The sequence below is a fragment of the Haliotis rubra genome, unplaced genomic scaffold (genome assembly GCF_003918875.1).
Source record: "Haliotis rubra isolate DU_JTF1 unplaced genomic scaffold, ASM391887v1 Scf437, whole genome shotgun sequence".
In the NCBI taxonomy this organism is placed as follows: domain Eukaryota; kingdom Metazoa; phylum Mollusca; class Gastropoda; order Lepetellida; family Haliotidae; genus Haliotis; species Haliotis rubra.
In genome coordinates this window covers 521,537-665,715 of record NW_025767121.1, presented here as the reverse complement: position 1 = coordinate 665,715, position 144,179 = coordinate 521,537, and the positions used below count along the sequence as shown (strand labels likewise).

At 40.4% G+C, this 144,179-nt stretch overlaps 5 protein-coding genes across 5 annotated transcripts; 3 read left to right on the top strand and 2 right to left on the bottom strand.

Annotated features, from left to right (window-relative positions):
- The first annotated feature begins 32,222 nt into the window (after positions 1 to 32,222).
- LOC124289234 (transmembrane protein 45B-like) lies at positions 32,223 to 41,256 on the top strand. Its single transcript, XM_046725839.1, has 4 exons — positions 32,223 to 32,315; positions 37,292 to 37,397; positions 39,554 to 39,982; positions 40,994 to 41,256. Exons 1-4 carry the CDS (start codon positions 32,223 to 32,225, stop codon positions 41,254 to 41,256), a joined length of 891 nt encoding a protein of 296 aa, XP_046581795.1.
- A 5,102-nt stretch (positions 41,257 to 46,358) lies between these two features.
- On the top strand, positions 46,359 to 47,884 carry LOC124289250 (acetylcholine receptor subunit beta-like). Its single transcript, XM_046725857.1, has one exon. It carries the CDS (start codon positions 46,506 to 46,508, stop codon positions 47,616 to 47,618), a length of 1,113 nt encoding a protein of 370 aa, XP_046581813.1. The 5' UTR covers positions 46,359 to 46,505; the 3' UTR covers positions 47,619 to 47,884.
- A 9,233-nt stretch (positions 47,885 to 57,117) lies between these two features.
- LOC124289244 lies at positions 57,118 to 60,816 on the bottom strand. The gene is made up of 2 exons (XM_046725849.1): positions 60,210 to 60,816; positions 57,118 to 58,050 (listed from the first exon to the last, which is right to left on the bottom strand). The coding sequence occupies exons 1-2, from the start codon at positions 60,460 to 60,462 to the stop codon at positions 57,125 to 57,127; spliced, it is 1,179 nt and encodes a 392-aa protein (XP_046581805.1). The 5' UTR covers positions 60,463 to 60,816; the 3' UTR covers positions 57,118 to 57,124.
- A 1,070-nt stretch (positions 60,817 to 61,886) lies between these two features.
- LOC124289243 (spectrin alpha chain-like) lies at positions 61,887 to 134,208 on the top strand. The gene is given in 60 exon segments (XM_046725848.1): positions 61,887 to 62,132; positions 78,942 to 79,202; positions 80,471 to 80,596; positions 81,132 to 81,176; positions 81,179 to 81,274; positions 81,699 to 81,782; positions 81,988 to 82,092; positions 82,409 to 82,500; positions 83,258 to 83,402; positions 84,407 to 84,523; positions 85,019 to 85,210; positions 85,580 to 85,681; positions 86,223 to 86,360; positions 87,231 to 87,341; positions 87,758 to 87,852; positions 88,321 to 88,459; positions 88,601 to 88,805; positions 92,152 to 92,264; positions 92,962 to 92,976; positions 95,747 to 95,815; positions 96,526 to 96,627; positions 97,758 to 97,902; positions 99,036 to 99,226; positions 101,790 to 101,939; positions 102,285 to 102,377; positions 104,174 to 104,308; positions 104,490 to 104,635; positions 105,333 to 105,531; positions 106,047 to 106,154; positions 106,450 to 106,541; positions 107,187 to 107,331; positions 107,829 to 107,945; positions 108,071 to 108,135; positions 108,694 to 108,793; positions 109,365 to 109,436; positions 112,875 to 113,023; positions 113,614 to 113,803; positions 114,554 to 114,657; positions 115,059 to 115,221; positions 115,723 to 115,807; positions 116,396 to 116,580; positions 117,165 to 117,269; positions 121,234 to 121,343; positions 122,519 to 122,617; positions 123,025 to 123,338; positions 123,341 to 123,399; positions 123,772 to 123,870; positions 124,274 to 124,433; positions 124,883 to 125,096; positions 125,648 to 125,837; positions 126,482 to 126,661; positions 127,157 to 127,269; positions 127,751 to 127,768; positions 129,092 to 129,146; positions 129,317 to 129,411; positions 130,129 to 130,230; positions 130,828 to 130,881; positions 131,515 to 131,661; positions 132,411 to 132,558; positions 133,678 to 134,208. Coding segments are annotated over 59 exon segments (7,365 nt in total). The 5' UTR covers positions 61,887 to 62,132; positions 78,942 to 78,950; the 3' UTR covers positions 133,804 to 134,208.
- A 4,442-nt stretch (positions 134,209 to 138,650) lies between these two features.
- LOC124289251 (perlucin-like protein) lies at positions 138,651 to 142,260 on the bottom strand. The gene is made up of 5 exons (XM_046725858.1): positions 142,182 to 142,260; positions 140,962 to 141,053; positions 140,234 to 140,327; positions 139,421 to 139,649; positions 138,651 to 138,794 (listed from the first exon to the last, which is right to left on the bottom strand). The coding sequence occupies exons 1-5, from the start codon at positions 142,228 to 142,230 to the stop codon at positions 138,782 to 138,784; spliced, it is 477 nt and encodes a 158-aa protein (XP_046581814.1). The 5' UTR covers positions 142,231 to 142,260; the 3' UTR covers positions 138,651 to 138,781.
- Between the last annotated feature and the right edge of the window lie 1,919 nt (positions 142,261 to 144,179).

The window sequence follows — 144,179 nt, the reverse complement described above, 5'->3', positions numbered from 1 at the left end:
TCAGAAGGGGTCTGAATGTCTTACTGCATCAGAAGGGGGGGTCTGGATGTCTTACCATCCAGTGGACTCTCTCTTACTGCATCAGATGAATGTCCTCACTGCATGAATGGGACCAGCATCAGATGGGGGTCTGAATGTCTTACTGCATCAATGGGAGTTTGAATGTCTTACTGCATCTGTGGCGGAGGTCTGAATGTTTTACTGCAAATTATTTATGAAAACGGCCATGAGTGAAGCCAAAATCTTTCAAACCCAGATGGACAGGTGCATCTTTCATGTCACTGATACTGACTACTTGCGTTTCCAGTAACACGTTTCAAATAACATATCTAAATAATTTGTGTGTTAAACACAGCTGGTTTATGTATAACAGATGATGGTTGTAACGTTTCTGGAATGTTTAGGTCAAAGTAGCTACGATGACTATCAGAAACAATGGTCGGGTTGTCTGAAACACAAGCAATGTTATGACCTTACGGCAATTCTGAGAAGACAGATTTCAGTTTAATCTTTAATTTATCATTTGAAGGTATTCTGAAAACTTTACATGGAAATTCATTTGTTAATTTAGTTTCAACTGCTAGCCCGGGTTAAAATGTCTATGCGCTTGAACGGGCATGCTCTAAGCGCATAGACATTTTAACCCGGATAACCCCGGATAACCCAAGCTGCCTGTGAGGCGCTAGAAGGTTAACAGTCAAATTACTTATCCCACCGGGTACCCATTTTCTGCGGGGTGAACAGAGGCAATTTTGAACAAACGTATTTGTCTAAAGTGAAACCACGTGTGTCACAAGTGCTTGGTTGTGGGGCAGGACAAAGACCTGGAAACCTTCATGTGTCACGCACGCTGCCAAACACGGTCACCATCTAAAGACTCTTCGTGACCAACGTGCTTAACTTCAACTGATTTGTGACCAGGGCTATATGCACTCACTGCGATGTATGTTAAGCCTGATGATTGAGAGACATTCGTAGAATTCCTCAAATCGTTTGCTGAAACACGCGAATAGCAGCACAACTGCGGCATAAAACAACATTTACTCGCTCACTCCTGGAAACACTGGTTTCCAGTGGCGGTGGGGTAGCCTGGTGGTTAAAACGTCCGCTAGTCACGCCGAAGGTCCGGGTTCGATTCCCCACATGGGTACAATGTGCGAAGCCCATTTCTGGTGTCCCCCCGCCGTGATATTGCTGGAATATGGCTAAAAGTGGCGTAAAACTGAACACGATGCACTAATTACGAACTAGCCAGGGGGATACCATAGCGTTAAGACATCTGTCAATAGAATTCTTCGCAGGTGCGTCTGTTCTGGAAGCAACTTCGCCTGACAACAAGCCCTAATTGGGCAAGTAACCTTCATATTTTTCACAGCCAATAGCAATACTTAATTTCGATTAATGGAAACGGGATCTTGGGAGTTTTGCCAATAGACACCTATTTCCACTGCCGCTTAGGTTGGATAATGCTTTGGTGAAATGGCCTTTTGATGTGTGATGATGTTTAATGCCATATATAAAAATAAAATAGGAAACGGAAAAAACCCAAAGAGAAGCTTTGAGGCTATAATTTGATTTAATATCGCCAGAAACCACAGAGGCATGTAAATAACTATTCGTCCTTTCAAAGGAAGGCTGTTCGTTTTTATAGCAGGGATGTTGGACTTTTTAAAATTGGAAAATTATAATGTTTGAATGTCATCGTGTTTTTGCGCTTACCAAATGTCTAAACATTGCATTTGCAACTTGCACATCTGACAAAACGTTGTGATACGTCGTAAACGTTGCTACATAATAGTCGTAGAAAGGCGATACAATTTGGAGAGTCGCGTCTCTTGGAAACGCCAGAAATCTGAAATGGTGGGTTCGAATCCCGTTTCGTTGAGATTATGTTTTTAGGTTTGTTTGCACTAGGGGTAGCTATTGAGGAGGAAACAACTAGCGAGGATAGCGATAGAGGAGGAAACAACTATTGCGATAGCGATAGTCTAATGCGACCAACTATTGCGATAGTTGTTTTTTCCTTTAATTGTCTCATTTGACAAAAGGAATGTACTGTTTATATGGAAACAAAACAAGTTGAAGTAGTTTCAGTCTCTTTCAATAACTGACAAGAAACTTGAAACCCAGATCAAGTAAACAGTTAAACATAAACTCAGTGTGCACCCAAGCAATCCAAAAATACAAAACAAATAGTTTTAATAGTTAATAAATTTAGTTAATTTAGTTAATAAAAATTGCAGAAACAAACAACCATCAATTACTAAACTATCGATAGTCACACGTACTATCGATGCATCGATAGTCTTTCTTTACTACCATCGATTAATTGCTATCGGAGACTCAACAATTGCAATCGATCGATAGTTCGATGCATCGATTACAGCTCTAGTCAGCACCGTACCCGCGCTCATCGGTTTTACCAAAGTGGTAACTTTCATTACTTCGGGTTATCCTCCTGTTCAAAACGTGCGTCGTTCAACACATTTCACTTAGGGGGCGTTCAAAAAGTAGTCAGCCTAACTATATTCTCGATGTCCAGTGTTTGAAAAGCCTCCTTTTTATTTTAAAGGAATCATTAGCAAAGCCATATCCAAAAATTCACATATGTGGGTAATGTGGTTAACGAAATATTAGTCATCACAACACATTGGGGTATAATATTTCTTTAAAAAATTGCAGAAAATTGAAGAACGATCTTTCATTTGGTACCTCTTGGATAATGGTATACCCTCAGATAATATCATATACAATATGCTCAGTTCGCGTCATAATCAGCATTCAAAGATTTGGATTGCTTGATTATAATTTAGACGGGGGCTGTTTTTTAAGGACGCCTTATTTTTTATCTTTCAAGAACATTGTGTCCATATATTCAAGCTGGCGCTGTTTACAATATATTGCGAGCTGACACTTGCGTGACCAATCAATATTTAGTTTGAACCCTTGGCATCATGTATGCATAATGAAAACATTAGAATAAGTTATGTCCTTATGATCCCGTCATCTGAAAGGGGTAAGGTAGTCTCTCCAAAACAAGCTCTTTCAGTAAACATGAAGGGGGGAGTCACTTTAACAAACGATTGTAGTTTCAAATTGCTTTTTATGCACATAAAAATCTAAGTTTTATTCTAACGGACTTCTGCCTATCTCAAACACGCAAAATGTTGTTTCCTTAAGTTTGTGATGCATTTATTACAGATGTAGTGTTTTTTGGAGGTACCAAGATAAAAAGTCGAACAAAATGGGGATCGTGAGGCTGGTACATAGCAAAACCAATTCGCTTGAGGTTGACAGATAATATGTAGAAAATTAAACATAAAATCAGCTGCATTTGTGTCATGTTCTAGGTGAGGCTTACTGCTTTCTGAACGCACCTCGTAGATGTAGGTGATACAAAGTAATGGTTTGAAAACGAAGGAAACTGATAATAATATACTTAATTACAAAAAACTTTATAAAATTTCGAGCTCTTTCCATATATCATACCTTCGAAGGGTACCCGTAAAGTTCCGGGTTAGAATATTGATCTTCAGGAACCCATGCTTGTCGTAAGAGGTGACTAACGTGATCGGGTGGTCAGGCTCGCTGACTTGGTTGACACATGTCATCGGTTCCCAATTGCGCAGATCGATGCTCATGCTGTTGATCACTGGATTGTCTGGTCCAGACTAGATTATTTACAGACCGCCGCCTTATAGCTGGAATATTGTTGAGTGCGGCGTAAAACTAAACTCACCCACTCACCTTTGAAGGGAGGCAGAACTTCCTGGGTCCAGATGAAGGTGGACATGTTAATCAGTGCTATATTTACTGCGTTACAGCCCTGAGCATGTAATCAAAGACTGTCAGTTCAGAAGGCTAGATTCATTAGATACACACATATAAGAGCTTATTAAATCTGATATTGGTGAGTGAAGGCTAGATTAATTAGATACAGCCATATTAAGAGCTTATTAAATCTGATATTGATGAGTGAAGCGTCAGTTTGAACAGTATAACTGTATTAGTCTTACAAATGTTTGATTAGTAAGGGTAGGTTGGTGTTTGCGTGCGTGTGTGTACCTGCGTGCGTGTGTGTACCTGCGTGCGTGTGTGTGTGCGTGCGTGCGTGTGTTCTTTTTTTTTAGTAAACCAGGATGTAATGTCATTAATTTTCTAATACGAGTTACTGCTAATTACCCCTTGGTGTTGACAATTATGTGCCCACCTTAACCAGTCGGTGTCATTCGATGACGATGCGATGACACCGGAGTTCGTTCATTCATTCATTTATTCAATTATCCATTCATTCCAGTGATGCCATGACACCGGACGGGGAACATCACATCGAGTACTCCGAGCTCGGCAAGCCTCTCACCACAGCGATGGAGGTTCAGCCGGAACTGAGAAGTCTAGAGCCCCGGATGGACCCACGTGACAGGGCGGCCATGCTGTAAGTTGTCAAGCGTTGTCCCGTTAATCCGGGCAGTACTGTTCCCTTTAACTAATGCAGATTACCAAAAATCGGATGAGCTAAATATTTTAAAAAGTATAATCATAAACATGCAGACGTTACCAAAAATGGGTAAAATATTAGTGTTTCCGCATTGACGGACAAAAGAATCATGTTTGGACCGACTGTTTACTATGTTATCTTTTAGAAAGAACTTTTCGACGTTAATTGTATGTAAAGATTAATATTGTTTCTGTTTAATACGACGGAGTTTTAAAACAATCTTGGAGCTTTCTTTTCGTATTTTCTTATTTACCTGTCTGCTTGAGACTATGCCCGATCCTTGTTCCCCATTAAATTAGATTCAATCTAAAATTATTTATTCATTCTTAATGCATTCATAATTGTAGGCAATATGGCCACCTTGGACCGAGGAAGTTCCTTCAACTACCGCTGGATGCGCAACGCAGACTAATCACCGTACCGGAAGAGGATTCTGGGATGGAGGAACGTGACGTAGAGTCACCGGATGTTCTGATCGAACATATTCCACAGGCCGAGTTAGAGGCGGAGCTAGACTTTGACTTTGAAGGTCAGTACGAGGAATCTGCCGAGTCGGACACGGGCGCAACACAGCGAGAGTTGGCTGAAAATGACCTCTGTATCAATTAGGAGGCTCAGTAGCTCAGCACGCCTACCACCAATGAGAGAAGTGGATGCTGATATTGTTTAACGCAAGTCTTGCAAAAGCTGGATCACGATCACCACGCCCTGTTCGCGTTGGAACTTATGTCACCATTGGAACTGTCCTGAGAGAGTTATCGGACTTGTTTTTGACTGTATATGTCTTTGATAGACAAAACGGGGCGTGACATTTGCCCTGTTTGCGTGGAGGACTCTGCTGCTAGTTCACAATCGTTGACAGAGTTATCGGACTTGTTTTTGACTATTATATGTCGTTGATTGACAAAACGGGGCGTGACATTTGCCCTGTTTGCATGGAGGACTCTGCTGCCAGTTCACAATCGGTGACAGCGTTATCGGACTTGTTTTTGACTATATATGTCGTTGATTGACAAAACGGGGCGCGACATTTGCCCTGTTTGCGTGGAGAACTCTGCTGCCAGTTCACAAGCGTTGACAGAGTTATCGGACCTGATTTTGCCAGTACATGTCGTCCATTGACAAAACAAGGCGTGATACTTGCCCTGTTCCCGTGGGGGACTCACAAGTGACAGAGTTATCGGCCTTTTTAATGGAATTTTTTTTGTCATTGGTTCTCAAGCTAATACATATCCCTTGGACATATTCATATATTTTTCACAGCTGATCAAAGCTGGTTACGGAAGAGGTTAAATGTATCATATCAACAACTGCATTCCGACATTTTATACAGATCTTGATGTGTGATTTTACCGAAAAGATTTTTACCGTCAACTGATGTGGGGATTTGTACACTGTGGCCGTGATGCGCGTCAAGATGTGGAATAACAATCGGGGATCACAGACACATACGTCACAGTCCCCAAAGAACATTGATTGGAATGGTATGAAGCACCAATGAATCCGCCTTAACAACGGCAATGAAGCTGAAAGAGGTGATACCTGATCCTATTGCTTGAGATGGACTGAATGTCTACGTCGTTGCTAGGTAGTAGGACAGCAGCCAATGATCACCACGCTTACAATGACCAATGAAAGGCCTTTTATCAGTGACATCTTACCATGTTGAATTGTTGTTGTCTCCCTTAGATTTCTGAATTCTTGGATGTAGGCGACCAGTGCATTGCAGCAAGAATTACGGTTACAATACTGAGGTTGTTTTTTTAATTGCTTATTTGAATATATTTATACAAAATTTTAGAGTTCACAGACATGTTTTTTTCCTTCATGTTGTTATTTAACCTACATTGTTTACCTTTTTCGCACCAAAGTGTAATTGAAATACCATTTTGAAAATACCCACAGCCTTTTCAAACTTTCTAAATTTTTGGCACTTTATGTTAAAATTGGCATTTAATTTAGTTAAATTCCTTTTGTTTTCTTTTGTTGGTTTTGAGCACGTTAATATTTGTGTTGTAATCACAGTTCATTGAGGAACGACTGGACAGGAGCACTACTAGGTTGTGAACTGTTGTGATTGGTATGTTGTTTCGGAGAGGATACCAGTAGAGAAACTATGCTTCCGTTATTAGTTCCAAAAGAACAATAGAATAGGATTATTGGTGGGTAAGTGTTACAAATATCCTACATTTATAATGCTTAAGGTACAGTGAAATATGTCTTTGAAGTACACTACCAGTCAAAACGAAGTGTACACAATGTTTAATGGTGGTTAAAAGTGAAATATTGAAACGGTTTTATGTGTTTGATACGGGTACCACGGTTACGCTTTGGTCCTTAATTAGCAGTGATTTGTTGAAAGTATTCAGCCAAGTATGATTGTGATAAGGTTTTAATCATTTGGTCCAACTACATTTTCAAATGTATTCTTTCTTTTGCCAGGGAGTGCATATGACCTGATTGATACAGAACACATATAGAATATTCATATAAGCAATTTGTTCATACCTTATTTGACTGCACTGTTGATGGCCATGTAAATTGTTATTAGACTGACATATACTGATGGTATGAAGTAAAGCAACAGTCTGAATTTGATAGATTTCGAATGTACTCCGACCAGTCTCAGACATCGGGAATGTCGTCAATGTATGTAGACTTTCGTTTCAGTCCAAATATTGTTGACAAAATATTTGTTGACTAATATTATGGATGTAAAGTTGATTGTGTAGTGAACACTATTCCAGGAGGCTGATTTAAGTTTCGCATTTTGTCCGGAGGTATATGCTGCTTGTGTTTTTACTTTTCATATTTTATTGAATATGCTGTTGCTTGGACGCCAAAAGTTGAAATATTGGTTTGTGTTTGGAAAAAAAGGATTTGAATGATTTTCTTGATGTTATTTTAAAGTAAACACGTTAAGATTTAACAGAGTAAAAGCTCATAACTATAAATAATTATATTTCTGTTTATGAGCATCCTTAATGGTTATGAAAGGCATAAATGCATGTATTTTTATTTGAACAAAGAGGAGTATAGACAATGGGGGAGAAAACACTTAATAATGGTGGGGTGCGACCGTACCCCATTGTCTATACTACTCAAAATAACAGCCAATATAGGCATCATGCACTCATGTGTGTGTCTCTGTGTGTGTATGTGTGTGTGTGTGTGTGAGAGAGAGAGAGAACACATACATGCATACATACAACACACACACACACACACACACATACATACATACATACATACATACACACACACATGCATACATACATACATACATACATACATACATACATACATACATACATACATACATACATACATACATGCATACATACATACATACATGCATACATACATACATACAGCAAGGTAAATGCAATCCGACGTATTGTCTTTAACATTAGTACAACAGGTTCATAGTAAAGGCTCAAAATATATTCAGTTAACTCAGTTCAAATTATTACACAAAAGATCACATGAGATCACATTCGGTCGAAATCACGTTAAGCCAAACAGATTTTATAAAAGCAATTAAAATGACCTCACGATCTGATGCTCGTATCGCCGGTGTTGTGTTGAATCACTGCTGCTCTATTTTCATATCATATTCGTATTAAAAATACACATTATAACATGGGTTAATATTAGCCCGAACTTCGTGGTTACAGCTAAAATGTATGAGATGTCGCCTTTTAGTGGTTTCCTTTATTGTAAACCTGATAAATGTGAGCTATTCTTTGATGTTCTTTGTTTTGTGTTCACATGGTGCTATTAAAGGAAGCCAGTGAGCGATACTCAAAGGCGGGAGATCTGAGGTAACACGTGACTAAATGCGGAATGGAATTTCCTTTCTGTACACGACAGCAGTACTCTAACCACAAGCTGAGACTTGTATGTTACAAAAACACTGAGATTTAAAATACAAGGATATTATTTCAATTGAAGACGTTTTTTAAAATGAAAATGTGCTTAGAGTGAGCGTTTGATTGCTACTACAAAATGTTTCGGTCCCTAGGTACAGATGAAGTCAAGGGTGATCGTTCGTCTGAGTGAGTGAGTGAGTGAATTAGTTGGGGGTAATCAGATCTGAATAATGGCGGTGTCGTAATTCTTTCTTAAGGTATGAGAGGTTGGACTGTCGTAACAGTAAAATCGGTTTGTGAACTTTCCCCTGGTTGTGCTGTGATTGTTCTAGTGTTCCCAGGAGTACAGTATAATCCTTTCACGTCGGCTTTTGTGTGTGTGTGTGTGTGTGTGTGTGTGTGTGTGTGTGTGTGTGTGTGTGTGTGTGTGTGTAGTGTGTACACGTGTGTACACGTGTATAGTTTAGGTAGACGTGTGTAGACGCGATAATAGCGTATTGGTTTGTGTGTAGACGTGTGTTTAGGTTCGTGTGTACGTGTGTTTAGGTTCGTGTGTACACGTGTGTTTAGGTCTATTTGCAGGTTTGTGTGTACATGTGTGTTTAGGTTCGTGTGTACACGTGTGTTTAGGTCTGTGAGTAGACGTGTGTTTAGGTCGGTTTGCAGGTTTGTGTGTAGACGTGCATATAGGTTTGTGTGCACACGTGCATATAGGTTCGACGTGTGAGTAGGTTTGTGGGTCGGCTTGTGTGTAGACGTATGGGAAGGTTTATCTGTAGACTTGTGTGTAGACGTAGGTATATGTTTGTGTGTAGACTTGAGTGAATACGTGTGTGTAGGTTTGTGTGTAGACTTGAGTGAATACGTGTGTGTAGGTTTGTGTGTAGACTTGTGTGAATACGTGTGTGTAGGTTTTTATATCGACTTGTGTGTAGGCATATGTGGAGGTTTGTGTGCAGACCTGTGTGCAGAATTGTGTGTAGGCAAGTGTATGTTTCTGTGTAAGCTTATCGGTAGGTCTTGACATCTTTGTAAGTTAATGTGTAGACATGTGTCAGGTAATTTTGTGGAAAGGTTTGAGCGCAGGCATATATTTACACGTGTGCAGTTTGTGTGCTTGTGCATCCTAAAGAAAAAAAAGCTAACATATTATTCAAATGAAAAAATCACAGTTGAATTTATGTCGTGCGCTGGAAGGGAATTCCATTGTAAAGCATTCAGGCCGCTTGTTACATGTCTGCCAGCCTTTTATTAAGCCTCCATGACTACCTTTTAATTATATCTCTTCTGGGTGTATTACAGGTAATAGATTTTAAGAACGGCTTCAGAATGCTTGTACATACCGTCAAAAGTAGTATGTTATATTTTAATGCTGTATGTAGTCTTTATATTCAATTTATTTCAATATTTTTTAAAGAAGGCTGTGTTTTTATAATGGCAGATGATGTTGCAACATACATTAATCATATAAGTCATTATAAACTTCAACCGTCGAACCATAACCCCCTCTCACAAACGTTACCTGAACATTGCGTCGTAGAATCTGCTCATTAATAAAATACGTCAGAAAGTCAGACTGTGACAACTGGTAAAATAGGTCCAGACGTATCCTGTTTTCGCTCATCTGCAAATCAACAGTATCGTTTAAAAGATGTAAAAGCATGAATATAACTCTTTTGACGGTCGTCTTTAGCGGCAATCTGTTGATCTGTCCGCTAGAGTAATTTCCCTTATCCCATTGAAGACACTCTTCTATGAGAAGATACTTTTGTTGAGAGGTTGCCTTGTCATTGCACAGTCTGGTTCCCTGGGTCTGTTGCGCCTGCGCTAACGCTCCGACACTGAGCGTTAGCGCAGGCGCAACAGACCCAGGGAACCAAGCTGGCCATTGCGTTGTCGTCACAACGACAAAACGAAACCAACTACGCTTTCAGATATATGCAGAACTATTTACAAATTCGGTAAACATCTATTCGCAGAGGCCTACATGCACAGATATTGAAAGTTATTCCGTTCTCGCTAAATTTCTTCCTAATGTTCATCTCAAATGCGGCCATGCTCTCAAAAGAATCCAGACCTCGCCCTACGATTATATTTATGTGTCAATAAGCAGCGTAGGCATTTTGTGCCGAACGTCTAGAACGTGTGTCGTTTTGCGTACCGGTTTAAAATAACAGTCCACACTATTTCAAACTGACAAACGGAATACAATTTAAATACAGTATTGTTAATGGACCCGCATTCTATACTCGCCCAATCCAACATAACGAATGACCCAAAAGTTATCTGTAGCTCTGAAAAATTCTATGTAAAGAAGTAGATTTTCAAAATTGCAGGATTTCTGTGAATGTACTTTTCGACACAATATGATAATGTGCCACGCCAAGACCAGAAAACAACCAGTCTCGATTATCCGTCGAGAGGCTAGATAGCGATAGAAATAGCATAGAATGGTCACTGAAAATGGATCACTGAATCCATTCAACGACTAACCTATGATACATCAACAGAAAAAAATCTAATTTTTAATTGTGTTAATTAATACAGTTTATGTGTCCGTTGTATGGCATATTTATCAGCTATCAGTTTAATAGTATCTATGTATGTTGGCTATTTGGTTATACATTGTCGTTGTTTGTTACAATAAATGTTCACAAATACCCATGCGTTATATAACATGACGTTGTTCAGTCTTGTTGACTCCCACACATTTCGACATTAAACACTTATACAGTGTTATGTGTTGCTGTGATGTATATTTGGTGTTTAACGGGTACCCGGAGGGACATGGAGACAACTGTCTTTAACGTCATACTATTTCAGGTACACGTGACGGCGGCCTTTCCGCTGAGGGACATTGTGTCTGAAGAACACCCTGTCGGGAAACGGGGACACGCCATTAACCTGGGCCTAGATTTTCGAAGCTCTCTTAGCGCTAAGGTAGTCGTAAGTTAATGTTAATGTATGGCAGTTACGACTATCTTAGCGCTACGAGAGCTTCAAAAATCAAGGCCCTAGTCACCAAGACTCAAAATTAGATCCATTACGTCTGTTTGTTGTTTTAACGCCGCACTCAGCAATAATCTAGCTGTATGGCTTCGGCCTGTAAAAAATCGAGTCTGGACCAAATAATCCAGTGATCAACAACATGAGCATCGATCTAGGGTCAGGATACGATGACATGTGAAGTCAGCGGGCCTGACCACCTGCCAGTCGCCTCTTATGACAAGCATGGGTTGAAGACCAATTCTAACCCAGATCGTCGCTGGGGAGACAAGCATGGGTTGCAGAAGACCAGTTCTAACCCGCATCTTCACGGGTCAAGTGACAAGCATTGATCCATTAAGTCGTCACGTTTTCTGGGATTGCGGTGGCGTGTGGTTCTGTGCATAGAGCTCAGGTCACAAATCTGATGAAGTTAAGCAACGTTGGGCACGGAGAGTCCTTGGATGGATGACAGTGTTTGGCAGTTTGACATCTGAGAGCTTCGAGGACTTCAGTCTTGTCTCACAACGAAACAAATATGAAAGATATGGTCTTACCTTAGGCAAGTGAGTTTGTTCAAAACTGCCTCTGTTCACCCAACAGAAAATGGGTATCCGGTGGAATAAGTCATGTGACTATTACCTTCCAGCACCTCACTGGAAACTTTGGTTATCCGTGGTAATAATGATCTGTCTGCGTATGAGCATGCTGTCGATGTGGATTTAGCGCAATATAAATGGAATAATAATTATTATTACTTATTATTATTATTTTCTATCTTATTCTGAACCAGTATCTTCACAGGGTTCACTCAGGTCAGGAAGACATGCAATATCTCATGACGGAAACCAAAGCCTTGCGTTGTATTCCCAGGCACACTTAGTGAATAATTTCTTTCCTCCATTCTTTGATGGATTCGTAATACTATAACGGGCATTTGAACTCGGAAGCAAATTCCCTAATTGTGTTCTTCAGCATTGTTTCTATCAACTCTTGGAGACTTGTAATATCCCGTGTGCGTGCGTTGCTCTTTTGGACTGAAAGCAAGGATTACTCACAGGCCTTCTCCGGGGAGACAAAGACATGGGATCTATTTTCGGCGTAGTAATCTGTAGAGAACAAGGGGATAACTTATAAGATGATATAACAGCGGTATTAGTTCCCTCTCGTACCATCGACTTCACATGTCAGGGCTGCAAGTGGCACTAAGAGAGAGAGAGAGAGAGAGAGAGTCGGACAAAGTAAAACGTATGCTTACATTACAAGCGCAGTCGTTACTCCTGCCAGACAGCTGCATTTATGTACAGCACCACCGATGGCGTGAATTTATAGGGTTCAACAGTTTTTCCAGTTTTTACTTTTTCAGGTCGTGAACCCAATTTCGAATCATCTTTGCATCCACACCATTATATCACCCAAAACTGTGTTCCACAGTAGATACTGCTTGTAGGAGATATCGTTTTTTACAGTAGATTTTGAACAATGCCCTGACTTCATCAATTACATGACTCACAATGCTATGGCGTCAAAACTTGATGACGTAACAATGCTATAATTTGTAACTTTATCATCTCGCGGTGATATATTTGATATAAAAAAACACTCGGGTGAGATTCTCTATGTATAACTGCTGTAAACACGGCCAAGAGTATTCCAACATCCCGCGCTCTCTGAGATCTGCACACTGCAGCTGAGAACAGTGAGTGAGTTTAGTTTTACGCCGCACTCAGCAATATTCCAGCTATATGACGGCGGTCTGTAAATAATCGAGTAAGGACCAGACAATCCAGTGATCAACAACAGGAGCATCGATCTGCGCAATTGGGAACCGATGATATGTAACCAACTACGCTTTCAGATATATGCAGAACTATTTACAAATTCGGTAAACATCTATTCGCAGAGGCCTACATGCACAGATATTGAAAGTTATTCCGTTCTCGCTAAATTTCTTCCTAATGTTCATCTCAAATGCGGCCATGCCCTCGAATCCGACCTCGCCCCGATTATAGTGTCAATAAGCAGTAGGCATTTTGTGCCGAACGTCTAGAACGTGTGTCGTTTTTGGTTTTCAGTCCACACTAAACTGACAAACGGAATACAATTTAAATACAGTATTGTTAATACCCGCATTCTATACTCGCCCTCCAAAAACGAACAAAGAAAAATCTATGTAAAGAAGTAGATTTTCAAAATTGCAGGATTTCTGTGAATGTACTTTTCGACACAATATGATAATGTGCCACGCCAAGACCAGAAAACAACCAGTCTCGATTATCCGTCGAGAGGCTAGATAGCGATAGAAATAGCATAGAATGGTCACTGAAAATGGATCACTGAATCCATTCAACGACTAACCTATGATACATCAACAGAAAAAAATCTAATTTTTAATTGTGTTAATTAATACAGTTTATGTGTCCGTTGTATGGCATATTTATGAGTGAGTTTAGTTTTACGCTGAACTCAGCAAAATTCCAGCTATATGACGGCGGTCTGTAAATAATCGAGTAAGGACCAGACAATCCAGTGATCAACAACAGGAGCATCGATCTGCGCAATTGGGAACCGATGATATGTGTCAACCAAGTCAGCGAGCCTGACCACCCGATCCCGTTAGTCGCCTCTTACAACAAGCATGGGTTACTGAAGATCAATATTCTAACCCGGACCTTCACGGGTTGCAGCTGACAACATGTATGCCTCTTTAGCCGAGCTGTGCTTACTCATACACAACTGCACTTGTGGCACATCGAACTTCGTCCTGGGTGAAGACGGACACCCGTATATCTAAGGTAATTTATCATTTGTTCATTTATGGTTTGTTGTTGTGTCGAATTCAAAGCTGAAACAATACCTTTACCAAGAAACCTGTTAACCAAAACAATTCTAAGGAAAAAAAACGACCAAACAAAAGCAATGTCATACAATTAATAACTATATCACAACATTCACATTAACTGCCATATTTCTGAAAAGTAATTACAATGGATGAACAGTGAGTGAAATTAGGTTTACGCCGCTTTTAACAATATTCCAGCAACATCAAGGCGGGGGGAACACCAGAAATGGGCTTCACATTGTTCCCATATGGGGAATCGAACCCGGGTCTTCGGCTTGACGAGAAAACGCTTTAACTACTAGGCTACCCCACCGCTCCTGGATGTACCTAGAGGAGTGATCACATGACAGTGTAGATTTTATGTCTGTATATTCACAATGACAGTAAAATAAAATACAGGGGCGGTACTGACAGATTAGTGATAATAATATTCAACCAGCAGCAGCAGAGGTCAAGCTGCCATTATAGACCAAGCCTGGATATCCTGGGCAAGAGTATGATTTCACATAACCGTTGGTGTTGATAGAGGCATACGCATGCCCCGTACATAGCCTTAAAAGGTTTCCAGAAAGTCATTTCCATACTAAGCTGGATTAATCGCTGCTGTTCTTGACGATTCAAGACCACCCTATAAATGTTATTTGCCAAATGACCAGTTAAACGTTTCTCTAAATGAAGTAGTGATCCTTCTGCTGTTGTCGACAGCATGTGGAGTACGCCAAGGAAGTATGTTGAGTCCTGTATTATACATATGATTTTAATAAATTATCAAGTAGACGAGATGAAGAAATGTGGACTGTCCGAGATGAACTAAACGATATCATGTATCTATCGGAGCTCATACCTCGTACAAGCCATCGCTTATCACTTTATGAAATGAGAAACTCTGACAATATAAAATGGTCACAAATTTTATAGATTTATCGTCGATTCGCGATGTTCCTGTGGTCATGCGTATAAGGATGCACATCACTACCAATTTATACACACACACACACACACACATTTGTATAGTGCCGATATCCAGCTCAGCTCCTCAAAGGCCCTTTGTTTTTCCCTCGTTCACTGGATGTCAATCTCAACGGCACATCGTATTGCCAATCTCAACTCCCTGGGGACCATACAACTCTTGCAGCCACTAAGCGCACCGAGTTATTGTGGCATTCCCATCCTTACGAGGTACCCATTCACAGCTTGGGGGATTGGGACACATAGTCACAGTACTTTGTCCAAGTTTACTGCACGTTGCTGTACCCGCAACTGGGTGTTTGCACGTAATCATGTGACCACCATCTGGTCATATACCAACGGATTCGTGGGTTCTTTTAAGTGCACAGGCTTGTGTTTAGACAACACTGAAAGAGTCTGCACACAAAGTTGACTCCAAGGTTTTTACACCCGGTCACAGGTGGGCTCGATCCTGTCACCTCAAGCTCGCTGGATGACTAGCCTGGCGCTTTAGCCAGTTCGCCCACCGCGCCCCCATTTATCTGCCCAAATTATACAGATATTCGTCATGTAAGCTACTTTCATGTCAGTGGTCACAACTTGAACACTGTATTATTTGGCAATAAGAACCTATCAAATGATGTCAATACAAAAATAGTCCAATCTGTTCATAAGTTTATATCATTAAGCAAACGTTTTACCTGAAAATATCAGTATGTCACTGTTTTCTCTACATGAATTGGTCTAGTATAAGAATTTATGATGTAAATATCCTGTTGTAACATGTGTTCGTTTGGGGAGAGACATTGATATAGGGGCAACCCTGTTTGTCAATCCCATTGTACATGAATTAAGTACAAGAATAAATATTGTTTAAACCATATCATGTATCTTTTATTTGCAAATGATGTATGAAATAAGGACCGTCCGACCGCCCGAGACGGGCTAGTTTTCTGCCGGACGGTCTAATTTTACAGCTAGCCAGCCCGATGGAAGGGTGACAAAAATGTTCAGATAACGTGTCCACTGGCACTGGCTATTTAGTATTTAAGAGGGACTGGTTAAATCTCTTCTGGGCTGGTAAGTTTTTGAAGTTACCAACCCAGATGTCTGGCTGGGTTTTTGGCTTATTTCATACACTGGAAACACCGTTTGATAACACTCTCATATGCCGACAGAGAAATCCTAACACTACAATGCAACTGTTATACAGTGAAACCTGCCAACACCGGCACTTATCTAATCCGGCACAGTTTCAAAACCGGCATAAACTTTTGATCCTGCCATTTTACAACGACATTATGATCATTAAAACATTGTCTAATCCGGCACCAGTAGTGATTGCGCGGTGAATCAAACGCTCTAAGCCGGCATGGGTATGTGCAGTCCAATGAAGGCCCCTTAATCCAATACACTATAGAGATAAAGAGATTAAAAAGTGTAAATGGCAGGCATGTTGGAAAATGATCGTCACTGTCTAATCCGGCACCCTGTCTCAACCGGCATTTTATCTCGGTCCCATGGGGTGCCGGTTTTGACAGGTTTCACTATAATTAGAAATTAAAAAAGAAACGTCCTGTATTGTTTCTTTAAGAAATGGTTGATACCTGCCAACCACAGACAAATGGACTTATGATGACAAACAGATACAAGTAGTATCCAACTATATACGTTGTGGTTTTCTTCATATCTAGTATAATTTAGTTCAAAGGCGGTGACATAATAGCACTGCAAGCTGCTTAGTGAAGAGGGGCGTTGGGGGTAGCCTAGTGGTTACAGCGTTGACTCGTCACGCCGAAGACCAGGGTTCGAATCCCCACATGGGTACAATGGGTGAAGCCCATTTATGGTGTTCCCCCGCCGTGATGTTGCTGGAATATTGCTAAAAGCGGCGTAAAACCAAACTCAGTCAGTCAGTCAGTCTTAGTGAAGGAGTTTCCAAATAATTCTCAAATGGATCGGAAATACAGGAGTAAACTAGTGCAAATATTGAAGACCTTGTTTCTTCAAATGATGTTCATGCGTACATATGAAAAGGTATCAATGCCGTACTTGGTGACGTGGATAGAACCTACTGTTGTGTAATTGTTTTAGTCGTTGTATAAAGTATTGTAGCAGAATGTTGTCTATGGATAGATTTCGAAACCAAATCATGTTATGATGCGGTGAAATCAAAAGAGGAGCAGGGCGGCCACAACTGGGTAACACATGTACGTGAACTGTCTTTAGGAACTGGATAACACATGTTCGGAGCGCACAAGAATGCTGCAGAATATGATATTTTTTTACAGTATTTTAAGTAAAGATATGTACAGACATACAGATTCAGAATTAAATAAGCTAAAAATATTTCTTCCACTTCCCTATGGTTGTTTCATTTTCACTGGCAGCGTTTAAAATTCCCGCCTGCCCGGCGTCCGGAACGGTCTATTTTCAAAAGTAGCCTGTCCGGTGGTCTGGTAGACATTTCTCTGAACTTGATTGTGAGGCAGACAATGCAACAGATTTCAAGTCTGTAAACCAGGCCATGTACCTTAGCCTTAACGTTACAATACATGCAGTAAAGTATTCAGAAACTTGATTTTATTTGGGTTTTTTATTGTTGAAAACCGGACAGGCAAGTTTGTATCCGGACTGGTAATATTTTAAAGTTACCAGTCCGGCTGTCTGGCTTGCAACTTTGGGAGTTTTAAACACTGCTTTCAGATAAGGTTGTGTTTGTTTAGATTGGTGAGTTATGTGTGACTATAAACGTCCTAGAAGGCCTGTTTTGAGTAGACAAATACCTAACACTTTGAAGGTTTGGGTGTTGCTTAGTGGAAGTAGATACTGGCTGATAACCCTTCACATTCCAGCCTGAAAACGCTGAGAAACTCAGCTGCCGAAGACATATTGTAAATTGTCAATTGTATCTGTTTTCGTTTTTCTAATTTCAACTTACAGCAAGGAAATTATATGGCAGTAAAGCAAAGAGTACGAGTTCAAATTCAACGGCAGTACAATTACATTGGCTTATAAATTATACACATATTATTACATGTAATGATATTCACCTCGCAGCCTAAGCTGCCACTCTTCCCGAAACAGGTCCAGGTTAGGTATTCGGAGTAAATAGCAATCTTCATGGAGTGCTGGTCTTGACGTTACACCAGAGAGGAAGGCACTTGCCCACTTCATATATACTGAGGGAAACAAATAAGTGAACACACAATCTATTGAAAGTTAGCAGAAATATTCAATAACTGCTACAACACCGTGTTACATTCAATACCACTGCCATACCCTGCCATACGGTTGATATGCATAATATCAGTATTAATCTACCGTCCAAAAGAAAGTATTCCACTAGTTTCGAAATGCAATGAAAAAACAACAAAAACGATTTAAATAAAATATATCTTAAATTTCATTAGAGTATTCATTTCTGCATTATTTGAACTTTAACACAAGTCAGAAATAACAATGATAAAGAAATGAAAAGGAAACAAACACATGGGGGTGTCTAAAAATGGATCATAACGATAACACTGAACAAACAGAATGTTTGTCAAAATGCCAGGTAATACACAATTTAGGTACACCTCAATTTAGAGCCATGTACAAGCAACAATACGCCTCAGTAGCGAGTATGTCCTCCTTGAGCATTGACACAAGCAACAATACGTCCGCGCATGGATGACGTCAAACGTCTTATGACGTTGTGTGGAATCTGTTGCCAGGTGTCATTCAGGCACTGTCCCAGCTGTCGCACGTTGACTGGGGTTAGGAGCTAAACGTTCTCTAATACGTCTGTAGACACGTTGACTGGGGTGAGGAGCTAAACGTTCTCTAATACGTCTGTAGACACGTTGACTGGGGTGAGGAGCTAAACGTTCTCTAATACGTCTGTACACACGTTGACTGGGGTTAGGAGCTGCATCAGCTGCTTTTATAAACGTTCTCTAGTTTTCATGCACGTGAGGAGCATTTTATGGAGCACGTGCATGTTACTTTTTTAGAAAATGAGCGTTTGAGCGAGACAGTTCGCGAGACGAGAAATTTGTCATTACAAATAATTTGCCATTACCTTGTCACATATTTCTGTAAATGTTTCTGGATCTACGTTCAAAATTAAGATTTTAAACGGCAAACATATTTGGTATACTTTCTTTTGGACGGAAGTATATATTACAGTGAAGTGACGCATGTTTTGAAGGACTGAGTATTTCTATCATGCGTTACACATGTGATGACGTCATAAACTAAACGTCAGATGACCAAGTTAACGGTTGAGAAGAATGAAACTCGGTGCATTGCCTGTTAGTGCTATGTAGTTCATTGCGATGCCTATAAACAGTAACCTGACTAACCTGGTTTTGTTTGTCTTTTATTGTTGAAAACCGGACAGGCAAGTTTGTATCCGGACTGGTAATATTTTAATGTTACCAGTCCGGCTGTCTAGCTTGGAATTTTGGGAGTTTTAAACACTGTGTTCAGGCCTTAGCTGTACACACGTATTTCAGTCTGGTTTGAAAGAACTTGAAACATCAAATTATACATCCAACATATTGATATACCAATGCTAAGCCAAGAACTGATCTAAATGATCATTTACATTAATGGCCCAGATTATCCCAGACCACTTTCTGTCGAGAACTTGAAATGTATTATAAGAAGAGAAAATATAAGCAGATGACGGACAATAATCTATCATGCTTCTGCCATTTTACCATGCTTGCACACATTGTATTTCCTGGACCGAGTCCATTTAAATACATACACATAAGTAAGTCCTGATGAGCTGTCTTGTATACAAGGTCCAGCTGGTAGGGGCCCGTGAGGTGGTTTCTGTATGAGTACATCTTATAATGATGGCTACGATAGGATCTCTGTGGGAGAGACGCGTGTAATTGTTTGGTCTGTGGTATCTGGCTGTTTCATTCACTTCAGGTTAACTGGCAGCTTGTTCACGAGCATCCTCGATAATCTCCAGGGTATACGTTACGATCACTCTCCAACATACCTGGATGCATCCACGGCTTGGCCCAATAATTATGTTACCTCCCTTTGCTGGCTCCGCTTCCTCACAGTAGCCAATCAGCTAAGCCGCCGTTACATCCGAGCTTGCCAGTGTCAACAAAGATAGCGGTCGCAGTTGCGAAGGTTTGTTTGCAGTGCGACTCAGATTTGGGGGGAAATCATAAAAATTGACAGATCTAAAACTTAAAAACAAATATATGAAAGAACTCCTTCTACCTCTTTCAGAGTACCTCTGCATCAACTGTGTTGCTAAGTTTAAACGGTTAGATAATTTAAGAAGCGAAAGTGAGGTTTTGATTGGTTCGCTCAACTTCCCAGCGTAGACACCTGATTGGATCAAAAGCCAGCCAAGGGAGGAAATAAAATCATGGGGCCAAGCCGTGGATGCATCCAGGGTATAGTGGAGAGTGATCGTAACGTATACCCTTGAGATTATCGAGGATGGTTCACGAGGTGGTTGTTGTATGATTATCCATTCAAGATGACGGCGTTGAAGATCCATGTTGATCAAAAGACGCTTGCAATCAGTTTGGGTAGAGGTAGAAGTCGGGGATTCATCTACGATAAAATAATGTTGATGTAGGAAAACTGAGAAGTTTCAGGATTGGGAGTAAGCTAAAATGTTACTCCAGCCAGATTTTAACTCAAGTTGTCAACGCGTAAATATGTGGAGAGGGTAACTAGCTCAGAATTATATGTTGATTCAGCAAAAACTTTAGTTGGCTATACAATACAGGATATATAAGCAAATACACAAGTTGTCAATGGGCATGCCGGCTCACACATGATAAATATATATATTGATACGGTTAATAATTTGCCGTGACAAAAGGTTTAAGAGTCCCCTTTGAACCAACAATATAGAACACAGACAAGTCTAAAATATTCAATAATATATTGAACAAACAATGTGCAAGCTACAAAGAATTTCTAGTACAATGCAATTTGGTCACAAATCTAAAATATTGGGTCACAAATATAAGATACTAACTTACCATAGTCTTGACATCCACAGTGAGAATAAATATACTGATTGAAGGTTGTTTACAATTACAACAGTTGAATAGGCAGGCACGGTCAGTCTTGAAATGGAAGACAGATGTGTATAACTCCAGTGATGTGATGAGTCCATCGCACCATTCAACAACCACCCTTTATATAGCTCTTACACAGTTCTTGAGCATTCTAGCAAAGCTAGAAGAGAGAGAGAGAGAGAGAGAGAGAGAGAGAGAGAGAGAGAGAGAGAGAGAGAGAGAGAGAGAGAGAGAGAGAGAGAGAGAGAGAGAGAGAGAGAGAGAGAGAGAGAGAGAGAGAGAGAGAGAGAGAGAGCAGCATTGTGTGCCATCATCATACCCTGCCCTAGGCCTATTTTGGATTACTGTTGCTGGAAACTGAGTACAACGATCATTGTCTTTATTGCTGAAGTCAATGCTTCAGTATTGCATCACCTTTGAGTTTGTACTGTCATTCTATTATGTACTATCATTGTGATACCTTTTTAGCGATTTGTTAACTTCCAAAATTCCAAGCCAGACAGCTGGACTTTAAAAAATTACCAGTCCGGAAACAAACTTCCCTGTCCGGTTTTCAACAATAAAAACTGTAAATGTCATTTCCCACTTGCGCAAGCTCCATTCACTGTTTGCAGGCATCGCAATGAACCACACAGGACTAACAGGCAATGCACCGAGTTTAGGTAAACTGAAAGTACATGTGTTATGATTGGTTATGTAACATGAACTGTACAATACCGTAAACACCTCAAACTGAGACACGAGAACCTGTCTGATATTATGAAACATTTACTCTTAAACATATTTTAAAATATCTACCAGACCACCGGACAGGCTACTTTTGAAATTTGACCATCCGAGATGAAAATAAACCGTTCCGGGCGGTCGGGCAGGCGGGAATTTTAGAAAATGATTGTTAATTATATGTACATCATATTTCTTTGATGTTCGTTGGTTTCACATCTTTTATGAACGGACTCCTGGTAAACTTTTAGTTCCAGTTTCAGTTTCAATTCAATTTGAAATCATACACATGGTAAAATCAACTTAGACGCAAGGCTTCTTTTGCACCTTAATGTTATTGCTCTGAGAATCTTGTATTTAGGATGGTAAATTTTAAGAATGTCAAGAATTGAGAAATTTTATGTGCGCTTCATTAGTGCAATCTCAAAGAAAAGATTGTTTTGGTTTGTTGTTTAACGTCACACTCAGCAATATTCCAGCTATATGGCGGCAGTCTGTAAATAACCGGGACTGGACCAGACAATCCAGTGATAAACATCAGGATCATCGATCTATGCAACTGGGATAAGATGACATGTGTCAACCAAGTCAGCGAGCATGACCACCCGATCCCATTAGTTACGACAAGGGTTGCTGAAGACCAATTCTAACACGGATCTTCACGGGTACGAAAAAGAGGATAAAAATGCACTTCCAAGAAACTTAACGCAAGGAAAAGATTAATCAGAGAGCACGTCTGAAACAACCGATATAACGTGAACACGTGGGCACAGGGTGGAAGCGCTGTCCACGAGAAATGTGGAGTTGCCCCAAAGCGCAAGAGTAATGGTAAGTTTTTCCTCGCATTTTCATTATTTTGCAAGTATATCAGGTTTTGCCACTTTGGTTTTACTTGTCCTCTATATGTAAATGTCAGACAAAAATATACTGAACATCATTGAAAACGCACCACTTATAAAAGTTCAGATTATTAAAAGCACGTGTAAGGAATTGATATTTTTTTGAGTGGATAATAACAGATGGACGACTGACAAAAACAACAACACAGAAAAGACGCTCATTCGTTGAAATGTTCCACAGTCAGAAAGGATCAAACACACGTGGGGTCAAATCGAAAAGTCAATATCGCGTGTGACCGCCATTTGCATTGACACATGCAGTTCAACGTCTCCTCATTGAGTCAATAAGCGTCCGAATAGAGTTCTTGAGGATGGCATTCCACTTCTGTAGTAGTGCAGCCTCAAATTCCCGGATGTTTCGCGTCTGTTGTCGCCGTGAAGACTTTGACCAATTTCGTCCCACGATTGCTCAATGGGGGATACATCTGGCGACTGTGCTGGCCAATGAATAACCTGGATGTGTTGCTGGGCCAGATACTGCTTGGAAAGTCTTGTTGTGTGTGCCCGTGCGTTGTCCTGTTGAAAAGTATGGACATCTTGGTGGTGATTGAAGACAGATACGACGTGATCATGAAGAATCTGGTCACGGTAATAAAGGGCATTAACTCTCCCTTGACAGACATGAAGGCAGTCCAGTGATTGTAATTTACTCCACCCCAGACCATGACACTCTCACCACCCAAAGGTCTGTCTGAACCACACACTCATCAGCATAACGTTCACCACGTCCACGCCAAACACGTAATCGGCGTAATCCTTTCTGACTGCGGAACAATTAAATGAATGAGCGTCTTTTCTGTGTTGTTGTTTTTGTCAGTCGTCCATCTGTTATTATCCACTCAAAAAATATCAATTCCTTACACGTGCTTTTAGTCATCTGAACTTTTGTAAGTGGTGCGTTTTCAATGATGTTCAGTATATAAGCATATTTTCCACCAAATTTGTCAGTCCCGTCCACCTGTATCAATTTATGCTTTATATAACCACTGATAAGTTGTAAAACTTAAGGAAATAAAGAATTGAATTGAATTGATAGACTACAGAGGGGAAAAGACCATCTTCAAGCAGGAAGGAAGACCATGATAGAGTATGGAGATGCTGTTTCTCATCTTGTTGGACTGTAAAGTCAATTGTGTTTGAACCATCATTGTGGACATTGATGATGTATGAATGTGAATAGTGCTTTATCAATTTATTATATTTACGCAGTTACTTAAAGAGTGGGGTATTCATGCTTCACTGCGGCATGGTATCTCAGTGGGCTAGCACTATAAAACCAGCTTTAGTCTGGGCTAGTACAAGTAGCTGCACATACAAACGTATGCACGTCGTCATATGAGCGAAAAAATCTTAAGTGCGACGTTAAACCCTACTTCACCTCACCTCACCTCACATCTCATGTCGTGGGACCCGTGAAGATCCGGGGTAGAATAGGTCTTCAGCAACCCATGCTTGCCACAAAAGGCGACTTTGCTTGTCGTAAGAGGCGACTAACGGGATCGGGTGGTCAGGCTCGCTGACTTTGTTGACACATGTCCTCGTCAGCATTACGTAGATGAAGACGTGACTCGTCAGTGACTACCACACCATGCCACTGTTGTAACCTTTACTGAAAAAGCCTGCTAGCCCATTGTATACGCTCATTACAGTGTCTGTCAGTCAGAATTGGTCCAACGTAAGGACGTCGAGCATGGAGCCCTGTAGCGTGTAGACGGCGTCGCATGGTGTCAGCGCTGATGACCCCACGTCAACCTTGAACTAGTGCAGCAGTCCTGGCTGTCGGCAGTGTTCAATCACGGATATCGACAAAGTCAATGTGGCGATCGTGATGGAGCGTCGTAACACGTTGTTGCCATGGTCATTGAAGGTCACGGGTGCTGCCTGTCTACTGATGTCGTCTATGAAGCCTAACGATGGTGGAGTGGCCAAGTCCAAGTTGTCGAGCAATATCCCTGCTGCTGGTGCCAACCTGAATCATGCCTAGTGCACGTTCTCTTTCGTGCGGTGTTAACCTCGGCATCTCTGTCCTCGTTTCACAATCGTTAGTGAAGCAATGAGAATCGGTTCTCATACACCTGCTTTTAATGTCATAGTCAGTATGATTTCAGAATGAAATTCTCCATTTTTCTTATGGCGTGGCTGCATGTTGATGCATTTTTAAATTAAGAGTCATACTGTGGACAGGAATTTGTTTCTAAAGCATTTTTTCAACTGGGCATGCCCTTCGACTTCATGTTAGTTATATTCATTGATCATTGCCATGCTGAAATCCATCTTGATGAAAATATGGACAATTTTAGAATGGTGCGTTTTCAATGATGTTCAGGGAGAGCAAGGGAGAGTTAATGCCCTTTATTACCGTGACCAGATTCTTCAGAAGCACGTTGTATCATTCTTCAATCACCACCAAGATGTCCATACTTTTTAACAGGACAACGCACGGGCACACACAACAAGACTTCCCATGCAGTATCTGGCCCAGCAACACATCCAGGTTATTCATTGGCCAGCACAGTCGCCAGATGTATCCCCCATTGAGCAATCGTGGGACGAAATTGGTCAAAGTCTTTCGTGGCGACAACAGACGCGAAACATCCGGGAACTTGAGGCTGCACTACTGCAGAAGTGGAATGCCATACTCAAGAACTCTATTCGGACGCTTATTGACTCAATGAGCAGACGTTGCACTTCATGTGTCAATTAAAATGGCGGTCACACGCGATATTGACTTTTCGATTTGACCCCACGTGTGTTTGATCCTTTCTGACTGCGGAACAATTAAATGAATGAGCGTCTTTTCTGTGTTGTTGTTTTTGTCAGCCGTCCATCTGTTATTATCCACTCAAAAAATATCAATTCCTTACACGTGCTTTTAATCATCTGAACTTTTGATAAGTGGTGCGTTTTCAATGATGTTCAGTATATAAGCATATTTTCCACCAAATTTGTCAGTCCCGTCCACCTGTATCAATTTATGCTTTATATAACCACTGATAAGTTGTAAAACTTAAGGAAATAAAGAATTGAATTGAATTGATAGACTACAGAGGGGAAAAGACCATCTTCAAGCAGGAAGGAAGACCATGATAGAGTATGGAGATGCTGTTTCTCATCTTGTTGGACTTTAAAGTCAATTGTGTTTGAACCATCATTGTGGACATTGATGATGTATGAATGTGAATAGTGCTTTATCAATTTATTATATTTACGCAGTTACTTAAAGAGTGGGGTATACATGCTTCACTGCGGCATGGTATCTCAGTGGGCTAGCACTATAAAACCAGCTTAAGTCTGGGCTTAGTACAAGCAGCCACACATACACACGTATGCACGTCGTCATATGAGCGAAAACATCTTAAGTGCGACGTTAAACCCTACTTCACCTCACCTCACCTCACCTCACCTCACATGTCGTGGGACCCGTGAAGATCCGGGATAGAATAGGTCTTCAGCAACCCATGCTTGCCACAAAAGGCGACTTTGCTTGTCGTAAGAGGCGACTAACGGGATCGGGTGGTCAGGCTCGCTGACTTTGTTGACACTTGTCCTCGGTTCCCAATTGCTCAGATCGATGCTCATGCTGTTGATCACTGGATTGTCTGGTCCAGACTCGATTATTTACAGACCGCCGCCATATAGCTGGAATATTGCTGAGTGTGGCGCAAAACTAAACTCACTCACTCACATGTCGTGGATGCAAGACGGAAGTGACCTTGGTCCAGACCGCTGTCGCATAGCTGGAATATACTGCTGACTACAACGATAAACTTCAAACAGGCTGCCTTCATATAGCTGGAATATTGCTATTGCATATTGAGTGCATCATTAAACATCAAACAGGCAGTCATTATAAAGCTGGAATCAAAGAAAATGTTCCAGGACATAACAAGGGAAAAGATACACTGTCCATGCAGCAGCGCGAACGTTAGGCTGTACTGGTTAACCGTCTCTTAGTGTAATAGTAACAGTACAGCTCGCATCGCGCATTGGACATGCGCTGTCAGGTTGGACCCATTCGTAACTACTCGTGTCATTCCGGCAAGAAGTCTTCATTCGTGACCAACTCGTGTTATTCCGGGACAAGCCGAATAGCTTGCAGGTTACGGAAAGGGGCGAGTGGTGACGAATGAACAAGCATCGAGAGGGGGACGAGTCTTCTTGCAGGTTACGGAAAGGGGCGAGTGGTGACGAATGAGAAGTCTTGGGAAGAGGCGAGTAGTTACGAATGCGTCCGGATCAGCGCGCCTAGTGGATTATGGAAGGGGAGATAATTTGAAAACGATCGCTCATATTATTGAGTTAAATGTTCATCTGCAACATGAAGGCCAGAAGAGTTGTGTATGTCATTAAATTCTCAATGCCATTTAGAAAGTGGTCAAATGTTAAATTTGACATATTTTGGATTCATAAGTATTCAGGTGCGTATCGATCCAAGCCTTAAGGTTCCTTTTAGATATGCATGGGACCGCCTCCGTGGTGTAGTGGTTAGAGCGTCCGCCTGGAGAGCGGAAGGTCGCGGGTTCGATCCCCGGCTGCGTCATAGCAAAAGACGTTAAAATATGGTACTTGTTGGTCCCTGTCTGGCGCTCGGCATTAATGGGTACAACAAGGACTGGTTGGCTTGGAGTCATTATACTGTGTCTGAGTGGGGTATTCATGCTTCACTGCGGCATGGTATCTCAGTGGGCTAGCACTATAAAACCAGCTTCAGTCTTGGCTAGTACAAGCAGCCGCACATACACATACACACGCATGCACGTTGTCATATGAGCGAAATATTCTCCAGCACGACGTTAAACCCAATTTCACCTCACCTAGATATGCATGGGTTGATGAAGATCAATTCTAACGTGGACCTTTGCAACTGCATGGCCGCGTTTTAACGTTTTAAATCACATCGATCCGAACATACACGACTGACCTTTTTAACAAAAGTTTTTTTCCGCCCAAGTATATATTATTTATGGATTATTATTATTTCTCCATGACGATCTCAACACTGACCCTGTCAACGACAAACAACGATCCTGTCAACGATAACGACTCGATTATCTCTTCATGTACAACTTTCCTTCCACAAACCACACAAGACGGCTGCATACCAAGTTTTACTACTACTATTACGCGAACGACACATTTAGGTAAGCTTATTATTTGAGTTCTCTAATATCAAAGTTGCACAGTGCGAAAGTTTCATTCACGTACTGAATTAATGGGTTGTTAAACTTTATGTTCATAGAAGCGTGGAACTTTCGGTTGGCCGGCCCGGCCAGCAGAGGAGGCCGGTTAAAGCGTGTGTTAAATTACAGGGCGAATGAAGGCATAGACCCATGTAAATTAATCACAATAATAATAACAAACCTAATCTTGTCCTCTTTGATAAAGCCAATGAATTTATTTACATCATTGAATTTTCTGTCCCTTTGGACAGCAACGTGATTGGCAAGATTCAGGAAAAGCAACGTCTTACAAAAATCCCAGGATTCTCAAAATATTTATTAAAATAATTAAAATTCTTAAAATATTGTCATCGGCGAGTATGAACTCCGAATCCCGTTGAATACTTCATACAAACATGGAGTTCTAGAGATCGACCCTAACCCGGGTTATACTTGCTTAGAATAATAATAAATATTCTCGATGCTTAAAATGGCATTCACCCTGGTTCTTATACATTTTGTTGTACATGGGGGAGGTGGGGTAGCCTAGTGGTTAAAGCGTTCGCTCGTCACGCCGAAGACACGGTTTCGATTCCCCACATGGGCACAATGTTTGAAGCCCATTTCTGGTGTCCTCCGCTGTGATGTTGCTGGAATATTGCTAAAAGCTGCGTAAAACGTAATTCACTCACTCACTCTAATATATGTTTGTTACTAAATAATCATGCCAATTCATAAGGTCATTCATTGCCAGTATATCCGTTCTCAACTCGAAGGTGGTGTGCTGGGATTAGGTATGCCAACAAGGAGTGAGTGAGTTTAGTTTTATGCCGCTTTCAGCAATATTCCAGCAATATTTAAACAAAAGGAAGGGGTAGTGTTGGGGCTAGATGTACCAACAAGGAGTTAGTGAGGAAGGGAGGGAGTTTAGTTTTACCCCGTTTCCAGCAAACTCGGGGCGGGGGGTAGTCTAATGGTTGAGACCCGGGTTCGATTGTCCACATGGGTACAATATGTGAAGCCCATTTCTGGTGTCCTCCGTAGTGATATTGCTGGAATATTGCTAAAAGCGGGGTAAAATCATACCCCCTCACTCCAGCAAACTGACGGCGGAGGCAGCAGAAAGGTTTTTCACACACACTGTACCCATGTGGAGAATCGAACCCAGGCCTTCGGATTTACGAGCAAACTCTTTAACCACTAGGCTACCCCACCACCCCATAACAAGGAACTAACTTTGGTAATAAAGGCAATAAAGCAATCAATATCTCCTTAAAAGATGGAGCGGTGGGGTAGCCTAGTGTCAAAGCGTTCGCTCGTCACGCCGAAGACCTGGGTTCGATTCCCCACATGGGTACAATGTGTGAAGCCCATTTCTGGTGTCCCCCGCCGTGATGTTGCTGGAATTTTGCTAAAAGCGGCGTAAAACCCAACTCACTCACTCACTCACTCCTTAAAAGATGAACCTCGTTTCAAAGAATAAGAGAAGTTAATATCTACAAAGGCTAATTATGCTACTCTTGTAGCATGAAATATGTTTTCAGCGAAATTTCTCTTTGCTTCGGTTATTTTGTCGGTACTGGGAATAGTTTCTCGTTATTACAATTATTTTCTTATTCTTACGAATAATTTCTCGTTGCTTCAAATTTCTGTATAAAAACTTAAACTTTAAAGTATTTTCTCGTTACTTCAAGTTTCCTATTAAATGTTCCCTCACACCGACAACATAATCGAAGCAACGAGAAATTTCACAGAAAAAAACTTTATGCTGCAAAACTGTCAGCATTAGACTGTCGTAGTTATTCATAACAGTGTGCCCTGCCAATAATTATCATGCTTTTCACACTGCGAAAACAGGTGTAGGAAACCTGAACCAAACCTGTCTGTCGACTGGACAAACGTCAAAACAACATCACAAATTATGATATATAAATAAATCTATTTGCATGGAGAGCATAAAGTTCATGCTATATATAATGTGTTTAATGTCCCATGACATGTGTATATCGTGATCCTTTTACTAACACGAACGGTCACGTCCTCATGTTTGATATCCGCCTCCCTGTTAGATTCAGCAGGAGATCATAGGTATCACAGCTGCTTTAAGTTGAAATTTCCTGCATCTCTGCACATAATCCTCTTACTCTGCGTGGCGAGCGGTAAGTTATTCAGTCTGAAACAAATTAACCTGTTTACAGCAGATTGTCATTTAAATGTCTACTTTAATAGTTGGGGAATATAGATATCAGAACTGCAGTTTACTCGAAAGTAATTATTTAATGCTTCATAAATCTCATAATTTCATGTTGCGTAAAATTCTGTCGAGTATTAGTTTCATGAACAAGGACGAATCTCAGCTTTGTTTAGAACTCGACAGTTAAGTAAACTCTTTTTGGTGATAATGATAAAATGTTTGTATGTAAATATTGTGATTCTATTTTAAGTCTTTTTTGTAATAGATTGTTAAATATTCTATGATTATCGTTTTTCACAACTTTTGCTTTTAAGATTTTTTGTAAAATCATCCGAAATTGATGAGTTTAGAGGAGAGCAAATCGTGTCATTTCTACCACTTGAAATATCATCAAAGTCAAAATGCATGTTTCTGATGCAAGCTATAGTATGCAAATGAGATGTAATCTCCATAGGTTCGCATACATAATATATTTTATGAAAAACGTCATATACCATTCATCCTTTATTTCTTTTATCCTAGTTGATATACAAAATAATTGATTTAGGGATTTTGTTCTAATTGATATACAAAATAATTGATTTATGGATTTTCTCATTACATTTTTTATGCCTGTACTCTTGTTGAAAGTTACTATTTATTCGTGTTCATTCATAGTTTTGTTAGTCAACTCCACAATCGCTATGGCAACGCGCGTGCAAATGCATCTACCCGTCTAAACAATGCTGCGGGTAGCAGTTACCAACCATTGTTGACTGTGATGTAGGTTATAGCATGTTTCTAAATTCGTTGATAATATACAAATTCGTGTTATTTTTACCTGTAAGATAGTATTTTGGATGATGATTAGAGGACCGAATTAAAAGGCCTAGATGGGGAAAAACATAGTTATTTAAATATTTGTTAAAACTACCTATTTTATTGAAGTAATAAAGACATAAACGCCCCAAACCATTTTATTTCTATTTCTGTGAGTACTCGTCAGATTTGTAAATCAAGCAACTACAATTTACTGTTAAATGTTGCCAAATTCCTAACGGTTGTTTTTCGGAATGAACCAAATTGGTAAATATGCAACATAAAGTTTAATTATCATTTGTGTTGTGACTTTTTCTACAAATAAACGTCTTGTAACTTGTAATAGTTGATTGCTAGGTATGTTTACTTGTCAACTCTGTGTGAATTATTAGCTGCGATATTGTTGAGTGCGGCGTAAAACTAAATTCACTCACTCACTACTTCTAAGACCCATTCAACCAAAAATATTAGTTCTACGATTGTTGTAGGGTCGCTTTGAGAAAAAAGGACGTTCATCCAGATTGTATCTAAATATGTCTTCACTGTTTGACGCTCTCCATTGAGTAGATGTTGTGCGTGCAGTCTCTCCGGGTACAAATGCTCAACACATGTAGGGGTAAATTTTACCGTTAAATCAAATTAGATTTTACTTGACTATCATCAACACACTTTGTTGGGTATTGTAAAAAGTAAGAAAAACAAAACAAACCCAGTTTGGTTCCTTTGACTGCAGAAGTGTGGAGTAAACTATGAAATCTGAGATGACCCATGTTCAGTAATGTCACGGCGGGGTACACTGTAAACACACATATTGTACCCATGTGAGGAATCGAACCCAGGTCTTCGGCGTGACGTGCGAACGCTTTGACCACCAGGCTATCCCCACCTCTGACAACCTGTCAACTTGGTGTAGGGGAAAGACGTTTATCACTTTGTTGATACTAACGAGCCGAGATAACAAAAGCGACGGGCGGTTCGAACCAACAGTCAACGATTCCTGGAACAAGAAAGGGAGGCAACTCCACACATCCTATTGCAGTGCCTTCGACGACTGGATCAGGTGGAAAATGTGGATCAGGTGGTTACAATGCGTGATTGTGTGTAATCATACCCCGATCTGGCGACTTGCTCCTGGTCATGTAAACGACAGGTTTGCCTTACCCTGACTCAGTTCGGTAGTTTTCATTTAGCTTGAATCCTGCTGCGGCGTAAACCACCATTCACTCATCCTCTATTTCTGATTCCAGGATCATGGGGTCGTTTGCAGGCCACATCGACGAGGGTATATTCTTCATCATCTTAGCTACATGGTGGATGTTCAACGTCTACGTTGACTTTATATTCGTAAGTAACATAGAATTGCCTCGTTGTTTAGCCATTTATTTACTTTTTCATTTGTAACGAAAAATACTATCTATCTATTTTTTAAGATCCTATCTTGTCATCAAGCTTTTAAATGTAATACATTCCCGCCTCTCTGAGATCGAGTGCTGTTTTTAGAAATAGTCAATTAAGAAATAGAAATTCAAACTAGGCACCCGCATGTTCGTCGAGACGTTATCTCTCTCAGTATATAGAAATGAGTGTGTGAGTGAGTATGCCTTTACGTCTCTTTAAGCAATATCGCCGGGGGACACCAGAAATCTGCTTCACACATTGTACCAATGTGGGGAATCGAACCCGGGTCTTGGGCGACACGAGCGAACGCTTTGACCACGAGGCTACCCCACCAGCAAACACGGCGTCTTCCGCCTGTAAAAATATGACTATTCACCGCCTGTTTCCACACACTTGTGCATGCTCAAAGCGCTAACGCATTATTACCGTGGATAACCCAAGCTGCCCGTGTGGCACTATTTATTTGGGTAACAGTCATAAGACTTATCCCACCGGGTACCCATTTACTGCTATAGAAAAGAAAAGAAAAGTGGTTTTCACAGATGTATACTTATGCACGTGTAAAAAAATAACAGATTATAATAGATTGCTCATAAATAAATTTCACACAAACCATTGGCGCTGACCGATGCTGCGCACGTGTGAAACAATCAAATGTCAAGGTGAAGGTCATCTGTTCTTAATATTTTGTATAACCCACACGAGAATCCAGAACAGCCTCGCATCGTCGCCTCTTGGAACAAATCAGATTACCAGTTGTGGCGTGGCGAATGTTCACCCACTCTTGTTGTAAAGCCAGTGTCAACTGCTGGAGGATCTTTTGCTGTTGCCGACGTGATCGCGGTCGTTGGAGACCATGAGAACGGTGTTCATCCATACCACCTAATGTTTATCTATTACGTAGGGGTCGGCCAGTAGGTGGTATGGGTTTGTCATGGTTGGTTAATTAATGAAACATAGGTGGTATGGGTATGGATGAGTTCAAGTTATCACTAGTGGTGGTCCGATTAATTGAAATAATCGAAGATTGGTCGTAGTGACTAAACGACCAAGCAATCGATCATAATTTCTCATAATCGAACACAAACAATTCTGGAACACTTGTTTTCATTAACAATATTTTTCACATGGTTAGTTTTGTCTGTTTCATTTCGTAAGCACTACAAGCTCGTTTCAAGTCATGATTTAATTTATCTTCAAGATTCCAAGAAATTTATGTTCCTAACATACTAGTCATCCATTAAAGATGTGAAATTTTGCCAAAAAACCCCATAAGAACTACATCTTTTCCCCTTATTTTAATGTGCTTTAACAAATTTCATAAATGACGCTAACCAATTATTTTCGATGATTGATCGGTAGTAATGAACCAATCCTCAATTATGGGATTTTAACCGATTCCCAACACTAGTTATCACACAGTAAAAATGTACAATAATAACACAAGTCATGCTTATTGTCGTAATATTGTAACATTTATTATAGCAATAGTAATAAGGACTTTTCTTTACAAATATTTTACAACACGTCAAGTTGTACAACACTTAAAGATATCTGCAAATCACCCAAAAGGTGAGCCACCCTATCTACAAAGTCCATCACACAGATCTCGCTCCTGATCAAATTGTCCTTCGCCCGTCGCAACGTACTGTCTACAGAGACGTACTTCCTCTTCCTTCTGGATTCACGCTGATGTCCTTCTTGCTGTGCTAGTCAAACTCCAGTCTTGGACTGTTCACGCTTGATCACGCCGACAAAGTCAAAGATGTTGGAATTGCAAGATGAAAGATGAAAGATGAAAGTTCATCTTGAAGTGCCATCCTTCGAGGTGGTTATTGGGCAGTATGAGTTTTTATTACTATGGGGGTATAGGTTTAGTCCATAAGAACTATGGCTGTACTTGGATGTTCTCCATCAAACCCGTCCACTTCCTGTATGCAGCTTCAAGCTTAACGTTCCAGCAAACACGACGTCTTCCGCCTGTTAAAATATGACTATTCACCGCCTGTTTCCACACACTTGTGCATGCTCAAAGCGCTAACGCATTATTACCGTGGATAACCCAAGCTGCCTGTGTGGCACTATTTATTTGGGTAACAGTCATAAGACTTATCCCACCGGGTACCCATTTACTACTGGGCGAACAGAGGCAATTCATGAACAAACTCACTTGGCTTAGGTGAGAATACATGTGTCATGTGTGCTTCGTTGTGTGGCAGGATTGAGGTCTTAGGCACTCACAGGAGTCAAACTGCCAATCACGATCACCCATCCAAGGACTCTCCGCGACCAACGTTGCTTAACTTCAACTGATTTGTAAACCTGGGCTCTATGCACACCACGGTTAAGCCAAAACTGTCACTCGTCACTAAACCAAACACGTCTCCATTGTATTGGAAATCTTTGATGTTTGGCGGCCATCTTGGACGCCATGTTGGATGTTTCGGAAAATGGGCCCCCAAAATCGGGCACACCCCAAAAATATGTTTTATCGTGATAATCCTCGGCACTTTGGAAAGTTTCATGCTTTATTCAGTCGTGTAACGATCAACTCCAAAATCGGGCCTAATTTCGCTGCACTATCCATCGCTGTTTCACTCCCGATGCATGCCTACATGAGAAATTAATATTTGGTGTTCATTTTGTATTAATATCAGTCTAATCCAGAGTTTTACACAGACTTTGAAAATGGGAGTCACAATATCTATTTTGGGGAGTCATTTTCAATATTTGGGAGTCATGAAAATTGAATATTTCTTTGTGTTTATAAATCCAAAAGCAAGAGTTTGGCAAATATTTTATTGTTTTATGTTATATTGTCATTCATATAACTAGTTAGTAATATAAGTTGTATGCTTCTCTCGAGGGTAGTACGGTATTTTTGTAGCAGTGTCACCCGAGCCAGTAGCAAGGATTACTGTCTCCTCTGAGTTCTCTGGAACAATCTGACAGCTCTGTCAAAGTCAAACTATCATCGAAAACTATCATTGTTTGCTTATCAAACTGATGTTATTAAACTGAATTGTGAGGGATACCCATAAAACTTGCGTCAAGCTTAACTCGTATGATCATATTTTGAGAGTCTTTTGCAAAATTGTTGAGTCAAATACGCAAGGATCATGGGTCATGTAAAACCCTGGTCTAATCCCGTCAGATATTTCCATTTTTTCTCTCTTTATATAGAGTATGTGATATTCACGTTTTAGCTCAACCATCACGAACATACAACGAATGAGATATTGTAGAAGCGGCGTCAAACATACAGGTATCACGTAGAACATACAGGTATCACGTAGAACATACAGGTATCACGTAGAACATACAAAACAGAGATTAGAACGTGCTGGGGCTCTAATGCTGAACGTGACGATGCTGCGGGCCACCTTGACCCATATGCAGAAGGACTAGCAGCGTTTCCCGCCAGCCATTAATTCCATGTAAATACACCGCCTCCGTGGTGTAGTGGTTAGAGCGTCCGCCCGGAGAGCGGAAGGTCGCGGGCTCGATCCCCGGCGGCGTCATACCAAAAGACGTTTAAATATGGTACTTGTTGGGCCCTGCCTGACGCTCAGCATTAATGGATACAACAAGGACTGGTCGGCTTGGAGTCAGTATAATGTGTCTGAGTGGGGTATTCATGCTTCACTGCGGCATGGTATCTCAGTGGGCTAGTACTAAAAAACCAGCTTAGGTCTGGGCTAGTACAAGCAGCCACCCATACACATACATGGACGCCGTCATATGAGCGAAATATTCTTAAGTGCGACGTTAAACCCCATTACACCTCACCTCACCAACTCTTGTAAATACATATACTTTAGTGAAATAATAAATATGATGTTGCACCGCCCAGCAATCAACCTACAGGACATAGTAAACAGGAAATTGGTTTCAACTTTGGTACGCATGTTGGGATTAGAACTCAGAATTTCGACGTGGCGAGCGAACGCTTCACCCTCTGGTCTACCCCACCACCTCCTTCAACTTGAATAGTTAAAGGCACAATGTCACGCCACACTTCTCTTAAAATAAATAATGCATTTCTCTCAATAATACTAACTATCAGCCCTCAGGGAAGCTACCATATAGTTTATTCGAAAGCAAATTACGTATTTAGATTGCAATATTAAATCAAAAGTTCTAATTAATTGATTAATGCAACGTTGCATTAAATCGACTCTCGCGCCCTCTACCAGCCGAAAATCATTTTAAGCGAACCCCACAGAGTTATGTCCCTTGGAGCGCTCTGGATGAATATCCTACGCACGACTTGTGATTGAAACCAGTTCGGCAAACACCGATAACACCGCGTACGACAGTTTTCGATGTTTACATTCCATATATGGCAAGTGTTCTCGGTTTGGAAGCTGGCAAGTCGTAAGGGATCATACTAGGTCTTTTATTGCAATAATAGGAAGCAAAAGTGAGTGCATATGCCCCGATGAATAATAATATAGGCCAAAATATTGTCGAAAATATGTGACATTGTGCCTTTAAGTATTCATGTGGGATGTATTTTTTTCATTTTTAAAAAATATTGTTTACTGCCATTCGTTGACAGCTTTATTATCTCACTCAGAGAAAGTTGGAACCCTTTAGCTTCATAATTAGGACACCCTTGTTTATTATTTCCTTATATCAGTTAAGAATATACATATGGGAAATCATTTAATTTGCATGACGTCATGTAATAAGAATTGTACATGGACGCAAAAAAAATAAATTAAAAAAACAAACAAAAACCCAAATATTATATACCTATAATTTCTGCTAGGCGTAGTCAGTACGATATCACCACCCCACTCCCCACCCCCACTCCCTGGGCTTAAAGTACAAACAAGCAAAACATATCTATAGGAACTCCTTAACAACATATTCTTGTATGTTTTTTGCGTTATTTTCACACCTATTTCCTTTTGCAGCGGCAAGACAAAGGAAAAGAATTCATTCCGCGATTCAGTTATCAGTTACCAGGGAAACGGCGAGTTCCGGTAGAAATATGTTTCAAGATAGCGTTTCCTGTTGTAGGTATGTATCTATAGGATCAGTGAGTGAATATTGATTTACGCCGCATTCGCAACAATTTGGATATCTTTTGACTGCTTGCCATGCATGCTTCCTATATACGGAGCCGGAGGTCACAGAAAGAGGCGAATGTTCTTGGAGGTTACGGAAAGGGGCGAGTAGTGACGAATGGATATACCGTATTTCCTCTGTTTGATACCACCTGTCGAAAAAATAGAAGCCAGGGCCGACTTGCACAAAGCGATCACAGCGCTACAACTCTCGTAAGTCCAAATTAGAGTGTGGCAGTTCCGATAATCATAGCGCTAAGATGACTTTGTGCATGTGGGCCCGGATCGGGTCTTCAAAAGAGGCGAGATCCACCATGTAAGGAAACAGAAGGTCAATATCACATTAACTTCTGACATGCGCAGGTTTGTCCCTTCACTTAATAATGGCCGTTTCCTGCAAATGTATCCTCTTGTAACACTGTACAGTTTGGGAGTCGATAAGGTGGCGAGTTGCCACCGTGTCACCAAAAGGATCAATAATCCCTGGGTCCCAAATAGTCCAGGTTATAAATTAATTATAGAGTGCATGAGTGAATTTAGTTTTACGCCGCTTTTAGCAATATTCCAGCAATATCACGGCGGGGACACCAGAAATGGGCTTCGCACATTGTACCCATGTGGGGAATCAAACCCGGGTCTTCGGCGTGACGAGCGAACGCTTTAACCACTAGGCTACCCCGCCACCCCAATTAATTCTAGAGGAAATACGGTAAGCCTTTTTGTCTTAAACGAGTGGGTGCACAAAAAAATGTATTTGAAATTGGATTAATTTATTTTCAAGTTACCGATCTTAAGGTTGAGGCAACAGCTCATTAAACCATTTATGAATAAATTGGCCTCAGAATGAATGTGATTCTATTCCACACTCACTCACTCACTCACTCTTGTCGTAACAGGCAACTAACGGGATCGAGTGGTTAGGCTCGCTTGGCTGACATATGTCATCGTATCCCAATTGCAAAGATAGATGCTCATGATGTTGATCACTGGATCCCAATCATTCAGTCACCAACAACCAATCGTTTATTCTCAAATAATCACGGTTGGTGGTACAAGAGCCCTTATTCATTCACTCACTCACTCATTTCACCCATCCATCTACCCACTCATTCGTCCATCCAACTCAGTCTTTCACTCACCTGCCCATCTACTCTCTCTCTCTCTCTCTCTCACTCACTCATCCTTGAAGATCTTCATAAGTTTGACTGACTGACTGAGTTTGGTTTTACGCCGCTTTTAGCAATATTCCAGCAACATCACGGCGGGGGACACCAGAAATGGGCTTCACACATTGTACCCATGTGGGGATTCGAACCCGGGTCTTCGGCGTGACGAGCGAACGCTTTAACCACTAGGCTACCCCACCGCCCCCTCATAAGTTTGAAGATCTTCATAAGTATAATAAACTAATTTTGTACCGCTCTATAAAACATGAGGCAAACTTTGAAGTTTACCTGTCGTGTATACCTGTGAAGGTGTACCGTATTGCCCTTTCATCTCGCCGCTGCTCCAGTCATAAATTATTAATCGAAGAATGTAGGAAAATAGGTTTAGCTAGGGAAGACAGGTTATGCCCTTTGTACGTAGTTAGAAACACTGAATCAGAGTATCACTTTTGTTTAGTATGCCCATTTTATGATGGACTTAGACGCGCTATTATTCCCGCTTATTATTATACATTTCCCTCAGAAAACAAATTTCAACATTTGATAGCACCCAAAAATACCCATGTATTATCATCGCTTGCAAAGTATGTATTATTGGCATTCAAATTACGAGCACGTTTTCTGTTATCACGTGTATAATATATGTATGTTCCAGGCGCTCACTGGTGCAATATACTGTATCTTGTCTATGTATAATGGGCCAGTGCCTCCCCACCCCCACCCCCACCCCCTACTGTCAATAAACTCATTCACTCACTCATCCTTTGGCTGTGGGGTAGCCTAGTGGTTAAAGCGTTCGCTCGTCACACCGAAGACCCAGGTTCGATTCCCCACATGGGTACAATGTGTGAAGCCCATTCCTGTGTCCCCCGCCGTGATATTGCTGGAATATTGCCAAAAGCGGCGTAAAAATACACTCACTCACTCACTTTCGCTTCTTCAGGATTCCTAGCGGAGCTGATAGACAGCGGCGCAAAATTCCTAGACGATGAAGGCAACTTCATGAACCTCATCTACATGCAGCACGTCACCATCTACGGCATGTTCATCATCCACGGAATCACCGATCTCCTCATGTATTACGACTTCCCTCTCCCCGCCGGCACTCACTACCTCACAGTTGCTATCGCCTTCTTCTGGTACGGCATCGGCTTCTACTTCCACGCCCACATGCATGGCAAGGAGCCGCTAGAGGAGATAGTCCATGTGCTTCCTGTTCCTGTGATGCTGGCCACGGGATTGACGGTCCTCTGTGAGATGATGTGGAAGAAGGGCGTGGCCACTGCTCTTGTGAGGACGTACTTCGTGTTGACGTTGGGCACGTGGTTCTCGCACGTGGCCTTTATCCTGTACGATCACACCAAGTTCCCAGGTAGGTCACAGGAGAAAGGTCATTAGAATTTTCTTACCAAGAATAGGGTGGAGATTTAAAGACCCCGCCTCCAATTTACATCCCTACCCCTCCTTCTGTATAGGGCAGTATTTTCTGTGTTTTTCATCACCCGACCGACCCTTCTCATTTTACTGCCGCCCCCCCCAAACAAACTTTCCATCCCAACACCACCGACTCGAACCAAAAACGTACCGCCTCGTCATATAAAAGTCGCTGCCACAAGTCCAAAGTACGCGAGAAATTTTCATAAGAATTACAATAAATGAGAATCAAGAACCATGATGAAACCAGGATCTTCACCGAGTATGAATGGCGCGTTGTGTTTTCTATACTGACTAAGGTTGGCTTGTACACGAAAGACTGCATAACAAGAAACTGGTTGACAGGGAATATCCTCGAATCCTAGAAGGGATATTGTCGCTATGTTGCATTGCCCCCTTACAAAAACAAGTCAAAATTGACCAAACTGTGACAATACCACAACGCGACATTTTGGCCATTTGTCGCATTATACCCGTGAAGATCCGGGATAGAATTGATCTTCAGTAACCCATGCTTGTCGTAAGAAGTGACTAACGGGATCGGGTGGTCAGGCTCATTGACTTCGTTGACACATGTCATCGTATCCCACATACATAGATTGATGCTCATGCTGTTGATCACTGGATTGTGTGATCCAGAATCGATTATTTACAGACCGCCACCATATATACTGTAATATTGCTGAGTGCGGCGTAAAACTAAACTCACTCACTTGCTCACTTTGTCGAATCGATTTCTTAGATAGAATAAAAAAATGGTTTTCATAGCGCGACAATGCGACTTAGCGACAATGTCCCTTCTAGGATTCCATAGAATATAGAGCAAGTCTACAGTGCCAAAAACCCTTCGTACTATTTACAAATACAGGTAAACTAAACCATTCCATTATTTAAACATGTATAAGTGGCACATAGCAACAACGCTCTTAGCACTTGTTAAATATTTCAGGTTCAGATCCGTCCAACTATGACCGCCATGATCACAGAAACGTTGCATTTGCTGCTGCAGCCTTCGGCATGCATCTCTGTTTCAACCTCATCTTCATGGTTGTGAGCTACGTCGTCACCTACTACGTTGTGAGAGGGATGTACGGTGTTCGTGTTACCAACAGTTACTGCTCTGAAGAGGTCGACCAGCGGTACAAGAAAGTACAATCGGATCATTCAGACGACAGTGCAGAGTCTTTCCTAATGAAGGACTGTGACTTTTAACGCATTCTTATGACATGGATGACCAGCTGAGTTACGTCCCTTCTGCATGAAAGGATCCGCTGGCCAAATTATTGCATATACAGTTTGCATACGTTCTGGCTTCCGGATATATCCAGGTGACACGCCGCAATAGAACTGAAATGCTGTTTAAAGTGGCGTTTCGCCATATTTATTCACTATTATGCATTCAATGTAAGATTTAATGCGAAAATGATTTTCTATACATTTGTGATTTATCGCAAAGCCCTTGTAGCATGGTCTAGCAAGATGTAACTGAAAGCATGAGTAGATATTTTTTCCAGATGAATGTGATTTCTGTTTGTTTGTGTTTTTAGGATGTTTTCGTAAGTTTTTAGTTGTTTAACTCCGCAATCCAGCCACAGGAAGACTGTCTAAATATTTCAAACTGGACCAGACAATCCAGTGGTTGACGTCATGAGCATCGATCCACTCCAAACGACACAAGTCTATAGGTTGTGAATATATAATCTGCCCCCTTCACTGCAACGAGCACCATGACCACGTCGAGTGAACCCCTTTGAGTTTGAAACTCGTCTGAATAGTACGAACGCCACCATGGTTGAATGCCTTCCAGTATGAACGGGGCGGTGGGGTAGCCTAGTGGTTAAAGCGTTCGCTCGTCACGCCGAAGACCCGGGTTCGAATCCCACATGGGTACAATGTGTTAAGCCCATTTCTGGTGTCCCCCGCCGTGATGTTGCTTGAATATTGCTAAAAGTTGCGTAAAACCAAACTCAGTCAGTCAGTCAGTCCAGTATGAACCCTCCTAATAGTATGACCGACTCGCAGCATGTACCACAGAAAGTAAAGAACGAAGTATGAACCATGTATGTCATGGTTTTTTTCTTCGGTGTTGTTTGGCTTGGTTGGTTGGTTTGTTGTTTAACGCCGTACTTAGCAATATTCTAGCTATATGGCGTCGGTCTGTAAATAAACAGCTCTGGACCAAACAATTCAGTTATCAACATCTACAGCATCATCTACGCAATTGGGATACGATGACATGTGTCAAGCAAGTCAGCGAGCCTGACAACCCGATCTCGTTATTCGCCTCTTACGACAAGCATGGGTTGCTGAAGACCAATTCTAACCCGGATCTTCATGGGTCGGAATGATTAATAAATTAAATTGTTTCTTTGGCAGATGAGTTTACAATAAGTGTACGTATGTGTCAGTTGCACATTGTTTCTTATTATCTAACATACCGTGAATAAATATACATATATCCATATATTTGATAATATCATCATTGTTTGTTTTGTCTTTTGCTTTCACATGCTCAGTGTTGAAACCCGACACAAAATGTGATTACCAGAGGTACAGATAAGTTGCGTATCTGTGTAAATTACGCAAATATTTATGTGAAAATTCAATTCCTATTAAGTCTATTGTGTACAAGTACGCTTGAATTTGGGTAAATACTCAATAAATTTGATCTTACATGCGTACACACGAAAATGTCAAATCTTAGCTTGCGTACCGGTGGATAAATAAAATAACTGAGGTATACTGAGAGATTTTATTTCACATAGGCGGATCCAGAAGGGGGGGGTGCAGGGGTGCGCACCCCCCCTTTTGTCCTGAAAGTTTATTAAATGACCATTGAAACTCGGATGAAAATGACATGTGCACCCTCCCTCTTCTCAATAGTATGCACCCCCCCTTTCTAAAAAAGCTGTATCCGCCCCTGTTTCAGGACATGAACTTGACAACTTGCAGTCTTTCTTATCGTTTCTCATATTACAGATCAAATATAAATAACAAACACTAACATTAAAACTTTTGTATATTTTTAAAATTAATGGAAAACGGCAAAATACCCAGTTGAGTTTGAATGAGGTGAGTACAATTTAATATTTACTCCAAGGGAAATTAGGATACCCAATTGTGATGAACACAAGCCAGTATATAACTCAATGACCCAAAAAGTTATCTGTAGCTCTGTCTGATTAGTATCAAGACAATGTTTGCATGTTTCTTTTGAAATAAGCCGCAAGGCAGGCCGGCGGACAACGTAAACAAATCTGGTTAAGAAGATCATCTTGTCTCTTCAAATTCCTAACTTTCTTGACCCGTAAACATCCGGGTTATAATTGGTCTTCAGTAACCCATGCTTGTCATGAGAGGCAACTAACGGGATCGGGTGGTATGCTCGCTGACTTGGTTGACACATGTCATCGTATCCCAACTGCAAAGATCGATGCTCACGGTGTTGATCACTGGATTGCCTGGTCCAGACTCGATTATTTACAGACCTTCGCCATATAGCCGGAATATTGCTGAGTGCGGCGTAAACCTAAACTCACTCAGAGATTTCTTATGGATGTAGAAAGGGTTTTGTCGCTTCTATTTCCACTTGCGTACCTCATAAGACGTGTCCTACAGGTCTCGATCAGAACAAGTGCTCATGCATTTGATCACTGGATTGTCTGGCCCAGACTCGATTATTTACATACCGCCGCCATATAACTCTCATATTGCTGAGTGCGGCGTTAAACAACACTTAATCAATCCTAACTTTCTTCTTAAAACACACTACATAAATCCATGGTAAATGAAAGTACGTTGAGACAAGCTATTTTGTAGCCAACAGCGGCTCTCAGTAAAACGAATAAGACAAACCGGTGGTTGATAATGTGAGTCACAATACACGCCGACAGGTTACGCTGGCACGCTATGAAGTAGGGCACCACAAAATCCATTTCTTTACGACAAGGAAAGGTCCCTCACGACCGATTCTGACTTTGAGTGAGTGAGTGAATTTAGTTTCACGCCGCTTTTAGCAATATTCTGGCAATATCACGACGGGGGACACCAGAAATGGGCTTCATACATTGTACCTAAGTGGGGAATCGAACTCCTGTCTTCGGCGTGATGAGCGAACGCTTTAACCCCTAGGCTACCCCACCGCCCAAGGATGAGAGAGAGAGTAGATTGGCAAGTGAGTGAATGAGTGAGTGGATGGACGTTTAAATGAGTAGTTAGATGGATGGGTTGATGTGTGAAATAAGTCAGTAATGTAAATGAGGTGAGGTGAGGTGAAATTGGGTTTAACGTCGTGCTTGAGAATATTTCGCTCATATGACGACATGCATGCGTGTGTATGTGTATGTGCGGCTGCTTGTACTAGCCCAGACTTAAGCTGGTTTTATAGTGCTAGCTCACTGAGATACCATGCCGCAGTGAAGCATGAATACCCCACTCAGACACATTATACTGACTCCGAGCCGACCAGTCCTTGTTGTACCCATTAAAGCCGAGCGCCAGGCAGGAACCAACAAGTACCATATTTTAACGTCTTTTGGTATGACGCGGTCGGGGATCGAACCCGCGACCTTCCGCTCTCCGGGCGGACGCTCTAACCACTACACCACGGAGGTGGTCAATGTAAATGAATATGGGAGTGGATGTGTGAGAGTGAGTGAGTGAGTGTTGGTTTGTTGTTTAACGCTGCACTCAGCGGTATTCCTTCTATTGGTGGCGGTATGTAAATAATCGAGCCTGGACCAGAAAATCCAGTGATCAACAGCATGAACATCGATTAACCCCTCTCACTCTGAATTCACCCGGGCTTTAATATGTTTATACGAGGTTGCTATATGATTAGAAATCCATCTCTAGATATTGTGGATATGGCATTCTTAATGGTTATATTGAATTTATATCCCATATGGTGAACACATATAAACTGCCCACACTATTTCAGTTCATAAGGTTTCAGATTGTTTGGGGAGGTGGGGTATTTAGGAAATAAATGCCGAAGACCCGGGTTCGAAACACTATTTCTGATCCCCGCCGTGATACTGCTGAATATTGCCAAACACTACGATCTTAGCTGAATATTTCCAGTAGATTTATTGTGGAATTTATCAACAGAATTTAAACCACTTTTATCGATACGGATTATTTTCATAGTGTTCTAAAATTTAAATTTGTTTATTTGCAAACAAATGATGAAAAGCTGAGAAGAAATTAGTTCAGTTAGTTAAACATATTTTGGAATAAAAGGAACGTTTTTAATCATACAATTCGACTGACTGACTGACTGAGTTTGGTTTTACGCCGCTTTTAGCAATATTCCAGCAACATCACAGCGGGGGGACACCAGAAATGGGTTTCACACATTGTACCCATGTGGGGATTCGAACACGGGTCTTCGACGTGACGAGCCAACGCTTTAACCACTAGGCTACTCCACCGCCCCTCATACAATTCGAGTGTGCCAGAGCAAGGATAAGCCAGTGCTGGTATATTGGACAAGACTCAGACTCAATGATCTGACATGGTTGAATATACCATCATATCCAAAGTGTGGACCAATGCTCATGATATTAATCACTGGATTGTCTGGTTCACATGCTAATCACATACTGCCATCATATATGGAATATGGAGTGAGTTTTGGTTTACGCCGCACTCAACAATACTCCAGCTGTATGGTGGCAGTCTGTAAATAATCGAGTCAGGACCAGACAATCCTGTGATCAACAGCAAGAACATCGATTTAAACAACTGGGATACGATGACATGTGTCAAAGCAAGTCAGCGAGCCTGACCACCCGATCCCGTTATTCGCATCTTACGACATGCATGGGTTGCTGAAGACCAGTTCTAACCGGCATCTTAAGACGTCATAACCTCTGTATCCATTCCTATAAATATATCTCACTTTGGAAACCGTAAATCATTTCTCACGGTCATGTTGACTCTTAAGCCTGCACATACGAAATTATTCAAATACACAACTCTACATCACGTTCACCAAAGTAAACGTGACCACGTCTCAAAAGAAACCATAAATAATATATACATCAATTTACAGTGCTCCCCTGAGGTGAATTCTGACCACGTTAACCGTAACGCTTTAAAAGACTTACAGAATTATTGATAACGCTGGCGATGGTTTTCCCTCACAGCAACCCTTTGGAAATAAGTAGATCGTCTGAATATTTACTCGACAGAGTTGATGAGACCTGGACGGATGACGCGTGTTCAGAACCATCATGGAATCGTTCAAGACGATCGTTTTAGTTGCGATCTTTGTTACAGAAATACATGCAGGTTCACTGGCCATTCGGAAGACCATCTACAAAGATCTGCTTGACGGTTATAACTCTCAAATACGACCGGTATTGACTGACGCTGAACCAACGCATGTGAATATAGGTTTTGTCCTCTTCTCTCTGGTGGAACTGAAAGAGGTTGAGCAGTCCATAGCACTGAACGGAATGTTCAAATTGGTGTGGCACGATGCATCTTTACAGTGGGACCCCGATGTTTATGATGGCATCAGGAACATAGAGGTGGAACAACAGAAGGTCTGGCTGCCGGACATCGTGATAACCAATACAATGAATAAACGAGGAATCCTAGGTTTTGATGAGATGAAACTGCTGGTCGAACATACAGGGATGGTGGCTTGGCAACCATCGGGTCTCTTCACCTTGTCATGTCAAATTGACGTTACCTACTTTCCCTTCGACCAACAAATTTGCAAAATTGTAGTGTCTACTTATTCATCTACAGAAAAGGATATTTCGTTTGTTGCCAACAGTTTTCCGAAAGCTACGAACACTCCAAATGGATTATGGGAAATTGTAAATGTGACAACGGAGTTGCTGGAATCGGGTGACACGAATGCTTTACCTGAAATATTCGTTTACTTGGATCTCAAACGTCGTCCTGTCTACTACATCGTGAACGTCCTCTTGCCCGCCATCCTCCTGTCCATCGTCAGCGTCCTGGTGTTTCTACTTCCGGTGGATTCTGGAGAGAAGATTGGACTCTGCATCACCGTTCTGCTGGCGTTCTTTGTGTTCCTGTCAGGGACTGGCGTCAAGTTACCAGTAACATCCCTGCAAACCCCCTTCCTGGTCATCTTCATCTCATCCTTGACCGGCATGAGTGGACTGTCCCTGTTGGCATCCATCGCCGTCCTCAACGTCCACCACAGACCCGATCATATCCCAATACCTGGATTCATCAAGGTATGGGTCAGGTGTATGCTGTGCAAACGATTGAAGATGTCCGTAAACAAAGTGTCTCCCATCGAACAGCAATGTCTGCACAATCGTCCCCTGACCTTGTGTGACAGCCCCGGATGTGGAAACGGTGAGGAAAAGCGGAACGAGAACCTAACACCGGAAGCTCCTGTTACAGAAGACCTTGACTCAGAGGTCAGAAATGATTTGAGTTCGGAGGTCAGGATCACGTGGCAGCAAGTAGCAAGGTGCGTGGATATCACATGTTTTGTTTTCTTCAGCGCAGGCGTAATGATAACAAATATTTTGTTTGGTCTCATTATGCTCCAAACCATTGAAGTGAAAGTGCAAGGATATTAAACGGCAAAGTTTAGTACATAAAACCCATGCTACACCATTGATGTAATATAGACGGAAGGACCAGCTAAAGGAAGGAAAATCAGATGTATTTGGTCACTTTAATATACATTTTGATCAGCGCTTGAATATTTTTAACGCCGCAGTTTCAACAACACCAATTTGTATCCAACAGACTTGTGCCTGAAATTATCAGCGATAACAAACGCCATCGGGGAAAGGAGCGGTGGGGTAGCCTTATGGTTAAAGTGTTCGCCCGAAAGCCAGGGTTCGATTTCCAGGGTTCGATTCCCCACATTGGTACAATGTGTGAAGCCCATTTCTGGTGTCCCCTGCCATGATGTTGCTTGAATGTTGCTAAAAGCGGCGCAAAAACCATACTCACTCACCCCTCGGGGAAAGAGTGGCACGATATCAGTTAAAGTGCTGCAAAAGAACAACCGGCCCATTTCAGCCGACGACAGTGATGGCTTGCTGCGGAACTATTTTCAACATTACACATTTATTGATGGCGATAAAAGGCTGGGATCGTTCTATGAAACCAGTCCCACTCTGAGTGTTGAGTGTGTGTGACTGAGCATGATGTGTTCGGTCGTGACATGGCGGGGAACACTGGACTTGGAAATTGAACCCGAATCTATGAGTCCATAGATGAATGCCTTAACCACGAGGCTACCTGAACTGACCTTATGACATTCAACATGGTCAGGTAACGTCAGTGACTCATTACATACTGCACAGTGGGTGGTTGGTGCGTCGTAAATTCTTCAAGGATAGGAATACATTTCCATTCACAGTGTTTAGACTGGGTCGATATGGGTGGGAGTACTGACGCTTGTCTATTTTTAGTCAGCTCATGGAATGTCATGTATTACTCGAGGAAAGCAAAGTGCCCGTGCAGGAACTTCGTGCGAACCCGACCATTGCCTAACATTAAAGCAATGTGCAGAGTACTCAGCCCTGCGCTATGGCACGTGCTGCACGTGCTGCACGCGAAGTCAAGCGGAAACCACTGCCGATTGATTGTTGTGAACTGAGTTGGTCACTGGAATGAGCAATCGTAGGTGTCGGTGGACCCTGGTCGTGGTTTGATTCGTTGGTAAACATTATCGGCTACACTAAAAAGCGGCAGATGTATTCAAAAGTGTTTCCAAGGAAGTAGTGTCTACACCCCACTGGGACCAACTGTGCTTGCTAGCTGATTTGTTTCTTTGTGCATGTGAATCAGAACGTCTGCTCGGATTGGAAAAGACGAGTCAGTGTCATCTTGGCCAGGGAGTTACACTGTTTAATTGCTTTTAATAACCATCAATAACCATCAATAGCCACTTTTACACCTGAACTGGAAATACAAGAGAACAGTGATACCGCCTCGTCTGTTTCGTATTTAGGAGTAGCCTTGTGGTTAAAGCGTTCGCTCGTCACGCCGAAGACCCGGGTTCGATTCCCCACATGGGTACAATGTGTGAAGCTCATTTCTGGTGTCCCCTGCCGTGATGTTGCTGGAATATTGCTAAAAGCGGCGTAAAACCATACTCACTCACTGTTTCGTATTTAGATCTATGCACAGACATCCAGGGTGACATTATCCGCAAGACTCTATAACAAGAGGGATGACTTCAACTTTCCGATGGTCAACTTTCCCATCAGGTCGAGCAAACTTTCCAAAGCTCGTTTGGTGTTTACAGTTCTCAACAGCCGAAAATGTTCCTTCTACCAAGACTACAAAAGGCTTCTCATGACTCTTAAGGTGACAACATCAAGGCATCAGTAGTGCTTTCAAAAAGGCCAAAGTAGAAACGATTGTGAAGGCTACTCCAAAACCTGATCTATCGGGGACAAAAATGACGTCGGACGCAACGTGCAAAGTTTTTTCAGGTGAACAATTGACTTGCCTGTGCATGCGTTTGTGCAACCGGTGGGATGGATGTAATTGCAATGTATGAAGCCCATTTCTGGTGTCCCTGTCGTGATATTGCTGGAATATTGCTAAAAACGACATAAAATCAAACTCACTCACTCATTAGCCTATACACTCAAAATTGTACCTTTGACTGTTTATGGATGAAATTTCCTATACATGGTTTTGTCGTATATATTATTATATAAATCAATGAAGTATTGACGATTGATTTGTTTTTTAAAGCCTTTTATATGTTGTGGAACAGATTTGGGACAGCAAGTTAATGGTCGTTGAGTGACAACTTTAAGTAATGGATGTCAACTTCTGTATCATGCAAGACGTTTCTTGGTATATTCTTACTCCTTCGTCAGGTGAATGAAAGTTGGTAACTTTGTAGGTACACGTGACCCGTGGAAATCCGGGTTAGAATTGATCTTCAGCAACGTATGCTTGTCGTAAGAGGCGACTAACGGGATCGGGTGGTCAGGCTCGCTGGTTTGGTTGACATCACATCCCAATTGCGTAGATCGATACTGTTGGTCACGGGATTGTCTGGTCCAGACTGCCTCACTTCTAAATGTCGTCAAAGATTGTAACACTGAGTTTGCATATACACAATATGCTTCCATTATGTCATTGGTAGTTTTGTAACATATATGTCCGAAAAAAGCTAGGTTTAGATGACATTTTGTTCGTGTTCGTAGCTAGCTTAGTAAGTCAGTCGAGTTACGTTCCATTCCGGTACATCGTATCCGATAGGGGTTAGACAAAGAAAACTTTCAAAATTTACCACTAAACCACAGGAACATTGAGAGGACAATAATTAGTGGTCCTGTCTGTACTTCACTGGTCCAGAATAACATTCGTAGATTTAAATTCACCGGCCACCAGGACCACTGGCAACTTATCATTCAGATGAAATTTTACTAGCCAGCGACGACAGGAATGATGAGTGCGGCGTTAGACGCCAACAAAGAAATTATTCTATGAAAGTGAAAATAGTTATTTGGAGTTTACGTGATTTTCTAACAAATATATAACAGTGGAAACCCTGCGGATGAGAGTATGTCATGTCATCGGCTTGAAGATGAGCCTTTTCAATTCATAAACGTATTGTAAAAAATTTTCATTGTTGAGTGGTTTTACTTTTGTGATGTATTTTCTGAAATAAATTTCTTTAGACGTGAATTCATGTTTTCAGCCTTCCCATCGCCTACTGTAAATTTACGGTGCCGGACAAAGAACTTTACATCCATGTTTAATTGTCGCTAAGATGACGACCGCCTCCGTGGTGTAGTGGTTAGAGCGTCCGCCCCCCGACCGCGTCATACCAAAAGACGTTAAAATATGGTACTTGTTGGTCCCTGCCTGGCGCTCGGCATTAATGGGTACAACAAGGACTGGTCAGCTCGGAGTCAGTATAATGTGTCTGAGTGGGGTATTCATGCTTCACTGCGGCGTGGTATCTCAGTGGGCTAGCACTATACAACCAGCTTAAGTCTGGGCTAGTACAAGCAGCCGCACATACATACACACACATGCACGTCGTCATATGAGCGAAATATTCTCAAGCACGACGTTAAACCCAATTCCACCACCGCTAAGATGACACAAACAAGGAATGGTTATTTGACTGTGGTGTACTTGAAACAGGTATCACATTTGGGTTTGGACCTGAATTTTCGGAGGCTGCTTTTGCCAAGTTGTTTTCATGACGTATATAACTTTTGGTTAAATTTAATTTTCAAATGTGTTCTTTCTTTTTACCCGGAAGGTTATTTCTCGTAATTTCACGACAGCCTATGACTAATCATCAGGTCATACAGAGTTATATATTCTTAGGAAGTAGTTCACAACGAATCGGAGATAGCCTGCAGGTGAAGGCGTTCGCTCGTCACGCCTAAGGCCCGGGTTCGAGGTCTATCAGATGACGCAAAGCTAAGAGTCGTACGTAAAATACCTCAGCGACGAACATTTCGACGAACAAGAAATCTTTGATGGCCAAGCGAAATATCTCTACAACTGCGTTGTGAAAATAAATAGGTGAGACTCCTTTCTGACACAAAATGTGTATGTTTGGAAGCTATGGTAGAAAAATGGCCCCGTCTCCGTCACAATTCCAAGCAACCGAGGATATTTAATGGTCGGTCGATCAGCATCGGTGAAACCACAGGTCCTGATAGGACTCAAGTAATGTTTAATCGGCTTTGGTATTGCTGCAGCACGTCGGTCGGGGTGCCAGTGAATCCTCTTCTCAGAAACCAGTGGTGGTGGTGGTGGTGGTGAATTTGGGTTTAACGTCGTGCTTGAGAATATTTCGCTCATATGACGACGTGCATGCGTGTGTATGTGTATGTGCGGCTGCTTGTACTAGCCCAGACTGAAGCTGGTTTTATAGTGCTAGCCCACTGTGATACCATGCCGCAGTGAAGCATGAATACCCCACTCAGACACATTATACTGACTCCGAGCCGACCAGTCCTTGATGTACCCATTAATGCCGAGCGCCAGGCAGGGACCAACAAGTACCATATTTTAACGTCTTTTGGTATGACGCGGTCGGGGATCGAACCCGCGACGTTCCGCACTCCGGGCGGACGCTCTAACCACTACACAACGGAGGCGGTCATCAGAAACCAGTGACACCAGCTTGATTGTTGAAACCAATGATAGCGACTTACTTCTTTTGCAAGGGGTTCGGATTTGATCTTTCAATATGGCCTTCAAAGCAGTCAAATAAATAATATTTATGGCATTACCATAACATGCCAGTTTGTTTTGTTTGTTTGTTGATTCCAGCTATATGGCGGCGGTCTGTAAATAAACGAGTCTGGACCAGACAATCCTGTGAGCAACAACATGAGCACCGATCCACGCAATGAATGTGGAATGAGATGACATGTGTAAACTCAACCAAACACCGATCCCATTAGAGGCCTCTCATGACAAGCATGGGTTGCTGAAGGCCAATTCTCACCCCGATTTTGTGGCTCATTTAAAATGATAAGCATTGGTTGGTGGGAAATCTGACCCAGAATCCCCTTTGGGGCACAAGAAAACACAATAAACAAACATAGCTAAACCATCTCTTTTATATTATTATTATAAATATAATCAATAACTCTATATAAATAACACCTTAAGAAAACATTTACAGGAACAAAAGCGTACCTATATATATATATATCAATATACTGAGTAAGTGAGTGAGTGAGTGAGTATGGTTTTACGCCGCTTTTAGCAATATTCCAGCAATATCACGGCGGGATATCAATATACTGCATCTCATCCTCTGTATCGCCAGGGCAAGTGTTTCAGTGAACCTACACTAAACCCTGGATCAACTCCCATGGTTCTTGTGATCATAAATTACCCACACTCCTATTGACAGTTTGTGTAGTTTTACCTGAGTCCTGGAGATAGGGGTGAGGTGAGGTGAGGTGAGGTGAAATTGGGTTAAACGTCGTGCTTGAGAATATTTCGCTCATATGACGACGTGCATGCATGCGTGTGTATGTGTATGTGCGGCTGCTTGTACTAGCCCAGACTGAAGCTGGTTTTATAGTGCTAGCCCACTGAGATACCATGCCGCAGTGAAGCATGAATACCCCACTCAGACACATTATACTGACTCCGAGCCGACCAGTCCTTGTTGTACCCATTAATGCCGAGCGCCAGGCAGGGACCAACAAGTACCATATTTAAACGTCTTTTGGTATGACGCGGTCGGAGATCGAACCCGCGACCTTCCGCTCTCCGGGCGGACGCTCTAACCACTACACCATGGAGGCGGCCCCTGGAGATACAGAGGTTGACTACATTCTAAATGTACAGTAAATACATTACCAATATATTGTACAGACATAAAATATTCTTCTAAAACAATTTGATTTACAGATAAATGTATTAAAATTTCCAAAAACATTGTAACAATGAAGATGTACCAAGAATACATATCTGGTGTAAATACAACAATATCAGCTTAGCTCCACACCATCCTAGATCATCAGTACACTATCAGTACAAAAAAAATCTATCAAGACAATTTATTAATTTGTTTTATACCTCGAATCAAGCAAATAAATTCATTCCTGAGTTCTCACCAATGTTACGCCAGATCTAGGACTGATGAGAGATAAAACAATACCTACATATTCTATTTTCAGCTTAACCTAGCATGTCCTATAAGATATCTCACACTATGCTAAACATTACAGCACTTATAGTCCGTTTGGTTACGAGGGTGGAGTGCAGAGAAAGGGACAGCCAGGTGTGCGAGAAAGGATGGAGACGGCACATCACAGGTTAATGAATCAACAACGTTGTCGGCACTTGCTTCTCGAACACCTGGCTGTCCCTTTCTCTGCACTCCACCCCCGTAACCAAATGTGAACTGTGTCAATATTTTAATGATAGTTTGTTAAACAACTTTTTTAATTTTAGGACCTAAATTCTGCAAAAACCTCACAGAGTTGGTCTGAGGTTTTGATTATGATCAGTGTTTCATTGAGTATTTTATGTTTATTAGTTTTCGAGTTAGATCGCAATTCATCGGTCCGCTTTTGAGCCAAACGGACTATATATACCAACATCCTGGAATTGGTACAGACTGATGCTGGTCTGATGTGATACCATGGCAGAACCAAACATGGATATGCCATTCAGACATTGTACTGACACCTCTTGTGTTCTTGGCTTCCGGCACACCTGCCCAATGTTTTGTGCTGTGCTAGTCACAATCTAAACACTAGAAAAACACCAGATGTGTACTTCCTTTTATATTTTTAGTACGCCATGATAAAGCTAGGGGCAGTGGGGTAGCCTAGCGGTTAAAGCATTCGCTCATCACACCAAAGACCCGGTTCGATTCCCAACATGGGTACAATGTGTGAAACCCATTTCTGGTGTCCCCTGCCATGATATTGCTGGAATATTGCTAAAAACGGCATAAAACTAAATTCACTCACTCACTCTTGTTTTAACCCCTTATGTTGAACTCCAGGCAAGGTAACAAAAAGTACCTTCATCTAACTCATTTGGAGTGACATGACCTGGGGATCGAACTAAAATATTCCGCCTTCTGAACCAATAAGCTCATCATGTTTACTGGAATTTTACTTGAATATTTGCATTATTAGGTTTAAAGTTGTATTAAAAGAGAAAAAAATGCAGACATCAATACTCTGTTAGCCAGGGGCTGGGTAAAACAAATTTCATGCAAAACATCATAGTGCTCGCGCAGGGATCCTGAACTTTCAATTTGGATAGTAAGTATATGCGTTAACAAACTTTTCAAAGATAGACATCTTATGTCATGTACGCACCACCTTAATCACCATCCCTACACACAATGCATGGGATGCACATCATAGTGTCATTCTTGATTTTGACAGTTTTCAAGAAGGTCCATAAATCACTGTAGACCATTAATTTTGACAATCATCTTGCATCACGCAGTTGTTAGTGTTTGTTTCTAGCCGTTCTTTTTTGTTTGAAAATGAAATTCGTACCCATGCAAATTTTACGTCATACACCAATCATCTTTCAAGAGCGATTACTGTACAAACAACTATGGTCATAAGGAAGTGCAAGTGGTGATGCACTCTCAAAACACTCATTATCATATCAACATTGATTGACTCCGATATATATCCCAATTTTTTCAATCGTAAATTATAAATGAAGTTCCGTACATATTTTTAAGAGTATACAACCATTAAAAATCAAACAAAATCATGCAACATTGTAACTAGGGCTGTGTACTGACAAATAAATTGTATTGTAATAAACTAGTACCATGATTCAGATACCCATACTGCAATACACATTGCGATATATTAAGAACTTAAGTGTTTGACAGTATGTGACACTAATTGGCGGTTGATGGTACATGGCGATCCTATTTTCTGCATTATAAGCCCCTAAACATATGTGTTATGGTTCAGATATCAGTAATCTCAAAATTAGGTTGCATAATCAAGGATTCTAGTTTCTTTTTTAATACAATTTATAGTATTACACTTACAGTATGCCTTTTTGTCATTGAATAACGAAGGAAATCATCTATTGTGAATGAAAGTCTGTGTAGATTTTAGTTTAGACCATAAAGATAATCACAACAACTTCATAGATGTTCTTTACCCAATATACAGGTTCTCAGAAAAATAATACAATAGGTATTGTCTGAAAAGAGTATTGCAATACGGTAATATTGTGCAGTATACCGGTAATATTGTATACAGTAATATTGTCAGCCGGTAATATTGTGCAGTATACCAGTAATACAGTAATAACCTGCAGTCCTAATATTGTAACAATACCAGGGTGGAAATAACTTTAAAATTGCTAGTGTACTATCGGTACAGTGGCACATGTAAAATCACTTGCCCTGCTATACCCTGCAGTCCTAATTGTAACAACTGCTATAATGCCCATCTCTGGGTATTGCACATGTAACAGCGTGTAGAGTCATCCCACAGACGACATCCTTACCATGTCAGCCTGCTGATGAGGAACACCTCTTTGGTCTCGTGGACAAGGCATCTGCCGATAACCTCGGATCAGATGGTCGCTGGGTTGAATCTCACGGTGCTTGGAAATTTAATGGCCGCTACACACATGTACCACATTAATACATTGGTGGTATTGTATTAAACAGGACACAATGTTCATCGACCCAGTCAAGGAACTGTGGTGTGAATTTTTTCACTATTTTCAGCAATGCAATACAATCATCTTCTGCAGTATGTGCCACTTTCGGAGGGCGACCAAAACATCTGGTGTATACATCTTGTAATCGGTAGGTCTCTTTCGCTGGACACTTTTCGGCATCACATTATTGCTTGATGAGCTATTAGAACTGGCTGCTCCATTCTGCTTACGTTCAACCACAGAACAATTATGGTTTCTATCTCTGACAAAATTACTGTTCTTGAAATCATTGTCACTGACCTTGACCTCTTGACTGCTGGCATTGACAAGAGAGAAGTCCTTATCTCCAGCCTGGCAAATAACCCTTGTCTTTTCATCCCGTTTCTCCATATGCTGAACAGCTTCAATAAATTCAGCATCAGGGAAACTTCCTTGTGAGCTGAGTTCACTTGAAGCTTTTTTGTCAGGAAGCTCATATATGACTGTGGCCTCAGAATTAAGCCTTGGCTGATGAAAACCTGCAAGAATTGACTGGGATTCTTTTTCATCTTCATCAGAATCTTTGGACTGGTGTAATTGGACAGATTCTTGGCTACTTATCAGAACAAAGATGTTCTCTGGATCTGACTCAGAGGGCACCGTATCAATGCTCAGAGTATCAGAACTAGTCTGGCCTGTTGATTGTTTCTGTGTATCAGAACTGCTCATTGGTCCAATATTTGAATTCATTGTATCAGAACTGCTCATTGGTCCAATATTTGAATTCATTGTATCAGAACTTCTCATTGGTTCTATAATAAGATTTTGTGGATCAGAACTGCCCAAGGATCCTATATTGGGATTCTGTGCACCAGAACTTCTCAGGGGTGTTGCATGACTTAAACCAGGAGTAGGTCTACCAGAGTCCCTTTTTCCATGGAACTATGGTTCCTTCCATTGTCGGCCTCCATCTGTGTTATGGCCAACAGTAAATCCTCATCCAGAAAACTTCCTTGGGAGTCCAGCTGCGGTTTTGTGTCCGAGTCATTAGTTGTTTAGATACACGTATGTGAAGTTGAGTAGTTACTGCATCTGGCTTCAAGGGGGTCGGTTGCTGACCTGCTTCCGAACCTGTTCTATTACACATGTTGTGAGTCTGGGGGTTTGGTGTGTCTTCAGACAAGATGGTGGAATGGGCACTGTTTGTGTTGTTTTCTGTCTCCGAAGCCATTTTGTCAGACCTGACATTGTGAAGAGTGACAGAAGTGTCTTGAGACTGACTGGAACAACTTGAAAGAACACTTACTTCTTTTTGCTCTTTGGGCATCATATTAGAAACATTCCTCGAAACAGGAACGGTGGGAACTGAAGATTTAGAATATGTTTTAAAAGAAGAAGATGCCTCTACATAATTGTTTTCTGAAAGGCAGTCTGCTTTGTCCAGACTCACCCTGTCGTCTGCTACACTTGAATTAGCTTCATCTTTATACAGTTGTCGGGCAGCTTTTTCCCGCCTGATATTTTCAAAAAGAGACTGGGTCTTGTCAAAATCTTTTTTGGGCTTCTTTGGAATATGTAACTGCTCATCCGAGTTTTGTCTTTTACCAGGTGTAACCTCAGAGATTTCCCAGGTTTGACCTCTAACCTCAGCTGGTGACCTTGGTCTGTCAGCTGGAGGATCTATTTCCCTGAAGGCTAATAATGAATCTGCGCATAGCATGTCATCGGGCAAGGTTTCATTCACCTTCCGCAGCTGTGCAGCCAGTAAAGCGAAGTCAAACTTGTCGCCATTGTGGGCAATCAAACATGTTGGCTGTGCTTGTGTTTGCAGAAATCCTCTAATCACTGCTACTGTTTCACTATTGAATGGCTGTTGTCTGTCAAGTGCATCATTGAACAAACCTGCAAAGATAATAATTTAGATGAATGTCAGATTGTATAATCAGGGATTTACAGGATGTGAATTCCTACGTCCTATACTCATAAAATTGACAATGGATGCAACAAAATTTATTAGCACATCCACAGGGACTCAGAAAAAGTCCAAATACTTTTTTGTAAAAATTCCAATCAAGTGACAATAAGTTATCACTGAGTTTGCTACTAGCTGGGTTATGGTATTATTTGCAATTTAATTACTGTAACAATATGATGATCAAGATACACAATAATATGACAGTATTAATAATAATATTTAAGTGTCTAGGACCCCCATTTTGTTGTCCAGGACCCCTGAAAATTAAGAGTACGAGTCCCAGGGACCCTCAAATACAGGACTCCATGTAAATCCCTGGTATAATTGGTAATCCAATTACAGTATTGTTGAAATACAGCCAATGTGACTTTAAATGTTCACTTGATACATCTAATCGTCACATCAACATATTCTCATGGTGACTTCAAAGGATGAAAACGTATCTCTACACTGTGATGTGCACAAAGGGCTCAAAGGACTCAAAGGTACCAGTGAATACCAGGTTTACAATAGTGTGGTCAGGTTCGCTGACTTGGTTAACACATGTCATTGTATTTCAATTGTGTAGATCGATGCTCATGATGTCTATCACTGGATTGTCTGGTCCAGACTTGATGATTCAGAGACCAACATCATACTTCTTAAAACTTTCCATGATTAAACAACTAACAAATAACCTAAAAAGAACATTAATCATGTCAAAAGGAATATTGAAGGCAAATTCATTGTTTGTTTTGTATTAGTGAGGGTGAGAGAGAAATGGTATTCATGTATTGTACAAATGTGGGGAATGAAACTTTGTGTCTTCAGCATGACAAGAGGATAACAAGTACCAGGTAGGCTACTGAAGCCCTGGCTTGGGTAGTCAGACTCAATGATCTGACATGGTTGAATATGCCATCATCAGCTGATCATATCATTAACAATGAACCTGTTGAAACCGTTAATGAATCATTGAATATAAGTATCTTGGTACATATATTGATAACAAACTGAATTTTAATGTTAACACAGATGCTATATTCAAGAAGTGTCAACAAAGGTTACACTTCTTGCACAAACTGAGATCTTTCAATGTTAATCAATCAATTGTGTCTTTTCAATCAGTGCTTATACAGAGCGTTCTGTTTGTTTCTGTACAATGCTGGTATGGAACCTTGTCCCTTCAAAACAGAAACTGTCTCACAAGAATCATTTTATTAGTCAGTAAAATTGCAGGTGTATATTTTGCTAACCTAACTGATATGAAGAAAGAGTTCTGAAGTCAAGATTATATCTGATCCAGATCATCCTATCCACTATGAGTATAAATTACTGCCTTCTGGGCGCTGTTATAGTTTACACTGTTTTAAATCCAATTGTGCCATGAAATCCTTTGTTCTCGCCAGTATTAATCTTTTAAATGATTCCTAGTGTTTGTCTTACCTTGTTGGCGTGTTATATGTGTGTTATTTAGTATATGAAAATAATTTAATCATTTTATCAATGTTTGAGCTCTGTACTTTACACAGGTAATAAAGTATTGTCAATGTCATATCCCAACTGCGTGGATCAATGCTGATGATGTTAATCACTGGATTGTCTGGTTTACATGCTAATCACATACTGCCATCATATACGGAACATGGAGTGGATAATTTAGTGTGCTCAGCAATATTCCAGCAATATGGTGGCAGTCTGTAAATAATCAAGTCTGGACCAGACAATCCAGTGATCAACAGAATGAGCATCAATCTACACAATTGGGACCTGATGACATGTGTCAACCAAGTCAGCGAGCCTTACCACCCAATCCTGTCAGTCGCCTCTTACGACAAGCATAGGATACTGAAGACTAATTCCAACCCGGATCTTCACAGGTATATGGAATATGGAGCGTAGCATAAAACAAAAACAAATCAAAATCAAAATGTACCATATACTCCCGAGAGCACATTTTCTGGCAGAGATCATAACATTAATTTGAAAACTAAATTTTGAGGAAAATGCTCCTGGATTTTTCAAGAGACTTGTGATTAAACAGGGGATAATCAAAAACGATCCTGAATTCAGACGTTTGTTCTGAAACCTGAATTCAAAACGTCACCTGTTAACATGCTTGAACCAGGAGACATTTGTTTTCTTGGGTTGAGGCAAAGCTGCAGCTTGTTGACAATCCGAGGGACGGCCACTCCATCTTCAAACATGTCATCTCTGTGTATACCCAGCAGACAGAGCTCGGTAATCTTCGGGTTTCCGTACGGCCCAGGGAGGCCTGTCGTCTCCGTGTCAAATATTACGTAACTTTGGGGTTTTGATTTCATTTCACATGTTGCGGCATCATTCTTGTTAGATTCCATTATTGGCTATGGACTATAAACTTATTTCCAATTATACCATTTTTAGTGGTACTGATGCTGTTTTGTAGACGGTCCAACTGTGACGCTTGGGGTACGATGTGTCGTTTTAGTTCTTTAATTTCTCGTGGCGAAACCTTTTCTTTGAGCTGATCCTCAAGGTCATTCATTCCGTACAATATTCATTCATTAAAGTGTACATTCGTCCTTTCATCTCCGCCCTACAACTGATCACCAACATGTTCGGGCACGCCATACCCGGAATAAACATCTCCACGTTTCGTTCTATTTTTGGAAGGTGTTTTGGAATGTTTTGAGCTCCACGCAGCGACCTATACGCGTCTTATACATTTGTTCGATGGAGGCCTGTCATTACACACGCATTGTATGAAGCTTGTGTTGACTTTTGACCATGGACTATTTTCGTCATGACTATCGACATATTCGTAAAGACATTAGGCGACGTGAAAATAACAACGCATAGCCTTGAATAGTTTTTGTGTTTTCTTGCGTGCTCTGATAGAGGAACATTCTATGCATTAGTAATATCAAAATGTTTGCATTATGTATATAAAAATTACTTTTAAAATAATGTAAAACTATTTACTATTTGCTGAAAATTGGGGGTTACAAGAACCATTGTATTGGGTAAGAGAGAAAATAGCAGGCAGGTATTTAAGGAACTGAATAGCATGGTGAAAAGTTACTCTCGTAAGAAAAAGAATAAAAGAATAAATATTTTGGAAACATTCTATGCATTAGTAATATCAATATGTTTTCATTATGTTTATGCAAAAATGGCTTTAAAAATTATGCAAAATATTTACTTATTTATTCTTACTTCCACATCGTCACCATTGATACACACAGGCCTTGTAATGCTTTGATTTTTCCTGAAGTTCTTTTGTTTTCCTAACATTTAACATTAGATAATTGTTCTCACACCAGGTCACAATACGTTGTCGGTATATATATGGTCTCTGATTTTCTTATAAGAATAAAAGAGCAAATTATATTGTAATATATTGAAACATCCCGTATGCAATGTTTTACCGGTGCCAATGCTCACAATATTTTCGTTTACTAAAGATTTCGGCTGGTATATATGAAGCATTCGTGAATGTATAGACTCGTACTTGAAATAACTCCTTTGTCAAAATTTTGGTTTCATATTATTGTTGGAATATTTCTCCCTCGTTAATATCATACTTGAATAAAAAATGTATTGGGTGTGCGTTTTGTAATCCTCCGTCAAAATAACCCTTCAACTTTGTCAAAATAGAAGCATATGCAGGTAGACGTTTATGATAGAATACTTTAGAGTTAATATAATGTAATATGTATTAAGGGAAATACATTTCATTGCGGCAGGTGCTTGCTTCCGGTCACGTGATGGCTATTCCGTTATCCTGCTTTTCTCCCTTGTTTTAGTATATTCAACTCCTGTACGTTTGGTAATATAACGACATCTACGCATTTTATTGCTTGTGTATCTACAGCGGCTTGGAACGGGGGTTAATCAGTAAACAGCTAGCAAAAAAGCAAATCTTATTTATACTCAGCAGTGTTAATAATCCAGCTTACCGCGATTTACCAACGATCAAACGGAATCCCCTGAAGGTCGTATTTGGTCGGAATCATCCCAGTGAACTAATATTGCGGTATTTTAACAGGTAAGATTGATATCACTTGATGTAAATGGAACAAATTTGAGATAAATGTGTTTGAAAGTTGTTTAGAGGCGCTCATGCTTAGATCGCGTTTAACATCGTACCTTTAATTACACAGATATTTTCGGTATGCAGCACACCCAACTGTAGATTGGCTTGACCTGGTTCAGCCGGTTTACTGAAAGCGTTAAAACGCGCGTTGTACAACATTTTTTTGTGACAATATCTTGATTTTTAACGGTGTTTGATCATTATGCACTTTGGAGCTACCTTTATGAAACACTGCGAGACGAAATAGATGTACCTGATTCACGTTTTGACTCAATGTGTCTGATGCATAGAATTATGGCATCCGATGAGTAATTTAGTAGTGTCAGAGGCCTGTTTAGGGTTGGGGAATGTTGTTATATCTTCAGTACCCGTCACTCAGATGACGTTTCGTTTCAGTCTTTAGTGTTTTAGTTTCGTCGAAGTATCACGTGATTTGATGCAAACTGTTATGTTTGGTATTTAAGGGTATTTATAAGCTGTAAAGAGATAGCAACCCTGCTGCGATAACAGTAGAGTGTTTTGAAGCTATGATTCATTCAGAATCGATACTACGACGATAGTACACATACTGCTATGAAATGGAATAGCTTGCATTCTTGCTTTTCTTGTTATCAATTGTGCAACTGACTTCTGGTCAATATATGCTGTGCGCAAGAATATAATTCATCGCCAGCTGCTACAATCAAATGTGCCTAATATAGTGACTGTAATTTCTTTCTATGGAATGTTACATATATTCAGTGTTCCAAGTTTAAGAAAAAATACCCTCCCTTATCTTGTACCCAAGTCCCATCCTTGGCCCACAGCATTCACTTATAAAATACAGATATTGTTTTCCTTCATGCATGTTTATTTGTAAAAGCAACATGTTAATGCATTCTCACTGCCATCATTTGTGGTTGTGTTGCATTTTTGATTGCAAGATGTTATTATGTATTTTAGTTTGTGGTTTATCATGATTTATGAAAACTTTATTTTCATGATACATAGACACATACAAAAACTGAAATTCTATGATCCTTCCTGTTCAAAATACACAGCATTATTGTGGCTTGTTCCAATAGTATTTGAATCTAGAGACCTCTTAAGAAAAAATGCGGTGGAGGGAGGCAAGTGGTTAAAGTGTTCGCTCGTCATGCCGAAGACCCTGGTTAGATTCCCCACATGGGTACAATGTCCCCAGCAGTGATATTGCTGGAATATTGCTAAAAGCGATGTAAAACCATACTTACTCAATCTTAAGAAAAAGTACCACTTAATTATCCCCCGCCGTGCATTTAGCGCTAAGCGGGGGATATAGTATTAGGCTCTGTCTGTACGTACTAATTGGAATATCTTAAGAACCGTTCACTAGATTCTTTTCATATTTGGTACCTAGGTTCATCACACTATAAGAAAGGTCCAAGTCAGGTTTGGTGACCTTGACCTTCATTTCAAGGTCACAAGGGGACTTTAACGTTTTACCTGCATGTTAAGCTATCTCAAGAACCGTTTCCTGGATTTTCTTCATATTCAACCCCAAGCTCTATCTAGGGAAGGTGCAGGGCCCAGTCAATTTTGGTGACCTTCACTTAATTTTCAAGGTCACAGAGACACTTTGCAGATTTCAGCATATTAACCTACATGTTATGCTTGTCAACGAGATACCTCAAGAACCTTTCACTGGAGTTTCTTCATATTTGACACCAAGCTTCATCCAGGGAAGGCGCAGGGCCCAGCCGATTTTGGTGACATTCACTTAATTTTCAAGATCACTATGAAGATTTCAGAATGTTAACCTGAATTGTCAGCAAGATATTTTAAGAACAGTTCACTGGATTTTCTTCATAGACTTTCAAGACCTCCCTTGAATGTAATTTCTTTAGTACTAGTCTTGCATATTTCATACACTATGACAATCATGTCAAGGTCAAAGTCAGTCTTGAAACTATGTATGTGTTTGAACAACTAAAGAGCAAGGTAATGTTTTTGTTGACATTTATCTTCATCTTAAACTTTCATTACTTTATAAGTTTGATTTGATAATTTGCGGCGGGGGATTATGTCACCTTAGTGACAATGCTTGTTAAAGTTCAATTTAAACACGTGCCTGTACAGGGCTCGATTTAGTGCTTTGTTACTTGTACTGGTGCAACCCAATATTACAAAGTGCAACAAAGTTATGTCTAACCTGCACCAGGCGCAAGTCAATGTTTGAGTGGGTAAACATCTGAATAAAACATCTAAATAATTCCATAGCATATTTCTGATTTTACATATTGCAATAAAAACAGTGCAACTGGAATTTGACTGGTGCAAGTAGGTTTTTATCTTGGGTTGCACCTTGTGCAAGTAGGTTAACATCTCTTAAATCGAGCCCTGCTGTAAAAGTACGCTAACTGACTGTGACTAATTAGCTAGAACCAATATTCTTCACTGTTAAACCATTTTTAGCCTTTTTCTATGTGCAAGAGTAAGTATGTACAACACACCTGTTCATTCAGCCCCAAATCAATCACATTAAATGGTGTATGTGGTAATTTAAGTTATGAATCATTCAGGTGAAACTGGAAATGACTTTACCACGTACACAGTAAGGAGGAATTTTCAAGCTTTCTTCACTTAGCACATATTGGGAAATACCAAATGCATGTTACCTGATTACATAACTAATCTAATGATCAATCGTCCAGATTGCCTGGCCTAGTCTATCATTCCTGAGTTACATCATAGCCTGCAGGCAGCCTTACAGCATTGTACAGTGGCTGATATCCAATGTTGGTCCCCACTGCTCCACAGTCTCTCCACTGCAGTAGGTCTACCTGACCTTTAGCTTTCAGTTGTGCATCAGCGACCCCGGGATATAGTCTACAGGAAGATAGCAGCTATCATTTGGTAAATGACTACTTTGAACTTTTCAACTAACTTATTTGGCCTTTCTGTGATGGATTGTGATGTTAACGTGTTGTATGCGTGAAACAAAATGCTGCCTGGAAATTGGGATTGAAGTCAAAGGTTTTTGTCATTAACCCAATGTTCAAAGTTTAGATTAGTGTATCTTTCAATATCATGGTTCCAAACATCAGGGATTTCATCAACACTCTTCACAGGTGTAAGTGTATTGTGGATCATGAAATAATGTTTATGATTTGGTCTGAAAGTATGGGACTTTACAAGTGTTTGAAGGTGAGGATAAAGTAGGTGGGGAGCCCTTAGGGTTTTACAATGTAGCATTTACACTCAACACATAGCAGTCTTTGTAAATAGGCCAAAGGAGTGGCAGGTACAGAAATCTACTACCTGGTACAGTTGAATTCGTTGTCTGGTGGTACTCAAATAATAAACAGATGCTCAAACAATGACTGCTTGACCGCAATGTTAATTCCATCTTGTCAGCACTATTCTTGAGCACATGTTGGGCATTATTACTGGTTATTGTCACAGATTCCTTCAGAAAGCTCCTGTTGATTCTTGTCAATATTCATTGTAGTTTTTAAGAGAATGTTTACCTTCTTGTTGACCAGTAATTTAAATAGACAGTTCAATTGGGGTTAATAAAGCCACATTTGATGAGACATTCTTCCATATCAGGGTTAAAATGGTGAGAGGGTTGTGGAGTCATTGGGGATTTCTGCTATGGTATTGAATCTTCTCCCACTCCACCTGTGGAACATCTTCAGTTTTTATTTAGAAATAGGATCCTGAGGAGGATGCTTAGTTTACATACTTAATTTCAAACTCTACATATCATGGTATATCCTTACAGGGGTGGAAATAACTTTAATATTGCTAGTGTACTGCGGTACAGTGGCACATGTAAAGTCACTTGCCTTGATAATTTTCCCACTATACCGACCGTTTTCTTGCTGATTTTTTAAATAAACAACATAATTAACATTGGAAACTCATCTGGACACCAATACAGTGTGATATACAAATTTGCTTGCCCGACAGAAAAAACACTGGACTCGGACGTTGGGCAATGGGTTATTTCCACCCCTGCCTTACCATATTATCTAAGAAGTACAACTTCCTAATTGACAACGAATCTCTATCGAAACATCGCAGTCATGAAATTGTTATCCATAAAGTTTGTCAATATTGAACTTTCCAACTTCTATCAAAGAAAGCATATCATTACCAAATTTAACATGTATAAATGTTGAAGGATATTTTGGAGGACAGTCACTGATCAGTGACTTCTAAACCAACTTATCTGAAGCCCTGTGATTTGATTTATATATCTAGTGCTACACTCACATATTGGATGTTGGGACCCTGGAGAGGAATGTTTGGCTGAGTGTTCCCCCTGGCTGAGAGTGCCTAAGCAATGTAGACAAGATACTGTGGCATTCCATCAGGGAGTCTCACACTGAGCACATCCAGCTGCCTGCTCCTTACCCAGTCTCAGGTTACTTGTAGGCTAAAACAATGGCCCACTGTGGCCTGCTCTATGGTGGCTGGTGGTGGTCAACAGGTCAAGAGCTCCAGTCTGCAAATTTAGCTTTCAGTCTGGACCTTAGTCTGTCTCATAGTCCCTACTGCCTGCAATGCTAAAGCCCTAAATGAAGCAAGTCAAGATTTCTCCAGTCCTGAATCTCCCAACTAACTGGGGCTCCTTTTCAATTTAAATGTTATTTATTTGTTACTATCAAAATTATATATATTCAGGGACTAGGCGTTAGTTCATCTGGAGCTCAGGCTTGTTGATCAGGGGTAGTTGTTGGTCATAGCTAACTAGCTTAGAGCCTGTTTTGGTCTAGTGCCTTATACAAAATAACTAGACTTTGGGAGAAACAACTAGTTCCTATGGATAGTCACTAGTTGGACAATCTGAAGATTCTGTTCGGCCAAGTGTCATGAAGTACTATGGGAATAATCTTTCATATAATGAGTATAATAACACATCTTCTGGCAGTGATTTTGATAGAGAGCCAAGTATGGTTTAGTAGTCTCTAAAGTTTTTGGTGTAAAAATATTTTTTCATAGCCTGAATGTCTTTTTTATATACAGTCTGTTAAAATCATAAACCAAAAGAGTTATCTCCCTTTCAGTACTTTCAGTAACAGGCAAAAATGCCAGAATCAGTAACTGTGTTTTTAGAAAGTTCTGTAGACTAAGGCTTAGTCTCTGAATATATTTTTGATAGTAACAAACAAGCCCATTTATATTGAAAAGGAGCCCTAGGGAGACCTGAACCAGAGGAAATCTAGACTTGCTTTATTTAGGGTTTTAGCACTGCAGAGAGGGCTTGGCAGTAGGGAAATTAATGTGGTTCAGGGACTGTGAGACAGACTAAAAGTTCTGCTACATGTCACAATACCATGCAGAATAGGTAATGAGAGACATGATGTATAGCTTATCAGCAAGGAGGAGATTTAGTCTGTATTTCCTTGAATTTTAAATGATTTAAGTTCACTGTGTTAGAGTAAAGAATGCATGATGAAGCCTGTATTTTTAATGACTAGTTCAGTACACCATGGCTAGAAATCATCGAAAATTTCTTTCAGTATTTTTGTTTCTGCCTTTGTAAACAGGCAATATGTAAAGAGTAAACATCTGAGATTAAATAATGTGGAAATCTGAATGAGGGACAAGTTGTGTTGACGTCAGTTAAATATTTATTGGAAGACTTTCAACAATATTTGTCTTCTTCAAGGTGCTGAAGCTGTATTTAGCTGCCAAACAATCTTTCTTCGGATAAAACTTGATAGTCTGCTGTCAATTTTATTGAATTCTTATTGAAGGCTCTAATCAGCATGAACATGATATTCAGTTGTTAAATATTTGTATGAAAAGTTTCAACAATATTTGTCTTCTCCAAGCAGCCAGAATTGAGTTTGGCTTCGAAAGGCATCCAACCAAGTTTAGGGTTTGGTAAATACTGTGGCCAATTTCTGAAATTCTTTTACTTTTAATCAGCATGAAGATGATGTTCAGTTGTTAAATATTTGTCAAACAACATTGTCAAACTCTTCTAGCTGGTAATATCTCACAACTATTTTCAACATCTCCAATTCTAACAAGTGACAGCAAATGTACTCCATTTTGTTCCCATTGATAAGGTGGCCGCCCTGAAATATAAAACCTTGATATCATGAATCACAGCGTGGTGCTGTTTGCTGGACCAGTATCATACCCCACCCATTAGGTTAGCTGATCAACACAGTCTCATTGAAGGGGTCCTGACCCATTTGTATACTACTATACTCTGTCTCACAGTCCCTGAACCATATTATTTTCCGTACAGCATAACCCTCCTTGCAATGCTAAAGCCCTAAATGAAGAAAGTCTAGATTTCTCAGGGTTTTTTATCTCTGGTCTCCCTGGGGTTCCTTTTCAATTTAATAGGTTTATTTGTTACAATCAAAATTATATATATTCAGAGACTAAGCATTAGTCTACCATTTGCACTGCTTCCCTAACAACTGTAGTTTGCATTTTGTTTTTGTCTATGCCTTTCACGTTCTGTTACTACTAGTACTATATTACATCTGAAAATAGGTTGGGGCAACACATTCAACTGACAATAGACAGAATCCCTCATCACAATGATCAGAAAGTATTCTAAGACTTATTGATGAAATAATTATCTAGCAGCTTCAAACTTCATATACATGTACAGACATCACAAATAGAGCATCATATGGCATCGATCGAAATAGTGCTTAATTTGCGTGCCATCGCACGCGGTAAAATTGAAGTGGCACTTAGGAAATATTTTCAATGTTTCCCGGTGGCACAACTAAATTATGAAAAACAAATTATAAAAATATCGGTGACACTCTCAATCTCACAGCTTAACTTGGGTGTAGCCATTTTGAATGTCAGTGCAAATAACAGGAAATCCCGTTTTGAATGGTAACATAGTTTATGGGTCCAGGACAAATGAAGCTGAAATATTCTTGCAGTTATGATACTGTTCAGGAAATCCGTCTCTGAAGTTTACAAGTTTAATGATTTGTTAAACAATAAATATAAAATGTCATTATTGTTGTGATATTATAAGTTTAATTAATTGGATCATCTAAAAGTATGTGCATACCATGTTCACAAAGGCACACCTATGACACCCTTTGAAAAAATTGCATTTCTATTTCAAGACATTAAGGTCTCACATACCCATGTATGCGGTTGTATCTCTATTGACATATTTCCTGCATAAACATCATGAGGTGCATGTTATAACTCTAATGTTACAAGTGAAATATTTTAGGTCGCCTTGATTCAAATACTATAGAGAAGATATCAATTAACCCAGAACTTATTTCAAAATGAGTTTTCTTTATTGGTAGAGATATATATATATAATATTCTTCCTTCTCATTCGTGTTAATGACTGACCCATGCCTGCTGGAATGTGTCTAATCTGAATTCTCAGTGATCATGGTAATTTAGTGTCAGCAAATTGTCAAGTATCAATGCTATTTATACCTGTCTAGGGATGTAATTGCATCAGTTTGTGTAATTTTAGACTTACCTATCCCTAGATGTTTAGCGTCAGCTAGAATTGTATGTATTTGTGCTTACTCAGCTTTGTGAAAATACCTGTGCATATACCATTCACTCAACCTGGTCGCCCCAGGCTGCTGTACATAAGCTTTGCATGCCCCAATGAAATCATTGTGGATGAACAGGCCCTGTTTGCTCTACTTCCTCACTATAACATGTTCATTCCCTCACTATACTGTACCATTGATAAAGTAAATAGGGTGTAGCATTATTCAGTTGTTGAGGAATGTGAGTGCTTCTTTTATTCGAAATCAATATTGTTATTGCTGAAATGTGTTTTGAGATATTTAGCAGCAGCTGGCTGAGTTCTTTAATGTCAGCATAAATTTTTTTATTCATAATTGTATTGATTGTGTGTATTGATTTTCAAATTTTGCAATTCTGAACTATTTTGGCCCAGTTTTTTCGATTGTGGAATTACTTTGTAATTGTTTAAACAATATACAATGTAATTATTTTATTTCATTTGAGACATTTTATTAATATTGCTGTTACAAAGCCAAGCGTTATATCGAGGTTCAGCAGCCAGCTACAGCTATTGTTGCACCTGTTGACAGAATGAATCATCAGCTAGTCTGGGTCAGCCTTGGCTTGTCAATGTCATGCGAACACTCCCTCATGAAGGAACCTATTGATTATCATAAAATACCCATTCATGATGTCACAGTGCAGCCGTGAGCTAACTGCATTTTCTATAGACCGAAGACATTTCGAGATCCACTATTTCCTATACTTATACACTGAATCTGGTTTGCCTTGCAGACATGCATTCAAGCCAGATGGGATGCATCTGGAATGACGTGAGCACGTTGATAAGAATGTAATGTTATCTAATATTACATGTCAAATGAGTAATGGATCAGTTTGGTTAGGGGCAGAAGAGATGATTGTCTATTTGTATTACCTCATAATTATCATAAAAAGAATGTGTTCAATATTTTTCGTATAGTAACTTTCCGTCTGTTTCAAAAACTGTTGAGTCTACATGCTCAGGTGTGTGGTTTGGCATTATTTTTTTGTAGACAATAGTCTTTATATATGGTCTAGTACAAGCTTTATTCTATCAGACTGGAAGAAATAATATATTAATAGATATTGGCTTTGAACTGGTGAAATTTTTTACAGAATGTTCTTTTATAGTTATGTTGGAAATGCAAATTCAGGGATCGAAATAGTGCTTAATTTGTGTCATGGCATGGCATGGATGAAATATTATCAGTGTGCCATCACAGCACAACTAAAATTATAAAAATAATACTCACCATGATTCATTTAATGGAAAATGAGATAAATTTGACCAACATAAATATTTCAAAACTTATTTTTTTGCACCTCCATGAAGCTGTTTATTGGTTTCACTTTCAATCTGATTCTCACTTCTTAACAGTGGTGTGGCCATTTTGAATGGTGTGCACATAACATAGGTTGTGGGTTAGATTATGGGTCTTGGACAAATGAAGCTGAACTATTCTTGCAGTTATCATAGAGTTCAAGAAATAATTGAAATGGCTTAAAGTCATTGGTCTCAGTATGCATCTTTAGCCACTTGTATGAGTCTTGTAAAAATCTGTCTGGTCCAGTGAGCTCAGCAAAAAATAGTCCATATGAAATCATCATACTGAATTTGATGCCAAGAGCTGAGAGACCCCCAAAAAAAATAATAATAAATAAATAAAAAAATATATATATATAAATAAAATAAATAAATAAATAAGTAAAAATATATATATATATATATAAATGTTGTGGTTCCGATTACCCAACCGACCCTTGAATTCTTGTGCCGACCCTATTTTTTTTAAGCAGACTGTACAAAATAAGCTTTCAGATACCATTGTTTTTCCCTGCACAGACATATATCGGTCATTCTGATACAGAAAGTCGACATGATGGCCGCAAGCCTGATTGAAATAAACAATTACACATTGATACATGTGTTATTAGTTTGTACTTAACTTCTAGATGTAATCGGAACCAGTACATTTTTTTTATTTGGCCTGAGTTTGTGTGAGAAGTATACTAACATCTAATCTCTGAAATGATCATATTTACTTTAAAAAAAGTTTAGAAAATATATGCATAAAATACAATTAGCTGTCTTCATCTTCAGAAACTGAAACTGTGGTAATCTAGACTGGCCACATATTCTAGACTTGCATGGGCCGCATGGGGTATATTTGTTTCAGGATCTGTATGGCAGACTAAGTTAGAAGTATCAGTACTTTTTGGCACAGGCTGTGGTCGGGAAGGTGCCAGTTGTTTCATGTTAAGAATGTTCTGTACAGTTTAGGTGATGGTTGTTTATGAATGGCTAAATAAACACTCCCAAAGACATAAGTGTAAAAATACTAAATCTAACCCCATGAATGTTTTTCATTTTCTAATGCCAATTAGTGATGTTCATGTTCTAAGAAATTGATGCGTTTGGATATTTGCTGTTAACATATTTGCAATTCGTTTCTTGAAATATTTTTCATTAGAATATTGATACATTCCTCTGTGTTAATCTCATTTCTGCCCACTCTGTGCACCAAACTAGTCTTTATCAAATATCATCAGCGCTGATTGAAGACTGGAAAATGGTGTTTAGTTCCTGAGAGGCAGTTTCAAACCTACTTCAAAAATCCTTCCAGGCTAATGAAACACTCAATGATAAAAACATCCTTCCACGGGAAGTTCCACTAGAGACCGAAATACATCGAACATCTCTCTTCGATTCCTTCCAACATGACATCATCAGGTAGTTTGCCTTCTGTAGCTTCAAGTCCTGCAACACTGCAGCGCAATGCAAGCCCACTCTATTGATCTGCCTGAATCAGTAATGATTGCAGATGGTTGCCGTGGCAACATCTTCGGTAGAGCTAACCGGCCAGCTCTGCCAGTCAGCAGCAATGGCCTCCACTATGGAACCACGGCTGTGCTGCCAGACCGGGAAGTATTGATGTGGATGGCTCTGCCTCACTGCTCCCTTGACTATTCACCAGCCAACAGTTGTTCTGTGAGGGGCCTCAGGGTTGTGTATTTCTACCGGCAGATTCCAGCGGATGTTTAAATGTCCATTCCTTGAGCAGTTCCCAGACCTGTTTTTCCTGTCTGTCACCTTCCTTCTGTTGGCTTATGCTATCTACTATGGCCTTTTCTGTCTAACACTTTACCTTCTCTCCACCCAGAACAGGAGAGGTATGTACTAACAGCCAGTAGAATTTTGATTTCCGTAATATTCACTCATTATGTTAAAAGGACAACATGGACAAACTGCCTAGTCAGCACAATACTGCTTACTTGTCAAATATTTTTTTGGAACTCATTTAATCACTGTTAATTATCTCTTTCATGTCTTTAGTTTATTTTAAAAAAAATTCTTATTTAAATATAGTGTTGTTTACTTTGGTTTATATCGTATAGGATGTTTTGTTCATCCACAAATATGGTTTCTTATTTTGTTCATTAAAACGAATGATAATGATTACCTTATTTTGTTAGATTTTTAAGGTCAATGCAAAATTCATATATGAATATAATGATCGATTGGTCATGAGTGGTGCTCGTTACTCGATTTTTCCCCATCTAGCCTGCCAAGAACACTTAGTTTTGGATGCAGACCTTTTCCCTGATTGCTGAATGCTTACATAACGTCAGAATGACGTCACGGCAATCTTCAATCCATACACAATATATGTATATATAATGAATATTTGACTGTGTTAGGTGTGTGTATTGGAAGGTTTAGTCATAATCATCGTCTTGCTTGAGACTTATTTCTTGTTTTGGTACAACTGCTCTCGTGTTTCATTAAGCAGTAAATTGTTACTGTATCAGGATGAATATAGATCAAGGTTACGAGAACAGGAGGTTATATGGACTATTGATCTTAGCTTGAGACTGATGAAAGATGACATTTTAGGCATATTCATGATGTTGGTAAAAAAGTTTAAATTATTCTGTTCTTAATCTGGTTAAACATTTTTTGTTTTGGGTCATTTTTAATGAAAGGGTAGGATTTAGATAGCTTTCAACTTCCTTGGATTTTACCTACTTGTGAAATATGTTTGGGTCACAAATTTGTTAAATTATTATGTTTTTTGTAATTTAACTTTTGTTTCTTAGAGTCTGGGGCGGTGGGGTAGCCTAGTGGTTAAGCGTCCACTCGTCACGCCGAAGACCCAGGTTCGAATCCCCACATGGGTACAATGTGTTAAGCCCATTTCTGGTGTCCCCCGTCGTGATATTGCTGGAATATTGCTAAAAGCGGCGTAAAACCAAACTCACTCACTCACTCACTCAATTGAAATTCACTTAATTATAGCATTAGAAAGGTCATTGTGGCCTATCCCAGTCTAGGTCAAAGGAACATTCTGAGGCAGTCGATAATCAAAGCATGGACTCCTCGTTATGGCACCTCATTTCCCAGCACTTACTCCAGCAGATATTTCAGGATGGATTGAATCAAGTCTTCCACATTATGGGTCTCTACAGCTTAATCAATGACCAGCCCAACTGATACTGGCATTAGTGGTAGACACTGCCTCCATACAAAGTAATGCTGGAGTCGTGGGAATCACACGTCTACTTCGTTGGTCACAAGATGGCTAAGATGTAGTCGATGTGGCATGCAATTTTAACTCACTCGACTTCCTCAGTGGAGCAATTGAAAATTGGTGATTCTTCTTGTTCTTGTGTCCCCAGTTCAGGCGAATATTGTATTGACATTATCACATATGTATTAGGTATATGGATAGCTTAGTGGTTAAAGCGTTGGCCCATCACCACTGAAGACCTGGGTTCTATTCCCCACATGGGTACAATGTGTGAAGCCCTTTTCTGGTGTCAGTAACCATGATATTGCTGGAATATTGCTAAAGGCAGCATCAAACCATACTCACTTTTGGGTGTATAATATAATTTTGATGTTATATTTTCAAGGTTTATGAGCTTAGTAGATTGTAATGAGCATTAAATTAACCCATTCAACACCGCAGGCCGAATAATCGGCCACAACGTTATGAGTCCCCAGACACCAGAGGCCGATTAATCGGCCAGGCAGTAGTCATGTCAAAATGAGACATAATTTTAGGAACTTACCTGACTTATGATTCATATATTAAATCCATCACATTTCACAATGTCTGAAAACACTTATTAAATTTCAATTGATCATATATTATCGGCAGAATTAAAATTATAAACTATTTTTCGCAATGTTATTGAAAACAACGATTCTCGGACGGCAGCGGGTCCACAATAACATTGTCAAAGAGCAAAGTAACGATGTTTTGAGGAAATCATTAAATAAATTAAATAAACTAATGAATAAAATCAACAACAGCATTCATAAAAGTTGTCAAACGTACATATATATTGACTATTTCCATCTTTTTGTGCGATCATGTAATGCAAGTCAAGTCACTGACAAGTGACATCTCTGCTCTCGCCGCCTCAATCTTCACGCTCGGACACGATGTTTAATGGGAAAATATATGCATGAAGCATTTTTGTCACAGGTCATAACCTAGCACGATACGTCCAATTAGTCCAATAATTTACGTATAGGTAGCGATTTCTTGCTTAATATGTTCAGAATAGCATTATTTTACCCAAAACTTTCGTCTAAATCTTAAAGTTTTCTTTTACGAGGACGGTATCCATTGCCATAATATGATTGGCTGCCTTAGGTCACATGTCTGGTTTTGACCAATCACGACCCTTATAGCAGACTGTTGCGAAAAAGCGTCATTAGAAACCAATCTTTATCCAATAAAATTGCTTCGTACAACTGTGAAAATACTCTTGGCAAGGGTACAGTGATATTGTTGATGTTCAGAGCTTTCGAACGATACCCGACATCAAACGATTTGCCTCGCATGGTATTTTCCGTTGTTGTCCTGTTACCGAGCGGAAAGCCACTGATATCGGGAAATAAGCGACCATACATATTATTTAAGAAATCTTTTTGTAATAATTTTCTGATTACGTAAAAATGAAAATATAAAAGAAAAAGGCACGGGCATGTTATGACATGTCACAAATGGAAAAAAATCGCCATAGTTTTTGCTTCTTTCATGGTTTATCTGGACATTATAAATGTAAACTTGCATTTTCATTAAAAAATAAATTTATTTAAGTTGTAGTTGTATTATTTGAATTATATTATAAAAATAAACTTCATATTTATCAACAGTGGGATTAGATCTTTTAAATGGTGTATGAGATGTAGTAGTAATAACGTTTTACAAGCTTATAATTTCCTTCATAAACATAGGCTTCATCTGTGACCTTAGAGTCTCTGGGAACTCGGTGTCATGGCAGTAAATGCCTCTGGTTGACTGGTGTTGAAAGAGTTAAAGAACAAAATCTGTTTTGTGATCTCTTAGAATGATGTGAAAACGGAATACTGCTGTGAATATTCCTTTGAATGCAAATGAAAGAACAACTTCTCCTTTGAACAATCTGCTTTGAGATGATGTTGTTTTTAACAGACAGCAGGGACACAGAGACTTCTAAGGAACTTTAATATGATTAAGATTGTGTAATGCCATCCAACACAAAAAAAACCAGAATGTGTATAAGAAATTAGAAGTATAAATACAAGTATGAGCAAAATATAACTTTTGTTAAGCAACATAGGGATCTGAAATGTCTACTGTGTAGGATAATATGCCAAACAGTGACTCAGTAGGCTGGTTTGTTGTTTAACACCAGACTGCAATATTCCAGCAGTAAATATGAAAGACCTGTATCACTAGAATATTGTTCAAGATGCAAAACTCACTCTCTCTCACTCACTCACTCACTCACTCACTCGGACCTCCAGTTGTAATTCTGTACAACATCCATCCCAATGTTTAGCAAGTCACTGTGATGCTGATGATTCAGATGCTGACAATGCCCCAGAATATTGTTCAAGATGCAAAACACTCACTCACTCACTCACTCACTCACTCACTCACTCACTCACTCACTCACTCACTCACTTACTCACTCACTCACTCACTCACTCACTCACTCACTCCGGACCTCCAGTTGTAATTCTGTACAACATCCATCCCAATGTTTGGCAAGTCACTGTGATGCTGATGATTCAGATGCTGACAATGCCCCAGATTAGATAGTTACTTAGTATACCACAGTGTTCACACAGACACACCTGCGTGCCATCTGTTACACCTGTGTAACTCGTTACCATGATTACCTGCAGGGATCCTATTCATGGTCATGAATATTTATTAATTTAATCAAAACACGATGCTAGTTTATGACAGATTGTATTTAGTACAAGTCAACTGATATAACCTCAGCAGAAATGAACCAGTGTTAGTAGCGTGTCAGTAAGAGTGTGTAGTACACAGGTATACTGTTGTGCAAATCATCAGCAATAATTAGTGTGATACATTTGTAACTGTAGCAATATATTGCAGGGTTTTACACAGACTTTTAAAAATGGGAGTCATGGTGACTCACAATATTTATTTTGGGGAGTCATTTTCAATATTTGGGAGTCATGAAAATTTTAATATTTCTTTGTGTTAATCATTCTCAGTATGTAACTGTGTATGTCACACCACCAAATGAAACTACAGCATTGTTCAATTCAAACAGCCAGGATTACTGTCTCCTCGGAGTTCTCTGGAACAATTTGACAGCTCTGTAAATGTCAAACTATCATCGAACAATATCGTTTTTTGCTTATAAAAAACGATTTTTTTTCACTGAATTTGTGAGGGCCATCCATAAAACTTGCGTCAATCTTGATAATATTTTGAGAGTCGTTTACAAATTGTTGCGTCAAATACGCAGGAATCACGCATCATGTAAAACCCTGATATTGGATCAAATATACAAAAGATTATTTTATGAATTTTATATTTTATGATATTTATGTATTCCATAAGCGATATGTAGATGGAATATATCATCTTCCTGCTACAGCTTGCCTATGATGATCATTTGATTGATTTAGCGTATATGCATAGCTTCCTTGTTTTGTTGCTTTTTATTCCTTAATATAAATCATACATTTATTGATGGAGGGAAATTAATGGAGGAAACTAACTGTATCTGACATCAATACAGGGTATAAATCTGATTACTTCATGAAAATATGTATTGGCAAAATATTGTCAATGTCTTACATATTGCAATACAGGTATGGCTGTATGCAAAGCCTGGGTCTATACACATGCCCTTTGTGTCAGTTCTTACTTAATGATCTAAAAATATAAGTGAATGAACATCATGTTGAAACTTTGAAAATTGACTTTTTGAAATCTTATTTCACTGTTCTGCCAACTATGTAGCTGGTCATGGTTCAGGGGTTGAACTAAGGAAAAACATAAGTGAACATTCAGGGATAGAAATGTATTTTTTTCCAAGGGAGCCTTAAGGCACCCAATGTAAAATTCAGGTGTGCCCTAACACATAGAAGTGTGCCAAGGATCATCATGACATTGTAATATGAATTTAAAAATACAGACAATGACTTTGTTGTTTTGTTTCAGAGGTTTAATTTAGTTTGGCCTGCATGGGTTTGAAGAAATTTAAAATTGGTTTGTTTTTCTTCTCGGACATTTTAAGCTAGCGCTATCATCTGCTTCGTCGCATGGGGTAAACATCCTGTCCCAGAATGCAAAGAATGACACTAATGATATCTCCTGTCATGCGCAATTGAAACCAAAATAGCGGCTCCAATGAGAATGACAAATAACAGACGTTGCAAGATTTCATTTTTGGATAAGTTTTGAATGTCAGAATGTCAAACAGTAAACATTTTGTCAGTTTTATTAAAAAAACTCAAAACGGTAAGTTGAATTTTAAGCGTGCCATTATGGCACATCTGAGTTATTTTATCCGTGCCATTTTCAATTTACCCGTGCCCTTGGCACACAAATAAGGGGAATTTCGATCCCTGACATTATATGACTGTTGTGGAGATGGAAGAAAGTGTTATAGTTGGTAGTTTGTATTCATGTTTGGCAAATATCAGGACAACCCCTCCGAGAGATGACCCAATATTTAAGCTGGTTGAGCTGGCAGTGTGTCTAGTGTACATTGTACCTGACGTTGTTGTCCTAAATGTTTGTTGGGGGAAGGAGGGGTAGCCTAGTGGTTACATTGTTCACTTGTCACACCGAAGACCTGGGTTCAATTCCCAACATGGGTACAATGTGTGAAGCCCATTTCTGGTGTGCCCTGTTGTGATATTGCTGGAATATCGCTTAAAGCGGCGTAAAACTAAAAAACTAAATTCACTCACTCACTGACTATTTGTTGCAGACACCGAAGATGTCGACAACAGAGGTCCAGCCTCGCGAGATCAAAATCCTCGAGACAGCAGAGGACATTCAGAACCGGAGAGATGAAGTTCTGTCCCGCTACGGCAACTTCAAGTTCAGCTGCAGGGACCGCCGGGAACGTCTCGAGGACTCCCGCCGCTACCAGTACTTCAAGAGAGATGCTGACGAACTGGAGAGTTGGATCCACGAGAAGCTGCAGACGGCCTCAGATGAGAGCTACAGGGATCCTACTAACCTGCAGGTGAATACTGTCAGCTTCCCTGACATTTTTGGTTTACAAGGATTAATACATACATACATACTAACATTTATATAGCTCCAATATCCAGCTCCAGCTGCTCAAAGGCGCTTTGTTTTTCCCTCATTCACTGGATGTCAATCTCAATGGCACACCGTATTGCCAATCTCAGCTTCCTGGGGAGCATACAACTCTTGCAGCCACTAGGCGCACCGAGTTACTGTGGCATTCCCATCCTTACGAGGTACCCATTCACAGCTGGGTGGACTGGGACACATAGTCACAGTACTTTGTCCAAGTTTTACTGCATGTTGCTGTACCCGCAACTAGGTGTTTGCACGTATTCATGTGACCACCATCTGGCCATAAAGCAACGAATTCTTGGGTTCTTTTAAGTGCACAGGGTTGCGTACTGTACACTAGGGGTTGTGACAACACTGAAAGAGTCTGCACACAAAGTTGACTCCAAGGTTTTTACACCCGGTCACAGGTGGGCTCGATCCCGTCACCTCAAGCTCGCTGGATGACTAGCCTGGCGCTTTAGCCAGCTCGCCCACCGCGATCGTCCTTTAGATGCATTATTGGTTTTGTTGTTGTTATTATTATCCTTATTAGAAGTAATACACTTGACGGAGAAATATTCCAGATGCAACTTCTCCAATATGAGGAACATGATGTTTCAGAGTATATGTTTACACATTAATCAGTTGTATGGAAGGTGTCTGCTTCCTATTATTAAAGTGAAGAAAAACAGTTTCAAATTCCACCCTGCCTACCTATGCTACTCATACTTTGATAAGGATCACAAAAATTCACAACTTTACTTAAATGTAGATCTGTATAATTTGAAATTTTGTCAATTTAAAACTGGAAAAATAATAATATGGTGTCACCTCTTTAGGCAAACAGTCACTTTAATCTAACCTTATGCACCTGATACATGAGTAACCAGAAAAATGGTCTTCATGGCACCAATCATCCATTTTGCAAATCATGGAACTAGTCATTGACAAGTACACCTGTCAGTAGCAGGTATGGGATCCACAAGATGCAATGACATACTGAAACCTGGGGTCCATGCTTACAATAAGCTTAGATATTTAAACCAAATTTGACCCCACATCATAGTTTTCTGTTGAATCCATGATTTGATCCATAGCAAAGTGTGAATAGTATATATTTCCATTGCTTGTTTTCCAATAAGTTGTTCCTTTTTCGGTACTATATTCTTTACGGACAGAGTATGCTGAATTTGTTTGGGGTTTTTTCAGGCAAAGATTCAGAAACATCAGGCATTTGAAGCTGAAGTTGCCGCTCACAGCAATGCCATTGATGTTCTGGACCAGACCGGAAACGAGATGATCTCTCAAGGCCACTTTGCGTCCGAGATCATAAAGGTAGGACATGATACAAGTGATGGAGGTGATCAGAGCAGTGTCTTGTGTTTTGTTGAGTTTAAAATAATTCTCAGAAACATGATCATTGACGTGATACTTACTATTGAAGTTTATGTAAAGACAACATGTGTCTGAAAGAAGAAGCAATAATGATATGGTCTGCTTATATAAATATCTTTCCCCTAACATCGGTCGGATGAGATGCATCTCTTGGCAGTACCCTGTCTGTATGCTTATAATGTATTCCTTTGTTCTGTGTTTCTATACATGTTGGGTGGTGGGGAAACAAAGTGGTTAAAGTGTTTGTTGTGATGCCAAAGACCTGGGTTGGATTCCTGAGATGGGTACAAAGTGTGAAACCCATTCATGGAGTCCCTTGCCGTGATACTGCTGGAATGTTGCTAAATGCAGCATAAAACTGAAAATCACTGACTGACTCACTATACACATCTCTCCTGTCCACAGGAAAGCCTGGATGAGTTGTATTGCCTGTGGGTGCCCTGTCTAGCTTTAATGTATCCTTATGTGTCCACAGGAACGCCTGGATGAGCTGCACCGCCTCTGGGAGCTGCTGCTCCGCTCAAGCTGTCTGAGAAGGGTCTCAAGCTGCAACAGGCTCTGCGTCTCGTTCAGTTCCAGAGAGAGTGCAATGAGGTCATGTTCTGGATCTCAGACAAGGTTAGTCATCTTGATTCATGTTCCCAGGTGTGGACATGGTCCTACAATCCAACAAGAAATAGAACTATATGGATGCCAAACTTCTGACTTGCTTTCGAAACATGGCATGCAATTAGCTACTGGTGTTTTCCGAAGATCAATTATAATGAATTATTGATCTCTTAGGAACTAACTAGACACGTCATATTGTGCTCCAGATTCGAAGTTTGTCAAACTATAGAAGGACTGTTCTCTCTCAAAATCTTTTGTACATGTCACTAAACCACTATCCTAAAATGAGCTTTAAACTGGTTGCATCGCATTCATTGCTTTCATTGTCCCAGTGTTTACTTAAAGTAATAATGCCTAAAAAGAAATGTCTGTGTATAGATATTGAGTTTGCAGTTGACAGTAGTGAAATATTCATTACATGTTGATTATGCAGGAAGCATTTGTGACATCCGAGGAGTTCGGACAAGACTTGGAACATGTGGAGGTACTGCAGAAGAAGTTTGATGAGTTTCACAAGGTGAGTAGACCTCAAATTCAGACAAGCAAATCCTCCTGAAACAAGCATGCCTAAACTGTTGATAGAAATTTTAATAAAATCTATTATACTTGACCTTGACAAAACGGCAAGAAAAAAATTAAAAGATATTAGACTAAGTATAAATATTAATTTGACTGTTGTTTCTGTATGTGTTGATGGATGATATATGTGTTACCTTCAACAGGACTTGCAAAACCATGAGGACAAGGTGACTGAGGTGAACAGCCTTGCCGACAAGCTGGTGGCAGATGGCCACCCTGATGAGGAAACTATCAGACAGAGGCAACAGGTGAGTCCTTGCCTTGTGTGACATTAGATTTGAGAATATCACTTAAAGTAGCTGTACTACAGTTTTTTCAGTAAAGTTCAGAGTATATCGGTACAAAATAAGAGTATATCACCATAAACCACTATAGTTGAATATATCACTGCATTTGAAGAAGAGTACATCACTGTATATCTAAACAGCTGATAATATCAGTAAATGTCACTTCATTTGAAGTCAAGTTGTCTCTGTACCAAAATAATCTCTGCCAACTGATGGTGAGGGAATAAGTGTTAGTCCCATTGTATGTGTGCTAAATGTGCTTTATTGTGTGCTTCAGGAAGTGAATGAGGCATGGCAGCGCCTGAAGCAGCTCTCCCTGCTGAGACAAGAGAGACTGTTTGGAGCTCACGAGATCCAGAGATTCAACAGGTCAGTATGACATCCAAATATGTCTCTTTCATGTGAGGGCAGTAGGGTAGCCTAATGGTTAAACCCTTTGCTTGTCACGCGCTGAAGACCCGGGTTTGATTCCCCACATTGGTACAATGTGTGAAGCCATTTCAGGAGTTCCAATCTGTGATATTGCTGGAATATTGCTGAAAGCAATGTAAAACCATATACACTCACTATTACATCTGTCATACTACATATTCATCAAAATGTGAAATATTTTGATAGTTAAGAATTAATTAGATGCCATCTATTTTTCGTCGTATATGCATTTACTTCAATTCCCCATGATCATTACACCATTGCTATCTTGATATCACCTTATAAGAGTTCCCTCACTTGCACATGGGGCCGCCTCCATGGTGAAGTGGTTAGAGCGTCTGCCCGGAGAGCGGAAGGTCGCGGGTTCGATCCCCGACAGCGTCATACCAAAAGACGTTAAAATATGGTACTTGTTGGTCCCTGCCTGGCGCTCGGCATTAATGGGTACAACAAGGACTGGTCGGCTCGGGAGTCAGTATACTGTGTCTGAGTGGGGTATTCATGCTTCACTGCGGCATGGTATCTCAGTGGGCTAGGACTATAAAACCAGCTTAAGTCTGGGCTAGTACAAGCAGCCGCACATACACACGCATGCACGTCGTCATATGAGCGAAATATTCTCAAGCACGACGTTAAACCCAATTTCACCTCACCTCACTTGCACATGGTTCTAGTTGGATGTTTCTTCTGACAGAGATGCTGACGAGACCATCGCGTGGATTCAGGAGAAGGATGCTGTGCTGTCGTCGGATGACTTCGGACGTGACCTGGCCAGCGTGCAGACTCTCCAGCGTAAACACGAGGGAGTGGAACGAGACCTCGCTGCACTGGAAGAAAAGGTACACTCCTTGTCCTTGTGAACACTTAACCCATTAGTGTGTTCACTGATGTAAACCCCATTGGGATTCAGGGTTTGAATTGGTCTGCAGCCTGTAGCGAGTTGTGCTGGTCATAGGATGTGGGTGCTCAGGCTCTGTGTTGATTGGTTGATTTAACTGTAATCTTACCATGATGACATGGATTGTTGCTCAGAATATCGATCACTGGATTGTATGGTCCAGATCTGATTATTTACATTCTGCCAACATGCAGTAGGATTGCTGAATGTGGCATCACACAGGATATAGACAATGAATAGATGTGTTTACCATCTTGCTAGAGAATATTATTGGTATATTGATGTACTACAGAATAGTGAGTGAGTGAGGTTAGTTTTACGCCGCACTCAGCAATATTCCAGCTATATGGCGGCGGTCTGTAAATAATCGAGTCTGGACCAGACAATCCAGTGATCAACAGCATGAGCATCGATCTGCGCTATTGGATGAGTGAGTTTAGTTTTACGCCGCACTCAGCAATATTCCAGCTATATGGCGGCGGTCTGTAAATAATCAAGTCAGGACCAGACAATCCAGTGATCAACAGCATGAGCATCGATCTGCGCAATTGGATGAGTGAGTTTAGTTTTACGCCGCACTCAGCAATATTCCAGCTATATGGCGGCGGTCTGTAAATAATCGAGTCAGGACCAGACAATCCAGTGATCAACAGCATGAGCATCGATCTACGCAGTTGGGATATGATGACATGTGTCAACCAAGATGCAGGAAAGTATCTTGGATTCCAAAGTACCCTTAGCAGAGAAATAACGAACAAATTGTAACATAGTCCACAACAAAATGGATATTGCTTGTCATCAGAACCTGATTGTGAGGGTTTGAAGTTTGTTAAATCCAGACTCAATTATATGCTTATTGCTGATTGGTGGAAATTTCCAACAATTAAAATAGGTTTAAGCCTTTGTGTTATGTGTTTTGTTGAGTGGGTTTATTGTGGATTACAGGTGACAGCTCTGGGTGCCGAGTCTAAGAGGCTGCAGGAGATTCACCAGGAACAAGCTGGACAGATCAGCGGCAAACAGAACGAGATTGAGGAGAACTGGGACAGACTCAGGACCAAGGTACATTGTATTTAACTATGTAAGCTTTTAGATCTTTACAAGGAGATGTATTAGAAGCAACGTATCTCTTTTTTAAGGATTTTTGGCCGTCTGCTCTCAATGCTGTCTCCTCATAGTCTCCCCATAGTCTTCCCAGTGCAGACTTGTCAGTGGGAAATTTTAGATCTATACAAGGTATTCATTAGAAGCAAGGGATATTTATTATTGTGTGCTGGCGATTAGGTGCCTGACTCTGGGGGTGTGGGTTTGAATCCCGGATGGGACTCAACCCAAAAAAGTACTAGAATCTGTACTTCACTGAGAAAGTGTAATCCCAAATATAACATATGTTACATTTGACCACTTTCTAAAATGGCATTGTGTATTTCATGGATATTTATTAACTGGTTTGTAGAATATTTTGACGTCTGCTCATATACTTAGGCTGCACTAGTCAGTGCAGATTTGTAGGAAATTTTATTTCATTATTCTAAACCCACTGATTGTCTACTAAAGTCATGTTCTTTTGTTACAGGCATCGGAAGGAGGTCTCACCTCGATGACTCCTACTACCTTCACCGTTTCTTGGCGGACTTTCGGGACCTCGTGTCATGGATCCACGACATGCAGGCAATCATCTCTGCTGATGAACTGGCCAAGGATGTGGCTGGTGCAGAGGCTCTTCTTGAGCGACACCAGGAACACAAGGTGAGAGCAGAGAAGCGTGGTTATTGCTCGGATTGTTCATAAAAATGAAGCCAGACGGAAACTGAATAGATTTCCTTCGGACTCAAACTGTCCTGTCTCTAACAAAGCCAATGATAATGGTAGGATGTTAGAGTCCGTTCAAGAGTGAAGTCATTTTCAAGTCAGTATATTTGTAGTTACAAAATGTCGCAATAGAGGAAAAGTTTTCTTCTTGTGTGTGAAAATGTCATATGAAGATAATCAGATGACATAGATATTGATGAAGTATGATTCAGATATTCTTGAAAAACGCTCAAATTGTTGATGTGTTGGTTGTCGATATTTGGTACATGTCAGTGCTTTTATATATGCCCTGTTTCCATCTTCCAGGGAGAGATTGATGCTCGCGAGGACAGCTTCAAGTCAACAGCTGAGGCTGGGCAGAGATTGGTTGATACCAACCATTACGCCTCGGATGAAGTCCGTGAAAAGGTAGGGTCACTTATCTAACTAATGGCACAAGATCTGGTTGATACCAACCATTACCCCTCGGATGAAGTCCGTGAAAAGGTAGGGTCACTTATCTAACTAATGGCTCAAGATCTGGTTGATACCAACCATTACGCCTCGGATGAAGTCCGTGAAAAGGTAGGGTCACTTATCTAACTAATGGCACAAGATCTGGTTTTCATTGATGCAGTGTGGTAGTTTTGTAATCTAAAAACCTGCAAAGGTACAATCAGTTCTGTTTGATCAAAATGCTGTTTTAAATAATAAATTTATAGAAACTTAAAGGTTATCTTAAATTCTGTTCCCAAATTGTATGAGCCCCAGGGAGCTGAGAATGAAATTTGAGTGGACACTGATCCATTGACTGGAATGAACATGTTTGAGCCCTGAGAGCATACTGGCCAGCTTGGAATTTGTCGTTATGGAAATGTAGCCATTATTATTATTGTTATAATTAATGCTATGAATATTTGAGTGATCCTGTTGCCCGAAGCCTCTGACCCATTGTATTTTCTGATTGAAGCTGGACGTTCTGCGTCACGAGAAGGAGAGTCTCCTGAATCTGTGGGAGGAGCGACGCATTCTGTACGAACAGTGCATGGACCTGCAGCTGTTCATCAGGGACACGGAGCAGGCTGATGCCTGGATGACCAAACAGGAGGTACGTACTTGGAGGACCGCTTAGAGGGATCTCCTGGCCCTGTCATATAGTGGTGTTCCGATTAATTAAAATAATGGAAGATTGGTTGCAGTGACCAGATGACCAAGCAAACAATCACATTTTCTCATATTTTAACACAAACGATTTTGGAATACTGTTTAGTGTTTGAAACACTTGATGATGGAACATTTCTTAGATGTTGTCAGGGCCTGAAAACATGTTTAATTCTTAGAAAAATCACTTCCTGAAAAGTCATGACTGAATATTTCTTGAAGACTCCAGGAACTTGTTCATGATATATGAGTCATCACTTTAAGGTAGCAAGTTGCATCATTTTACATTGGATGTGAGGTTTGCAAATGCAAATTCTGCAGTTTCTAAATAAAACGAAAACAACAGAGAACCACGTTATACTTATCTGTAATAACAATCTGAATAGGAAAATCTGAAAAATAATGCTACCAAGTTTTTTAGAAGATTGCTTGTTGGTAATGAACCAATCATCAATTGTGAGATTTCAACCAATTCCCAACGCTAGTGTCATACTAAAAGATGGTACTTGTTGTTTCTCTGCCTGGTGATGCACAGTAATGTGGTACATCAGTGTCAGGCACTTCAAGTTGGGTTTAATCAACAGTAGTACTAACAAACACACACACAAGCATCCACGGAGCAATATTCTTGAACAATCTGTAATATTATTGTTCCACATTATTTCAAATTTGAATAATGTCTTTCAGTTCGGAAGGCAATCATTTGTTTTCCTGTATATAAGACCGTGTGTAATTCACTCTTTGAAGCATGTAACTGGGCCTTCAGGTAGCCTGTAGCTTGAGGTAACGGTGAATACATCTATCTGTTATCATGCAGGCTTTCCTTGCCAACGAGGATCTGGGAGACTCCCTCGACAGTGTGGAGGCCCTCATCAAGAAACACGAGGATTTCGAGAAGTCCCTCGCCGCACAGGAGGAGAAGATCAAGGTATGTTATTGTGGGTCTAGAAAATACAAAACTCACATCTAACGTATTGGCACATGATCCTTAGACACATTGTTATCCCATGCTAGAAATAGCAGTCTGTCATGTAAAGTGCAACCTTGTAATTGAGGAACCTTTAGTTGAAAGTATTTTCCAGATTAATAGGTGTTCACTGTTTCTTGTTAAGGATTCAGTAAGTTTTCCATGATTGTACTATCTGTCAGTGTATCCTAACTTTGATTGTAACTTGTACATCAAGGTCACGTTGCTCTAGCTATTCTTTTTTCTATCACAATCAAGTTTTAGCTGCGATATATACTAGTAACCTAAAGGCAAAAGTTTGTATTTATAGTGTTGTGATAGGATTTGCATGTTTAGTCCTGTTGATTGCACTGTCTAAATGTAAGCTTGTATTCCAGGCCCTTGATGAGTTTGCAACTAAGCTGATTGAGAGTGAGCACTATGCCTCTGATGAGGTAGCTGCCAGAAGAGACCAGGTGGGTGCAACAAGAATGTTACCTGTAGTTACCTCGTTTAATGTTACCCGTGAATTACCTGGTGTGGTGCTTTTATTTCTTTCCATTTTAAAGTTACCTGTGTCTTAAATGTGTTACCTGTTGCCCGCGAAGTGCAATGTTACTTTCAGTTACCTTGTTAAATGTTACCTGTAGTTACCTAGTTTAATGTTACCTGTAATTGTCTTGTGTGATGGTACTTATTTCCTTATTTTAATGTTACCTGTAGGTTCCAAGTATGATATTACCTCCAGTTAACAGTGTTAGTGTAACCTCTACGTACTACCAAAAGGTAGCTTAATGTTAATATTGTCACCTATATACATGTATACCCAATTTAATATTACCTATTACCTATGTTACCTGTAGGTACCAAGTTTGATGAAGCCAGAGGTTATGTGTATTAAGCTTTGATTATCATGTTCCAGCTTCTCCGTCGTCTGAGCAAGCATAACATGCTTCACGAGAGATCTGAGCAAGGGCTGGATCAAGAAGCAGAAACTGGAGTCGAGTTCTGAGCAGTACCAGATCTTCGAGAGGGACTGTGATGAAACCAAGGGCTGGATCAATGAGAAGCTCAAGACAGCCTCCGATGAAAGCTATCTGGTGAGTCCGCACTTCTTTGGTTGTTTGTAGAGATTTGCCCAATAGAATGTCTCAAACCAGCCTCTCTCACACTGGACAATCCAGCAGAGATACAGTTCATATCCCTATTGCTTTCTATAAACTCTTACTTCCTGTTTTCAGGACCCTACAAATCTTAACACCAAGCTGCAGAAACATACCAACTTCGAGGCCGAGCTGGATGCCAACAAAAACCGCATTGTAACAATCAAACAGACTGGACAAGATCTCATTGACAACAAGAACTTTCAGTCACCGGCCATCAAGGAACGACTTGATGAAATTGACGACCTTTGGGCTACTCTGCTTTCACAGACAGAGAAGAAAGGTATTTAAATCTTTATTAGTATATATAGTATTAGGCTCCGTCTGTACTAATTGGAATACAGTGGCAGCTGTCTAAACCGGCACTCGTCGGGACTGAAGAAATAATCCGGTTTAGACAGCGGGCCGGATTGTAGAGCTGACATGGTTATCTCCAACTAGGAGTGGACCAGTTTTGTCACTCTCATATACAATGCTGTATCACAATAAAACATGTCAACTCATACCCATGCTGAACTTATATTAAATTGTCTTTATCGGCAACCATGTAATCAACGCAGGATAAATTGATGAGAATACACATCTGGTTGACTCCTTGCTCATTTCATGCCGAGATCTGGAATTGACAGCTGCCGGATCGCAGAGCTTTTAAATGATGATAAATGTACTAGCCACGGACTGAGATATTATGCCGGTGTTGACAACTTGCCGAATTGGACAGCTGCCGGTTTTGAAAGCTTCCACTGTATCTCAAGAACCGTTCCATGGATTTTTTTCATATTTGACACCTAGCTTCATCCAGGGAAGGCGCAGGGCCCAGTCGATTTTGGTGACCTTCACTTAGTTTTCAAGGTCACAGAGACACTTTGAAGATTTCAGCATGTTAAATTGCATGTTAAGATAGTCAGCAAGATATCGTAAAAAAATATTCAGTGGATTTTCTTCATATTTGACACCAAGCTTCATCTAGGGAAGGCCCAGGGCCCAGTCAATTTTGGTGACCTTCACATAATTTGTAGGGTCACGGCGACACTATGAAGATTTCAGCATGTTAACCTGAATTGTCAGCAAGATATTTTAAGAACAGTTCAGTGGATTTTCTTCATAGACTTCAATAAGCAATTTCTTTAGTACTAGTTTTACATATTTCATACACTATGACAATCATGTCAAGGTCAAAGTCAGTCTTGAAAATATGTGTGTGTTTGAACAACTAAAGAGCCAGATATCAAGAGAGGTTGACTGGTCATGTTTTTGTTGACATTTAATTTCATCTTCTTGTTTATTGCATAGAGTGTTTCGGGGTAGATTCTTACATGACACCGAACATCACTCTATGCAACAGAATTATAGTAGCTCAAAAGTTGTGTTTAAAAAGCCTTCATTGTTTACGTTGTTTTGAATATTTACATGCTTTGAGTAGGAGCATAAATTAACATGGGCAGAGCTCCAGATAAGCTGCATATTTGTGTATAATATGCTATAGAAAAGTTGAAATACGCAAGAAAAATAAATGCCAGCATATGAAAAAACACTAAATATATACGTTTACGCTATGTCAAAATAAAAATGCGTATTTACCAAATACATCAAAATTATGTTGGCATCGTATCAATTCAAGCCAATCGAAACAAACTTTTCCATCTCCAAATATTCGTGATTAAAATATTCTTGAATAATTCTAAACCCAATTAAGATGCGCAACACAGATAGAATACTAGTCATAGTTTGTTAATCTTCACTGATTGGCCAATCTATAAATAGCGACCAATCAAATAGCCGTTCCTGCGTACATGTCCTGTAAACAAAACAAGCATGGTCAAATGCTTCCACACGCTCAAAGTAAAATATCTATAAAACAATATGCTACAATAAGAAAACAACTTCATTAGAGGACTGCTGGATGAATTCATATTATGCTGTGTTTCACAATCAGAATCAATTGCGGTTGATATCTTAAATGGACTTGTAACATTAGCTATTCGCAGCGTGGAAGTGAAACAACATGATGGGAACAAGGTTTTGAGAATAACCCAGTTGCTACGTGGAAAAGAAAATATCCATGGTTAATTTTGAATAAAAAAGGTCTAATGAGATCATGTTGTAGTGTGTGTCAGGCACACCTCTTACACTTGTTATTTGATATGAATACCAGGATCTTAAAAATATGGTGGGTATCAGAAAGTATAGATACCACCTTGAAATTGGAAATACCTACTTAGTTTAAAAACTATGGGTATCAAAACCACATGGCCAAAGGCTTATCTGGAGCTCTGATGGGTTCACTGACAGTATGTTCTTATGATGACCTTCACATAATTTAATTTCATCTTTTCATTACTTTATAAGTTTATTGCATTGATGTATGCTGTGACAATTTGTTATATTTTATGGAAACCAACTTTCTTGGGTAGCATAGAGTCTTACATGACAATCCTAACATCACTCTATGCAACAGAATTATAGTAGCTCAAAAGTTGTGTTTAAAAAGCCTTCATTGTTTACGTTGTTTTGAATATTTACATGCTTTGAGTAGGAGCATAAATTAACATGGGCAGAGTCTAGATAAGCTGCATATTTGTGTATAATATGCTATAGAAAAGTTGAAATAATGCTTAAGAAAAATAAATGCCAGCATATGAAAAAACACTAAATATATAATGCCTACGCTTCATGTCAAAATAAAATGCGATTTACCAAATACATCAAAATTATGTTGGCATCGTGATCAATTCAGCCAATCGAAACAAACTTTTCCATCTCCAAATATTCGTGGATTAAAATATTCTTGAATAATTCTAAACCCAATTAAGATGCTAACACACAGATAGAATACTAGTCATAGTTTGTTAATCTTCACTGATTGGCCAATCTATAAATAGCGACTCAATCAAATAGCCGCTGCTGGCTCATACATGTCCTGTAAACAAAACAAGCATGGTCAAATGCTTCCACACGCTCAAAGTAAAATATCTATAAAACAATATGCTACAATAAGAAAACAACTTCATTAGAGGACTGCTGGATGAATTCATATTATGCTGTGTTTCACAATCAGAATCAATTAGCGGTTGATATCTTAAATGGACTTGTAACATTAGCTATTCAGCGAGCGTGGAAGTGAAACAACATGATGGGAACAAGGTTTTGAGAATAACCCAGTTGCTACGTGGAAAAGAAAATATCCATGGTTAATTTTGAATAAAAAAAGGTCTAATGAGATCATGTTGTAGTGTGTGTCAGGCACACCTCTTACACTTGTTATTTGATATGAATACCAGGATCTTAAAAATATGGTGGGTATCAGAAAGTATAGATACCACCTTGAAATTGGAAATACCTACTTAGTTTAAAAACTATGGGTATCAAAACCACATGGCCAAAGGCTTATCTGGAGCTCTGATGGGTTCACTGACAGTATGTTCTTATGATGAAATTGACATTATTTTGACATTGTTTTTATATACATAGAAATGCAGTGTTAATATATTTGGGTTATAAATTGTATTGTGAATAGTTTTTATCGAAACTGTATTTATCTTTGACACTTTTTATGAAATGCATTTTTTCATATGTCAATTTAAGTAGTTTAGCCTCTGAATATATGCATGTACAAATTTTGTTGCTAGGCAACAAGCTGAAGGAAGCAGCTCAGCAACAGCAGTTCAACCGAAACATTGAGGATGTCGAGTCATGGCTCATGGACATCGAGAGTCAGATCGGTTCTGAAGACTATGGCAAGGTAAGCTGTCAAGCGTGGTCTCCTTCAAGAATGGAGTATTACAATCTTGTGGACATCGGACTAGATTAGATTCCTACTCTAACCTTTATTGGTTCCATTTCCTTTTGTTGATTTTATCTCTGTAACTAATTCTGTCTTAGCTGTATTTAAAAAAAGTTATACATTTACAGACTCTTTCATAATATAGCAGTGTGTTTTCCATGCGGCTAATGATGTATTTAGGACTTAACAAATTGAATTCCTCATATCTTTGCATGGAGATTAACATATCTGCAGTTCTAATTGTAAAGTAACTAATTTATTGCCATATCTTTTGTAGAGTTGAATCACAGAAGCATGTTATAACAATTGAATACCTTCTTATTATTTATTCGAGGCTAACCTTTTATACGTTTTCTAATACCATGAATAAGCCTACTATTACAGTTCCATTAGAGTTAATTGTCCCATAGTATCAACTTGTGGGTTGGTCCACCTCATTCCCCTCGATTTTACCCATTTCCTATCTTTGAACATTTCAAAATGCTGGAACATTTTCTCAGGAAGTAAACTAAGGGCAGGTAAGTGGCCCCAGGTTGGGACAGTTGTCTCCCCTTAAGGATGAAAAGTGCCTGAGAGATTGTTAAGTCATTTTGTTGCCTAACATCTGTCCGTTTATGCTTCAATCTTATTTGGTTTTCTTTGTGACTTATGACAGCTGACTCAGAGACAAGTGAGTGGAGGTTCAACCAGCTGCTCTTACATCTTTATATTTGCATAAAGGATTTACTATTAACAAGCTATTGCCAAATTAATGCATCATATATCAGAGCCTCGTTCTGAAATGCCTCATAACTTATAGGCAATTATAATTTAAACTGAGAATATTTTTAAATGAAATAGAAAATATAAAGCATTAATTTCTCTCTTTTAATCATTCACCTCTGACATTTTGTGTGCTTTAACATTCTAAGCAACTTGCTGTTTTAACAGTTTGTCGTTCATCAATACCTGTAATATTTGTCTCGCCTTCTAATTATCTCATGACAAAAATGCTTATTTGGCTGTACTAGTTAGTCGTAAATCCACTTCTTTATAAGGATAGTAAACAGCGGGTGTGTCCTTATTTCAGGTTACTCTTTTCCATTTCTTATCACCTATTTTTCCGAACTATTTTGTTGCATCGATTTATTGTTATGCAAATATAAGCTTGGTTTCAACTTACTTTTGTCTTTCCTGCAAGTATGTTTGTAACCAATGGCTACGTACTACATATCTAGAGAAACGTTGAACAGTAGACGTTTTTTTTAGGAAGGGGTAGTGCTAGGAGGATGCTTGGTGTACGGTCAATGATTATTAGCTGAAGAAGAAAATGTGCATTTTGACTATAGAATATTGTAGTGTTATTGCATACAAAGGGAATGAAATAGTTGAATTTGTATGGAACAGGGTTTTTTGATGAAACGTTTGCTCTGTATTTAAATTTAAACAAATTTTTAAAATTTAAATTTTGAACCTTTTTGAGTCATTTCTATCATAAATAACATTCAGAATGAATTTTAACATTGTACATTATTATATATTCAATGATTGCTTAGCTCTGAAAAATATATATCATGATAAATGTTTTTGAACACAAGCACTTAATTATTTTCATCCCTTTTGCATACATAGAACCTATAGAAACAGTATCATGAGTAGTATTGGTGTTAGAATCACGCTTACCATTTCAGTAAACTTGTAATAGGCTCATAGCACAATAAGGCGGTGAGGTAGCCAAGTGGTTAACTCAACTCATCACGCAAAAACCTGGGTTTGATTCCCCACATGGGTACAATGTGTGAAGCCCATTTCTGGTGTCACCTGCAGTGATGTTGCTGGAATATTGCTATAAGCGGAGTAAAACTAAACTCACTCATAGCACAATAATGAAATAGTAGTAAGACTGGTACTACGGTAATTACACTCACCACCTTTCACTTGTGATTCATTCGATGAATGAACTTTGCGTAATTGCTAACAATACACAAGTGTGATGTTCCTGATAGTTTTCTCACCTTGAACCACGACTTGCTGATGAACAATTCACTCACTTAACCTTCAGTTATGAAGTATGGCCTGCCATTTGACTGAATGCATGTTCAGATGGTGAAATTAGGATGTGTTCAACCTGGCATGACCAGCTCAGTCCACATGACTGCAGTCTTCCCAACAGCATGGACCAGTCATGGTTTTGTCTTCCCAATGACTGTCACATGTAGTTGACTCTTGATGTGGCTGAAATATTGCTGAAATATTGCTGACTGAGCTATAAGCTCCCCACATTATCATTCCACAGTTAGCATGTAACCTGCATGACTAGTGTCCTTCTGCTTGTATATGACAGGGGACTCTCGGGATTCTCCCCAGGGAGTTGAGAATCTCACAGATGCGTAGTCACATAGACACCTAGATAGACAGTGTTCACAATATGTCACTAGGGTGCTGTAGTTTCACTGCACCAGTTTGTAGTTTTAGGTTTAGTTTTGGGTGCTTAAAAACTAACTGATGAGTTCTTATTGAACAGACGGTGAAGATTTGGGTTAAGATTAATCTTCAGTAACCCATGCTTGTCGTAAGAGGCGACCAACAGGATCGGGTGGTCAGGATCGCTGACTTGGTTGACACATATCATTTCCCAATTGCGTAGATCGATGCTCATGGTGTTAATCACTGGATTGTCTGGTCCAGACTCGATTGTGTACAGACCGCCGCCATATAACTGAAATATTGCTTAGTGCGGCGAAAAAGTAAACTCACTCACTCCTATTGAACATAAGTATACACTACATTATGCCTAGAGATTAATGTTTTACTATTCATGTACTTGTTTAACATTACATATTAACATTTTATATAAAATTAAGTAACCTATGTTTAATTGATGCAAGGTTTAACAAGTCTCCAACATTAACCACTGGACTGAAGCCTGTGTCTAGTAACATCTCCATCAGGCTTAGATCATGGTAACCTACTGTATAAGCTAGACAGATTGGACATATATGTATTTCAGCATGATGTGAGTTACCATTGCTGAGTTACACAGAAACAGTTGCTTGTGCATACATACATACTAATGTTACGTTTACCTAACAACTGACTGCTTTGAACATAGCACTACCCCTTGATCAGGAGTCAAGTAATTCTCAACAATTGAGGAATTTGATTACCATTGTAAATTTGATAACCATGGTAACAGATTTTGTCACTGTGGAAAATGGAATTTGACATAAAAACAGTTTAGATGAGTTGTAACTAAACATTTTAAATTTGAGATGCTGAAAAAATGAAAATTCATATAATTGTTAATAATCCTTTTATCTTATGATGAAATGTCTGACAGTTTAAATATTGCAGGATATCATTGTGTATTGTTTTATTTATTTTTTTCTTAAAGGAGTTACTAGTGGTAAGGATAGTAGTATGAATAAGGTGTTGTTTCATGTTGATTGTCAACATTGTAGGATCTCACTCAAGTGAAGAACCTTCAGAAGAAACATGCCCTGCTGGAGGCTGATGTCGGAGCTCATCAGGTATGTACAGATTTCTCTTGTTCACCTGAGACCGGGGCGGTGGGGTAGCCTAATGGTTAAAGCGTCACGCCGAAGACCCGGGTTCGAATCCCAACATGGGTACAATGTGTGAAGCCCATTTCTGGTGTCCCCTGCCGTGATGTTGCTGGAATATTGCTAAAAGCAGCATAAAACCAAACTCAGTCTGTCACCTGAGACCTGTGAAGATCTATCTTACAATTGGTCTTCAGCAACCCACGCTTGTCATAAAAAGCGTCTTACATGTGTTCAGGCTTGATGACTTGGCCTCATGTCCCAATTCCGTAGATTGATGCTCATGATGTTGATCACTGGATGATCTGGTCCAGAATCGATTATTAACAGACCGACGCCATATAGCAGGATTAGGGGCGGTGGGGTAGCCTTGTGGTTGACGCATTTGGTCGTCACACGAATTCCTGGATTCGATTCCCCACATGGGTACAATGTGTGAAGCCCATTTCTGGTGTCCCCCTGCCGTGATATTGGAATATTGCTGAGTGCGGTGTAAAACCATACTCACTCACTCACTTACTATAGCTGGATTATTGCTGAGTGTGGAGTTATACAACCAACCAACCAACTGATCATTCTGCAACAGTACTGACTTTCTGACACACCCTTTGTTTTGACTTTCTACCTTAGACTAGTTTTGATGGAACTGAACTGACCTTCTCTCTCTCTGATCACAGGACCGTATTGATGGAATCAAAGTTCAGGCAGCCCAGTTCCAGAACACTGGCCATTTTGATAGTGACACCATCCAGGCTAAACAGAACATTGTGCTGGAGCGCGCTACCAGAAACTCACGGTGAGTGACGTGCTAGAAAGAGAGGGAGAGATGAAACACATCCGACATGAACATGTGTATTGAAAAACTGTAGGCACACACCCACATGCCTGAAGCCATAGACTTTCTATTCTTTTCTTGTCATAGTCCTTGTGTTCTGGAGTCCCTTAAATACTAAAGGAGAATAGGGACTTACCTAGACCTGTTCAGAGCCAATATTCAGCCCAAAGAATCACAAATTTCTAAATTCATGTTGTGAGTGATATATTGTTCGATGTATTTGAAGAGAGGATTCCTATTTTCTTGGGCCCTCTTACACAAAGTCTGTGTTAGGGTATGGGAGTTGAGTTCATTTTAATGCGAAAATAGGTTTGTGTAAGTCAACTCTGACCTAAAAGAGGAAAGCTTAGTTTTACTTTGTTGCATTGAATACAGTGTCCAAACATAAGCATATAAGAACTTTTCAAAGATACCCAAACAAATATAACTCAGTTTGCCTGTTGAGGACAGTCATTTTGAATCCTATATAAATCGCTTAGTTAACATCAAACTTTTGCTTCAAAGTTTGTTTGGAGACCCGTGAAGGTCCGGGTTAGATTATTGATCTTCAGTAACCCATGCTTGTCGTAAGAGGCTACTAATGGGATCGGGTGGTCAGGCTCGCTGACTTGGTTGACACATGTCATCAGCTCCCAAGTGTGCAGATCAATGCTCATGCTGTCGATCACTGGATTTTCTGGTCCAGACTCGATTATTTACAGACCGCTGCCATATAGCTGTACCATTACTGAGTGCAGGGTAAAACTACACTCACTCACTCCATTCCAAGCCATGTCGGAATGCCCTGTTAGAACAGGGGCCCAGCAACCTTTGCTGGTCGAAAGATTGTGAGCCTTGGCAATTTGATGGATTGCATGTCATCATACCCCGTTGATTATTTACAGACCGCCATCATATAGCTGGAATATTGCTGAGTGCTGTTTGGAGTTATGTAGACCCAGTAGTAAACTATTGGGAAAATCCTATTCTAACCCTTAAAGGGTTTAACGTTTCACACTACAGGGTAATGATAACAAGTCACTGATGTGTATAAGATCATCATGACTTGTGTTGAGCCGTTGTCTGACAGTAAAGTATTTGTGTGGTCAACAGCAACCAATGACTGGACGTCGCCAGAAGCTGGACCAGGCCATCAGCCTTCAGCAGTTCCTTCGAGATGTGGAGGACGAAGAAGACTGGATCCGGGAGAAAGAGCCAATCGCATCCTCCACCAACAGAGGTGAGCTGCCTTAGTGTTATTATGGTGTTATTTACTATCTGGGGCAGTGGGGTAGCCTAGCGGTTAAAGCATTCGCTCATCAAGCCAAAGACCCAGGTTCGATTCCCCACATGAGTACAATATGTGAAGCCCATTTCTGGTGTCCTCCGACGTGATATTGCTGGAATATTGCTAAAAGCGGCATAAAACTAAACTCACTCACTCACTGTTTACTATCTGTTCCACCCATGGTGGAATCTCTCTCCCACAGCAACCTGTGTTTGTTGTAAGTGATTACCAAATGACTCGAGTGTTGAGACTCAGGTGACTTTGTTGATGGTGTGTCAGTGTAAACTGATGGCCAGGATTGTTTACTCTTACTGTCAATCATTGGATGGTCTGGTTCAGATGGTATTTACAGCCATGGCTTTCTACCCATGACGATCCGGGTTAGAATTGATCTTTAGCTACCTATGCTTGTCATAAGAGGCGAATAACAGGATCGAGCGGTCAGGCTCGCTGGCTTGGTTGGCACATGTCATCGTATCCCAGTTGCTCAGATGGATGCTCATGCTGTTGATCACTGGAGTGTCTAGTCCAGACTTGATTATTTACAGACCGCCGCCATATAGTTGGAATATTGCTGAGTGCGGCGTTTAACAGCAAACCAGCCAACCAACATGGATTTCTGTGAAATTGCTGAATCAACTAAAGTCCAGATTATTAAATAATGATAATTAATTAACATAAATATTTGAATTTATTTGGATTTTTTTATTCAAGTTTTTCGTGTCTGACCATTAAGAGAGCCTTTTTGATTTGTGTAATTCTTGTGTATGGATTCCTTAAATTAATACAAAGTTTAAACATCATCCTCGTGAGTATGATATTGGGAGGATTTTGTTTACAGCATCAGAAAATCCTCCTCATCTCAGACTGCTGATTTGTAATCCCGGGGTATTCTTGGTACATATATTATGCATGCATCTAAGAGAACACTAAACATCAGCTACAGGGATGAATGCACATGACATCAATCACTGGATTGTCCAGTCCAGAGCCAGTTATTTGCAGGCCACTGTTATATTTGTAACTGGAATATAGTACTGTACTAAACAACCAACAGAAACTTATTCGTAACCTTGTACATCCAGGACGTGATCTCATTGGGGTACAAAATCTGATGAAGAAGCACCAGGCACTTCAGGCCGAGCTGGCTGGACACGAGCCTCGTATCAGCAATGTCTGTGAGGTAGGCAAGGAAATGGTGAAGGAAGGACACTTCGCCGAAGACACGATCAACCAGAAGATTGGCGAACTACAGGACAAGTGGCAGACACTCAAGGTCAGTCCAGAAACTAGGATTTCCAAACTACTGTAAACGTATTATATATGGCGCAGGTTTTATTTTCGCGCAAAATATTTTACCGGGAAAATGTATACACAGTGAATAAACCTTTCATTCATTCATTGTATTATTTACAGGGATTAAGATTACTGTGTGTATTTGAGTCGGAAATAGCAATCAGCTGTGTTCACGTTTCCCGGCGAACAAGTTCAAACATGCACAATAATAACGGGATGAATTCTGACGCAGTCATCAGTAAAATATAATACAGAGGACTATTATTTTACCCAAAGAAATATAACCTAGCATTGTGTAATTTTAATTACAGTTTTTGCTTTATAAATGTAAAATATATATAATCAACACTACTTATACGGACCCTCATGAACGTGGTAAGTTGTACGCACATGGAATGGGGTAAAATAAGGGTATTTTATTTATTCATTAAGATTTTATTTATATTTATTCCTGCATATCACGAAATGAAATCACAAAAAGCTTCATATACAGAAGAAGTTCATTTCCTTGATAGTCAATTAACACATCAATAATCACATTCACAACAACCGGCTTGTTTGAAATTACGCGATTTACGATTTCGGCCTCAGTGTCATCTTTGCAATCATTTGCATCTGGAAGTCCAGGTGTCTTGGGGGGAGGTGCTTTCTGAGGCCGAAGAGACAGTTGACAGTTCCGGCATTTTCTGATTGCGTGAATAATTGACCGCGCGATGTAGTCTAAACTGTCAATTCCGCGAAATTTGCACCAAGCGAAAAAAAGTATGTTTACAGTACATGATCTCTGATATTTAAGTGTTTACAGTATTCATGTCATCCAAACTAATTCCACCTTTTTCACATTGAAAACAGATTGCAAATAGGGTGATTTAAATCTGATCACATGATTGTAGCACCCATTCATACTTGTGTTCTGTGCATAATGATCGGATATTTACATGATGGGAATTTTATGGCAAATTTAAATGTAAATTAACACTCTGCAAGCTGACATCTTCCATCAGTAACAGTCACTAGTCCTAATCTTAAGTCTGGTCAAATATATTCGAACTATTCTGGTCCAAATACGAAAACCAAAATCAACACACAAAAATTGACAAAATCCAAGTGTTTGGCACAAACATTAATAACACTAATAGTGATAATAAGTAATTATAATAAAACAGTCTGCCTTTAACCACAAAATCAACCATTACAATGCAACCAAAAATAATCTGCTTCGGTAACTTCAGCTTATAAGTCAACTTAAGACTAAATGTACCGTTGAAAGTATCAGCTCTGAAAGTGGACCAGTTTGAGGATATACAGTAGTCCGAGTACACAGATTTTATGGAGACATAATTCTAGGAACTTACCTGACTTATGATTCATATATTAAATCTATCACATTTCACAATGTCTGAAAACACTTATTAAATTTCAATTTATCATATATTATCAGCAGAATTAAAATTATAAACTATTTTTACGCAATGTTATTGAAACAACGATTCTCGGACACCTGCTTGACAGTGGGTCCACAGTAACATTGTCAAAGAGCAAAGTAGCGATGTTTCTTGAGGAATTCATTAAATAAATTGAATAAACTAATGAATAAAATCAACAACAACATTCATAAAAGTTGTCAAACGTACATATAAAATTACTATTTCAATCTTTTGTGCGATCATGTAATGTAAGGCAAGTCACTGACAAGTGACATCTCGGCTCTCGCCCGCCTCAATCTTCACAGCTGGACCACGATGTTTAATCACGAAAATATATACATGAAGCATTTTTTGTCACAGGTCATAGCCTAGCACGATAAGTCGAATAAGTTCCATAATTTATGTATAGGTAGCGATTTCTTACTTAATATGTTCAGAATAGCATTATTTTACCCAAAACTTTTGTCTAAATCTAAAGGTTTTCGTTTACTGAGGGCGGTATCCATCGCCCGTAATATGATTGGGTCACGTGTCTGATTTTGACCAATCCGACTCTTAATTTTATAGCAGACTGTGGCTAAAAGCGTCATTAGAAACCAATCTTTATCCAATAAAATCGCTTCTTACAACTGATTGATATCACACTGTGTCTGATGGCATTTTAAATGCATAGTGACATTGACACTGAGTTGACATGATCAGCTCAATTATAGTTTACAATTGGTGTTAGTCGCATCAAAGGTAAATAAAAGCGCTCACCGCTAGACCACGCCGGTCTTGGCCAAAGCCGGACTTCCTGCTAAGTAAATAAGACAAAATACACAAACCAATCAACGGATTCAAGGTTTATTGGCCAAGCGGACTTCCTGCTCAGTCCGAATTATATAGCAATGTTTTTACATGTAACTACCTTATCCGGCCGACACTTTGGTCGAAATCCGAGAAATAATGAGAGTCGAGATACAGAACTTTTTATTATGACAACAAAGAAGGATTACGTCGGGACCGTGAGTTCAGTCCTGTTTATACAGCAATCGAGAAAGACAGAGTCGAGTTTGACAGAGTGCACTGTATATGCCATGGTAACTCATTCCTGTCACCTCTCTGCTGCTCTAGGACAAGGCCACCCAGCGCAAGCAGGACCTTGAGGACTCCTTCCAGGCTCAGCAATACTTTGCCGACGCTAACGAGGCCGAGTCATGGATGAGGGAAAAGGAACCACTGGCTGCCAACACTGACTATGGACGTGACGAGGATTCGGCTGAGGTTTGTGTAGATGCACAATATTGGGATGGGGATAGCTCTGTTCGTTGCATTTCAATGGGAATTCATTGCTAACAGCATCTACGCTTCTTTTGTGTCAAACGATAAAGATTATCTCATTACACTTTCATTATAGTTCAACATAATACCTGTCCCACCATGCATGAACATATACCAGATGAAGAAAAGGGATCATGAAATATATTTTACATACTGTACTCATTTAAGAAACTTATTTTGTCAATATGCACTCGGTATTCAATCATTGAGGTGGGACTTCAGGTGATGCATTGACTTGTAGCATGTTTGAGCGGTAATACTTACCTAACAACTTACCTTGTTTTTCAGGCTTTGATAAAGAAACATGAAGCCTTCATGTCCGACCTTGAGGCCTACCGCAGCGTCATCGAAGGTCTTCGTGAACAGGCTCAGTCATGCAAGGTAAAGAACCACTGATAGATTCCTCCTGAACTTTAATTCCTGAAACAATCTGTTTTGGTTCAGAATCTCTGTGTAGATTTTATTTTTGTTATGTATCAAATGTTGTTTATCCAGTATGTTAATCATATAGGAAGGCGTTTCCTATTCTCGCGGTACTTACGGATATCGGCTGAAAAAATAACATAAACAATTCTTATCGTATGAATGCTTGTTGTTTTTAAATGAAGGGCCTTCTCCTCTATCATCTACATCTATCAGCTGCCAGATCCATCAGGTGAATTACCACTCGTGAGCCCGGTGATAAACAATGCCATCCGCCATTGACGAAATGAGGCTTCTCCTATTCTCGCGGTATTACGAGGAATTAACGTTATTGAGTGTATGTAAGAGTCATCCTGCCGGAAAGGGCGGGAAAAAGTAATGATATGTCCAAGTTGGTATAAACTCCCCAATATTCGTGACACTGCAAGATTTTGATTATTCACCGACTTGGTCCACTTCCTAGTTACCAGTCGGTGATGTAAACAACCGCTAAGTGTCACGCATCGGCGATTTCGGCAGAAAACGTATTTACCGCGAGAATAGGAAACCCGCGAGAATAGGAGACGGACCTATACTGGAAGGAAAGCATGCATTGTCGATGAATATTCTTCTTGGACATTACATTAATTACTGAAACAGTCCATTTTGAGTTTAAGGTCTCTGTGTAGTCTTCATTTTTGTTGAATATTTTGCTGATTATTTTTTTGCATGCTAATTCAGGTTATGAACTTGGAAGAAAATCAAATATCAGCCTTATAAGTTACATTATAATGATACTGGCTGGACAGAATGCCTATTGCCAATCAACTTCTTTTGCGATGCAAAGACTGGCAACTTTATGTCTATGGTATAAACAAATGTGTACTTTTCCAGAATCCAGACGTCCCCTATTTCAGTGGTCTTAAAATTCGTTTGGTTAGTTGTTTCGCCTACATCCTGGAGTTACCTCCCTTCCTACTGACACAAACACACCCAAGACCTTTACCCCACTCAACACAGCTTTGAAAACCAGTATATGAAAACTGGTTGAAGCTTTCCTGTCCCGATTCCTGTTCATCAACTATGGACAAAAAGATAGCCTTCCCGTATCCACACCTGAAGCATCCGTCTATAATCAACTCCCAGTGTGTGCCCTACTGAGTTAATCATAAGTTAATCTTTCAGTCTTGAGCTTTGTTACTGAAGCATACAGAAAGAGGCCACCTCTCGATAAAGCTTGTACCACATTCACTTACAAAAACATCAACCTGCCGATCTCGTTAAGCATTCTTCTATGTCAGTTAATGAATAACTTCAGTAGATTTACAAAAACTTAAAGCAGACGTCTTCTTGAATTGATGTTAATTTCTTCTAAAATTCTTAATCTGAAGGCCATACAGCCTGAAATCAGACACAGTACGATGACATTCATAACTCAAGTGAAATCCCTACAATTGTTTCCTTGAATGATTGTGAATTTCTTCTTAACTCCATTATTTAATGTCAATACCTTCATGAATCAGTATAGGCACTCTGCAATTCATTAGGTTATGTGACTTCAGACAGCTTTCGAAAAATTGTGTGTAATTTTGAAATATTTGTTGAAAGGACTATAGTAAATTTTATTTCAGTAGTCTTCACAGTTTGAAGGTCATCTGCTTAAACGAGACGAGAATGTTTTCATGTTTTGTTTTCCAAAATAGAGTTGAGATAAAGCCTCTGACATTGATTGTGGTACAAACAGTTGTGATACTATAACATTGTGATCTTTGCAGCAACAAGAAGCTCCAGTTATCGATGACTTCGGAACAGAGAAAGTGGTCGCCCTGTATGACTACTCAGAGAAGTCTCCCCGCGAAGTCTCCATGAAGAAGGGAGATCAGCTTACCCTGCTTAACAGCTCCAACAAGGTACGTTGTCATGGAAACCGCAGCAAACGACAGTGTTAGTGTCATGTCCTCATGTTATCAACCACTGGGTTGTGTGTCAATATTCAGTTAATTAGGTTGGATGTATATATTATGGTTGTGCCCAGTTTTATTTACTGATGACTGTATCCGTCTGCACTGCAACCCTAACCTCTGTTGACAGGACTGGTGGAAGGTTGAGGTGAATGACCGCCAGGGCTTTGTCCCAGCTGCCTATGTGAAGAAGCTAGACCCCAGTCTGTCTGCTAGCCGCAACAACCTTATGGATGAGTTCACCATCTCTGTCAGACAGAACCAGATCGAGACACAGTGAGTTAAATATTGGCTTCTCTGTTATGGGAGTTAAAGTGGATTCAGGTGGATTCAGGTCAGAACAAAATTCCAAGGAACCATTAATAAATCAGTAAATATTGGGTCGTCATGCCCTGCCACATGGGGCTTTGCTCATGATATCAATCACTGGATTGTGTGGTTGCAATTTGGTTGTCGATCTGCCACTGTCATTGAGCTGGAATATTACTGAGTGAGGTCTTAAACAATAGTATCTATCAGACCTTTCATGGCTAATTCAGTCAATACAATACCACTTATGGCATGAAGCTTAATCATCCATGAGGACTCCAAATTGTAGATGATTGATATAAGGGTTGATTGCCAGGAGGTTTGATTGGTCAAGGGGCGGTGGGGAAGTCTAGTGGTTAAAGCATTGGCTCGTCATGCCGAAGACCTGGGTTCGAATCCCCACATGGGTACAATGAGTGAAGCCATTTCTGGTGTCCCCCGCCGTGATATTGCTGGAATATTGCTAAAAGCGGCGTAAAACCAAACTCAGTCAGTCAGTCAGTTGATTGGTCAAAATGTAACATGGTCCAGTTAGAGTCATTATACTGACAAAATTGGTCGCTTGTGCTGTCAACCACTGGTTCAGCTTGCCAGTACATCTATAGCTGTAGTGTTCAGCAGTTGCATGACCCCTTTAATTGACATCTGCCCAATCTTTGTGTAGGTACGCCAACCTGCTTGACCTGGCCCGTCAGCGCCATGAGAAACTCGGGGAGTCCGTAAAGGCCTACCAGCTGGTGCGTGAGGCAGCGGAACTGGCGTCGTGGATCACAGAGAAGGAGAACCTGATGGTTGGGGAGGAGGTCGGAGAGGACCTCGAGCAAGTGGAGGAGATGCAGAAGAAGTTTGACGACTTCCAGAAGGTAACAAGAGAAATATGTCCGCTCAGAATGTGATTCTTAAGCAGTGTAGGGGCGGTGGTGTAAACTAGTGGTTAAAACATTCAAACATCACTTCGACGACGTGGGTTTGATTCCTCATATGGGTGTATAGTGTGAAGCCCATATCTGGTGTCCCCCATATTGCTGTAATATTGCTGGAAGCGGTGGAACTAAACTAACTCACTCACTTAAGCAGGGCAACACAATATCTTCTTAAGATTGTTACTGAGTGATTCAGAGGTACCTTTTAAAATTGCAGGTTCATTAATAGTGTTTCAGCCCATAATGTTTCAACAATATTTTGTGAAGCTGTAGTACAAGTTGTGTTTGTATCTGTACAGGCCCAGGTAAAATTCCCAGTAACTAGTAACTTTAGTAGACCCAGATTAATCCCCTATTTGTTGCAGATTCAAATGAACAAAATGGTTCATATTATGTGATTTCGTGAATGATTTTTAGTTTTGGCATTTCTTCAAGGTTTCTGTTTTGAAATTCAGGACTTGAAAGCCAACGAGGTGCGTCTCCAGGAACTCAACTCCATCGCAGACAGACTGACTGCCATGGGACAGACTGAGGCTGCGGAGAAGATCCGTGAACAGATCACGGTAAGTCAATCAGTGTACGAACAGGGTGTGAGTGGGTGGCATAATGGTGGGTAATTTGGTGGTTTGAGAGTTCCCTCATCACACTGACTGCCTAAGTTCAATTATAAAATCCCTATACTCAGTGTAATATAATTAATGCATAATTGCAACACATTGGTTTTTGCTCATAATATAAATCACTGGATTATCTCTCCCTGACTATGTTTAACTGGCTGCTCTCATATTGCTGAGTGTAGCATTTAACAGTTACACTGTATGCTAATACATGGTTAATTGTGTTTGATTTTCTCTGCAGCAACTGAACCAGAGATGGGTGACCCTCCAGCAGGTGACAGCCGAGCCTGCGGAGACCCTGGGCAGCGCCTTCGAGGTGCAGAGATACCACAGGTAGGCAGCTGATTTGGGGTGGCTCCATGCATTATCACCCATGAAGATCCGGGTTAGAATTTATCTTCAGTAACCCATGCTTGTCATAAGAGGCGACTAACGGGATCGGGTGGTCAGGCTCGCTGACTTGATTGACATGTCATTGTATCTCACTTGCATAGATCGATGCTCATGCTGTTGATCACTGGATTGTCTGGTCCAGACTCAATTATTTACAGACTGCTGCCATATAGCTGGAATATTGCTTGGTGCTGCGTAACTAAACTCACTCACTCACTCCATGCTTTATCCATAGTGTTGGAAATAGTTTGTCTTAATCTGAATGGTAAAAGTTAACAGGGTCCTAGATTCAGATTATATGGGAGCCCAGGATTCCAGGAGTCCCTTAAAGTTGAAGCATTTAATTGTAAAGGACACACTTGTTTTTGTGTTATTTTGGGGACATTTGATGATCACGTTGAATTGAAATGAAATGAAAAGTAAATTCTTTTTCCTTCTGTTTGGCTTGAAAATTTGTTGGTCAGTTAGATAGGGAGGAGGTAATTGTAGGATTCTGAAATGTTTTGCAGTAACATTTGTACACTTGTAATAAAGGAGTCAATCATCCTATAATGTCATTAGTAACATGTCAAATTTGTTTCCCAGAGAGGTGATTGAGACAAAGGACTGGATCGCTGAGAAGGACAACACTTTGAACAATGACAACTATGGCCATGACCTGGCCAGTGTACAGGCTCTGCAGAGGAAGCATGAAGGGCTACAGAGAGACTTGGCTGCACTCGGAGAGAAGGTCAGTCTCTTTTAATCCGTGAAGGTCCAGGTTAGAATATTGATCTTCAGTAACCCATGCTTGTCGTAAGAGGCGACTAACGGGATTGGGTGATCAGGTTCGCTGGCTTGGTTGACACATGTCATCGTATCCCAATTGCGCAGATGATGCTCATGATGTTGATCACTGGATTGTGTGGTCCAGATTCGATTATTTACAGATCGCCGGCATATAGCTGGAATATTGCTGAGTGCGGCGTAAAACTAAACTTACTCACTCAGTCGCTTGTACTTCTTACAGATCTGTCTCCTAGGGAGCGATATACAGTACCTGTTTTACAGTGTGTGATGAAACATTTTCCTTAGCACCTTTCAGATATGAGGGTAGTAATAGATGTCCTCAGCCTCGTGAACTTGGTTCATGCATGTCATTGTGTCCTGAGACTTGATGGCTTCAAGCTCATGATGTCAGCAACTAGATTGTCTCGTCTAGATCTCTATTTGTTGCTTTAATAACAGGTCCGCAGTCTGGATGAAAACTCCCAGCGTCTGATGCAGTCTCATCCAGAACAGGCAGAGACCATCTATGAACACCAGACCCAGATCAACGAGGAATGGAACGCCCTCACAGCAAAGGTAGGTTTCAACAATGAGATACAATGAATAGCGTTCCATTGTACATTTTCTTCCAATAGCTGAATTGTCTTTATATGTTGGTCTCAGTAAATGACAAAGTGTCAATGTGAGTTGTTTTGTTGCAGGCTGATGCCCGCAAGGCCAAACTTTTGGATGCGTACGACCTTCAGAGATTCCTCAGCGACTACAGGTAAGAGACAGCTTAGTTAAAATTTGAAACAGATTTCTCTCAGTCATATGGTTTATTTGATCTTTATTCGACCATTTACAACCTGCCTCCTTTATTCTCTCACCATGTCCCAGTGTGCGAAATTTACTCTGGTCTTGTGGTCCGTGGCTAGTAAAAATTCATCAGGACCACTAAATGATAAGTTTGCAGTGGTCCTGGGCCCTGTTACACAAAGCACTATCTTAAGTTAATGTTACAGTATAGGAAATACAAATGCTACGAGAAAAGTTACGAGATCTAAGGCTTACAAGAGCTTCGTGGAACAGGCGCCTGTTGGCCACTGAATTTTGTGTTGATAGTTGAGTAAATCTACGAATGTTATTTTGGACCAGTGAAGTACAGACAGGACCACAAATTATTGTCCACTCAGTGGTCTAGTGGGAAATTTTGAAAGATTTCTTTCCCAGATGTCCTGGTTTGTAGTGGACTGGATAGATTCTGTAGGAGAATTATTGGAGTTGAGGTAAATTGATGTATCAAACCTTGCAAGATCAGTAAGAATGTGTTCTTCTGTTTCAGGGATCTAACAACTTGGATCAACAGCATGATGGCTCTGGTCTCCTCCGACGAGTTGGCCAAGGACGTCACCGGTGCTGAAGCTCTCCTGGAGAGACACCAGGTGAGTCACCAGCTATATAGAGGGACACACAGGGAGTCTTTGTTTTGGTGGAGAAGATAGATGAGGCACTAGCCTTATCATACACATGGTGTTATATACTTGCAGCAAGGGAAAATTGGGATTCCTAATTTAGAATCAGTATTAAGATTCTGCGGAACTTTCCTGTAATTTATGTGCAACTTTTTGGAACACATTCAATTTGAAGTGGTGTATTTTGATTTCACTTAAATTTCTCCTTAGTCGTGTTTAAGTGCTAAGAAAATTTACACAGCTTTATGCATATATGGACTTATTTATGCTGTATTCTAATTCATGCATATTACTTAAGAAGTGTTACCATAATAACATACAAATGACTTTCTAATGTAGGTTGTGGATTGTAATCATACAGTTGGAATATTGTTGAGTGTGGAGTTCTAAAACATTAGAACTACTTTTACCAATTTCAAGTCAGTATTAGTAGAAATCGTGTCTCCCCTATGATCGCTACACCCCGTCACGTGATAATTGTTGTTGTCATTGTCCTATGTCCTCTTCCCATGTAAAGCTGTGAGCTATGCCCTGATTACAGATGTTCAGTTCTGAGATCGTTAGCCATTACGGCATCACATCATTGCCCGATGAAGAAGAAGAGGAAGAGGTAGTGATGTCATAGGTCATGTGACCTGGTCACGTGATCGCACGCCATGTGACTGATGTCCTGTCATGACAAATTCATTATACCGAATGTTACTTGTGTTGCATCAGAAACCCCATGGTTGAAATTGAACCCTTTAGATTAGCTGGCTATCTATCGATTGTATGTTCATGAAAGATGGATTTAGTTCACTCAGCAGAAAATGGGTACCCGGTGGGATAAGTAATGTAACTATTAAGGAAATTACTCTTTACTTTTGAACACAGAATGGATTCAGTGCTGAGTTATTTCACCCTGTAAAAGTGACGAGTTTCGACATTTATGTGTTTGCCCAGTGAACATCGCTTTCAACTGAAATCGTTTTGACAGTGGAAAATAGAGGTATCATCTTACATGAACATAATGCAAACAATGAAACTACGATAGCCAATCCGAAGACGTCCCGGTTAATACATGCGAATATATTTTTGATGCATGGAAAGTTTGTCAATGGGCGTAACCTGATTTTCAACGGATCTAATAATGTATATATTTTGCATGAGTGTGTCTGTCCATGGAATTGTATGGGGCTGAGACTCGTGTCTTAGACTGTCATATATTCTTCTCTACTCTTGTTTGCTCAGTGAGAAAGGCAAGCTAGTCACGGTGGAAATTTGTACAAATTTGGAAATAATTACGTGAAGAATTAAAGCGATTGCCAGGCACTAATCTGTGAAATTAAAAACCTAGGGACTTTTGAGTTAGAATCACTTCCGTGTTAATTGTAAGTGATGCAAGGTTTGCTCACCATATCGATCACTGAATTGTCTTGTCCATCCTCACTTATTTTCAGGCCAGGGGTGGAAATAACTTTAAAATTGCTAGTGTATTCCGGTACAGTGGCACATGTAAAATCACTTGCCCTGATAATTTTTCCACTGTACCGGCCGTTTTCTTGTTGATTTTAAATAAACAACATAATTAACATTGGAATATCAACTGGACACCGGTACAGTGTGATATACAAATTTGCTTGCCGACAGAAAAAAACACTGGACTCGGACGTCGGGCAATGGGTTATTTCCACCCCTGCAGGCCATGTAGCTGGGATATTGCTGAGTGTGCAATATCCGTAAAACAACAACCAACGAAACCTTAATGGAAATGAGTACAAGAGTTAGAACATTTTGAGAAACAACTCAGGCTCACTCGTTTATATTTGTACTGTTAGAATTTGTCTTCAGCAACCCATGCTTGTCATAAGAGGCGACTAATGGGATCAGGTTGTCAGGCTCGCTGACTTGGTTGACACGTTATCGTAACCCAGTTGCGTAGATCAGTACTGATTATGTTGATCACTGGATTGTCTGGTCCTTACTCGATCATCTACAGACAGCCGTAATACAACTGGAATGTTGAGTGTGGTTAAACAACAATCAAACAAACGAGAAGTCCCTGGACGTGATATCCGGGTCAGATTTAGGCTGCCTTTCTCACTGAAGACTAATTAACAAGTTTGTTTCAGGTTTTTGTAGATGCCCCGATTAGCTGCGTGTCCAGTGGACTGCATGGACTACATGGCTGTGTCCTAATCCTCATTCTTAATTTCTCATACGATCAATATAACATGGCCTCAGTGGTGTCGCTCGTGGATATTCAAGATATATGATGGATTTTATTCCTGAAATAATCTGTTTCAAAGAAACTTGTTTTGAATGTGGGGTGGTTGAGAGTAAAAGATTGTACATTTACTGGGATATTTAGTCTGCGCTCATCTGATCAGCCTGCAGCGGATTTCGGTAAAAATTCTTAAATGAGAATAAGAAAGTCCTGATTAGGGTTATAAGTAATAGCTAATGTGATAGCTTGGTCAAGGTGATACGTATTTCCCTGAAAACAGGAAAAATAACCAATAAAAAGGAAGTGGTACCGTTTAAAGTTACATTATTGCTTTGAAGATAACATTTAAAAAGTCCAAACTATTAGAAATAGAATTCAAGTTAGAATGTGTGCATTAGGCCCATTAACATGGCGATGGGGGAATCTGGGGAGCCAGGTCTCACACTGTAGGCCAGGCTTGATTGCGCACATGAACACCATGTGTGAAGCCCATTTCTGGTGTCCCCTGCCGTGATATTGCTGAAATATTGCTAAAAGCGGCATAAACTAAGCTCATTCACTAACGTGGAGATAAGTAGCTTGATTTTGTCAAGGGTAAGAATCTAATGGTGTCTTCCGTGCTTATGACTGATTAATACTTTAATTGTTGAAAAATAGTTTCTCTAAGATTTTGGATAATCACCAATAGTTACATCAAGTTTAATTGTTAAAATGCACATCTAGTATATCCAGTGAACCGGGGGTGCAGTAACAATAGCTTGAAGTCGTCATAATTGTTTAAGCTGAGTGATTCACCTCTCGCTCAATGGCCGTTCTGTTAATCGTATGAGATACTTTCAGTTGCCCTGCATGGTTTGGAGTGTGAGCCAGTGTATCTAGACAGGCTGCCAGTGCATGTGATGATTATACATACTTGGGTACATAGTGTAGTTAGTGTGTGCATCCGAGATGCACGGCAGCCTTTTACTGCTGTATCGAGATACTCCCCGAGTGAACCTCCGTATCAGAAATCCTTCCCTCACTGAAAATATATCCCCTTGTTGATTACATTTAATTATATGTAACTTCCCCGTGACATATTAGACTGTGGCCCTTTTGTAAATTCCCTTATAATCCTGCTCACATAATGTTCGTAATGTGAAAAAAACACACCCAAAAAACGTTTTGTTAATATTCCAGCAGTTAAAAAGGTAAATGGCTCAGTGCATTGTGTAAAACCGGTCATGGATATGAAATTTTGTCACTAATCAGCTGGGAATGTAAATGGACTCTTGAAATAAATTTTTCATTGTCCTCGAGAAATTAACTAAAAGTAGGGGTGTCAAAATTGTCTATTTGTCCATTCCCATGACATCCAAATTTATTTTGATGACTAAATCTAAACATGATCGATGTGGAATATGAATGTTTTGGCCGGAAGATAAATTTGACACCCTTGAAAGCCTGAGACTGCCAAACTGTTCTAACCTTGTGCATGGATTTTGAAAAACAGTGAAAATCAGAAAAATTGTAATGAATATTGTATATCACACACTGACTGCTCTAGACTGGCTCAGAATGTGTAATTTCATCAATTCCAATGTTTTCTTTAAACAGTTGATGTGGTAGATAGACAAATATCCAATCTCATACCTAGATATGTTTTTCTTTTCAAAATGGTGTCAAAATCCATGAAAGTTGAAAGTGTCATTTTTGGATATTTGACTGTCGATATATGTAATCTGTAAGGTAAATTTGTCTTTAATATTCACCATTATTTTCTTTCCTTTCGTAAGTCTGCATTGTTTATGTGACCGAAATGGAGAAGTCACTGACGGGTTGTAAATGGAGTGTTTACCCTTGTAGGAACACCGGACGGAGATCGATGCTCGTGCCGGGACATTCCAGGCTTTCGAGCAGCTTGGACAACAACTTCTGCAGAATCAACATTACGCTAGTGAAGATGTTCAGCAGAAGCTTGAGGAACTTGCCCGTGCTCGGGAGGAGCTGGAACAGTATGTTTCTTTGTTTGTTATAAAATATGACGCAAGTGCATGATACATATATGCTGTAATTTTGATTGCGACACTGAGCACCATATTCTACGTGAGTGATTCATATTGTATTATACTCAGTCTGTGTACACGCACATAAGCTCATGGTTTTTTTTAAAAATATTATTTTTACTTATCCTGACTCATGATTATTTGTTTTCTCATCCTCTCTTCCGAACGGTCAAGTGGAAACTTGAATTCTTTCAATTCCCTTGAAGCCATTGTGAATGTACAATCACTCACCCTTCATTACCTCCCTGGTTTCCATATTCTGGGACCCGATTCATATTGACCTCCCATGCCTTTGGTCCTCACTCTCTCCTCTATCATAAAAATTACATTAACTTCCAATCAGCCATCCACAAGTGCATAATATATATGCAGTAATCTTGAATGAGACTCTGAACACTATATTTTGCAAAAGCTTCATAGTGTATCATACTCAATGGTTGTACATGCTTATAAGGAGTACATATTATTGTGGTTGTGTGTTGGTTATGGTTAGGGAAATACATCTCCAGATGATCATGTGTAACCATGGTTACTTGCAGAGCCTGGATCTCTCGTCGTATGAAGCTGGACCAATGTCTGGAGCTTCAGCTGTTCTACCGGGACTGCGAGCAGGCTGAGTCCTGGATGGCTTCCCGTGAAGCCTTCCTGGCCGGAGACCAGGTTGATGGTGACAATGTGGAGAGTCTCATCAAGAAACACGAGGACTTTGACCGTGCAATCAACTCACAGGTTAGCCCTTTGCCAGGCAGACTTTACCTCATCCAATCCGTACCTGTTGGTAATCTTGGATAAGGCCAGGATTTATCTACCAAACTCATCTCATGGCTTTGCAGAAGAAACCTGTATTTCACTGATAACAGTGTGTTAATGCTTAGTTTTATTTCATTGCATTGAATGCAATCTCATGATTCGATGTTAAGACACTGGAAATTCAATAAAAGAAGAACTTTTCTCTATCCCACTTTCGAACAAAATAACACAAATTGGCTGTTGGGTACACGTGATTTATAATCCCCAATACATTCCTGCTACATTCCCAGCAACCAGTGTTTGTCACACGAACTTTGGGGATTGGGTGGTCAACACTCAATGACTGGATAATTATCCCCAGCCGTAAGTTTAGCGTGAACTGGGGGATATAGTATTAGGGTACGTACGTACGAATTGGAATGTCTTAGGAACCTTTGACTAGATTCTTTTCATTCTTGGCACCTAGGTTCATCACAGTATGTGAAAGGTCACAGTCAGGTTTGGTGACCTTGACCTTCATTTCAATGAATTAGGTCAATCCTGATATCAATCACAAGTTTTTCTAGTCCAGAACTAACATTAGTAAAAGTCTTGAAGAACAAGTGAAATTTAGTCATTTCTATCAGTGATTCAGTATGAATTCTGTCAAATACTAGCCATCTGATTTAGTCCCCCACATGACCCTGCTATGTGTATGTGTAAGCTGTACGTGTATGCGTCCATTTTCAGGAGGAGAAGATCAACTCCTTACAGCAGTTTGCTGACCAGTTGATCACCGCTGACCACTATGATGGCCCTGCTGTTTCTGAGAAGAGGGACCAAGTGCTAGACAGGTGACTAGTTGATGATGATGATCATGAGGAGGACGATGACGATGATGTCGATTATGATGATCATGGACATTTTAAGAATGTGTTTTATAGAAGTGTTTAGAAAAGTTAGGAGTCAACTTTTAAGGGAGATAGAGTTCCAAAGCTTTGGACCCCAATCTAAGATTGAACACAGATGCTCTTGGTTTTCCTATGTTTATGATGACAAGGACTTTAAGACAGCTCCTTTATGTGATCTGGTGCAGTGTCATAATGTAAAGGGAGAATTAAAGCTATCAAAAGTACAGATGGGGGATGTTACCACAGTTTAGTGATGACGACAGCAGATTTGATGGGGAGCACTTCTTGAACACAGTGGTAATGTTGCATAGAAGTCTCATGCCACCATTTTGTCTGTCCTGTAGATGGTCTCAGCTGAAGGAAGCTCTGATAGAGAATCGGTCCAAGCTAGGAGAGGCTCAGACTCTCCAGCAGTTCTCCCGAGATGCTGACGAGATGGAGAACTGGCTCCAGGAGAAGCTCCAGATCGCCATGGACGAGTCCTACAAGGATCCCACTAACATCCAGGTACATACCTAGACTACAGGTCATTGTAACCTGAAGTACATATATAAGGAGCTTCATGCGTAATGTCTAAATTAGTTTAGTTGATGTTCAAGGATAATACAGTCAGTTTTCAAAGGTATCAATGCTGATAATCAAGGATCATATAATAATAAATAATAATAATGGATATTTTTAGCACGCCATTTTCCACCCACTGATACATGCTCAAGGTGCTACATAAAAGCATTCATACAATGCATACAGAGGATATGATAGTAAAATACGTATACTGCATTGAAATTGATGACAGAAAGATTGATTTTAGGGATAGGCTTTGGAAAAAAAGAAAGTCTTCAACTTAATTTTGAAACTTAATATTTCAGTCTGTTAATGTTTTTTGCCAGCCAGGATGTAATATATTTTCTCATTCTGAAACATTTGTTTTATCTCTGAAAGAAAGGAGAAGAAAAATGTACTAAGACTGATTTGCCCCAAATCCTGAAATGTTTGTTACTCTTTCAGAGCAAGCACCAGAAACACCAGGCCTTTGAGGCTGAGCTCGCTGCCAACGCTGATCGTCTGCAGGGTCTGATTGGAACTGGACAAAGTAAGTCATCTTCTGGGGAAGCAACATCATCAAATCAATGTTACAATTGTATGTCTTCGATCCTTGGGACTGTGGGGAATAGTCACAGTGTTGAAAGCATTTGCATTTCTGGTGCTGAAGACCGGATTTGCTGATATCCTAACATGGAATACAAACTGTGAAGCTCATTTCTGGTGTCCATCATCAAATCAATGATACTATTGCTGGAATATTGCTAAAAGCATTGCTTGCTAAACTCACTAACTCACTCCAAACATGGAAACAAGATGTGAATCTTTTTTCTGATGTCCCCCGCTGTGATATTGCTGGAATATCGTTAAAAGTGGCATAAAACGAAACTTGCTCACTCACTCGCTCATTTTGAATCCTGGAGGCTCTTGGTTAAACAGTATCTGTTGTGCTTGAGTGTGAATCTGATGTTCACATTATCTGATCATGTAAAAGTAAATTGAATAGATAATTGCTATGATCACCGTGAAGAGATACGGAGATAACAGGGAAACATTGGTGAAGAGTGTCTGCTGTAAATGATGATGATGATGATGATGATGATGTGTAGTTGCTGTATTGCACTGTGTCTACCTCCAGACCTGATTGACCGACACCAGTGTGCTGGGTCCGACGATGCTGTCCAAGCCCGCCTGGAGTCCCTGGCCTCCCAGTGGGAGGACCTTGTAGCCAAGTCCGCAGAGAAGAGTGACAAGCTGAAGGAGGCCAACCGCCAGCAGACCTTCAACGCTGGAGTCAAGGACATGGAGTTCTGGCTTGGAGAGGTTTGTGCTTGTTCTGTGTTCACTTTATAATACTCAGTGATTTTCTTCCTCTTGTCATTGGACATGTAGTTGCGGTCAGTAATGTGTTCGAAATCCCATTTCAATGGTGAAGCCCATTTCTGACCCAAGTGTATTGCCTTGATGAATATTTCACAATGACTTTGACTGGAAGTTGTTATATGTGACACTTGCGTAAATCTTATGTCTGTTAATCAATTTCAGTCAGTCAATCAGTCAGTCCTTCCTCACTGTCACCGGACATGTAGATTGTCAGTAAAATGGCTTCCCAGCAGATAGTGCCTCAATAAGCTTGCACAAGAATATTTGGAAGGCCCTCTGCACTCAGTATCAATGACATCAATGTAAAATCAGGTTCCAGGCCTCTCTGCCGTTGAAGCTGGTTAGCTAAAGTTTTTACCCTCAAGACACTGGTTAGTACTATGTACAAACTGAAAAGTTCAGAAGAATGACTTTTCACAAGAAGCAGACACTTGCCCTCATGTCGCAAGTCAGAAGCCTTGAGGCACATCCTGTTTATTTGGACAAGGTCAACAAATATTGTAACAAAGTAACCGATGTTGCAGGTGGAGCAGATGTTGGCATCGGAGGATTACGGCAAAGATCTGGCGTCTGTTCAGAACCTGCTGAAGAAACAACAGCTCCTTGAGGCTGACATCACAGCTCATGAGGTAGGATGTCCACCCACTACAGCACTTGTGTCAAACAAAACATTACTGGCAACACCTCATCTTATCCCCATTGGTTGATTATTTTAAGTTTCAAATTTGACGTCCGTGTCTTCAGTTCCAGTGCAATATAGTTCAACCATATTACTCCATAGTGAATTCACACACTTTGGTGAATTTGATTTTGAATCACTATTGCAGATTACGCTTATGCTGCTGCTGATCCGCTTTTAATATGATGTACGGCGCCATGTTTATTATATTCACATTGCAGTTGGGCGGGTACTAATTTATCCAATTCTACCTTTTATTAATATTTACTTTATGCTGGCACGCATTAAGAGAAGCCCGCTGTGATGCAGACTGCCAACACCTCGTCTTATCCCTATTGGTTGATTATTTTAAGTTTCACATTTGACGGCCATGTCTTCAGCTCCAGTGCAATATAGTTCAACCATATTACTCCATGGTGAATTCACACACTTTGGTGAATTTGATTTTGAATCATGATTCAGGATAAGTATAAAATATCCATTTTACTTAAAAATTACATTTTTCAGATGAACTGGTCTGGGTTTGAATCCTATCAATCATTGGTTGTTTTCATGGGAGCAAACATCCACATTATAGCGCTACTATAACTTTTTATCCAAAATATGAACTCATTCCAAATTTTGTAATTGCATAACGGATGCATATTCTTATCAATCTTTTTATTTCTTTTTTTTTTAGACAAATGAAACAAAGCTTGTTTGTGTTAATATTCAAGAAGTGACTTCATTTAACTCCTCCATAATCTTTTTCAAGATTCTGTTGAAAATGTTAAGGGCGTTCTTGATATTTTCTTCTCATATACAGACTGTATCAAGCATTAAAGAACTTTTTAAGAACATTTTTCTGTATTATCCCAACAACATGAGATAAAACCACATGTGTTCTAATGGTTGCTATTTGAAGTAACATGAGATTATACAATTTGGGTGTCAAGTTAATTCTGGTTGGGGTAATTCTGAAGGTAATTCTGGTGGGGGTTGTCAAGTTAATGGGGGTGTCAGAGGGATATCTCCAGTATTTCCGATAGGGAAAAGAAGGTATACAATCAGCATGACGACATTATAATCGTGTGATTTGAAGGATAACTATGTGTCCATTACAACAGACTCCGGAAGAACCGATGCTGCAGAAACCACTGATGGCCCAGCTCCTGGAGGCGCCCATATTTCATGTAATGTTCTATATTAGGTCTCTGAGTGTGTCTTGAGGCTTGACGTGTAGTAGGTTATTAACGTATGCAGGAGACAGGAGGCAGGTTTGGATTGAATAATCGCATGCATTACTTTATAAACTAATCAGTATACAGTATCTTCACTAATCTTATAAGTACAGATGGAAAATAATTCCAGATTTGACTGATGTGCAGGTTTCTATTCAGTCCTGAGTTAATTAAAAATGTTACAAAGTAAAAGCACTTCTGAAACTCAAAATTTGGTAATAATGTTTTCATAACAATTTTTAATAGCTATTGAGGTTCTTGTTTATAAATTTTATCCAGACTTATCCAGTTTGTCACCAGTCTTTCACTTTGAAATTACCTGATAATTACTCAGTGTTTAGATGTGAGGGCTAATATGTTTAGAATAATGACTTGGCTGCAGAAGGTGAAATGCCTGGTAATTCATTTGGACATTGTGAATAGTATGTACCAAAGGTGGTAATCTGTTGCCACAATGGTTGCCGAGTGTGAGTAGTACTTTGACAATAATGGTCAATACACACCATGATCATTGGGTGCATGTGTACCCAGATTTTCTCATTTGATTCTCACTATGGATAATTTACTATCTTTTCAAAATAGGGTCCCTGCACATTGTTATCCATTCTGCTGACAGGGCATTAAACTCAATTTTCCGCTCATAAATAGTGAGATCGCATGTCAAATTCCAGTCTTATTGTCTAGCATATGTTTACCTTTATGCACAACTTTGATGATATGCTCTTTACATGAGTCCTAGTGATTTATTGTCCAAAATTGTGTCGGACATTGCCTCGCCTCCTGAGTTATGTCCCTTTGCTGCCAGGATCTTTTTGTTGCTTGTTTGAATCCTAGATTCATCTCAAGAGAATATCGGTTTGTTCACACCAATCTGTGCTGTTGTGTTTAACAATAGACATTATCATGATGTTTTTTCCTTACGTCGGGGGTGTGGGGTAGCCTTGTGGTTAAAGCGTTCACTCGTCACGCTGAAGACCTGGGTTCGATTCCCCACATGGGTACAATGTGTGAAGCCCATTTCTGGTGTCCCCTGCGCTGGTGTCCCCTGCTGTGATATTGCTGGAATATTGCTAAATCACGCGGGGACACCAAAACTAAACTTGTGCGTGGCGCGCGAAAGCTAAACTGGCTCACTCACCTTGCAATCTGTGTTGAAAACAATCAGGTTAATTTTGCTGTCAGGTCGATTTGATGCAACAGCAAGTCAACCGATTCTCATCATTTTTAGAATTTAAAAAATAATCTTGTTACATGCATATGACTTGATTCCCCTGAAGAAAAAGAGGGAGTCAAGATGACCACAATGTTCTGGAGCCATTGGGCAATTTGTTCCAAGCCACCCGTGAAGATCCGGGTTAGAATTGATCTGAAGTAACCCATGCTTGTCGTAAGAGGCCACTAACGGGATTGGGTGGCCAGGCTCGCTGACTTGGTTGACACATGTCATCGTATCCCAATTGCGTAAATTGATGCTCATGCTGTTGACCACTGGATTGTCTGGTCCAGACTGGATTATTATCAAACTGCTGCCATATAGCTGTAACATTACTGAGTGCGGCGTAAAACTACACTCACTCACTCCGTTCCAAGCTACGTGGGAATGCCATGTTAGAACGGGCTCAGCATCCTGTGCTGGTCAAAACATTGTGAGGCTTGGCAGCTTGATGGCTTGCATGTCATCATACCCCGTTGACATGGATTGTCGGGTTAAGACTTAAATTTTCAGACCACATGTAGCTGGAATATTGCTGAATATGAGTTAATCTCCAACAAACGTTATTCTGATCCCAAGTGGCAGTGGTCAGTGTTCCAAGGACACTGATCAAGACCTCAGGGAACAAGGAACCCACGGAACTAGAAGCACCTGTTTGTCGGGGTGACATTAATGACCTGCATATGTGTGCTGTTCATAGAGCTCGTATCTACGAATGTTGCATGTAATTCATCCACACAATTTTGTACTTTTCATTTTTTTCTCATGTTGCAAATAATTAAGCAACAACATGCCTTATTTTTTCCTAACACGAGGCTCTTCCTCGAGGAGACATTTTCTCATTTTGATTTTTAGCATGGCTGGGAACTTTTTTCTTTTGTTTAGCCAGTATTACACTTAGACTGCCAAGAGTGAAACAGGCATGCATCTCAGGAGGCCACATGGATGATAGGGAATTCCCCAGGGGAGTGCCTCTCAGAATAATCCATGTTGGTTGGCTTTATGATATTTCGAATAGTATTTTTTATTCCTATGCATATCCCAAAGTGATTTACTCTAAGTTTTTCACAAAATGTTAACTTTGATTAATGGATAAACCAATCAAGAACATTAAACATTACTCCTCCTTCATTAATACTTAAATTTATGGCCAAGGGTTCAAGATGAATTTGTCAACTTACACTTGATGTTCAGGGCAACTCAGTGGATATGGACGCCATTGTACAAAACAACCTTAGCGCAACTCAAGACTCTATGTAAAACTATGGGTGTTACAGTCACCTTAGCGCTAAGATCGCTTTGTACATAGGTGATTGTGTGTCATCATACGTGATGACATGTGACGTCGCTCATAAGATGATCACTGATTTTCTCATCATGATTTTATTGTCCCCCATCCTTATGCTGGACTATTACGTCGTGGGTCGTGGGTCATTGGTTGTGACATCTAACAATACTGATTAAATTACTGTTCTTCTCAGGATCGCATCACAGACTTGAACAGTCAGGCTGATCAGTTCATAGAGGCTGGCGTTTGGGATGCGGAGAGTCTCCAGGACAGAAAGAAGACCATCAATGAAAGATATGAGAAGTAAGTGTGCAGAAACAGACTCAACTTTTGACAGTAAATCAGATAACACTGGTTACGCTGCCTGGTTACACTGTCTGTAAGGGAAACTGTAGTTTGTATTCGGTGGTCAAAATAGCTGACTCCACTACTCTGTTGACAGTAAATCAGATAACACTGGTTACATTGCCTGGTTATGCTGGCTATAAGGGCAACTGTAGTAGTGATTCGGTGGTCAAAATGGCTGACTCCACTTCTCTGTTGACAGTAAATCAGATAACACTGGTTACGCTGCCTGGTTACACTATCTGTAAGAGCAACTGTAGTGTGGATTCGGTGGTCAAAATGACTGCTGAGGGAACAACTTTACTCTGTTGGCAGTGTAACACTGGATTCGTGCCTGGTTACACTATCTGTAAGGGCAACTGTAGTGTGTATTCTGTGGTCAAAATGGCTGACTCAGCTACTCTGTTGACAGTATATTGGATAACACTGTTTACACTGCTTGATTACTTTGGCAGTTTGGGCAACTGTAGTAGTGATTTGGTGGTCAAAATGGCTGACTCAGCTACTCTGTTGACAGTAAATCGGATAACCCTGGTTACATAGCCAGGTTACACTGTCAATCACACAAATGTTTAACAACACTCTTAGATAATGGATTCTGTCTTCCATACTTCCATAATGATTCAATATTAACAACTCATATTTACACTCCACATATTTAGTCAATGTTAGAAAATTGATCTTCAGTATCCTGTAATTGTCGAAGAAGCGACTAATGGGATCGGGTGGTCAGACTCGTTGACTTGGTTGACACGTCATCGTATCCCAATTGATGAGGTTGATCACTGAATTGTCTGGTCCAGTCTCGATTATTTACAGACTGCCACCATATAGCTGGAATAATGCTGAATATTAAAATGTTGAAATATAAAAATACCTTACAGTAAGGAAACTCTGTTGATCCGCGAGGTTCGTTGTTACATTTACAATTAGGAAACCTAGCAAGTCCTAACATACTCTTCCCTTGCTGGTCGGCAGGTTTTTATAATATCTATATATATTCTATTTCAATGTCAAATGTTCTCGTCACGATATGGTTGAAATATTGCCGATGTGACGTTAAATAATAACTCACTCACTCACTCACTCACTCACTCACTCACTCACTCACTCACTCTTCCCTTGCTGTACAGGATCAAGGAGTTTTCCATCCATCGCCGTGGCCGTCTCAACGAGGCCAACACCATGCATCAGTTCCTCAGGGACATCGACGACGAGGAGGCATGGATCAAGTGAGTTATGCTTTGAATTGTGGGAAATGGAGAGAAATGTTACACATTCAACATGCCTCCTTCTGAGGACTTTGATTAAACCATCTCATGATGTTAAGAATTTTCCTGTGCAGCGACAAATTAAAACTGGTTTATTAATGTTTCATGGAAAGAATAAAGTTATATTACAGAGTAATGGTCAAACAATGTTGTGTCAAAGTTGAAGTGACCTTGAAGTGATAATTTGAGTTGCCAGAGTTTTGATACAACCATAAAATTATGTAAGTAAATATGGAATACACAGGCAACCAAGCATTTACTTTGAATCATCTATGGGTTCACCATATCTCACAGGGGTGTTTGAATCAGTACAAGATCAACCAAGATTCTTCAAATGAGCTCCTTATTTGGACATGAATTCTATTCAGGGAGAAGAAGTTGTTGGTTGGGTCTGAAGACTACGGGAAGGACTTGACATCGGTGCAGAACCTGCGCAAGAAACACAAGCGTCTGGAAGCCGAGTTGGCCAGCCATGAGCCCAGCATTCAGGGGGTGCAGGAGGTCGGGGAGAAGCTGATCGCTGAGTCCGACATCGGGGCATCCGATATCCGGGCACGCCTGGACCAACTGGCTGAAAGCTGGGAGGAGCTGAAGAGCATGTCTGCTGACAGGGGACTCAAGCTGGACCAGTCCTATGCCTACCAGCAGTTCTCCGCTAATGTCGAGGAAGAGGAGGCTTGGATCTCGAGAAACAGCATCTGCTGTCTGGAGGAGACTTTGGGGACACTATGGCAGCTGTGCAGGTAGGGTAGTTTGATTCTGTAGCCACTGTAGAGATGGTCCCGTTCAAAAAAGGTATCTTTTGACTAGGATTATAATTATCCCATGTTTATGGGTGTCAGTTGCAGTAATCTTGGTGCTGAGATGCCTTTGTGAAATGGACCCAAGGGACATATTTAGACCTGCTGTTACTTGGTCTTGGTCTAATATGTCTCAATTGATAGTGACAATTCCCACTTGGAATTAAACCATCAATTCTGGTTATTGTGTTGTAACTAATATCATGGATTTGTAGGGGTGACTTCAACAGGACCAATGAAAAGGAAAGATCTTAATGCATATCATAAAAATCAAATATTGTCTGGATTCCCAGAAGAATTCCATTGTCATTGCAGGGTCTGATGAAGAAACACGAGGCCTTCGAGACGGACTGCAAGGTGCACCAAGACCGATGCCAGGAGATCAAGAATGAAGGACAGAAACTCATTGAAGAGGTACATCACACATGCTTATCTGATTGACAGAGAATGAGGAAAAATAATGAGAGAAAACAACAGCTGTAACATTCGAAATAATATATGATTTAGTTATATCTTTGAGAAAAGGGGCGGTGGGGTAGCCTAGTGGTTAAAGCGTCTAGCATGCTGAAGACCCTGGTTCGATTCCCCACATGGGTACAATGTGTGAAGCCCATTTCTGGTGTTCCCCACCATGATATTGCTGGAATATTGCTAAAAGCGGTGTAAACTATACTCACTCACTCACTCTTAGAGAAAAATTCTTTTTGTATGTTGCAGAATTATTTTGTACAATTTGAATGTTGCATTTATTGTTCTGCAAAAATGAGTTAATATTGGTGCCCAGATTTTGTATGTGACCTCCATTTTCTGTTTCCAGGGTAACCACAATGCTAAAAACATTGCCCAGCGAAGTGAAGGACTTGAGCAGAAAATGAAGTCTCTTGAAGATGCTGCTGCTCACCGTCGTGCCAACCTCATCGACAACTCGGCCTTCCTACAGTTCATCTGGAAGACAGATGTTGTAGAGAGCTGGATTGGTGAGTTAAAACTCCAGATTTAACTGCTTCAGATGAAGATGTAAAGATACAGGTTAGAGGTGGTCTTCATCAACCCATACTTGTCGAAAGAGGCAACGAAAGGGATTGGGTGGTCAGGCTACAAGATATTGTCACATAGCTGAGCTGTTGCCTCAGAAATGCCAGTCAAGACCACAGATATGTAGAAGATCTAATAACTCGAGGGTTTACCATCAGAACGGGTGGTCAAGCAAGCTGACTTGGTTGACAGGTCATCGTATCCCACTTGCGTAGATTGATGCTCATGATGTTAATCACTGGATTGTCTGGTCCAGACTTAATTATGTACAGACTTCTGGCATTTAGTTAGAATACTGCTGAGAGTGGCATAAAACAAACAAAAACATAATCTGTCCTGCACTTCAGGCCATGGAATTCAGCCTCTCAGTAAGATTTCCCTTCTGTTCTAGCTGACAAAGAGACTCAAGTAAGATCCGAGGACTACGGGCGTGACCTATCGTCTGTTCAGACCCTTCTCACAAAGCAGGAAACTTTCGATGCTGGCCTGCAAGCATTTGAGAAGGAAGGAATCCAGACCATCACAGCTCTGAAGGATCAACTGATCTCCGCTAAACATGCCCAGACACCAGCCATTGAGGCACGCTACAATGATGTGATTGCCAGGTATTCATCATGCTTAAACTAGTCAATATTCCTCTACAGCGACACAGGGCGGTGGGGTAGCCTAGTGGTTAAAGCATTCGCTTGTCACGCTGTGGACCCAGGTACAATGGGTACAGTGTGTGAAGCCCATTTCTGGTGTCCCCTGCCGTGATATTACTGTGAAATATTGCTGAAAGTGGCGTAAAACTAAACTCACTCACTCACTCACTCACTCACTCACTCACTCACTCACTACACAGCGAAATGCTGCTGTCCCTTGAACTAGCTATGTAAATACAGTAATGGCCTAGAACAGTGTGCAGACTAAAAAGGTTTCACTTTACATGAAACATCTTTAATCAATTAGCAATGCAGAGTTGTGTCCCTTGAGCTCAACAGAAACCAAAGAATCGTGGTTCACCCCAGTTATATTTATAGGTTTTTCAGCACCAAAGTCAGTTGAACCTCCTCTTCTGACTACTGAATTTGTCAACTAAATAGCAGAAAATACTTTTATTAGTTGGCGTTTATGTGTGACCTCCCTTTCTGACACTACTGATTTTGTCCACCAGATGGCAGAAGCTGCTGGCAGACTCGGATGCTCGTAAGCAGCGCCTTCTCCATCTCCAGGATCAGTATCGCCAGATTGAAGATCTGTACCTGACTTTCGCCAAGAAGGCCTCGGCATTCAACAGCTGGTTCGAAAACGCTGAGGAGGATCTCACTGATCCTGTTAGATGTAACTCAGTCGAGGAAATCAGAGTAAGTTTAGAACGGTGTTCTGTTTGATGGCAACCTTTAAACAGTTTGTTGGGCGTAAATGATGTCATATTATCACCTGTGGGTTATCTTTAAATGTTAGAATTTGAATTTTTTTATATATATATATTCAGTTATATTGTTAGTTTGACACTAAGTGAATATCACTGATTTCAGTTTCAGGGGACTATAGTAAATCATCTTCTTTCTTTCATACTGGGGGGATGGGGAAGCCTAGTGGTTAAAGTAGTTGCTCTTTACACCAAAGACCCAGGTTCAATTTCACATATAAATACAATGTGTGAATCCCATTTGAGGTGTTTAAAGCTGTGATATTTCTGGAATATTGCCCAAAGTGGAGTAAAACCATTCTCACTTTTTATCATTTTAAAAAAATTGTCTAATGATTGTTTTTCGTTTACATAAACGAGCGAAAACAAACTCCCTCCACAAGATATGGTGTTGAATGTTTATTGGATTTGTCTGACCGTGCTCTCCTCACAAAAAGAGCAAACTGCTGATGCGGCGTTAAGCAATATTTACTCACTCACTCTGACTGTTCCCTGTGTTTGTTGCTAGGCACTGCTGATGCGGCGTTAAGTAATATTTACTCACTCACTCTGACTGTTCCCTGTGTTTGTTGCTAGGCACTGCGAGAGGCTCATGACCAGTTCAAGTCCTCACTGAGTGCTGCCCAGGCTGACTTCAATGCTCTGGCGGCCCTAGACAAACAGATCAAGAGCTTCAATGTGGGACCCAACCCCTACACCTGGTTTACCATGGAGGCCCTTGACGAGACATGGAAAAACCTGCAGAAGATCATTAAGGTGAGCTACAAGCTGATAGGCGTTGGGAAGGGGAGATAATCTGCTGATACCGTAAGTCATGACAGAAATGTTTATTTGAAAGGATTTATGATCCTGTTCCTGTTGTATGAACATGTGATGCAATACAGAAGACTGCACTATGAGACTCCACTTCACACGACATTGCACTGATGCATACTGTGCCACAGTACACCAAACCACACGCAGCACCAGACACTGTGTAATACTGCACCACACCGCACAACACACCACCAAACACTGTGCAACACAACAACACCAAACACTGCACGACACCACACCTAACCAAACTACACCAAATCAAACCACCATCTATGGAAAGATGCCCACAAAAGTTATCACAATTACAGCACTCCACGCCACGCCATGCCACGCCAACGCCGCACCCAACCAAACTTCTCCAAAACAGACCACCATCTTTCAAAGGATGCCCACATAAGTTATCACGATTAAACAAAAACACGTCCATGTTTGCAGGAGAGAGACAGCGAGCTGGCTCGGGAGGAGCAGAGACAGGAGGAGAACGATCAACTACGGAAACAGTTTGCTGCTGCTGCCAACACCTTCCACTCCTGGCTGACGGAGACCAGGTCAGTAACGGCAGGTTTACCAGGGGGGATTCAGGAGGGAGGGTGTGCTTTGTCAACAGGGAGGGGGGCCGGGATCAATAGGAGCAAGGCCAGGTATTCCTGGGCTCTCTGTTCTCAGTTTCTGTTCCACAATGATAGAGTTGTTGTGACATTGTTGTCATCTAGTATTTGAAACTATGTCTATCTAGACAACAAAGCTCATAATTGGATGTCACTGACGTTAACATACATTTGAAATTCAAAAGAATACAGCTTAGTATTTTTAAATAAACATTTGTGTATATTTTGTATGTTAGTGTTGGTTTTTAAAGTGAATTGTTATTCTGTTGTGATATTGTTCTTTTTATATTCCCATACACGTGTATGAAATAATTTCAAGTAAATTCAGTTAACTAGGTTTATTTCTCGCTTTTATTTTGTTAATGTAATTTCTTTCTTTTCTATGAAATCCTGATTTTGCCCTGGTCAACTTCTAAATTAGACTGTGGCTTCTCGATGGGTTATTATTATATTTCTAAGCATGTTACAGATGTTGTCTCTAGTTGATAGGTCTTGCATACAATAACTGGCTGATCAAGTCACCCGCAATTTTGCAAGTAGTGCAGCATCTTGTTAATGGTCAAGTTTTGTAGCTCAGAGACTAACCTATGAAGATCTGGGGTATAATTGATCTTCAGTAACCCATGCTTGTCGTAAGAGGCGACTAATAGGATTGGATGGTCTGACTCTATGTCATCGCATCCCAGTTGCATAGATTAATCCCATGATTTCAGTCACTGGATTGTCTGACCCAGACTCGATTATTTACAAAGCTGGAATATTGCTGAGTGTGTCGTTCAACATAGAGAAGCAAATGAGTGACTGAAGAAAAGATTTCTGAAAGCCTTTTAAGTTTTATAGTAAATAAAACCCCACCTTTAAAAGTAAATATGATTGTTCCAAAGATTTGGCATTTTTAAAAAGTGTGTGCTAAGCACTTTGATTTGCAGTACAGTAATATAGCCATTCAGCTTCACAAACTTAACATTATTGCTGTTTTCTAAGTGCATGAGTGTGACTCATCCTATCAGCTGATAAATCGCACATGAAAAATCTTACATGAATTTATAACCATGGTAACCATGAGACCGTGTCTCATCCCAATTTTTGTCACTAACCATTTCAATCCCGATTCCTCATTTCCATCCATCCTCTCTGTTGTGTTTTTCATTGACAATTTAACATAACCAGCCAGTTTTGTCAGCGTGTATAAACAAGATTCAGATGTAGTGCTCCATGCAATAACAGGTTCATTTAACTCGTAACATTGCATGAGAGTGTGACAATGTGTGCAGTGTGATATGTTGAATTCACAAAGAATGTTATTGGTGCCCTTGATGTTGAGCTGATCACAAATAATTATATTAATAATAACAGAAATATGTCCATAAATATTGTACCAACTCGAGTGAATGCTCATGGCACAACATCATTATTACCCTTGACAATGGATCAGTGTGCTCTCGATTTTTGTTCTCAACACCCTGGGGAGTATACAACACATTGAACATTAAGCTTCTATTTCCAGCATTACCACCCAATACTTGTGCAAGACATCCTTTGTTTTGCAACACATTCAAATCCTTGTACAAATTCTAGATTATCATGTTGTTTCCCAGCAACCTATCAGGATTGTTTATAGGAAACGCAAATATCTAAAGTGTTCTTGAGAGTGATGTTAAACAAGAAACGTCTTTATAACTTGACACTAATAGTTTATAGCTGTGTTTGGATTTGAGCAGAGGATTTATGAGAAGTGTAATGGACTGTCTCCCTGTTTCAGAGCTGCCATGATGGAGGGTTCTGGGACCCTTGAAGAACAGCTGGAAGCCACCAAGGTATTGCCTTCCATTCCACTTGAATTTGACATTCCGCGTTATGATTCCGATATTCTTTCTGTACTTTTATTGTATGAGCTTACTTGAGTGTTACTAGACTCTGTAGTGAAGATGCAGACTGAAGAATAGTATTTGATGGTTTGACTGAGTGCCTTGTTCTGTCCCTGCAGCGAAAGGCTCAGGATGTACGGGCACAGAAGGGTCAACTGAAGAAGATCGAGGACCTGGGTGCAGCCATGGAGGAGAGGCTCATTCTGGACAACAGGTACGGTGTGTGATGTGAAAGGTTGATTACAGGTGGATGACAACCGGCTGTATGATGTGACTGGTGGATGACAACCAGCTGTATGATGTGACAGGTGGATGACAACCAGCTGTATGATGTGACTGGTGGATGACAACCAGCTGTATGATGTGACATGGTGGATGACAACCAGGCTGTATGATGTGACAGGTGGATGACAACCAGCTGTATGATGTGACAGGTGGATGACAACCAGCTGTATGATGTGACATGATGTGGTGTATGATGTGACATGGTGGATGACAACCAGCTGTATGATGTGACTGGTGGATGACAACCAGCTGTATGATGTGACTGGTGGATGACAACCAGGCTGTATGATGTGACAGGTGCATGACAACCAGCTGTATGATGTGACAGGTGGATGACAACCAGCTGTATGATGTGACAGGTGGATGACAACCATGATGTGACAGGTGTATGATGTGACTGGTGGATGACAACCCAGCTGTATGATGTGACTGGTGGATGACAACCAGCTGTATGATGTGACTGGTATGGATGACAATGTGGATGCTGTATGATGTGATATGACATCCGGCTGATATGATGATAGGTGGATGACAATCAACCAGCTGTATGATGTGATAGGTGGATGACAATCAACTGTATGATTATATATATATATATATAACACAGAGACATGGGTACATCAGAGCAGTTATTTGTTTTGTCCAGGTACACGGAGCACAGCACAGTGGGCCTGGCTCAGCAGTGGGATCAGCTGGATCAGCTGTGTATGAGGATGCAGCACAACCTGGAACAGCAGATCGAGGCCAGGTAACTACCACCACACTCATCCTGTCTACCTTCAGATCCTAGAGGGGCGGTGGGGTAGCCTAGTGGTTAAAGCGTTCGCTCGTCACGCCGAAGACCCGGGTTCGATTCCCCACATGGGTACAATGTGTTAAGCCCATTTCTGGTGTCCCCCGCCGTGATATTGCTGGAATATTGTTAAAAGCGGCGTAAAAACCAAACTCACTCACTCACTCAGATCCTAGAACAGGTCCAAAGCCTGCTCTGGTCATAAGAGGCATACTGGATTGGGTGTCCAAACTCGGTGGCTAGGTCCTTAGCTTGCCCTCCTCATACCCCATTCTTCACAATACCAATCACTGGACTATCTGGTCAAGACCCCAGTTATTTACCAGCAGCTCTCATATGGCTGGAATACTTCAGTCTTATAACAATACTTCAGTCTTACAACAGCGAACAAATTAAATTTTGAAAGCATTAGTTTTGGCAATAGGTGTTAATATATACTTCTGTTTTCAACTAAATTTTTACTACTACTCAAAGCCATGTCAGATTGCTCAGATATCATGGAAATATTGGTTTATTGTAGTAAAATAAGTCAACTGTTTCCTCTTTTTCTAGAAACCGCAGTGGTGTGTCAGAAGATGCCCTGAGAGAATTCAGCATGATGTTCAAGTGAGTACCTGCTTACCTTGTTGCTGTGATAGATGTCAAAGTTATGATGTTCATAACATTTCAGTGCTTGTTTTGAATGTAGTATTCCATTGTGTACAATGGTATGTTGACTAGAACAGAGGTGTGTAATTGCTAAAACTCCTTGCGAATTCATTGCTAATTCAGTACAATTTATGTACATCTTGAACATGATATGATATGGAGAGGTGGGTCTGTGTCACACAGACAGACTCCAGTCTAAGTAAACTTAGGCTCAGTATTATTCATTACACTCCTTATACTGAGTCTAACAAACCCTAGTAGAAGCAGTGTAACGAATAATACTGAGCCTAACTTTACTAATAATGAGCCTAAGAGCCTAACTTTACTTAGACTGACACAGATTCATGCATCACAGATCAAAGTCAGTAATTCTGATAGTTACGTATCTGTGGTATGTTGAGGGCAATGATGTAGTTTAGTGGTAAAAGCATTTGCCCATCACTCCGAAGACCCGGGTTCGATTCCTTACATGATTAAATTATCTGAAGCCTATTTCTGGCATCCTGTAGTGGTATTTCTAGAATATTCTTAAAAGTGGGATAAAACCTTACTCACTCTATGGTATGTTAACAATTGCCGGCTTTGTTTCAGACATTTCGACAAGGATAAGAGCGGCAAGTTGGACCACCAGGAGTTCAAGTCGTGTCTCCGAGCTCTGGGCTATGACCTGCCCATGGTGGAAGAAGGACAGATCGACCCAGAGTTCCAGGCTATTCTGGACATCGTTGATCCAAACAGGTATGTATACTTTAACCTACCACAGCATCTTTGTGAATTTGAGGGGCAGGGTTTCTGGACGTCATCGATCCAAACAGTTATATATACTTCCACATTAACCGACTGTGAACTTGAGGTACTGGGTGCACGGGTGGCCACGTCATCTATGGTGCTGCAGTTTGCTGTGCAGAGTTGCATCCCTTGGGCATACCAGGATACTATGATTGTGGGTTCTAATTCTGGTTTGCCCAAATTATGTTTGTAGGTTTGTCAGTACCGTAATTGTGTAAGTTCACAGCTGAGACCATCATCACTTAGGGACCGTTCATAATTTATGGCTAAGAGGGGTGATGATGATTTTTATTGAGAAGCCACGCCCTAAAATTTATGTACAAAGTAAGTGACCCAAAGAAAATATAAAATGTATGTACAAAATCAATGACCCCCCCTCCCTTTTCCTATAATTTGTGAGCATAATTTTAAATATTACCACCCCACCGCACCACCATTCCTCATGATGGGTACAATGTGTGAAGGTTGACTGAAATTTTGGATATTTGATGTTTCTTTTGTACAAACCCCATTTCTGGTGTCCCCTGCAATGTGTAAAAGCCTATTTCTGGTGTCCCCTTGCCATAATATTGCTGGAATATTGCTAAAAGCGGCATAAAACCAAAACTCACCCACTCACTTTTGTACAATGAGCAGAAGTGCTTTTGTACACTAATCAGATGTTCTGTTGTATGTTATTCCTGCGTTCTGTGTTCCAGGGATGGCCATGTGTCCTTACAAGAGTACATGGCATTCATGATCAGTCGAGAGACAGAAAACGTCCAGTCCAGCTCGGAGGTTGAACAAGCTTTCCGAGCTCTCACCTCTGGCGAAAAGCCTTATATCACTGCACAGGAACTGTATGCCGTAAGTAAACTGCAATTCCCTTCTTGTGAATATTTGACAGATGATATCTCAAAACAAGTACCCAGGGCCTTGTTCAACATACCAATTGTAACACAAGGAGAGTTGTAAGCAGTGTCCAAAATAGCCACTGGCCTGCTAGCCTGTGGCTAGTAAAAATCCAGTCAGGCCAGTAAATCTGCACAATCACTGTCACGACTGGCTGGTGAGTTACCATGGGGTCATTTTGTAAATAAATCACTCTCTCCGACTTGTTAAGTTATATTGCACTTTTAAATCATGCAAGATTATGGCATGATTAAAATATTCATCATATTAGCAGCTTACTTTTGTGTAATCTTTTGCTTAGTTTCTATATTCAAAATTCGGGCTAGTGAATTATTTTGTGTGCCAGTAACTTTCAGGCATAGCTAGCCCGACTGGCAAGCAAAATTTTGAAACTATTTTGCTCACTGGTCATAAGGTCATCACCTTAGTGCTATGAGATCTTTGTTGAACAGCCCCTGATGTATGTGATTGGATTGGATAGTCAGGTTCAGTGACTAGGTTAAAACCTTGGGATTCATGATATGAACCACTTGATTTCCTGTCCTAAACACAGTATTACAGGTCTCATTGAATAGGTGGTCAGCAACCCGGGGCGGTGGGGTAGCTTAATGGTTAAAGCGTCATGCCGAAGACCTGAGTTCAATTCCCCATATGGGTACAATGTGTGAAACCCATTTCTGGTGTCCCCCGCCGTGATATTGCTGGAATATTGCTAAAAGCGGCGTAGAACCATACCCACTCACTCACTCTTCAGCGATCCATGCTTGTCCTAAGCGGCAACTCCTAAGAGGCGACAAACGGGACCGGGTGGTCATGCTCACTGACTTGGATGACACACCTTCGTATCCCCTGGGTAGATGGATGGTCATGCTGTTGATCACTGGATTGTCTCATCCAGACTTGATTATTTGCAGACTGCAGCTAGATAGCTGGAATATTCCTGGAATATTGCTGGATGTGGCTTTATACAACAAAGAAACAAATCATTCCCATTTATAATCTTGCAACAGAATGTTCACTTCCATTTCACCTAACCTTACCAAATTATAATGAATGTTTTTCTTTGGTTTTCAGAACCTTACAAAGGAGCAGGCAGATTACTGTGTGGCCCGCATGAAGCCTTATGTCGACAAGACGGGCAGAACAATACCCGATACTTACGACTACGCCGATTTCACTCGTCAATTATTTGTCAACTAATATTGATGTGGATTTCTTGACACTGCCAAGATCTGCTATCTTATCCTAGCATCGCTTAATGTACGTAGATACGGACACTGAAGACATGAATGGAGGCGGAGGTTTTTATGAAAAGACTCGAAAGAGGTGGTTGTGAATGTTTTAGGTGCAATGGTAGACATTTCATTTTTGTTTCCACTTTTACACGTCTTGTTAATTCATGAATTTTACATGTTAAACATTTGTTGAATTCATATTTAATCGATGTACCATTTTACTGTAACACTACTGATTGCTATTACCAAGTAACTGTAGCGTTGATGGACGTGTCCTGTCCTCCCTGTGTCAGTGGCCGTTACGTGTTCAAGCTTTATTAACAGAGCTGGTATGACAAGATTTCTTCTTCAATAAATGCTTATTCCCTTATAAGATGGCTTTGTTTTCTGTAACTGGTGAGTCCATAAGGAACCATTCGACTTTCTTGTTTATTGAGGGACGGTGGGGTAGCCTAGTGGTTAAAGCGTTGGCTCGTCACGCCCAGCACCGGGTTGGAATCCCCTCATGGGTACAATGTGTGAAGCCCATTTCTGGTGATGTTTGGGATTAGATTCTTACAACGTTATCAGGATTGTTTCGTGTATATTCTTGCACCATTATCAAACTTTTAGCTTGATAACAGTGTAAGAATCCACACTGAAATGTCACTTTAGCTTGGTAATGGTGTAAGAATCTAAACCAAAAGGTCTCTTTTTGCTATAAACAAGAAGTTGTTCATAAAGTTGTATGTTTCATAACTGACTCACCAACTTGTAGAATACCAAACAAACATTGACTGATGATTACAGTCTAAGGGGCAGTGGGGTAGCCAAGTGGTTAAAGGGTTCGCTCCTCACGCTGAAGACCCAGGTTCGATTCCCCATGTGGGTAAAACCATAATAGTGGGTAAAACCATACTCACTCACTCACTCTTGCCAAAGAGTGTTGAATGAAGGTGTGGTAAAACATTTTGATAATTTCACGTGCATTTAGCAGTTCACTTTAAGCCACATGTGATGTGACAGTGCTTTGTTTACAAAATATGATATGTCATCATGTATTGTCAAAATGTCTCAAATTGGTGACATACTGATTAGAACAATAGGCTGCCTTTAGTGAAGATGTTCTGTATTTTCGAATTTCGTAAGAGGTTTTTTTCTTTAATTTTCTCCATTAAAATGCCATTGAGTTATATTAATGTAAAATAACCTATAGAGACTTGGAATTACAAATTATGTCCTTTGTGAATGAATGCTATAACTTCCTTGCCAAAACTTGGGGTTAAGAACAGTCTTTACTTTGCGATAGATAGTACGTTGAATTTTGTTAGTTGTACTACAAGTAACATTCTAGTGTGCTGAAATGGCAAATGTGACTTGGATATATCCATCAGAGAGAGAGACGTACATTTTAATAATAACAGTGGGTATTTATAACTGCGCCAGATTCCGTGTATTCTATGCCCACTCAAGGCGCTACAAACAGGGTAAATCTATGTACAATGTATACATGACACTACAAATAGTTGGAGTTAAAAATGAAGGAAAGATCTAAGAGAAAGCTATGGAGAAGTAATGGGTTTTTAGAAGGGACTTGAAAGAGTTCAGTGATTCGGCACATTTGACATCAGCTGGCAGTGAATTCCAAAGCAATGCTGCAGTGTAGGCAAAGGTCCTCTGACCATAGGAGACAAGTCTGACTTTAGGGACTGTAAATAAGTGCTGATTCTGGGATCTTATACCCCTTCACACTTGAGGCAGAATGCCGTCGGAATGAAAATTCCTGGAAATTCGAACTGCATTCTAAGTATTCTGAACGTATTGAGGGCGAATCGAAAAGGCAAGCTACTTCAAATCCTGCAAGAATGTCCCGAATGTGTTTCGATTGCTGGTGGAATTTAGGTGGAATATTCTTCAAAAGTATCGGACTGTTTCGATTGCACTTGGAATATAGCTCGAATGTGCATCGAATACACCTCGAATACAGTCAGAACGTCCCGAATGCTCTTTAAATGCGTCAGGACGTCATCAGAACACCGCCAAATCGCATAAAAACGTAGCCACCTGTCACTGAAACTTCAGATATCATTCACATCTTCAAGCTGCGCAAGTTGTCTCCCGACTCCTGGCACCACATTGTGCTGCTCATCCATCATACCATTGTGGAAATTAGGATAACGAGTCATCAAATTGTGCAGGCATACCCAGCATTCAGTGATGTCCTTCACAACGGAAGACCTTGGCAGCATGGTGGTGAGGAGGATTTGCCAACTATGAGCCATGTTTCCAAATGCATTTTCCACTACCCGTCGGCCCCTGCTGATCCTGTAGTTGTAGATTCTCTCGTCTCTCTGGAGAGTCCTATGACCAGACGGTTTCATCAAGAAGGCTCTTATTCCAGAGGCATCATCTCCCAGAATAAAGCATGGCATACGCTCGTCATCTTGGGGTGAGGAGGGACAGAGAAAAAGCTTTCAGCGTAATGGACAATGGGCACACACATCTAAATCCGTTTAAGTTCAATGAAACGCCACATAAATAGTGTGATTAAACACACCCTGCTTCAAGGCAAGCAACAACTCTCCGGCGCACAGAAAACGTCGCTCACACTGATAATGTAGCAGCAGTACACATCTGTGTAAAACATAACAACTGATATTTGTATCTTCTTTGTAATTAAACATAACTCGACAATTTCTGTTTACCAACTAAAGCAGGACAGTATGCGTTACCAGCATCATTCATTGCACGTTACCGACATCCAGACTTTGAGTTACCGACATTCTCGCCCGATTTTAAAAATGCTTATTCTTCAACACATAGACATTAATAAGAAAATTCAGTACATTCAATGTATTTCCACCATCAAAGTTGATCAGTGTGCTGAATAATGTTGATTGTATACACGTGGAAGGCTGCTAATTCGGGGGGAATAATCGCCAAGCGATCTTTCCTGCCGCAATGCTGGGATGCTGGTAACGTGCGTTACCAGCATCACCTTAGGTGCAGTGATTCTTCTGGAGTTGTGGGGCAGATGATAACCTCATCCTTGCATTCCTCCACAACGACCTTACATACTTCTGGGATGATCAGGCTGATTGTGTTCCTTGCCACGCGGAAGCTGTACATGATGCTGGGGTACCTATCACCTAAGTCAGGAACCTCAATGTGATGGTTAACTTCAAGCCTGGAGGTAGCTACTTTCTCATATATGTATCCTGCTTCTGTATTCTTGGTCCCACTTTCTGCACCAACTCATCAAACATGGCAGGCTCCATCCTAAGGTTTTTGAAGAATGACTGCGTGTCCTCAACTCTGAGCTCCTCCATCAGTCTTGTGTAATGTCCATACAGCCTCCTCCTTTCCTCTGTCAGCCATGGTCTGGTCTGGAATCTCCTGGGCCTCCTCCTGTTTCTTCTCCTGGTCTCCTCCAAATCTCTTTCAATCAGGGCTTGCTGAGGACAGCAATCTGAAGCAACGCAACATGGTCCAGGTGGTCCATGCTCTATGGGAGCTGGGCCGTGACTGATGAATAGTCCAGATTCCACAGGTTTTTATACCCCATCGTGGAACATTCCGGCAGCATTCTTGATGCATTTCGGACATTCGTGTTACATTCTAAGTGCATTTGAATCACATTTGAAATATTCGAGCTGCATTCTGTTTTAATTCTTTAACATTCGATCCATATTCGGGGGTCATTCCAAGAGGGTTCTGAATGCATTCTATGTAAATTCGTACAGCATTCGAGGTAACTGAAATTCGAGTGCTATTCACGCAGCAATCGAACCGGACTCACACGGCAGTCGAAATTCATTTTAAGTATTCTTAGTGTATTCTAACGGCATTCCAATTATTCCTACTGTATTCCGATTCATTCGAGCTGCATTCGTGATCTAGTACATTTGGAATGAGTAAGAATCATTCGAGGCGGGTTCGAAGTGCGTTCTAAGTATTCCAACAGCATTCTTACAAAGCTTGAAAAAATTGTTTATTTTGACATTCTCTCCCGAATGCGGTTCGAATTTTGGAAATATTTTTTTCTGGCTGATTCTCCTTGATTCCTGTCAATTCGAAATAAGTGTGAAGGGCCCCTTAAGACATCTTGCAGGGGTGTACAGTGTGAGAAGTTCAGGCAGATACTCTGGAGCTTGACTGTGGAGACATTTATATACAAGCACAGGATTTTGAAGTTCACAGGATACTTAACAGGGAGCCAATGTAGGAGTGATGTGATCTCTCTTAGATTTCAGGCATACAATACGGGCAGCAGTGTTTTGAATTGTTTGGAGTTTCTGTACTTGCATAGAGTTCAATACAGCGTGGAGGCTGTTGCAATAGTCAATTCTAGAAAGCACAAGAGATCTAACTAAGGCATGGGCACAGTCTGTGGTGATATATCGGCGGATTGAGGTAATGATTCTGAGGTGGCGATGGCAGACTTTACGTAGATGGTTGATGTGGGCATCAAGTGAGAGATTAGTCTATGTACACACCATGGTGTTTGGCAACAGAGCAAGGTTGAATGCTTCATAGACTGAACGTTCAGATATGTAACAATGAAGTAAACACCAAATAAACGGATCGAACCAGGCCTTCGGCGTGACGAGGCCAGTACGACCCCAGCTATGGCGGCCATGTGTAAATCCAGACCAGACAACAGTTTAGAAGTAATGATGTCCCACGATAGCGATTTTAGCAATATTCCAGCAATATCACTGCGGGAGACACCAGAGATGGGCTTCACACGTTGTACCCATGTGGAGAATCGAACCTGCCAATGCTTTAACCACTAGCCTCACCCACCGCCCCATGCAAATACAAACAAGCAGCTGTGTAAATATATATTTTATTGAGATAAATACAATGTTATTGTCAAGCGCGGTTGTCAGCTGTTGCTTGAGGCTAAGATGATCGCAATTGCCCCTTCTGTCGTCGCCCTCCAATAACGTCACCGTGGCTGCTTAGACCAGAGGGCTGAAAAAACACGAGAGGCTGTATAATATGTCTGTTTTATCCTGTTTGAATCTTAGATCCGCCCTGACTATGGCGTTCGATAGAGGTCCGAGTGGTTTTGATTTGAAAGGGAGGGGAGGGTGATTTTATAGATGTCGGCCTCTGTGATATGAGGAAACCATTTGATTCAACACAGCTTTAAACTGAATAATAATTTAGTTACGTATCGGGTTCATTATTGGAGAAAACCCATTGTATTCGAACTATATTATTTTCAGCCCTTACTGTACTGCTAGAGACTTAATTGAAACAAGTCTAAATTTTCCTGATTCTCTGGGGCTCATTTTCAAGTATGTTTTCGCTTCCATCTTAATCCACATATATTTAGAGACTAAGAGATCATCAAGAAAACACTATTGATGGAGATCTTAAGCGTTTACTACTTTAGTGAAATCCCTGACCATGGGTATGGTGTTACCAAAGCAAGGAAAATGATCAGGGAATTCTGGGATTCGAACCCATCATCAGTGGGTCCTGGCACGTCAAAGGGAGGTAACATTGCAAAGGAATTCCATCGATTTCCACGACAGGACCAACGGTGCCTCTTGGTGTAGAAAATAAAACGAAGTACAAGACGTTACACTTACAAGGCCTCGCAGATGAAGTTGAGCTCGGCGTTGCAGGAGTGGTCGTTCCACTTGTAGCCTCTGGCAGGCTTGGCGTTGATGTGGGCGCAGTTCTCGCCGCGGCCGTTGTCGTTGTTGGGTTGTCCAGGGATCCAGTTCAGGTAGGTGGCGTTCTGCTTGAAGCGCATGTTCTGCCATTGACCCTCGGTATCCATATCGCTGAGGCCGATCCAGAACTGCTCGTAGTAGTCTGTAGAACAAGAGTGAGTGAGTGAGTTTGGTTTTACGCCGCTTTTAGCAATATTCCAGCAATATCACGGCGGGGGACACCAGAAATGAGCTTCACACAATGTACCCATGTGGGGATTCGAACCCGGGTCTTCGGCGTGACGAGCGAACGCTTTAACCACCAGGCTACCCCACCGTCCCCTGTAGAACAAGGGAGTGAGTGAGTGATAATGGTGAATTGATGCTAAGACTCTTTCAATTACATTAAGGTCATATCTCAAAGGAATATGTCTAGAACGGGTTTGTCCAATTTGTTTCCAAGGCAGGGAATCAAACTCGGATCTGTTGCGTGAAAAGCAAATACTTTAATTGGACAATATTGACCATTTTGTTCAGGCTACTACGGTTGAAACGAGACCAGTAATCTTAGTTCGTTATAACCGTAATTCGTGATACGCATTTCGACTAAAATATAGCAAGTAGACAGGAAAAATAACTGTTCGTTATATCCGTCAGTTCGTTATAACCGTAGTTTATATAGTACCAAACAGATGTACTAAAGTTCTCAATGTCCCCTTTGAGCCCTACGAGGACAGCAGCTCTTACCACTGTACTTGGTCTTGAGGATATCGGCAATACGATCCTGCTCCTCCTGACTTTCGATCTCAACCAGGGAAGACCTCATGGCGGTACAGTAGGTCTGTAGATAAAATATGGAGGTATTATAGATACCCTCGAATTGTAAACGCTTGATACGACTGGGAATTCGTGGAACTGGTAGTTTAGTCCCAGGCCAAATGTTATAAAAGTCCCTACATGTCTTTTAGGATCTCTCAGCAGAAAAAGTGTTATCCAGTAATTATAATGACACCTCCAAGCATTCAGAAAGTCTTCTGTGTATCAGGTTATTAACACAAACAAGGTTTACCTCACTGCTTGGGGTGGGGGAATTTTTTGTACAGATTATTTTTGGTGAAAAACACTCTTTTAACGTGGATGGTGTCCCCCCTATTCAGAAACGTTAACTCAGGCCCTGACCAAGTGCCTGAATATTAACCCTGGTCTAATGGAGGGCGACAGACACTGGTGTCCGACATGGACAAGATATGCAGTGTGGATGATAAGGTCGGGTGTATCATATTACCTGAGTTTTGATGCTATCTCTACATTTGGCCTTGGGGTAATTTGCTTAACGCCGCAATATTCCAGCCTTATGATGTAAATAGTGGAGTCTGGACAAAGGCAATCGTATGATTGTGACATTGTTAATGAGACTCTTCAATCACATTTGTATTAAAAACACAGAAAACTCAACAACATTTCATTGGACATACCCAGGCCTCTATCCAGTGGACCTTTAGCTTCATGACCTTGTAGCAGGAGTTGTCGCCAGCCTCCCAGCCTTCACGACACTCGATGGTGGTCTCTGGAGTACAAGGCAGGGAGTGAGTGAGTTTAGTTTTACGCCGCACTCAGCAATATCCCAGCTATATGGCGGCGGTCTGTAAATAATCGAGTCTGGACCACACAATCCAGTGATCAACAACATGAGCATCGATCTGCGCAATTGGGAACCGATGACATGTGACAACCAAGTCAGCGAGCCTGACCACCCGATCCCGTTAGTCGCCTCTTACGACAAGCATAGTCGCCTTTTGTGGCAACCATGGGTTGCTGAAGACCTATTCTACCCCGGATCTTCACGGTCTGGAGTACAAGGCAGTGAGTGAGTGAGTCGTACATTGCAGTATAATAGTGGCAAAACCAGACCTAGAGTTATATCAGAGGCAAGAGTCACAGAACGGTCCACTCATGTTAGGGAACACGAATTAGCGACATGACTCACCCCATCGGTCAAGCAGCCGATGGGGAAGACAACCCATAAGATACGAACTGACCGTAGGTAACCTCCCCAAATATGGAATGAGGAAAGCCGGATACAGGCCAGGAATGTCATCTATGTTAATTGTTTGAACGTATATATAATTGTGAACCAGCAGTGCGGGGCAGTCCGGGCTGAATCTGAGAGTTGAGAACCACCCCTTGTAACCACCAGAATAAATCGTGGTGGACGCACAAGTGGACTTGTGTTCTGAATAGAGACATATGCCCCAGAGCATCATCTTACTGAGGCGAATACTAAGGTATAATTTGAAAAGGAACTTTAGTGAACTTGAGGTTTTCATAAGTTGAAACTCAAAATCTAAGCTCATAACGAAGAGCTGGTGTGCTCCAATGGAATATCATCTTCCAAATTTCGTCCATTCATTGAAATAATTGTGACCACCCGATTCCCGTTCAGTCGGTTCGCATTAACTGTTAACGAAAACAATAAGAAGTAGGAGAATCAGTAGTGTTTCAAATTCTAATTTTAAATACAATATTGAATAAAATATTTAGTATTAAATTTATGCTTATAAAATCAAACTAGCCTGGTTAGATGTACTTTTCAGATTTACAGAAAATTCCCTAAGAACTTCATCTCATATGGCGGATGCCGTTTCAAGCCTACAGAGACTAGACACGGCAGAGTTATCTCCCTTGCTATACTCACGAGCCACGGCACAAGCAAGGACAGCGAGGAACACGAGAGCAACCTTCATTGTTGAAACTGATCGAACCACTCTGTGATTGTGATGACCGTTTGCTTCTCATTCCCATTTTTATACCTTTTTTCTAAATCTAAAATTGCTTACCGGGCCATTAAATAATCGGATTTCTTCAACGGTGACGTGTCTGTTTAGTACTGGGTTTAAGTGCCGGGCGTTTAACGGTGAATACATACGAGTAGGTATTTAGCTCAGGCACGACAAACAGATTCCGTTTTAACTGTTGACAGACTGGATGCATTAAGAACGTGAATATACACTGCATGGTTTACCCATTATTGGATAAAACATAAAGTCAGCTAAAACGGATTAAGATTTGAATATTTAGCACGCATGGGAATGATACCGGAGATTTACTTCTAAAGTGAATTCATAGTTCACTTTCATTGTCAGTCCATCGTTTCTTCTGTGGTACTGGAGCAAATTGCATCGAAAATCAGCCCGTTAGATTTTAGGAAACAGAAGAAGGCTCGATATTTTACAGTATCTTTAGTGAGCGAGTTGTTGGGTGAGTGAAAGAATATTGTATATATAACACCGCATACCAATAACTTTTAAGTGGCATATATGATTGTAACATTAATGAGGATAGGTTGACGTGGATTTCAAATGATTTACTCTGTCAATGCTGTGTTTGGTTACAGGTGCCATAGTCGGGCAAGTGATAATGATACCAGCACTTGCACCGAAACATGACATTAAATTAATTAAGACTTTGAAATGGAATCAACCCTGTCCACATCGATTATTCAGAACTAAATGTTGCTGATTGTAATGTAAAACATTGACAACCAAATGTTATCTTGGAAACTGTAACCTGTTGTTTAGTTTGTATAAGTTAAGTCAACGTTTATCCTAGTACTGGAACTGACTGTTACTCAAACTAACTTCATATCTTGTTTTAAAATTGAATTCCATTTAGTTTAAGATATAATGAGTTTATTTGCTATTTTGATGAACACATTAAACTCAACATATTTAATATATGGAATCCGAGAAGGGACATTGTCGCGTTGTCGCCCTCTCAAAAACAAACAAAAAGAGGCAAAATTAACCAAAGCGCGACAATGCGACAACGCGACATTTCGGCCATTTGTCGCATTGTCGCGATGTCGCGTTTTGAATAATATTTTTCTATTCCTCCAAAGGGCGACAATGCGACATAGCGACAATTTTCAAGGTCAAAATATGTCGCGTTGTCGCATTGTCGCCCCATCTAAGATGTGTGAAAAAAGCTCAAAAATGGGCGAAACGCGACAATGTCCCTTCGAGGATTCCATAGTAATACGATATCATCTAAACTGTCCACTTCCATCTGCTCGGGGCGGTGGAGCAGCCTAGTGGTGAAGCACTCGGTCGTCACGCAGAAGACCCGGGTTCGATTCCCCACATGGGTACAATGTGGGAAGCTCACTTCTGGTGTCCCCCGCCGTGATGTTGCTAGAATATTGCTAAAAGCGGCGTAAAACCATACTCATTTACTCCATCTGGCCTCTGGGCGCTCTCTCTACGCTTTCAACACAGAATATCAACATCGCCCTTGGGATGTTTGATTTACATTTTAGAATTTGATGAATGATAAGAAAGGTAAAGTACTATATGGATAACAACTCCTTTATCTCGTGCTTGACGACGGTATAAGAAAGGTATAGTACTATATGGATAACAACTCCTTTATCTCGTGCTTGACGACGGTATAAGAAAGGTATAGTACTATATGGATAACAACTCCTTTATCTCGTGCTTGACGACGGTACAAAGAAAGGTATAGTACTATATGGATAACAACTCCTTTATCCTCGTTAGCGACGACGGTATAAGAAAGGTATAGTACTATATGGATAACAACTCCTTTATCTCGTGCTTGACGACGGTATAAGAAAGGTATAGTACTATATGGATAACAACTCCTTTATCTCGTGCTTGACGACGGTATAAGAAAG

Excerpts from the sequence above, each read along its gene's own strand:
- LOC124289234 (XM_046725839.1), top strand. The coding sequence starts at position 32,223 with ATGGGGTCGTTTGCAGGCCACATCGACGAGGGTATATTCTTCATCATC. Across the intron at positions 32,316-37,291 it reads TCTACGTTGACTTTATATTC|CGGCAAGACAAAGGAAAAGA; the intron begins GTAAGTAACATA and ends TTCCTTTTGCAG. Across the intron at positions 37,398-39,553 it reads GATAGCGTTTCCTGTTGTAG|GATTCCTAGCGGAGCTGATA; the intron begins GTATGTATCTAT and ends TCGCTTCTTCAG.
- LOC124289250 (XM_046725857.1), top strand. The coding sequence starts at position 46,506 with ATGTTCAAATTGGTGTGGCACGATGCATCTTTACAGTGGGACCCCGAT.
- LOC124289244 (XM_046725849.1), bottom strand. The coding sequence starts at position 60,462 with ATGGAATCTAACAAGAATGATGCCGCAACATGTGAAATGAAATCAAAA. Across the intron at positions 58,051-60,209 it reads TGGTTCAAGCATGTTAACAG|GTTTGTTCAATGATGCACTT; the intron begins GTGACGTTTTGA and ends TTATCTTTGCAG.
- LOC124289251 (XM_046725858.1), bottom strand. The coding sequence starts at position 142,230 with ATGAAGGTTGCTCTCGTGTTCCTCGCTGTCCTTGCTTGTGCCGTGGCT. Across the intron at positions 141,054-142,181 it reads CCTTGCTTGTGCCGTGGCTC|AGACCACCATCGAGTGTCGT; the intron begins GTGAGTATAGCA and ends CTTGTACTCCAG. Across the intron at positions 139,650-140,233 it reads CCTCAAGACCAAGTACAGTG|ACTACTACGAGCAGTTCTGG; the intron begins GTAAGAGCTGCT and ends CTTGTTCTACAG.